The sequence below is a fragment of the Macrobrachium rosenbergii genome, chromosome 5, assembly GCF_040412425.1.
Source record: "Macrobrachium rosenbergii isolate ZJJX-2024 chromosome 5, ASM4041242v1, whole genome shotgun sequence".
Taxonomy (NCBI): Eukaryota; Metazoa; Arthropoda; class Malacostraca; order Decapoda; family Palaemonidae; genus Macrobrachium; species Macrobrachium rosenbergii.
This window is the reverse complement of record NC_089745.1, coordinates 20,890,817-21,034,995: the sequence shown is the minus strand read 5'-3', so window position 1 is coordinate 21,034,995 and position 144,179 is coordinate 20,890,817. Positions and strand designations below refer to the sequence as shown.

General features: G+C 38.1%; 1 protein-coding gene across 10 annotated transcripts; it reads right to left on the bottom strand.

Annotated features, from left to right (window-relative positions):
* Nucleotides 1-25,268: 25,268 nt before the first annotated feature.
* LOC136838580 (arrestin domain-containing protein 1-like) lies at nucleotides 25,269-138,460 on the bottom strand. 10 transcript variants are annotated; one of them, XM_067103781.1, is made up of 11 exons: nucleotides 138,230-138,460; nucleotides 126,053-126,172; nucleotides 118,005-118,151; nucleotides 110,095-110,309; nucleotides 96,328-96,510; nucleotides 86,450-86,632; nucleotides 80,074-80,533; nucleotides 59,386-59,529; nucleotides 57,284-57,385; nucleotides 50,093-50,408; nucleotides 25,269-25,979 (listed from the first exon to the last, which is right to left on the bottom strand). In XM_067103781.1, the coding sequence occupies exons 2-10, from the start codon at nucleotides 126,162-126,164 to the stop codon at nucleotides 50,113-50,115; spliced, it is 1,842 nt and encodes a 613-aa protein (XP_066959882.1). In that variant the 5' UTR covers nucleotides 126,165-126,172; nucleotides 138,230-138,460; the 3' UTR covers nucleotides 25,269-25,979; nucleotides 50,093-50,112. The 10 variants fall into 10 exon arrangements, with proteins under 10 accessions (XP_066959882.1, XP_066959880.1, XP_066959884.1 ...); XM_067103779.1 differs by lacking the exon at nucleotides 138,230-138,460 and adding an exon at nucleotides 131,253-131,384; XM_067103783.1 differs by lacking the exon at nucleotides 138,230-138,460 and adding an exon at nucleotides 130,778-130,914.
* Nucleotides 138,461-144,179: the final 5,719 nt, after the last annotated feature.

Sequence of the window (144,179 nt, the reverse complement as noted above, 5' to 3'; positions counted from 1 at the left end):
GGGCAGGTGTCTGGCATAGACTACCTTTACCTCATTCTACTTGAGGGATGTCACACACAAGTCTTGGATACCTTTTTTGTAGGACCTATAGCGGCTGCCCAACAGGATGTGTAGTTACCAAAGCGCCATTTCCGACAAAAACAGTATCTCATCCAAGTACTGAAACTTTAGTGTAAGTCTGGAGGTGTGAATCTGAAGTGACTGGTTTCCTTTCCATCTTTAGTCCACTTTATGAGCAGCAGCTAGGCCAGAGTATATGCTGGAGTTGGACAAGATAAAAAAGGGTACACTTTGGGCATCTATCCTAGTCTTTGTGGTTAGGATGTGTTACCCTCAGTCTTCCCTCTTTTAATTATATATATGGGACACTTTGGGATCAAACCTAGGGATAAAAAAAAAATAAATTCCTAGGTTCGAGAGCCCCCTCACCACATCAAGGTGGTCCCAGTTTGAGGGGGTGTTATTAGGTAAAGGAACCATATTTATTTAGATTAATATCTTGTGTTAAGCTACATATGTTAAGGCATTTAGGTAAGAAAGATTCAGTGTACTTGATTGTATAATCTTTGATGGCCGTCAAAATTTAAATAAAAGAGAAAGAAAGCCAGGTAGGGTTGTAATGTCACAAAATTTGACACTGCATAAGGCTTGTATTTTTTTTTTGTTATCCTTTCATGTCTTGTTGATTGCAGAAAACAAGTTCGTAAACAAAATAGGCTCATTGGCATTAGTCTGCTCCTTCGAACAGCTCCACAAAATCGATGTCATGTTGTCAGAAGAGACTAGTCTTGAGCTACTGTTCCCACTGATAAATGATGGAATGAGAGAAACCCTTGCCCTACCAAAAGCTGAATGCAATACAGCAAGCCAAAAGACCTCTCCATTTATACACCAAGGCCAAGAAAGTCTTAAGTGTAAAGATTCGGTCCAGTCGCGGAACATGTAGTCTTGAAAATTGTTATTGTATATAAGGCTTAAGGCACTAAGAACGTAAGCTACTCAGGACGGAAGTTCCCAAAAGACGGTACTGTTTCACACTTGAAAGTATAAACATCTCCTATGGGGAGAAGTCTAACTCAAGGAGATAAAAGGTTACAACAAACACTGAAAGGGACCTGGCTCGGGTGAGGTAAAAGGGAAAGTCATTCTTTAACTTGCCTGGCCATGTCAGCTACTCACATTTTATGGTTGAGGAAGCATGCTGTCCAACCTCACCCTCCCTCATGTTCTGGGATTGGCCAGAAGCATATTGAAAGAGTTGCAGAAGTCAGTACCAGATGGTCAGTCCTGATATGACAAATAGTGAAAAAAGGAGCAGCTAAAAGGTGAAAAGACTTACCAATTTACTTTAGGGCAACTACCTGGGGCCAAGCTGTGAGTGGGCTCTAGGTACTATAGTTGCTCATATTGTAAGCAAGTAGTACTGCCTCAACAGAGATGCTGACACTAACTTCCCTATTTGAACTGTTGACTACTGAAGTAGCAGGTTGATGCCTAGACCACACAGCTGCATAGAGCATAAAAGATTAGAAACCAGATATGCTCCTGCTTATGGATGGTATCATATCAGGCATGACTGCGCCCCTAACTTTTTCACTCTCCTCTCCACCCTGCAAATAGTAAATGGACACAATTAATCCTCCTTCCCAGTGGGCCTGAGTGATGCACACATTATAAACTGGGCAGTAATTCTTGGAATGAAATGGGATATAAAATTTAGCCCAAAATGGCAAACACTTGGACCTATGAGGTCATTCTGTACTGAAAGGGAAATTGAGAGTACAGTAGATATGTTGTAAAGTGTACAAGTAGGAAAGCCTTGCAGTTGCACTATGAAACAATTGTTAGGAGAGGGTGGAAAGTGTAAGATGGAAGGAAAAGAATATGAATGGAGGTACTGTACAGTGAAAAGAATGAAGGGTTGTAACTAGGGGCTGAAGGAACTCTACAGAGAACCTTAAGTAATGCCCACAATGAAATGCATGGGGTGCAGTGAAGGTGCTAGTTAGTTAGTTATAAATGATTTGTTTAACCAGACCTCTGAACCCTTTTAGGGTTCTTCACTGGCTGGAAAAAAAAGGGGGCAGGGGGTGGGGGGAAGAATACATAAAAAGTTCAATAATTAAATAATAAAAATGGGAAAAAATTAAAACAAAAAATTGAGGGAAAAAAGGGGGGGAAATTATATTTTATTAATTTAATTTTGTTTAAGAAGAGAAAGATATTATTAATTGAAAAGTTATCTTCAGCTAGAATATCCTTTACTGTATTGATTTATTTTGTAAATAAGTATTTCTTTCATGTTGCCATCTGGGACAGTCAGTCAAGATATCTTTGTTATTGGGATGTTACATCTTTCACAAGTTACTGGATTTGTGTGCGGAGTTGACATCAGATGACCATGTGTGAGTCTAGAATGTCCTCTTCTGAGACTTGTTAAAATTACTTCATTAATTTTTTATTTTTTGGTAGAAGAATGCCACTTTTTAACTTCGTTCTTAATTTGCCTTTGTTTTGAGGGGGTATGTTTGTCCAATCATTTTGCCAATCCCTGTAAATTAAAGGTTTAACTAATGCTAGCCAGTCTGATGTGGGAGCTTTCGTAGTAGTTGGAGGGATTGTACCAGCCAATTTAGCAGCTTTATCTGCTTTCTCATCACCCTCAATGCCTACATGGGCTGGGATCCAACAAATATGAACTTGAAGGCCGTTTGTAATTGATGAGTTTCCCGTTGGATATTTTGTACAAGGTGATTATATGATTTAAGTGATCCTGTTGCTTCAATTGCACTTCTTGAGTCGCTCAATATGAGTGCTGAAGGAAGTCCTTTTTTGGATATAATCTGGAGAGCCAATTGTATGGCTGTTAATTCAACTGTAAATACTGATGATAATAGAGGAAGGCCCATTTGGATAGTTTCATCACTTGAATAGGCTGATGAGCCCACTCCAGCTTCATTTTTGGATCCATCTGTACAGATTATGAAGGGATTACCCTTCTGTCTTATGTGTTCCCTGGCATGTTGATGGTACATTTCTGTGTTGAACTTATATTTCTTTGAAAGGTATGATAAATATGTGCATATTTTTGCCCTTTTTAGTGTCCATGGTGTGATCTGATTTATTTCTTGGGTAAATTTGGGTATCGTGTTATGTAAATTCAATAGATGATTAGTTTTTTTAGTAAATGAGTTTTGATTTGGGTTATTATTTGTATTTTGATTATTGAGAAATTTATTTGATATAGGAGATGTGCCTGCTTGAAGGGATAAGCCTCTCCTTAAAGTAATTAGATTTCTTAATATTTTAGAGGCAGTTGGCCTGCTTCTGCTAGGATAGAGACAGTTGGAGATGAGCGGAAGGCTCCTGTACATATACGCACTCCCTCGTGATGTAAAGCATCTAGAGATTTAGAGTTGCTTCTGAGGCAGTTGAATAAATTGGGCAGCTATAATTTATAACTGATAGTACTGTTGCATTGTACAACATTAACATTGTATCTTGTCCTGCACCCCATTTGGTGTGAGAGATTTTCTTTAATAATGTAAGGGCTTTAGATTCTTTGGCTTTGATATATTTGATATGATCTTTCCAATTTAAATGTTGGTCAAAAATTATACCCAAATATTTAACACTGTTGCTCATGTTTATCTCTTCATTATAAAGATATAACGTATTGGTTTGCTGTTTCAACCATCTTTTGTCTTTGTAGAAGACAATGCCATTTGCTTTATTTATTGACAACTTGAAACCTACTGAGTTAGTCCAAGTGTTTATATTATTTGTTGCTATATCAAGTATTCTTTGAGCATATGTAAGAGAATAACTTGAATAATATATTACAAAACCATCCACTATTTTGTACACCCTCAGGCAGGTTCACAGCAATATCATCTATTGCCAGGGCAAATAAGATGCAGCTCAGAACACTGCCCTGGGGGATACCCCCCTCTTGTATATAGGAATTTGAATATGTATTTTCTATGCGTAGTTGAAATGTACGATTTGTTAAAAAATTGTTGATGAATATTGGACGGTGACCTCCATTATTGGACCTGTGGAGTTTGTGCATAATATTGTATCTCCGTGTGGTATCATATGCTTTTTCTATATCAAAGAAAATAGCCACTGTCAGCTTTTTCTCTTCAAATCCTTTTTTAATATGATCATCTAATTGAGTTAATGGATCTAGTGTAGATCTACCAGCTATTGATCCCGATTGGGTAGGTGATAAAATTAAGTATTTTGTTATGACACTTGTTAATCTCAAACTAACTATTTTCTCCAACAGTTTGCACAAGCAACTTGTTAGTGATATTGGCCTATAATTAGTGGGATTGCTAGGGTCTTTTCCTGGTTTACTGATGGGTATGATTATTGCATGTCTCCACTTAGTTGGGAAGACATATCATTAGCCATATGTTTTTACATAATATTAAGAATTCTTTAGCTAGTGTAGCTAAATTTTGGATCATTTCAAAAGAAATCATATCATGACCCGGAGCTGATGATTGACACGATTTTAAGGCAAAATTAAGTGCACTCGTATTAAATTTTATTATAATCAAGGTCCTCATCAGTTTCAAAATTAAGTATATGATTCATTTTTTGTGTTCTAATTCTTTTGAACTGTTCATCTAAATTAGAATAAGTGCTAATGTCTTCTATATGTGTGGCTAATATATTTGAAATATCTTGTAGGTTATGATTTAGTTTGCCATTATATTGTATTGGGCTTCTAGGTGGTCTTATATGTTTACCATTGATTTTACAAATTTTGTGCCATATTTCCTTAATTGAAGTATTTGGTGACAACTCTGAAGCATAATTTTTCCATGATTGAGCTTTTTCAAATACAGTATTATTGTTTTTAGAAATTTTGCATTAATATTTATTGTAAATTGGTTTAATGTGATCAATAGTTATATTTATAACTATTATCTTGTTTAGTTTGCTTATATTACAAGGGCCTTTATTAAGGGTGTTTAATCTAGACATTAGTCTATTCAAATTACGTGCTAGAGTGTGTTTGGTTTGATTTAAGAGAGATAAATTGTGAGACCACCATGGAACGGGCGATATATTAGGGGTTGAAGTTTTATCTGCAGCACTTATTACAAAACTGGAAAAGAAATCATTTGCGACATCATTGTTTTGATTTAGTGGAAAGGGAGGGATATTTCTAGTTTGTAAATTATATTTATCCCAGTCACCTTTCATTAAGTTATATTTTATGGGAAATGATTGTGTTTTGTTGTTAAAATAATTCAAAACAATTGGAAAGTGATCTCTTGTGTATGAATCATCTAGGACATTCCATTCCAATTTCTCGATTAATTCCAGTGAGCATAATGAAATATCTGTTAGAAGAGAAGGTTAAGTGAGATTTTGCGAAGTACGTTGGTGAATCACTTTCATTCAGGCGATGTAAATTCTGAACATTTATGCAATTCTCAATGTTTGTGCCGTTCAAGTTACTAGCGCGTGTGTTGTCCCGTAATGGATTATGGGCATTAAAGTCTCCTACTATTAGTAGGGGGCCATTTACATTATTTAGTATTTGTGGTAAATCACTAAAGTTTGAGTTAAAATTTGGCTGATTATATAGATTTAGTATAGAGATAATTTGATATCTGGCATATGCAATTTGATGCAGTTATTGATATGACAATGATATAATATTTAAGGGTTCATAAGTTGAATCGTTATGAACATATAGGCTATAGCTATTCCTAGCTTGCCATCTGCAAATGGTGAGTGGCAAGCTAATTTATAGTTTCTAAAGTTCTTAGGAGTTGTACCAATATGCTGCAGACATGCAAATAGGTTTATGTTCCTTTAGTATTCTCTGGATTTCACCTAGCTGAAGCCGAATAGAAAATCCATTCATGTTCCATTGAGTTATTTTATTGGTCATTGTTTGGTGGGATTGGCATTAGATTGGCGTTAATTGTTGATTTAGCTATATCCTGTAACATTTTAAAGGAGTTTGTGTTAGTTAGTTAGTTATAAATGTTTTGTTTAACCAGACCTCTGAACTCTTTTAGGGTTCTTCTCGGGCTGGGAAAAGAAAGGGGGAAAGAGTACATAAAAAAATTAAGTAGTTAACTAAATAAATAAATAATAAAAAAAAAGGGGGGGGAAATTATATTTTACTTATCAATTTAATTTTGTTTAGGAAGAGAATGATATTATTAATTGAAAAGTTATTACCTTCTGCTAGAATATCCTTTATTGATTTATTTTGTAAATAAGTCTTTCTTTCATGATGCCATCTGGGACAGTCAATCAAGATGTGTTTGATTGTTACTGGGATGTTACATCTTTCACAAGTTATTGGGTTTGTGTGCGGAGTTGACATCAGATGACCATGTGTGAGTCTGGAGTGTCCTATTCTGAGTCTTGTTAAAATAACCTCATTGATTCTTTGCTTTTGGGTAGAAGAATGCCATTTTTAACTTCTGTTCTTAATTTGTTTTAGTTTGTTTTTTTGTGGGGGTATATTTGTCCAATCATTTTGCCAATCCCTATAAATTAAGGCTTTAACTGATGCTAGCCAGTCTGATATGGGTGCTTTCATAGTAGTTGGGGGATTGTACAAGCCAATTTTGCAGCTTTATCTGCTTTCTCATTACCCTCAATGCCTACATGGGCTGGGATCCAACAAATTTGAATTTGAAGGCCGTTTGTAATTAACTGATGTATTTCCCGTTGTATATTTTGGACAAGGTGATTATTTGATTTAAATGATCCTATTGCTTCAATTGCACTTCATGAGTCGCTCAATATGAGTGCTGAAGGAATTCCTTTTTTTGTTATAATCTTGAGAGCCAATTGTATGGCTGTTAATTCTGCTGTAAATACTGATGATATTAGAGGAAGGCCCATTTGGATAGTTTTATCACTTGAATAGGCTGATAAGCCCACTCCAGCTTCATTTTTGGATCCATCTGTGTAGATTATGAAGGGATTACCCTTCCGTCTTATGTGTTCCATGGCATGTTGATGGTACATTTCTGTGTTGGACATATATTTCTTTGAAAGATATGATAAATATGTGCATAGTTTTGCCCTTTTAGTGTCCATGGTGTGACTGGATTTATTTCTTGGGTAAATTTGGGTATCATGTTATGTAAATTCAATAGATGATTAGTTTTTTTAGTAAATGAGTTTTGATTTGGGTTATTATTTGTATTTTGATTGAGAAATTTATTTGATGCAGGAGATGTGCCTGCTTGAAGGGATAAGCCTCTTCTTAAAGTAATTAGATCTCTGTAATATTTTAGAGGCAGCTGGTCTGCCTCTGCTAGGATAGAGACAGTTGGAGATGAGCGGAAGGCTCCTGTACATATATGTACTCCCTCGTGATGTAAAGCATCTAGAGATTTTAAAGTTGTTTCTGAGGCAGTTGAATAAATTGGACAGCTATAATTTATAATTGATAGTATTGTTGCATTGTATAACATTAACATTGTGTCTCGTCCTGCACCCCATTTGGTGTGTGAGATTTTCTTTAATAAAGTAAGGGCTTTAGATCCTTTGGCTTTGATATATTTGACATGATCTTTCCAATTTAAATGTTGGTCAAAAATTATACCCAAATATTTAACACTATTGCACATGTTTATCTCTTCATTATAGAGATATAACTTATTGGTTTGTTGTTTCAACCATCTTTTGTCTTTGTAGAAGACAATGCCATTTGTTTTATTTACCGACAACTTGAAGCCTACGGAATTGGTCCAAGTGGTTATATTTTTGTTGCTATATTAAGTATTCTTTGAGCATGATGTCTCAAAGAATAACTTGAATAATAAATTACAAAATCATCAACATACAAACTATTTTTATGTACACCCTCAGGCAGGTTCATAGTAATGTCATCTATTGCCAGGGCAAATAAGATGCAGCTCAAAACACTGCCTTGGGGGATACCCTCCTCTTGTACGTAGCAATTTGAATATGTATTTTCTATGCGTACTTTGAAATGTACGATTTGTTAGAAAATTATTGATAAATATTGGAAGGTGACCTCGAATATTGGACCTGTGGAGTTTCTGCATAATGTATCTCCATGTGGTATCATATGCTTTTTTCTATATCAAAGAAAATAGCCACTGTCAGCTTTTTTCTTTTCAAATCCTTTTTAATATGATCTTCTATTTGAGTTAACGGGTCTAGTGTAGATCTACCAGCTATTGATCCCGATTGGGTAGGTGATAAAATTGAGTGTTTTGTTATGACACTTGTTAATCTCAAACTAACCATTTTCTCCAACAGTTTGCACAAGCAACTTGTTAGAGATATTGGCCTATAATTAGTGGGGTTGCTAGGGTCTTTTCCTGGTTTACTGATGGGTATGATTATTGCATGTCTCCATTTAGTTGGGAAGACATGCATTAGCCATATGCTATTATATAATTTTAATAAGAATTCTTTAGCTAGTGTGGCTAAATTCTGGATCATTTCAAAAGAAATCATATCATGCCCCGGAGCTGATGATCGACATGATTTTAGGGCAAAATTAAGTTCGTTCATATTAAATTCTTGGTTATAATCAAGGTCCTCATCAGTTTCAAAATTAAGTGTATGATTTATTTTTGTGTTCTAATTCTTTTGAAGTGTTCATCTAAATTACAATAAGCACTAACATCTTCTATATGTTTGGCTAATATATTTGAAATATCTTGTAGGTTATGATTTAGTTTGCCATTATATAGTATTGGGCTTCTAGGTGGTCTTACATGTTTACCATTGATTTTACGGATTTTGTGCCATATTTCCTTAATTGAAGTATTTGGTGACAATTCCGATATATAATTTTTTCCACGACTGAGCTTTTTCGAATATTATTGTTTTTCGAAATTTTTGCATTATATTTATTGTAAAAGTGGTTTAATGTGATCAATAGTTATACTTATAACTATTATCTTGTTTAGTTTGTTTATATTACAAGGGCCTTTATTAAGGGTGTTTAATCTGGACTTTAGTCTACTCAAATTACGTGCCAGTGTGTGTTTGGTTCGATTTAAGAGAGAGAAATTATTAGACCACCATGGAACGGGGATATATTAGGGGTTGAAGAAGTTTTGGGGATGCATTTATCTGCAGCACTGATTACAAAACTGGAAAAGAAATCATTTGTGACATTATTGTTTTGATTTAATGGGAAGGGAGGATATTTCTAGTTTGTAAATTGTATTTATCCCAGTCAGCTTTCAGTAAGTTATATTTTATGGGAAATGATTGTTTTTGGTTGTTCAAATAATTCAAAACAATTGGAAAGTGATCACTAGTATATGAGTCGTCTAGGACATTCCATTCCAGTCTTTCAATTAATTCCAGTGAACATATTGAAATATCTATTGAAGAGAAGGTTAAATGAGTTTTTGAGAAGTACGTTGGTGAATCACTTTCATTCAGGCAATGTAAATTCTGAACATTTATGCAATTCTCAATGTTTGAGCCGGCCAAGTTACTAGCATGTGCGCTGTCCCACAATGGGTTATGGGCATTAAAGTCGCCTACTATTAGTAGGGGCCATTTAAATTATTTACTATTTGTGCTAAATCACTAAAGTTTGAGTTAAAATTTGGCTGATTATATAGATTTATTATGGAGACAATTTGATTGTCTGGCATATGCAATTTGATTGCAGTTATTTGATATGACAGTGATGTTATATTTTAGGTTCATAAGTTGAATCATTATGAACATATATAGCTGTTCCTAGCTTGCCATCCACTATTGGTGAGTGGCAAGCTAATTTATAGTTTCTAAAGTCCTTAGGAGTTGTACCAATATGCTGTAGACATATGCAAACAGGTTTATGTTCCTTTAGTATTCTCTGGATTTCACCTAGCCGAAGCTGAGTAGAAAATCCATTCATGTTCCACTGAATTATTTTATTGGTCATTGTTTGGGGGATTGGCGTTAGATTTTGTAAGTTAATTGATGATTGAGCTACATCCTGTAACATTTTAAGAGAGTTTGTGTTGCTTTGTGGTTTCTTTTGCAGCTAGGTTTGATTGCTGAATATTTGATGCATTGATCGGTTCTTCTTCATATTTCCTTATTAGGAAATCTATTTGAGTTTTGATCATGTTTTTCTTTAGTTTTAAGGATTCTGAGCATAGTTCGCCATCTTGATGGAATGTTAAAGGGCATTTTCGGAACCTAGTAAAGTTATTTATGAAATTTCGGGTTATATTTTCTTTTTTGTTAGGTAAATGATTGTACGTAATGATGAAACACTCTTGACATCCACAAGATAAATCATGTTCTGAGTGTTGAAGGAATGGTTCTAATCTCTGGGTCCCATCTATGCTCCCATTACTGGATGTTGTAATATTTTTGTTAGGAATTTCTGGTATAGGCATACTGGATCTCCGATGTGCTGGTACAAAATTTTGATTTGAATTTTTAGGTTTATTATTATTACTATTCTTTGGTCTTGTTGAGGTTGATTTGATGTGGTTGTAATTTGATTAATTTTATGGGTTTTGGTTCTTCAGTGGGATGTTTTATTGAAAGTTTCTGCATTGATTTCGGTGATGAGAGTGCAGAAGAGTTAGTTGATTTATCCATATTTGGGGAATCGTTATTTTATATTTGTTTTGGATTGTGGAACACTATGGATTTCCACTTGTGATGCAGTTAATGTAATCTGTTTCTGATTAATGGGTGAGACTGGGATTTTGCTAGATCGATCTGTGAATGGAATGTTAGGTTTTTTTCCCTTAGGGGAGTTCTGTCAATTACTTTCCTTTTTTATTATGGTTATTTTTATCAATTAAGTTTTCTGTGGATGACGTTAATGTATTATGAGTTTCAGATCTGGATTATTAACCTCTGTTGATTTTTCCATATCATTGGAATTCGTTTTGAATGATTAACTTCGCTTGTTACTGGGGAGGCCTGTTGTAACTGTACTCTTGGGCTTTTATGAATAGTAGAGGAGGGGAGAGGTGTGTCACATCTATTCTGTGTTGAGATTCTTTATGTTTATTATGAGTTGATACAATATTTGAATATGAATGGAGTTTTGCTGGGTCATTGATTCCTCTCACCTTCAGTTCGAGTTTGGCTTCAATGTTAACGGGCATACCAGTTCTGTCCATTAACATTTGTAATTCTGTATAATATTGATAAAATATACAGTCTTTAGATTTAGCATGATGATTTAATTTGCAATTTACACATTTGAAGGTTTTGCATTTCCAATTTGTTGTGTGGTTTTCAGAACATACAGCGCATATAGCGTTATTTCTACATCTTTTGGTTGAATGGCCATATTTTTGACAGTTAGAGCATTGGAGAGGTTTAGGACAAAGGGGCGAACCTCTTTTCAGTCCCAGAATTTTTATTTTTTGTGGTAGTTCCCGGTTTGTAAATTTTATTTTGACTATTTTAATGTTTATTTGCATCCCTTCTACTTGGGACAGCATATAATTCCAAGTCATGTATGTTATTGTATCTTAGTTTAAGGGAGTCAATTAAGATTTGTTTTGATGGTAGCTCTTTTTCATCATTGTCTGGGAGCATTATTGTGCCTTGTGTATAATTAAGTGTTTCATGGCTGGTTACTGTTACTTTTATTTCATTTATGTTGGTTATTTGTAGAAAGGTTGTTGATTGGGCTTTGGTTGTTGTTTGTATTAGCCATTCATTGTTTTTGATATGTCTACATTCCATGTCTTGTGTTGGGTGTATATTTAATAATTTGTTCTCTAAAATGGCTGGTGAGATCTGTTTTTCTGGTTTTAATATTAAAAATCTGGACCAATTGTCTGGTCCAAAAATATGTTCAAAATGAACTAGTGTTGGATTTAGTCGATAGTTATTTCTTTTTAATTTTTTTTACATTCATCGGTGATGAGCTGTCTTGTGTTGATGGGGTTTTAGGGGGATTACTTGTTTCTATTTTAGAGTTTACCAATTTGTTATTATTTGTTTCTTTTTCACTTTCTAGACTCTTCGAGTCTTTAGGGATTGATATTTTACTTGGAACAGGATGTTCCGTTGTAGTATTTCTATTTATGTTAAGGAGATTCGGGAGAGACGTTCCATTAGTCATCGACTGTGCCAGAATTTTACCATCATGGGGTCCAGGGGTACTAATATCCTCAAGACTACTTTGCATAAAAGATATATATATAAAAAAAAAAAAAAAAAAATAATAAATCTTGAAAAGATATCATTGGCTTTTTATGAAGTTGGATGTTCCACTAATGGCACAAGTGGGAACTGACTCCCAAATGTCCGCGTCCCTACCCTACCCCAAAAGGGGGATGGCACATCATGATTAGTATGGCCCAAGTGTAAGCAAAACCCGCTTTAGGATTGAGTGTATTGTAATAATACAGTCATCCCCATCCTAATCACAAAATGGGCTAACCGGACAGAAAGCCGAGAGTCCTATTCCTGAACCAGGCCCCCTGGAATCAAGTGGTCCAGCTCCACAGAATAGTTCCGCCTGAAAACCAGGTCCGAACATTATCAGGTAGTTGATGGTTCTACCAGAGTTCCCACTATTTAGCTTTCAACTTCATGATGCCATGATTGTTTTTCCTATTTATTAAATTTGGTAATTTTTGAAAAAGTGGAAAAATCCACAAAATTATTCCTAAAAGCGTATTTATATATATGTGGGACACTTGGGATCAAACTTAGGGAAAATAGATCCCTAGGTTCGAGAGCCCCCTCACCACGTCAAGGTGGTCCCAATTTGAGGGGGACTGTATTCTTGGGCTTTTATGAGTAGTAGAGGAGGAGGAGAGGTGTGTCTCAGCTACTCTGTGTTGAGATTCTTTGTTTATTATGAGTTGTTACAGCATATGAATAGCATTTTACTGGATCATTGATTCCTCCCACCTTCAGTTCGAGTTTGGCTTTGTTAACAGGCATACCAGTTCTGTCCATTAACATTTGTAATTCTGTATAATATTGATAAAATATACAATCTTTAGATTTTGCATGATTTAATTTGCAGTTGACACATTTGAAGGTTTTGCATTTCCAATTTGTTGTGTGGTCTTCGGAACATACATTATTATTTCTACATCTTTTTGTTGAATGGCCATATTTTAGACAGTTAAAACATTGGAGAGGTTTAGGGACAAAGGGACGAACCTCTCTATTTAGTCCTAGAATTTTTATTTTTTGTGGTAGTTCCCAGTTTGTAAATTTTGTTTTGATTATTTTAATACTGTATGTTTATTTGCATCTTTTCTGCTGGGGACTATATAATTCCAAGTCATGTATGTTGTTGTATCTGAACTTAAGGGATTCAGTTAAGATTTGTTTTGATGGTAGCTCTTTTTTGTCATTGTCTGGGAGCATCACTGTTCCTTGTGTGTTTCGTGGCTGGTTACTGTTACTTTTATTTCATTTATGTTGGTTATTTGTAGAAAGGTTGTTGATTGTGCTTTGGTTGTTTGTATTAGCAATTCATTGTTTTTGATATGTCTACATTCCATATCTTGTGTGGGGTGTATACTTAATAATTTGTTCTCTAATATGGCTGGTGAGATTTGTTTTTCTGCTTTTAATATTAATAATCTGGACCAATTGTCGGGTCCAAAAATATGTTCAAAATGAACTAGTGTTGGATTGAGTCGATAGTTATTTCTTTTCAGTTTTTTCACATTGGTGATGAGTTGTCTTGTGTTGATGGGGTTTTAGGAGGATTACTTTTCTTTATTTTAGGACAGTTAGGACTGCAGACAGTTATCACCTTCCTTGAGGATTGGAATCATGAAATAGCAGGTCAGTGCTTGGATCACATATCTCGGAGCTTAAAAGGAGAACAAGAAGATATGGCACTATTACAGCAGTTGCTCTCTGAAGCTCCCACTCTGTGGCAAAATGTATAGGAGTTTGGGAAGATTTATTGCCATGTTGACAGTGTTACCTGGGTTTATGGGTATGTCTCCTGCCACGCTAACCCCCCCCCCCGGCATCCGGTGGGGTTGGGTCTCCCGCCAATTGTATCAGCGTTCCAAACAAAGTTTGAAAATTTATATCTCGACGAAAAACGATTTTAAAGAGATAAAAGCTTTTACAGTGTTTTGGTAAGTATAATGAAACATCATTTTATCATAAAAATGTCATTTTTCAATATATAGGCTTCTAAGTATTTGCTCTCTGTTCACACTTTGAAAGTGCAGTCTGTGAGGGATTTCTTTTTTCATGAACAAAGGTAGGTGGTCTTGGATACCACTGTGTTATAGAGTTTTTATGTCTGAGATAGGAGTATTCTCTTAAAGGATCAACAAAGGAAAATGCACAGCCAAAAGAAATTTATGATTATATATTCTCAATCATTCATAACATTACTTATTCTATACCATAATCTAAAGGAAACTGCATTGAAATAAATGTGTGTAGAATATAATCATGCAAATAGCAAACATTATCCTCATTTGGATTATTTTTGCATAGTATCAACAACATTGCAATGTTTTCTTTTCATTCACATGACTAATATGCCCTTCCCATAAAAAAACAGCAAATACAGTATTCAAATACTAAAGCACTAAAAGTATAGTAATAAGACAAAAGTAATTGTAATGCATAAATCACCTGAGCTAATTTACTGAGCTTTTTTTGAGGTAGACTAAATCATGAACTGAATGCCATATAAAAAATAAAAGCATACAAAATACACTAATATTGCATGGGTATTATCAGTTGGAGGGTTATTATATATATACTGTATAAAAATTTTACCGAGTTTATAAAAATTACAGAGGGTTCACCAAATACAGTACTTTAGTTTCTGTTAGTTGTTCTGAGTCTTGAGGTCCACACCAGACCTATTAATACCAGTTTATGCTTAATCACCTAGGGCAAACAGCCTTTACTGGCATAAGCTAGCTTAATCTAAACCAAGCAGCAATACAAGACTTGTAATCATATAACAATTAGTACAGTATTGATCTCCATGTATACTTTGATTGATATAGTATGTTTTTATCTCTACGTATCCTTTGATAATGGTAACTTTAATTATCTCGTGAGGCAGAAAAATCTTGGGAGCACAATTCCACAGCTGTTACAATGAAATATATTAAAAATTACAAGCTGAGGAGAGCATTTGAGAGCTTGCACTTCCCTTTTGCAAGAAAGTAGTGCAGGTTTCCAAAAGCTATACATTTTGTAATTTTTAGTATTTTATTTCACTGACATTACTGGAATTACTCTCCAATAATAATAATAATCTGAAGTAATAATACAGTAATCTCTCTCTTATTCCAATCCATTTTACATTACGTACACTATGCAACAGAATTACAGTACAGTATATAGTAATCACACTTTCTTCAGTCCTTACCTTTGATGCTCAATGTAGTGATGATATAATTTAATGTCATTTACCTCAAGCTTATGTTTCTATGTTCTGAAGTGAATAAGTGAAATATAGAAAAGAATCAAGAGATGGATAGACAGATGATGTGATTTTTGCTTAGTACAAACATTCTTTTAGTCTTGTTTAAAACTTTACATTTATATTTCACGTGTTTTTTATGTGTACACATATCATACACCCAGTCCTGTACACTTTGCTACTGATGAGTCTGCACCAGTGTTCACTCAATAACCAGTTGGTTGCAGCTCATTTTGAAAATAGTGGCTCCTCTTACAACTAATTATTAAAAAAATGAATACTCTTAAGAAGTAAACTGAAATAAATACTTCAAAACATGATGAAACACTATGTGTAACATGTTACATGAATCAGTGGTTGGATTGGACAAGAAGGGATGTAATATTTTAAACGAACATGGCATTCCAATAAGAAAAAAATATTGTATACGCATTATTATAAAAACAAAACTGACTTACATCTTGATTATTACTTGAATATTAGATATTAAGCATTATGATAAACACCAAACTGACCTACATCTTGGTTATTACTTGAATATTAGATATAGTATTTGCATAGATGATATGAGTTGGAGACTTGACAGAAAAATGCTTAAACCTGTTTTGTTGATATGAAAAATCTGTGAAATAACTTGCAGGCTGGGCCAAAGACTTTTGATAAATTATATATTAATAGGGATATTTTGATTAACTGGATTTTTTAATACACTCGTCATTCTTATGCTGATTCTATAGGTTTCACTTTGTGTAAGGTTAGCACGATTAGGCTAGGGTTTTTGGGGTATTCTAGCCTGATTAAGCACAGAATATCACTACTGTCAAGATTTAATTGTCCTTCTCTAGTTGGACCTATCAATTTCAATAAGAGAGAGGTTACTATAATAAAAATAAAAATGTAATTGTACAGTCCATTAGTGTATTTTTATAACAAGTTTTTTCTTTCAAACTTATTAATCATATACAGTACAGTATATATTATGGTCCTGGAAGTTACCAGGTTCACCAATCTTTTGTCTGCCAGACAAAGGGTAAAAGCCTCACTACACATGCTCCATCTGGAATTCCTGATGTCTGTACACACTCATTTTTGTGAAGACTGTACGTGTAATAGGGAGCAACCAAGTCTCAGAATAGCTCACAGGCTTATATGTTGCATAGGGAAAAAATCCTTTAATATCCAGTAATAGTCTTTCAGATCTGGAAAGAAAGTACTAACCATCAACTTGAGACAAAAAGCCAATACATATGTAGGTCTATGACTTGTGACAGTAGCATGAATGAAAAATGAGGACTAAAGATGACATGAAGGATGATGTGCAAACAACACCCTCCCCCTTCCCTGACTTCTTCCCCTGCAGGTAAAACATGGCCTGACATGCCTAGTGGTCCAGATGAATATGTTTGACCCCTTATAAGTCACGATGGTTTTAATTGTGTATTTTTGTCTTGAACTGTTAAATAAAAAGATTTTGACAAAGGAAAAATCTATTTCTGGAGAGGCCCGTGTCACCCGGTGAAATAGTCCATTCAGCACTTATTTCTAGGTAATTCCCGTTTGCTAGATACCAGAGAAAGCTAAATGAAATGCTGGAGTTACTACCCCCAGAGCGAGCTCCACTAGATGGAGTCGTGTATGGAAAAGGGTGAACTACAAAAACACGGAACCTTATCCTATAGAGATTCCCAATGTCAAAGTCCCAACGAGAGGTGCCGATAAGCCCATGCACTACTCATGGACTGTATACAAGGCAACACTAGCCGTGATTCCATGTTAGCACCCACCTCACTAGAATGAAGTTTATCAAGGGAGGGAGAGAATGAAAAACAGAGTGGATCACAGGTGACACGGGCCCTCTCCAGAAATAGATTTTCCTTTGTCAAAATCCTTTTTCTGGATCGGGTCCCGTGTCACCCGTGAAATAGTAACAGAGAAATAAACATCATTCTTATGCTATTAAAGACTTAAATAGAAACGTTGAAAACTAGGGGAGAATTCTACCCTGAACATAAGTAAGGTCCTCTAAGTTCATGTAATGAAAATAATGTAAGTGGTCACCGTCTAAGATCATGAGCTTAGAATAGCACCTGAATAGGCTTGTATTAAGAAAATACTTCCTGCCTAATAGCAGACCCAATGACAGTGCCCCCTTTTTTTTTAAAGGAGAGGACCTGACAAAATTGCGAGGTCCTGTCTAAAAGCCTGCAAGGAGAAAACTGACACAGAAACAGACCTTGTAAAAGGAGTACTTTCCAAGGTGACCACCGAAAATGAGGACCTTCAATGTAGATAGAAAGTTAGGTGAGGAATTCACAACACTACCTGAAGAGGGGAAACTAAACTGATTGGTTCCATGACAAACCAAACTGATTGGTTCCACAGACAGGGCAGACAGTACAGGAAAACTAACACTAAAAGCTAAGCTGATTAAAAATTTTTGGGACTTCCTTAACAAGGAAAGATAAGAACAAGGTGATTGTTGGTTACCGGCTAACTCCGATACATTACTCAAAGACCAGGAAACCGAATGTGGACGGAGTACTGTTCTTAGACGAACACAGACCTTAGGGGATGAAAGTTAAGGGCCTGTGAGTCTGGTTTCCAACAAAACACTTTCCTCGAGGCCAATGCGGTCGCATCAGTACTATAGCTTGAAAACTATGTGAAGAGTGCTAGTTACTTAACTGCAGAACCATACTGCAGTAGAGTAGGATCCCTTAACTGATTTCAGGAAAACAGTAATAACAGGACCAATATCAGTTTCCTCCTCAACTGTAAGATTCTACAAAGACCACAAAGCCAGGACATCAGAGTTTGAGGGGGGCTGACGAGGCTGAGTTTATACCAGACGGGACAGCTTGATAGTTTGTGGCTGAATTGGGTTGCAAACAGACCTACTTCCAGGCCCAGGAAAAGGTCACAAGACTACCTGAATGATGCTCCGCCTAAGGACTATTCCGACACCAGGGGAGGCCCTGGATAGGGAAAAGCAGTGACCTTTTTGGACCCCTACGAAAAGGGTGGTAGACAGAGGCACCTGCGTCTGTTGGTTATGGAGAAGAATGAACCATAACCTGAACGGAGCAATTCGAGTCCAAACCACCTGTTTACGCAGCGCACTATTGCTGTTTTGTTCAGAACCAGCCTAAAAGGAAACCCTCTTGGGAGGAGTTTCAAGGACAGGAAGACTGTCACCGCCCTCCAAAGCGTTGATATGGAACTGCGGAACGTGACCGACTAAGTACCATGTACCCATTGGGCCAAAAAATAACCACCTCACCCGCCAGAGAGGTGACGGTGGAATACTGAGGCCGGAGGGGAAAGCTGGAGAGGAACTGACTTGGTAAGCACTTGACAGTTGTGCAAGGCCGAGGCCACTATTCAAGTAGGGGGGAATCAAGGAGACACGTCCCTGACTCCACCATACCCCGGTCATAAACTCCAGCTTTGACTTCAGAAGGAGAACCGTCACTGAAGCAAAACTGGAGAAACCCAGACCTTTTTCTTGGGCACGGGAGAGGTATGCTTGAGATGATGAAATGATAAGATGCCCTTTGCTATCTCTTTCCACTTCCACTGGATTCATAACTCACGGAAGGCTACCCTCCTGAATCAGGTGGGATTCCTTCCTGGTTACTTAGAAGCCCAAAGACTAGAAACCGATTATAATGACCGCGCCCTCAGGCAATTCCCGACGCTGGGTGCCCAAATGAGCCAGGCAACTAGATATGCAGCTAGCATAGCCTCCCAATACCGGAGCTGTTGAACTACGGTATTGTTCAAACTGGCAAAGACTCTGGAGCCGCATTGAGGAGGGCATGAACCTGAAGGGGTACGCCTGCTCCCAGTCTGAATCCCAAGAAGGATAGGACCTTTCTGCAACCAAGATGTGAAAGGAAGGCCGAAAGGTCTATAGAGGGTGGTTACGGCTCCACGGGCGCAGTAGGATCCGAACCCACAAGACTGTAAGCAACCGAGACTTGCCGCATGAATAAGGAAAACAAACGGGACACGCCTGGAAAAATTTTCCAGTGGAAGGGAACTTCCTTGGCAGACTGAAAAAGCCTGACAGGCCATTCGCAAAGACCCCCAGAACTCTGGCCGGAGGCTGATTGAACCTGATTGGGGAAACAACAGTCCAGCTCCACCTCGGCCCTGATAACTATACTCTGGGCCCAGGAACTGAAGTTCCAGTGGCCCCAAAAATGGTACAGCCTCCCACCCATATGAGAAATACTACAGGGAGGGAGGCTTGATTGCCTCCCGTGAAGCGTAAAGCCTTCCCAATTTCTCGGAGAGGAGTAGGATGCACCCTGCTCCTATGATAACCCCAGGTCAGAGCCTCTGCCAAATGTCTAGTGAAAATTTTTTTCTTAGGTTTTCGTATGAAGCAAAGAAAAACCCGGCGGGCATTGCTATCTCTTTCCCGTGGGGAGGCAGAGACACACGGGAGGCGTTACAAGGGGCTGATGTGTTGGCTGAACCCACACATCGAGGTGGAGGCTGGGAGTGAGAGCTGACGGCTGTCTAGGGCAGAGACCTGAAGAGCCTGCACCACCGCCTGAGCAGGGGCTCTTGAACTACATGAACTTCTTGCCGGACTTAGGGCAGGTCCCAGCAAGATCAGACCGCTTCTGCTCAGGGTAGACACCCATGAGAACGGAGGCTCTGGGTAACAATAGTAGCCCCAGATGGGTCAGAATAAACGCCCACCTGGGAAAAGATTAATTCTCCAGGTGAAACCGTTCATAAGATTTTTCAGCTCAAAGAACGGGCAAGCCTGACTTACACTTGCTTCAGCTTCCGAAAATTGACTCGAAGCTTAGGAGCTGTACGCTGAATAAATTAGAAGCGTAGTCCAGGGTTAGAAGATTCACTGTGAATGTATCTGTGATATCTGTCTCCGGAAATGCCTCAGCGATACATTTTCAAAACAAGCCTGTTGATAAGAGGGCTACATTCCACAAGGGGTACAGGGGTCCAAGAGAACACGGTAAGACCCCACAGCTGGCGTGAACTTGGAATTCTCCGCCTGCCACTCCGTTAGAGTCCTCAGGGAGACGATGTGTCCAGCCCCAGCTGAGGGCTCACTTATGGATCCTGCCAGACAGATGCCATGCTCGTTCTGACAGTCTGGTAAAACCCGGATAAGAGGATACCAGACCGAAGGGAAGAAATGCCCTTCCACCAACCTCCGTGCCCACACCCCCTACAGAGGGTGCCTTCATGCTGGGAAGCATAAAGGGAAGGCACCAAGATTCCCAGACTGGAGGGGAAAAGAGGAGAGATGTCCGAACGATAGAATTCCAGAACGAGCAGGACTTAACAGGTGATCCATTGACAATGAGTCTTGAGATTAATCTCTTGGGATTTAAGCTCCTGGGAAAGGGAAGGCATGGACCATGACGTAGATAGTTAGTTAATAGGTTGACAATGACTCCCTAACGAGCTCCTTATAAGGAGACCCAGTAAAAGAGTTTTCAACAAAGGAAGGAGGGGGTAACCGCTTGCTTTGCTTGGGCCGTGTCCTTTCCCAGAAGACGAGGCCAAACTCAGTAGATGGCACCGGATTAGAGATCCGAGACGCCCTTGAGGGGGCCCCGAGCGGGTCTTCTTGGTTTAAAAAAGGGTGGTTTTTTTTTTTTTTTACTGACTTCACCTTAGGGACGGTAGACCAGGAACCGTCGAAAAGGGGATGAGAAGGTAACGAATCCCCTAAAGGAAAAGTTTGCCTCACCTAATTCCGAGCTAAGCGGAAAAGGCTTGTCTCAATTATTCCCGCACCTACTTATCGCTCCCGGGACGATGTTCACAGGTCCGAGAACGAGACAGAAGGCCGCAACGTCTTCAGAAAACTCTCCGTAACCAATTAACTTGAAGCTAAAGAGTTACGAGACTTGACCGGCCGCTCCAGAGAGGGGAAAATTAGAACCCCAGACACCGGAGGAACAACTATCAATAATTTATATAAGACGGAGTTTGGCGAAGGAAAAACCGATAGGTGTATATGAAAACCTACCAATTTACCGAGAATCTCCCTGGAAACGGAGTTTACGGAGGAAATCGATAGGCGATATGAAACCTACCGATCCACCGAGAATCTCGCCCGGAGAGAGCCCAAACACCGAAAGATTAACTATTAATAAGCCACAAGAGGCGGAGAACCGATAGGTTTTATATGAAACCTACCGAATTAACGAGAATCCCGCCGGAGACGGAGTTCGAAAGAGCTTACTATTAATAAGCCACATGAGGCGGAGCTTGACGGAGGTAAACCGACAGGTATATATGAAACTCACGGATTCATCAGGTAGCCTGCTTGGGAGAGCATAGCGCATAACGCAACCTGCCGGGTGCCAAACGACTAATAATAAGCCAAAGGAGGCGCGCTTGGCGATAAAACCGACTGGTGTAAATAAAACCTACGGATTCATCAAGTAGCCTGCTCGGAGAGAGCATAGCGTGCGCAAACCTTCCGAGTCAAGAATAAGTCACATGAGGCGGAGTTTGGCGGAGACGAAACTGACAGGTATATATGAAACCTCACGGGTTCATCAAGAAGCCTGCTCGAGGAGAAAGCATAGCGTACTTCATAACCTTCCGTGCAAACTATAAATCCAAAACAGACTGCGCACCGAATGGGAGCTATAGACTCCGTGACCAGCTGGTTTGTTGTAGGATAGCGGAGCATTCCTGCACTTGACAAAACCAGTCAAAAACGTATGAGAAAAAGGCATGCTGGAACGGATGCCGGAGCAGAGTACCATAGCAGCCAAAGCCTAGTCAGACCAGGAAAACCCCGGAGAAAACCGGAGAGAAAACCGGCTAACAGGACAAAACTCATAGACATAAAAACAGAGTCAACGGAACATTCCAGAAGCGATCATGTTTGAACAAAATGTGGGAAGGTTATGAACTGTTCGGAAGTGGGCGACTCCGAGCCAAGAGAGGAAAAACCCCGGAGGAGGATATCCTGAACGAAGCGATAGCGGTGGGGAATAAAACGCCGACCGCTAAACACTAAAACCGCCCGTGAGCAGTAAGCAAGAGAGCGCCAACAAGATAACGAAACACCAAACAGGTAGTAGCAAAAAGGAGGGGGAACGCCAAAGTAAATAAAGCGGAAGACAGTTAGGTGGAGAACGCTAACTGGCCTCGTGATGAGATCCCAACAGTGAGGTGCGAACGTGGAAGCACCACAAAGGGAAATAGTCGACGTGAAAAGGAAGGGGGAAGGATAGGCCAGGAGGTTGGTAACCCAAAGCAGCGACCAGGGGTGGGACAGCACTCCCGGGCGCCCAGAGATTCTCATAGATCCCCTCGCTATGTAAGCTGTCTCACACACAAGAGCGAGAGAAAAAGAGAGGAAGGGCAAAACCTCTACGGCCAGGAGAGCAATGAAAGATAAAAGGAGTGTGAACAGGAGTGGGGAGAGCACTCCTGGTCACCTCCAGGTCCAGGTGGAGTGCCAACTCAGACACCAAGGACAATCAATCAATGCAGAGGGAGGGGGATTTAGGCTACGACATAAAATATGGATAATTGCTCTCAAGCCTTGGAAAGTTAACAAACTTGAAAACAAACCAAGGGGAGAGAGAGAGCAAAGGATAAAAGGGAGAGAAGGGGACTCTCAAAACCACAAAATAACATATATATAGTCGGTAAAAGAAGTGTGAACAGGAGTGGGGAGAGCACTCCGGTCACCATTGGTAACAACCCAAAGAAGGATTGAACTAGGATAGGCTACGCAGGTAAACCCTCGCTATTCCAGCTTAACTTATTAGGAACATTAGCCTAAGTGAAAAGCCGAAACAGGGAGAGGTGGACGAGGCAATATATCCAAGTCAAAAACCAAACAAAGGGAAGCACCAGACATAAAACACACATGTACAGAACGAGATCACCGACATGAAACTCATACATTTTTCGAGATCGCCCCCGCTTAAACGAATTTTTCCCCGAAGGAAAAAGTGTTACAGCCAACCCCTAGGCTAACCTAACTGAGGCGTATGTAAAGGAAGGAAGCCTAGAGAGGTAAAGGCTACAAATAACTCAAAAAAAAAAAAATCATAATAAAACAAAAATTGTCTGTAAGGTACATGTAGGAGGATAGGCAGGCCCAACACGACATGGACGTGAAGGGACATGACCGACCTCCAGTTAAATGAAAGTATCCCAAAATTCAAAAGCATCCAAGCACAAGATCAAAAATTAAATGTAACAATGAAAATCATGTTCCCATACACTTAGAGAAGTGAGTCTAAAACAAGGCAAAATAAAGCCAAAATAAGAAGCGAATAGGCCCGAGGGGAACCACGTAGCCTAAACAGCAAGACAGCACTTGATCAGGAAGGGAACACAAAATTCACAAAATAAACAAAATTATGAAAACAAAGTAAAACCGTAACAGTAACAATGAAAATAAGATCCCCAAAGGCTAAGAGAAGTGAGTGACAAAATAAAGCATAATGAGGCCATGATAATGCTTAATGGGCTCGAGGGGGAAGCTCGTAGCCCAAACGCTCAACAACATTTCTCGTGTGAAGCCACGAAAAAAGCGAATGGGCCGAGGGGTAGCTCGTAGCCTCAAACGCTAAACATCACTCCCAGAAGAAGCCATGATAAAAGGCGAATGGCCCGAGTGGGTAGCTCGTAGCCTAAACGCTTAAACATCACTACCATAATAAAATCACTCAGAATGAAGTCATGAAAAAGCGAATGGGCCCGAGGGGTAGCTCGCCCAAACGCTAAACAGCACTTCTCGTAGTAAATGGGTACAGAACAAACAAAAATTAATCAAACCTACTAAAGATAGGGATCATTAATGGTAAAACATCCCAAATAAAAAGGGATACAAATAAAAAACACAAAACAAATATGCCGAGCCAAGACCAAGAGAGGTCAAGAGACGACGTGAGAGGAGATCGAGACGGGCGTTATAAATTCCTTTAATTATTAAACTAAAGGAAAATAAGAAGCCTCAATCACCTAAAAAACAACAAAACACTGGTACTCAAGTAATTGAAGAAGAACCTTGCGAGGATGCCATAAAAATCCAAAATAGAGCACAAAATAAGGATCACAACGAAATTACGTGAACGAAAAAACGTGCTAAAATGGAATGAGGCTAGTGTTGCCTTGTATACAGTCCGCGAGTAGTGCATGGGCTTGTATCGGCACCCTCTCGCTGGGACTTTTGACATTGGGAATCTCTATAGGATAAGGTTCCGTGTTTTGTAGTTCACCCTTTTCCATACACGACTCCATCTAGTGGAGCTCGCTCTGGGGTAGTAACTCCAGCATTTCATTTAGCTTTCTCTGGTATCTAGCAACGGAATTACCTAGAAATAAGTGCTGAATGGACTATTTCACCGGGTGACACGGGACCCCGATCCAGAAAAGACAATGTTAAATTTTCATTATACTTATTTGTGTTATTATAATTAGGCAGTTTAACCAGAACACTTGATTGCACACTCACTGCTTGTCCAAAGGATTTTTCTTTATCAGTAATAAAGTTTAGATTTTATAATGGGGTTAATTGAAAATGATGGAGATTGACAAAATTCTTTGTATCCAAAACCTGGCAATCCTTGTCAAATTATTCAGAGTCAGACCAAAAAAACATTCAATTTAAAAGTAGGGACTTTATCATATGGGCTGCTCATCAAATACCCAAGGGTCAAAACAGTTACCAACTCCAAGGTAAGTCAAAATTACTTGTGTGTATCTTTGGTATATATTACCCGGGCTGCACTTTCTGTTCTTTTTGCCATCCTCATTCTACCAAGGCTCTCATAGTTACCATACCTGATACATCCTAATATAATTCCATGGTCTTCATGACTGACTTTCAGCCTGTGGAAAAGAAAACCCTTAAGACATCATCTCTGTAATTCTGGTTCTCTGTAGGTGGAGCCTAATATGCTCAATGGACAAAGCATGCCGGCCTCTTCATTATCAAAGACAAGGAAGGAATGGTGGAAGATCTATAGTTCTAACTATTGGTCATTTGAGTTTTCACTAAAATGCCAGGTGCTAAATGAAAAATTCACAAACAACCAACATCTGGGGTGCACAACCTTTCTGGATAAGGCACAAAATCTCACTGATCCATCTTGAAGATTCAAATGCCATTGGAACAATTGTCTCTAGTGTGATGTCCAGCAAAGAAACTTTCTTGAATGATTTGTAAAAATGCTTCTTAAGATTTCAGGGCAAGGCAGAGATCCCAAGTATGAGGATTGTGAGGCTCAAAAGGTACTTCCTCCACAAAGTGCTGGATGAGGCCTTGTAACATTACTGAAGAACCTATGTTGAGCCTAATAAGTTCGAAAGCCTACAATATGGAGGCTTTATCTCTCAATGGCCGAGGAAGAAACACTCTTGAATCACTGTGAGGTCTGCTATCAAGGATAATATTGCCACTGACTGAATCAACCATGTTCCTTTTAACACAAACTACAGAATCAATCCCACTTAGTCTAGTACTAATGGTGGCTTCTTGACCTTGAAAAACTGTGATGACTGCAGAACTGCTGAAGCTGTACTGAATAACCTAAGACAAGGGGCATCCAGGTTGGAGTGGACTCTGTGGAGGAAAGGAATATAAAATTTAGGCCAAGACCTTATGGGACATATGAGGTCATTCAATGCTGAAAGGGAAATTGTGAGTAAAGAGGTTTTAAAGGTGTTACAGGAGAAAACCCTTGCAGTTTCACAATGAAACAGTTGTTAGGAAAGGGCAGAAAGTAAGAAAGAGAATATGAATACAAGTAAAAGGAATGAAAGTGGGTGTAGCTAGGGGCTGAAGGGACATTGCAGAAACCAAGTAATTCCTACAGTGCTCCATATGAGGTACTGTACGTCAACAGCACTACCCCACTAAGGGGGTCTGTGGAAAGGTAGCAGCTAGAGTTCCTTTCAGGCTTGTAGACTTCTGGGATTGTCCTTCTTTGACAAAAGGACTATTAGAATCATTCTTATGTTGCTGGAGGCACAGAGCTGTAGTACCTGCCTGGTGAAGACAAACATTGAAAAGGCAGTATCAACCAGGGTAATGCAGGTGTACCAATAGTGTTCTTCAGAAATAAGAAGCCATTTAACTTGGATTTTTCTTGCTGAGACAGTCAGTTATTATGCTGTGCTTCCCTAAGATAATCCTTTGTAATGTACTGACCTTACTGTCTGCCCAAAAGAATTTGACTGTCAGTCAACACAAGTTTCTGATGAAGTACTGACCTGAATGCACAAGTATGCCAATGTTATCAGATGATTTCACTACAACTATTGTTCTTCCTACCAAGAGACTATTGATTGAATGCTTGGAAGTTATACGCCATTTATTGCGCTGTATAGTTAGTTAGTTATAAATGATTTGTTTAACCAGACCTCTGAACTCTTTTAGGGTTCTTCTCGGGCTGGGAAAAGAATGGGGGAAAGAGTACATAAAAAATCTCGGGCTGGGAAAAGAATGGGGGAAAGAGTACATAAAAAATTAAGTAAACTAAATAAATAAATAAATAAAAAAAAAAAGGGGGAATTAGAGGAAAAAAAGGGGGGGTTAGATTATATTTTACTTATCAATTTAATTTTAAGAAGAGAATGATATTATTAATAGAAAAGTTATTACCTTCTGCTAGAATATCCTTTATTGATTTATTTTGTAAAATCCTGTATTGATGAAGTAGATGTTCTCTAAAACCATGATTTGAAGCATCTACAGTATATACATTGGTACTGTACCACCAAAATTTAAAAGTGACTAGGGATTTGGATGCCACACAAAGCTCCTAGAATGGGGGTGGCAACCCCCTGCCCATGAGGGATTTCAGTCCAACCTGCCAGTTTAACACATGGACACTAATTATCTAACAACTGTTGCCTAGTTTAAGGTATTTTGCTTCTGTCATCGAGAAATATTTCACCTGATGTGAAGTTATCAAACAATAAGCAGAAACAAGTGTCTTATTAAATGATTTCTGAATTTGCATTTTTTTGTTGATTGTATTAGTTGTACCATGTTATTCCTGCAGTAAAATAAGAACCTTGGTTAAATAATGTTACATCATCATCGTTGATTTTTCTTCAAACCTCCAGACCAAGGCAGCCTTCTGGACAGAGCAGTCCGAGGTCAAGACAATTTATTATAGTACATTTGATACTGTGACCCTCAAGAGACTGCATAGTAGTCTGGCCCTCTCTCCTAAAGATTGCCGAACCCTTCTCTAGAACCTCCCCTCAAGCTACAACTGGGTAATTGCAAGATACAGATGCTGCTGACCACATCAAATGTGGTCTGTCGAAACTCCTAAAATAGTGTTCTTAGTGTTTTCATCTAAATTTGTGACATAACTGACACTAATCACCTGATTAGCTTTTTATCTTATACAGGTGATATTACTTTTAAATACTGATGTTTTGTTTTACACTTTTAAAATATTGATACTGTACAGTAAACCCCATATTCGCATGGGATGCGCAACCTCCCCCCCTAATAGCTAAAATCCAAGAATACTTAAAACCCCTCTAAAAACACTTATTTTGAAATTCTAAAAATGCTTATACCTGAGCAGTTTAATAGTTTTATCACAAAAAGTGCATTTAGTCATGAAAATTATGTGAAAATACAGTAATTAGTGAATGTTTCTTAGTGAAAAATACCAGGAATGGGCAAATTTTCCACAAATAATGTGTACATACGTTCCACAGAAATCTGCGAATAGATGAGTCTGCGAATACGAGAGTTTACTGTACACTAGTACCAGCTACCTAAGAAAAAATTTACAGCATATGAGTTTTAGCATGCCCAGATGATACACCATGCAAACATACTGGTTTATTTTTCACTACAAATATGGTTAAAACTACATCATGCTGGCAAGTTGTCACGACTACATCATAAAGAAAGGGAAAAACATAAATGGTCATTATAACTGATATTTCATGTGTATGACAAAAAGATTATCTCTTTAATTGTGTCAGTTATTTCACATAATTATGTACTTATTACAGGTGTTTAGAGAGGTTTTTCTGAAACACCAGTAATCTGGAGCAACTCCAAGGTGAAATGTCTGTGAGGAACCAGCTTCTTCAGCAAGGCAAGATGGCCTGATGCCACAACTTGGCCAGATGATTTGGACTGTGCCAAAACTGCTGAATTAAGGATGACAATCTGAATCACTTTCAGGCTAATTCCTCTTTTTTATTGACGATCATTCCCAGGAACTTAGCTCTGATTAAAGGTACCAGTCCAACTTCTTATAGTTCAACTGAAGTACAATGTATTTTGTAAAGTCCTTTTCTGTGCATATTGGAGCCATTGGTCTGGAAAGCACTGGTTAAGAACAGCAAACACATCTAACCAGAACAGGTGCTACAAAGGAGACAAGGGTCCCTGTCAAGTGAGGACTTGAGGCATGGCAGGTCTTACTTGTTACTTGGAAGTCCTTGATAATTATGGGGGACATTATGAAGACATTGTAATTCACTAAAATTTAAACATTATCAAACCACATATCAGGTGGGTCCCAGTGAGGAGAAGATGACTATACAAAACTCACAAAAAAGTGTAAAAAATAGCTGAGTAACACTGAAAAAACTGATTAGCAATGGAATGAATGTGCTGAATTAAGAAAATTAAGAGCAGCAATGGGTAAACTCATACACTGACACAGATTCATTAAAACTAAAAATTAAAATAAAGTAAATGTAAATAAAAGGCAAATAAAAAGTATATCAAAACCCCTGAAAATTAAGCAAAGTATAAACCCAGTGCGTTTCATTTTCGCTGCAGCACAATAAATTTATCGGATGAATGAGTGGTTTGAATGAAAAACCACACTAGCAATCACTAAATAAACAATGACCTACTTGCCAGTTAGCAACAAAACTTGAACAATCCCAAAATAAATGAAAAATATGAGCTTGAATGAAGCAAACACTGCTGAAGAGCTAAATTCTAATGGTAATTAAAGTACTTACACCTGCCAAAGTAGACAATCTAAAGTGATCCCAGCCACTACAAATTACATATACATGTGGAATTCACTCTTTATCACTTAGGAATGAGTTTGAGCTGCTCAAAATAGCAGGCTCACAAAACCTAAAGTTTGTGATGCAGCTGTGCATCCAGAGGGCACATGCATAGGAACATTATCCTTTACTGTTTGACATGTGACAGACTGGTGGACCTCATAACATTCTGGAAACGAATAAAGGCAATATGCACTTGAAAGATTAATGAATTATGATGACAGTACTGATAATACATTACAATATCAATACAAGAATACATTTTTAAAATTGTTAATACAAAATATTAAGTATGAAAATAATTATCTTTACCATTATAGTACATGAATGAGCAGTATTATAGCAATACAGTAATATATAATGTACTCTAGTAACTACAGTATGTATAGTACTCCTTTTGCCTTTGCTAGAGTGAGAAAAGTGTTTATGACACTTGCAGAGTGATTAATTTCACTGTATACAGTACAGTACATAAATGAAAAACAAAAGCTTGTTAGAAGTTTTGGTGGTTTGGAATTCCTACTATCAGGAAAAGTATGTTAACTGAAATGTTTTAGGCTTAGTCAGCCAAGTAAAACAACATTTTCAGAGAAACACATATTACGAGTCTATGTTTTCACATACAATAATTTTAGAATAATTCTCTAATAATGTAACAGAAACATGCCATAACAGAGTACTAACAGTACAGGACTCAATGTAGGAAAGAAAATAGTGAGAAAAATTAATTTCCTCTTTGCAGCAGAGTCACATTTCTCATAAATTTTGTTATTGTATTGGATTATGAAAAGAACTGTACAGGACACAATACACACTTCTTGGTCAGTATGTGGTAGTTACCCCTTCATAACATTTCACAAAAAGCTGCAAAACCTCAACAATGACTTTCAATTAAGTAATATAATTCTGAAAATGTGAAAACCATTGAAACCCTAGATTAGATGATGAAGACACTACCATTTTAATCACTTAAATGACTTAAAATTATTATACAGTACTTTCTATACAAACTACAAAAGCACTATACAGACTGTAGTGGTCCACAGTACCTTAAATAATTTCAATTATCAAAATTGCAAAATTCCAGTAAGCGATTCATATCACTCAAAAGGTCAAAATGATCAATTTTCACTTTTGTCATTTTTCATTTTCAAGAAACTAGGTAGTTCTATACACACCTGAAGAAACAACCGATAAGCAGCTAACAATGATTCTACCTATCATCACATCACTTTTATATAAAAACATTTACATAATTTATCCAAAATTCAATTTGCAGTAAGCTGTAAACATTAAATGCACCTTATTGCACTCCTGTACAAAGAAAAAGTTCACGAGCAATTTACAATTCTTGTATGTAAGTCCATAGAACCATTCAAGTTATTCCAATGACTATCACAAATCTTTTGAAAACTGTGATACATATATTTGAAATAAGTATTCAAAATATCTACTTAGTTTCTATTAAACTTCTTAAAATTATAGTTTCAGAAAATATAAACCTGTTATGGTTTTTGAAATGCCACTTCAGTTACTTGGATTACTGTTGCATTTATATTTTAAATATGAGTTGTGCTAAAACCCTGAGTTTTACAAACACTCATAAGTCTACCTTGAAAGGTAGGAAGTTTAACCCTATTTGTGCATATTTTTGAGTGAAGATCCATATCCAGTCTATAAATGAATGAATGGATGTCTACCTCCTTTTAAAAAACATATGAAGTATAACACTAAACACTCCTAAAAACACAATAAAAAACTATTTACTTACAGTAACAAAAGTAGTCACATTGCCTCATTTATCATAAAATGCTGTACCTACTTTTCAAACCAGCCTAGATAAAAATTTGGTTTATTTTCTAAATACACAGTCTGAAAATTGACAAAAACATTTAATTAATCACATGACTGCTTACAGCAGACCAAGTCCTACTTGCAAAGAAGCCAGTGGTTTTCAGCTTTCTGGTGAGATCTCTCTCCCTAAGGGGAGCTTTCCATTTCAGCTAATACCACTCATTACATTGTTTGCAGATGGAGCCCAGAGGTAAGGGTGTTTCAGTAAAATATAAACCTACAAGAATAGAGTAAAAACTGCTTGAAAGATTTTTTTAAAAACATTTATGTGAATAGGCAGTATAACCAATAATACGCATTACCTTCCCAATCTATTAGTTAAGAAGTATGAGTCTTGTACATTCTTATGATACTGACAATTCCAACAATATGCTAAAATGATAAAAGCTCTATCTTTTGTGAAAAAGAGAAGTACTGCCCATCACAATAATGCTTCTGCATCCAACTTGCCTTAGGGGTTAAATTATTTTTGCACTGGTTCAAAGCCAATTACACTGATAATCCAAACTAGAGGAACTGGGAGAAGACAACCAATGTTTCCTTCAGAGACATGGAACATATACAAGTGAACTTATTCAAGGAAACAACAGAACCATTTCCAGAAGCACTAAACAACTGACTGAGATGTACACTGGGTATGTAGCACCCGGACATACATAAATTTATGGGTACTACTTTAAATATAAAAGAACAAATGAAGACTTCCTGAAATTTTAATCAAGACATGATGCTCAACTCCCAATGCTAAAATACATTACACAGCAGATGAAAGAACCTGAACTGTTTTTAAATATAAGAATTCAAACGTACAACTGGGAACAGTTTGTTAAATAAAATGAAATGTTTTATCTGAATATTATTTTTAAATGGACTAATAAAACTGGATATATCATTCTTTAAAATGAGCCAATTTTATAATTACTGTACTCTTATTAGATTTATCAGTCCTTAGTATCATGCTGAGTGGTGCTCTAACCTTCCAAGAGATCAAACAATGAAGTGAGAGCTACTAAAGGAACAACTAACAAATGCTTAGTTCATTTGGAATGGTATTCTGAATGGCAATTATGGCACATATACAATATAAATTAGGTTTGCTTTTTGTATACCACAACATGCTATAAAAAATGGAAGGCAGATGTAACAAATGCCTATTTCTACTGTTAAAAACTGAAAACTCAAATAGTAAGCTCAAGTCCAATCTATAGCACTGCCTGATACTACACTCTACTAACTTTAACCTATATAAGAGAACACAGAAGTAAAAAGCAATTATGAAACATAATAATAAACAAACATAACAGCTAATAATAAATACAGTTAACAAGAGATGTTATGACAATACTGGATTGGTTGACAAAATTGTCTCTTGACACAAGAGTGAAAATATATAATTTTGAAAATAAAGACATTAAGATTATATATGCAAAACAATTCCAGTATACAATGCCAAAATTTACGATCAGATCTTATTCATACAGTGAAGAATAGCATTACATGCCAATACACTATATACTTGAAGTCTGTGGTGTTGTCACCACTTCAATCTTAAGCATACATTAATGTTATTTTAACTGGATTTCTTTACATCATGAAGTATAGGTTTTGACAATCACATACAATATACTGTATGTGGTTTGGTAATTATCAAGAATTGTTCTTAGTTCCTCGTTGGGCGAGTCGGTAGAGTTGTTGGCTAGCACTTGCTAGGCCCAAGTTCGAGTCTCTGGCTGGCTAATGAATTAGAGGAATTTATTTCTCGCTATAATGTGGTTCGGATTCCACAATAAGCTGTAGGTCCCTTTGCTAGGTAGCCTGTTAATGAGCTCAGTGGTCTGGTTAAACTAGGATATACTTAAATTCTTAAGAATTGTTCCTTATCTATTAGTTATTCATTACTGATAATACTTATATTTCTAGGCAACTCATAAATGAAACAAAAATGAAGACCAATTCTGCCTAATCAACATTATGGTGAATGTTTACCAGTAAATGTGTAATTGTTTACCTACTTTATTTCTCGGCATTAAAGATACTATTTTTCTCTGAAATATGTGTCGGTAATTTACTGTGCATTCCAGAGGCTGAAGGTTACTGTTCACAGTCACAAGATTCACTCCTGCTTTGGTAAATCTTACTATAGCAGACTTGAAATCAAAGATGTTTGCCCGTTACTTATACAAATGGTAACTACTATACTCCATATATTTTGTGGTTTGAAGGTTAAAATTTTCTTATTCACAATATTTGTATAGTGTGATGCTATGTTTATTTGGTTGTTTCTACAAAGCGTACCTCTGCAATTTTGTTATTTCATATCTTCTAATGTGGTGTTTACTTTTTCATTTATCTGAGATTAAAATAAAAATTTCAGCATAATCATACATATACTAACAAAATCCTGAACAACTGCATCAGCTGTAGCCCCATCCATCTGCAAGCACTGAGACACTGTTGACCAAGAAAATTTCTTATGAAACATGACTGGTCAGTTCATACCATATACACGGTAATCAGTTCCAATTTTCAGTTCACTGCTATGTGAATTTCAGAAAAACTCAAGTATTAAAATTAATGAATATGAAAAACACATAAAACATAGTATTTTCAAAATAAATGTACTGGAAAAACTACAGTCAAAGCCTGCATTGCGAAAGTCAAATATGAGCAACACATCAACTGAAAAAACTATCAACTCATGATAGTGCAACCTAATTTTTTTATTTATTTATTTTTTTTTTTTCAATTTTGTTAGTCAAAATTAAGATGTATCTTGGAGGTCAGAGTGACTTTGACGCCAAGAAATTTGGTACATATTTTACACCATACTCTCTATATACTGTACTGACCATAGGAAATGTATACGGTGAATGTTAAATTTGGTTAAATTGCTAATGCAATTAGTTTTTATATAATTCTGGCCTTCACAAGTTTCACTAGATCAGTATTTTAAGGAAACACTACAAATAACAGAACCAACTGGACTGCATTAGTAACTTAGCTATAACTAAAAACTTAATATTACATGTAGTAACAACATCAAATTACCTTGCATAGTAATCTAGAATAATACAATACTTCAATATTAAACCTGCCACATCTTAAAGAAAATAAAGAAGAATAATAGTTTGATTACTACAATTAAAATCTTATATAAATACCTACTCTTATTAATTCTAATATTCAGATGCCATTAGGCCTCTGAGAGACAACTTCTATATTGGACTAATGATTACAGTACCTCTACCTGCATAAGAGAACAGTATGACAGCATCAACTGGAAAGCACCTTGAACAATTTGAAGACGAATTACAAATTATAACTGTTCCACATGCAATGTTTATGGAACACATAAAAAATAAAAAAAAAAGGCTTCATAAATAAAATTACAAACCTTGTATATGATACTTTACATACACCAGCACAACTAGTCAAAACTCGCAGACCCAAGATATATAGGTAGTTGTCACAAGCTGAATTCATAAGCAGATTCTCTTTTCGAAGCTAACCCTTCTGAGTATGGAAGATAGGCAGGAACTCTCCTCTATTTCCTGGCATCAGCTGACTCTCTCCTCAAACCTGGCCCTCTTACAAGTAGGCTTGGCAAGTGTGAGTACTCTTCTGCCACTGAGACATTCATTAGTATCTGGCTGAGACATTCATTAGTATCTGGAACTGTCGTACATGCAACAGCTATCCAATCGTTCTTCATCTGTATTCCTGTGTTGTGTGTTTAGTCAGCTCTACAAAATAATCTAAGCAAACCAATAAGCTAAAATCCCTAAGTCTCAGGGCTGACCTGAAGGGTTTGTTCTTACAAAAAGATTAAAGATTAATCCAACTTCATCCCATAAATACATCTTTAAGAAAACTATGATCGGGGAGACTAAAACTGTTCTAGTTTTTTTTCTTAATTTCTTTAAGAGATTTGTGTCCAAAATCTATTTGCTGTTAACTGGAATTTGGCATTAATGCAAAATCACTAAACATGGTTTATTGTTGATTTTAATTCTCTACATATAGGAACTCTACAAGGTCTAAGTCTCACTGACAGAGTTCTTAAGGGAAACTACAAATATTTATTCCTGAAAGGCTTAACTGGAACCAAATAATCTATATTTGTTCTGGGAGGGGTCCAGTCAGTCCCTAATAGTTGGCAGTTATTGATTAAATACCTTTGTCATATTACTTAAATCTTTAGAGTTTCTATTTCACTTCTTACTGTGAATGGAAGCTCAAATCTTGCAATCCTGTCAATTCTTCAAACTCTGACCTTCTTAAAAAAAATGGGTGAATACTGTATAGAGACATATCAAATTAGGAAAAAAATTAGTACGACTTCTTTTTCACTATTTTCTGTGGCAACCTATGTTCATACAAAATAAATGATCAGAAAGAAAGTGCCCAAGACTGAATTCTCTGGAGACAGAGGCTCTGAGAAGGCACTGATGAAAAGAAATGAAGGTGGTATAAGAAAGAAACTGTTAAACAGCTGTTGTGTAGAAACCAAGAGAAGAAGCGCTTAATGGAGCCATATTCGTGAAGGCATTCTCATAACATCATGCATCCCTGTTATCATCTGGCTGCACGAGTGCCATAAGCTGACTACAGCGACAATATGAGTGACAATGTTATATATACTTCACTCAGTAGGCTTTGCCTGAAGGAATGAGGCTCCCAATGTTTCAAGTGAGGTTTATGTTACTGACAGTCTGCATTCCTCTGGATATTCTGCTCTGCATATGAAGAACTGAATATCTCAGGAGCAGAGTTGACCCAAGCATATGACCCCTACTCTTCAAAGTCATTTTCAAAGAGAATATTGGAAGCCCACTATACTCTAAAAGAGCCAAGTCTCTCTGAAGTGACATCAAGTCCCTTAGTACCCGGACCAGGACACTTTTTTTATTACAGCATAAGGGTTAAGGCTAGAGATATTTGTTTCTATAAGCCCATCAGTATGCTAAAGGAGAGTCAGCTGTTTTGTACTTTGATGTACTCATGAAATTACCAGGTCCTTAGTCTGACCCTACCCATCTTTACCTACCCAATCAACAGTTACAACAAGCAGTTTTTTCTCCATCTCGCAAGTTTCAACATACAGTACGTGATAGTACCAATACATGTAATAGGATTGCAATATGTGTAATTACTTACAATTTACAGTGTCTTCAAATCTGTAATGTATGTTGCCAAAAGTAAATTCCTGACACCAATATGGGCATTGCCAGATTGTTTGCAGCAGAATGCTTTCAAATGTGTAATTCAGCAAACTTCCCCAACTCCTACCATTAATTCAGTACCCTCATACCAAAGTTCACAATACAAAAGCTTGTCATATACTGTATATGCTACTGACTTTAAGACACCCAGCTGGTAAGTATTAAATTTAAGGAAACAGAATCAACCCCAATTTCAAAATCTGATGATTCAACTATTTTACAGAATATAAATGTATGAAATTTAAGCCATATGGCCCAGTCTTGGGGCTGTAAAAGCCCATTCATTCCTAGCTATTGAAATATGATATTACTTCTTACTTTACCAATTAAAAGCTAGTTTTATTAATCACGATTATCATCAATCTTTATGAGTTAAATCACTAACCAGTTTGCCAGATTCATGCCTGCTTTCCAACTTTTGTTTTCAAAGTCCCATAATGTTCTGAATCATTAGCGTCTATCCTGCTGACTTTTCTTGCAAACCTTACTATGGAATTCTGTTGAGAAAAAAATTGAAAACAACTTCAAAAAACCCCAACAAATGTCCTTCAAGAAGAAATCTCAGAGGGTGAAATGGTGAAATTAAGAAGTGCTCCAAATTACAAGGGTAACAAGAAATGAGAATATGAGTGGCATGACCAAAAATGCAGAAATTTTCGTAGTTTGAGTTCAGTTGGAAAATTCCTTTGTTACATGAAGTTTCTGAGAATATTGCAGTGGTTAAATTGGAACTGAAACTTGTGATCAGACCATTCAGTTTTAGGACTCTGACCTGCTTCATCACTGTGTTTGTAATTGTCTATACCTTACAACAGTAAACTTCAAAAACTAGATACAGTATTTAACAGTTAGCTTTTTATAAAAGCTTGGTTGGCTATCATAGTAAAATCAAAGATCAATGATAAATGTGCATTAAAGTATCATGCATATACACTGAGTAATGTTTGATATATATATATATGTATATAAATTCAGCTGTCACTGTCCCCAGTTCTTATACCAACTGTTGTCTCAATTGTTGCTTACGTTAAACTGCAATTTTAAAATGTCTCTGTTTACGTTAAATTACATTTTAAAATGTCTCTGTTAAGGAGAACCTGTATTCTGTGGGACTATGAACCTTGTTTCCTTAAAACTGTACTCCACTGGTAGACTGGATCACAGTGTTAAAGTATGTTGACTATACACAAAACTATACAACGAAAACTAGATTCTTTCAGCACAAATCTTACCAAGTAGAATGTTTACAGTTCATATAAATCTTAAAGAAAATAATCTAAATCAGCATTTTCACAATACACTTTCTCAATCATGAACACATTCTATGCTGGAAAATGAGGAATCAGTGAACATTTCTGAAAAAAAAAAAAAAAAACACTAAACTGGCCTAAATACACAGCAAGTAATAAACTGGCCTAATTACATAGCAAGTAATAAACTCCATCTCTGAAACCAAATTAGTAATAAAATCATTCATCTTTAAAACCAAATTAAAACTAAAATCAATATTGATTTAAAGATACAAAATTGCTTTCACTTGCAACCTCTATTGTTTTATAATCACATTAGACTCTTACATGACCTAAAACTCTAGCTCTGACAACAAAATAGTACTGGTTGTTCTAAAATTCACATCTCATTCAGTTGTACATGTACATTTATAAAATAAAAATGTAAAAAGATCATGCAATTTACTATTATAACTTCATTAAAAGTGGTTTACATGTAGAATTTCTTAAAAAATAATTGATATTGTACTGTGTTGGTTACTGTTTGTTGGAAAGAAAATAAGCCATAAAATAATCACATGAAAAACCAAATAATATTGGGAACACAGTACTCTCAGCATAGTCCAATGAAAACTAGGTGCTTCCTTATAACTTTAGTGTCAAGATGGACGGAATACCACTTCACCCAAAATACTACTATGTATTAAGAGGCCATACTCAAGAAATCAGATGGAATACAAGGTTTCATGATGCCAAATACATTTAATGATATAACAATGGACTAAAGGCACTGTAAAGTGCTAAATTTTAACACGTTATGACCCACATAATGTGAGGATCAAGTCCCTTAATATACCACGACTAATTTTAGGATAAGCAAAAATAAGGTAACATAACAAAAAGAATGCTGTATGACCCCTGCCTATAAATGACATTTTCTCATTAACTCTCCTTACTTAATATCAATTTTGAAACTTAAGTTATTTTGCCCTTTCTCCTTATAAGTAATGACACTTAACAGTTTTATCTTTTATTATACTTTCCTATTCTCAGCACTTAAAATAAAATAGGGTTTGCAACAGTGAAAGTTACAATTCTTTCATTTTGCTAATAATATATATCAATTGTAAACTGCTAATTAGTGGTTTTTAAAATTCTGGCTGAAAGCTAGTCATACAAGTATAAAATTCATTTTGAAAAATCTGAGCATACAAATCCATGAGGTGATTAACATTAAATTAATTTCTCCTGAATAAAAATAAAAATGTCTTTACAACACTGTCAATATGAACAAAGAGTAATATTAACAACCATCTTTTGCTCTGTGTGCACACTGAAAATAAATAACAGGACAGTTGCTGCAAAACTAATAATACTGTAAAGTAAACATTTTAGGAAAAAATAATGAACATACAAGGATGCACGAAGTGGAGATATACATTTACAGGAGACTACATGGATAATTAAAAAACACTACAGATAACTATAAATGCAATTAGTATTATGAACGATGCTATAATAACCATCACCACAAACCTGAAAATAAAAACAAAAATGTTACCACATGATATCTGTAACCCATATAACTACTGTACTTGAAAACTAGAGTGCATGCAATATTATACAATCTACTATTTCTGTGGAGGTATCAGAAAACTTGATGAAATAAAGTTATTCATTCTTCAGCCAATTTATAGGATAACTTTCAAAATGTGAAATTAGAGAAATACTACAGCATCAAATATAATAACCTACCTAGCTACAATACTGAGAAGCAATAGTAAGTTATTATTCTGCTATAAACTCTCATCTAGTTATCCCTTAAACGCCTACTGGACGTATCATACGTCGACTAAAATTGTTTGTTGGGTGCCAAGTGGATGTACCGTACGTCGACTACAAAAAATTTCAACCTTTGGTCACTTTGACTCGACTGAAATGGTCGAAAAACGCAATTGTAAGCTAAAACTCTTACATTCTAGTAATATTCAATCATTTACCTTCATTTTGCAACAAATTGGAAGTCTCTAGCACAATATTTCGATTTATGGTGAATTTTTGAAAAACTTTTCCTTACGTCCATGCCGATAACTCGGCCGAAAATTTCAAAATTCTTTCGTCATTTTGTCGTAATTTTTGCACTGTTTTATATTAGCCGTTACATAAAGTTTTATATATGAAAATGTGCGCAATTTCATGTAAAATACAACCCATACAACCCATGGTTGTAGCTTTTATTAGTTTGGAAATATTTTCATATAATCTCGATAACTGCCAAAATTTCAACCTTCGGTCAACTTTGACTCGACCGAAATGGTAAAAAAACGCAATTGTAAGCTAAAAATCTTACATTCTAGTAATATTCAATTATTTATCTTCATTTTGCAACAAATTGGAAGTCTCTAGCACAGTATTTCGATTTATGATGAATTTTTGGAAAAAACTTTTTCCTTACATCCGCGCCAGAAATTCTTTCGCCACGTTGTCGTAATGTTTGCACCGTTTTATATTAGTCGTTACATAAAGTTTTATATATTGAAATGTGCGCAATTTCATGTAGAATACAACAGAAAATAACTCATGGTTGTAGCTTTTATCAGTTTTGAAATATTTTCATATAAATCACGATAGCTGCCAAAATTTCAACCTTCGGTCAACTTTAACTCGACCAAAATGGTAGAAAAACGCAATTATAAGCTAAAACTCTTACATTCTAGTAATATTCAATCATGTACCTTCATTTTGCAACAAACTGGAAGTCTCTAGCACAATATTTTGATTTATGGTGAATTTCTGAAAAAAAAAAAAAAAAAATTTTTTCTTGCGTCTGCGTAGCGGTAACTCGCCGAACATCTCGAAATTCTTTAAATCACGTTGTCGTAATGTTTGCATCATTTTACATTAGTCGTTACATAAACTTTTATATATGAAAATGTGCGCAATTTCATGTAGAATACAACAGAAAATAATTCATGGTTGTAGCTTTTATCACTTTTGAAATATTTTCACATAAATCACGATAACTGCCAAAATTTCAACCTTGGTCAACTTTAACTCGACCGAAATGGTCGAAAAATGCAATTGTAAGCTAAAACTCTTACATTCTAGTAATATTCAATCATTTACCTTTATTTTGCAATAAATTGGAAGTCTCTATCACAATATTTCGATTTATGGTGAATTTTTGAAAAAACATTTTCCTTACGTCCGCGCGGTAACTCGGCTGAACATCTCGGAAATTCTTTCGCCACGTTGTCGTAATGTTTGCACCGTTTTATATTAGTCGTTACATAAACTTTTATATATGAAAATGTGTGCAATTTCATGTAGAGTACAACAGAAAATAACTCATGGTTGTAGCTTTTATCAGTTTTGAAATATTTTCATATAAATTAGGATAAATAGAAAAAATTCGACCTTCGGTCAACTTTAACTCGACCGAAATGGTCGAAAACTGCAATTGTAAGCTAAAACACTTACAGTCTAGTAATATTCAATCAATTAACTTCATTTTTCAACAAACGGGAAGTCTCTAGCACAATATTTCGATTTATGGTGAATTTTTGAAAAAAACATTTTTTTACGTCTGCGCGTTATGGATTCATGCATCATATTGTGATAATATTTTCTCTGTGTTGCTTTGATCGTTTTACAATTTGTTATATACCAAAATCATCGCAATTTAGTGTACAATACAATGAAAAAAAATAATCCCGTTAGCTTTAACCGTTTTGCTCACAGCGCGATTTGTATAAAATTATATATGAAAATTTTTTTTTTGGTCGTATATTTCAATATTTATATATGATAATGATATTTTTTTTCATTTCTGATGGTTGCATACTAAACTTCAGGCAATGACAAAAAAAGGAGCCAAAAATGAACTCTTAATCTTAAAAACTAAGCGGGCTGTGATTTTTTAAAAAAACTTTTTTTTCCGCTTCGGCGCTAACTCCCAAACGCCGCCAGCATACGGGAAACATTTTTGTAAATAGAGGCTCGGCGTTTAAGGGTTAAGTTGAAGTTGATTATCAATTTAATATTTACTAGAACAAAAGCTGATTAGCAAACATCATGTCTTTAAGATATCACAGTTACACTCGGTGACAAATCAGTGTTGAAGAAAGACAAACCTATAAAAAAATTATTTTTACCTCCAAAACAGTTATCCATTTAAAAGATGAATTTAAGTGCTGTTAAATGGATAACTGTTTTGGAGGCAAAATTTTTTAAATTGCAAAATATGTTTTTTCATACACACATTAATCATATGTTGTCTTATTTCTGCAGGATATAACTAGTCATGCAAACTTATAATGTTTCAAACTGAGAGGCCTCCATTGTAAACTGTTCCTTTGAAGTTTAGAAGTTTGCTCAAAACCTTCGAAATCTGGGACAACGGAGGAAAAATATATTGTCCTCCCCTTGTTCCAGTCTTTAGGAAGGCATCTCTTCCTGTTGCTTGACTGTCTAGGTTTGGAGATACATATATTAGGGGTTTGTGATTCTAGTATGTGGCAAACAGGTCCACTTCCGATTGTGGAAGCATGCTGGCTATTGTTTGGAAAGAGTGGTTGTCCAACATCCACTCTGTTGAGGCTGTTGTTTCCCTTGTTAGAGTCTGCTATTACAATGAGACCCCCTGTGAGGTGAATTGCAGACATGTGCCACTTCCTTGCTTGCACCATCCGAAGGATGGCTAGCATTACCATATTGAGAGGAGGTGAATGTGATCCTGACCTCTTGATGTAGGATATTGTAGTTATGTTGTCTCTCTCCTCTGGAGGTTTGAGTTTTTGAGAAACAAAAAGACAGCCATCAGCTCCAGGAAATTGATAGAAAAATTCCTGAGTAGCTGATCACCTCACTGGCACCTGACGATCCTCCCAATCTCCTCCCAACCTGTCAACGAGGCATCTGTGTGTTTGTCACTCATACAGATGGAGGAATCAGGGTGACCTATTTCGCCAGAGATTCCTTCCGGATCCAAGGCCGAAGTATCTCTCCAAATCTTTTAATCCTTTGATGAAGTCAGTCTCGCATCTTTTTTCTTGCATGCCATAGCCAGGATTTGCTCACATTTTTAGTTGCAATCTAAGTATTGGATCTATTACTGAATGGAACTGCAGCAGGCCCATAGTACGTTCTGATTGCCATCTGGAAACTCTGGGCCATGCAAGGAACCTTTTGAGGACTTGCCTTATTCTGTTTTGAGTATGATGGGGAGAGGCAACAGGCCGTCAAGAGTATCCCAACACAGTCCCAGCCACCGAAAGTGTCTGCTGGGCGTGAGGCAGGATGTTTTCAAATTTATTATAAAACCTTTTGATTGTACTGTAGTCTGTTGACCAGTGCTCTTGGGTTTTTCAACCATTCTTTTCTTGTGGGCCCCCAGATCTTTTTTGTTTGAGTTCTTGAACAAATACCGTTGCTAATTTTGTAAAATGTTCTTTAGGCAATGCTTAGCCCAAAGGGCATGACTGAATCGGTACGTATTTTTTCCTATCCCGAACCTTAGGAAGGGGCAGAAGGGAATGGCTATAGGGATGTGCCAGTATGGATCTTTCTGACCTATAGAAACTGTCTAGGTCTCTTTTGGAATGATTCAATGTACTTAAGCAACGGTAATTATATGAAAATTTTGGCAAACAATGTGCTTGTTCAATGTTGATTTGTCAAGGATCACTCCTCTTTTGGAGGAATCCTTTTTGAGGACACTGAAGAGACGTACTTGGTGGCGAATATACACGTTTCTCTATGGGCCCCATTAACAGGGCCTTTCTGCACATATAAATAATGCTGTCCCCCACAGGGAAAACTTCCATTGTCTGTGATGTCGTCGAAGCTGACCCCCAACCAATATAATTCCTCTGCCTTTGCCTTTGATAGACATTCCAGGTGTTGTTTTTCCTTTTTCCCCCCCATAAGATGTGAGCTAGGTGGATCCCAGTATCCCTTTAGGGGAAAAGACCCTATTCAGCAACGATAGTTGCATGGGGAATAGAATTCCTTCTGGAAGGTTTCTCCCATGGCTAGCTACAATTTGTGTCCCTGAGCCTTCTGGGTTCAGCAGGGCCATTTCAATGGCAATGTCCACTTCATATTTTTTAATAAGAATGTTAACCTTTAAACGCCGAGCCTCTATTTACAAAAGTGTCTGCCGTATGCCGGCGGTGTTCGGGAGTTAGCGCTGAAAAAAAAGTTTTTTTTTTTAAATCACAACACTCTTAGTTTTAAGATTAAGAGTTCATTTTGGCTCCTTTTTTTCATTGCCTGAAGTTTAGTATGCAACCATCAGAAATGAAAAAAATATCATTACCATATATAAATATTGAAATATATGACAGCACAAAAAAAAAATTTCATATATAATTGTATACAAATCGCGCTGTGAGCAAAACGATTAAAGCTAATAAGTTATTTTTTTTCTTTGTATTGTACACTAAATTACAATGATTTTGGTATATAACAAATTGTAAAACGATCAAAGCAACACAGAGAAAATATTATCACAAAATGATGCATGAATTAAATAACGTGGACGTAAAAAGTTTTTTTAAAATTCACCATAAATCGAAATATTGTGCTAGAGACTTCCTGTTTGTTGCAAAATGAAGGTAATTGATTGAATATTATTAGACTGTAAATTTTTTAGCTTACAATTGCAGTTTTCGACCATTTCGGTCGAGTTAAAGTTGACCGAAGGTTGAATTTTTTCTATTTATCATGATTTATATGAAAATATTTCGAAACTGATAAAGCTACAACCATGAGTTATTTTTTGTTGTATTCTACATGAAATTGCACACATTTTCATATATAAAACTTATGTAATGGCTATTAGAAAAATGGCGCAAACATTATGACAATGTGACGAAAGAATTTCTCAGATTTTCGGCTGAGTTACCGCGCGGACGTAAGGAAAAATTTTTTTCAAAAATTCACCATAAATCGAAATATTGTGCTAGAGTTTTAGCTTACAATTGCATTTTTCGACCATTTTGGTTGAGTCAAAGTTGACTGAAGGTTGAAATTTTGGCACATCGTGATTTATATGAAAATACTTCAAAACTGATAAAAGCTACAACCATGAGTTATTTTCTGTTGTATTCTATATGAAATTGCGCACATTTTCATATATAAAACTTTATGTAATGACTAATATAAAACGGTGCAAACGTTACGACAAAGTGACGAAAGAATTTCCGAGATGTTCGGCAGAGTTACCGCGCGCGGACATAAGGAACAAGTTTTTTCAAAAATTCACCATAAATCGAAATTTTGTGCTAGAGACTTCCAATTTGTTGCAAAATGAAGGTAAATGATTGAATATTACTAGAATGTAAGAGTTTTAGCTTACAATTGCGTTTTTCAACCATTTCGGTCGAGTCAAATTTGACCGAAGGTTGAAATTTTGGCACTTATCGTGATTTATATGAAAATATTTACAAACTGATAGAAGCTACAACCATGGATTGTTTTTTGTTGTATTTTACATGAAACTGCGCACATTTTCAGTTATAAAACTTTATGTAACGGGTAACATAAAACGGTGCAAAAATTACGACAAAATGATGATAGAATTTCTGAAATTTTTGGCCGAGTTACCGCGCGGATGTAAGAAAAGTTTTTTCAAAAATTCACCATAAATCGAAATATTGTGCTAGAGACTTCCAATTTGTTGCAAACTGAAGGTAAATGATTGACTATTACTAGAATGTAAGAGTTTTAGCTTACAACTGCGTTTCTTTACCATTTCGGTCGAGTCAAAGTTGACCAAAGGTTGAAATTTTCTGTAGTCGACGTACAGTACGTCCACTCGTCACCCGACAGACAATTTTAGTCGACTTACGAAACGTCCAGTCGGCGTTTAAGGGTTAACGCCATGTAAAGATTCCTCTACTTCCTACGTGGGGTTAACCTGGGAGGCATTGGGGACTGCTGCTACTGGGTTTTGGCCCAAACACTGATGTTGTTCTGAGACAGGATTAAATATCTGCTGGAAAGATATAATCTCCCCCTTCCTCACCCCTGCTGAATCCTAGGACCCATTGAGACAGCTTAAAAGGAGCTGTTTCGTCCTTAAACTTGCTGCCTGGAGCATACTACAAATCTCGCCTACATCTGGTGACCATGCAAATTTTCCTTGTTTTTTACAAGGACTAGGCTCATGGCAGGTGGTTTGGGCCATACCCACTGGCAAAAAGTGAATCGAGCAATTTACTATGGAACACTTGAACTGAGGATTCTACCTAATGGCAGCCCTGTAGTGATATAAAGCAAGTTGTTATTAGGAGCTAGTTAGTATTAATTGTTTTTAAGCGAGGGACTCTTCCGTAGTTCCTCGTATAGCTTCCATATTACAGGTTAACTGGATTACAAGTGTGCAGTTGTAATACATTTAGTTACATATCTACGTTAGCTTAAACCCTCTAAGGTTTAGGTTAGTTTTCATAACTGTATATGGCTGTATTACTTATACACTGTTAGTCCTTTAGCAATGGCCAAGTGAAATTTTTAATTCCAGTTGTCATGCCATTCAAACTAACTGCTATGAACTAATTTGTTTAACTAACCCAAACTACTGTTTTATATAGCTTAGGGTAATGCTTCTAGTATAACCTACGTTAAGCTAAGAACAGAGGATTTCTTAGAAGGTTCTTGCTTAACCTATTCTAGGCTTATTTACAACTTAAAGATATAAACTATACAGAAAATAATTCTCTTATAATCTGGTTTTCTGTTTTATGTGGCCGAGACTACCCTTTTATCTGATATTTGCCATCACTGTTTTAGGCCAATAGTAGGATATTCCTTAAAAAGAGGTTCCTACTTAATATGGTTAGGCTACTGCCTGTTCTAGGTTTATATCACCTTTAAGGATATAAGCTACATAAGACCCTACTAGCATGTAGCCTTACAGATATGCTACCTAGTCGTAAAAAACTAGGTTATTTTATTGAGCCTAGGATACTATTTATATATAAATAGGCTTATTTGTTCTTTCTTAACCTAGTAAAGGGTATTGCCTAATCCAGATTATTATGGATCACTCTTAAATGTATACCTAGGCTATATAAAAACGGGAAACTTACTAATATGTAACCTTATAGTTAGTCTAGTATTTTTTGTCTAACCCAGGTTGTTGTTTATATCCAATCCTAGGCTATTTGGTCTACTATATGAAACAGTAATCACTAATGTGTAACCTGATAGCCAGGCTATAACTTACTCTAATCTAGGCTACTGCCTAACCTGGATTATTTAATTCACATTTTAGTGTATGGGTTGCATGAAACACAATTAGCCTACCTTACTATGTAGCCTTAAGGCTAGGTTACCATCTCATTGAGCACAGATTACTATTTCATCTATTCCACATTTCTATTTCATCTAGTCCTAGGTTACATGATCTAGGTTAACAATTTAGTCCAAAAATGGGATGTTTCGTAAAAATTTATCACTGAACTTGATATAAGGTAATGCCTAGGCTAGTCCTGGATTATTTAGCTCATGCTCAAGTGCAAAGGCTTATATAAAAGGAAAAAATTTATACTAATATACAGGCAGTCCCTGGTTTATGACGGGTTCCGTTTTTACGCCGCGTCGTAAACCAAAAATCGCCGTAAACCGAAAACTTGTCACAAATCCCAAGAAAACCTTATTTTTAATGCTTTCGGTGTATTGAAAACGATGTAAATGGCATTTTTATTGAGTTTTTCATAAAAAAACCTCCAAATTTTTATTATTCTGCCGTTTTGGAGCCATATTTCTTCCGTCAGATTGGCGTACGATGCGTTGTAACCCCGGAACATGCGTCATAAACCGGGAAATAATTTCTGATGAATATATTTGAAAAGCGTCGTAACCTTGGAACGTCGTAAGCCCAACCCGTCGTAAACCGGGGACTGCCTGTATAGCCTTATTGTTAAGCTATTGATTTATTTTGCCCAGATATTGTTATTACCTGATCCTAGGGTCCTCAGTCTAAGCTAGGCCACTTAGGATACGTAATCCAAGGACATAGGCTACAGACAACCTCCACTATTAATCTAGTCTAAATTATTCTAACTTACTGCCTAGATTATTGTAAACATTCAACAATCTGAAAGGATTTTCTATATTAATAATAAGTTGTGGAACATTTCTTTTAGTTAAAACACTTAGTTAGAATTCAAAACAATTTTCGCTTAACGAACTAGGTAGCAATCAACGCTTTACGAAACTAAGCAGGCTAGCAATCAAGCCAGGTTCCGGCTTTAACACACAAATTATCAATTCCAAAAGTTTAAAACTAAAATTTTTAACTGGAAGTTAATATTATGCACTTATCTTGCAATTTTTGATGTTTCCATGATCCTCGATAATGAAAAAGGAGAAAAAAGTTGATTTTTTTCAGGACGCTGGTAACGACATGAACCATTCGCTATAGACCAAACAGAGATAATGGCTCCTTGGGCTTTTAATGGCCTGGTTGTAAACAAGAGGGCGGATGCGCACACGCAATAGTCACTTCTCTTTCATGCAGGTTCTTTTGACATTGGAAAAACAAGGTTCAGCTTCGCTGAAGAGAAGGGAAAGTGCTCTCTTATCTTTAAGTCCATTATATACTCCACCACGTGTTATAATGTTATTCATTATGACACAATACCTGGCCAAAAAGACCAACTACAAGAGAATTCTTTTATATTAGTTTGGACACCATGGAGCTCTGGTAGACCATGGAAAGGTAACTCCTTGAGGACGAAACAAGCGACTATGCTATAAAAAATAGTGGTTTAAAAGAGATAGCTACATCAGTGGCATTCAGTTTGTATAGAGTTTTCTCTATTTTTCTAAAAATTTATTTTTATAGGTTACTGCATTCTGCCAGTAACATGCCAATATTGGTCATACTTGGAGAGGAAAGCTGGTTGCAAAATTGGATAGTTTGTTTCTGATAAACAAAGTATAACAGTAATAGGATACTGAAATAGGAAGTTCATCTTCCATAGAATTGTCCTTCAGGAGAAAGTCTTCTTTGTTGTTAATCGAGGCCATGTTTCGCTCAGGCTCCAGTGAGCATGGTCACACCAAAAGATGGGAGTAGACAGACTTTTGATGTGAGTCTTGCTCTTTATATACGAGAAGGCCCACGGGGGGTCAGATTCAGCTGCCAGCTGATTGGCTGAAGAGAATACATTCACGCTGCTTATTGACTGGCAAGATTTTCTCGCAAGCCAAGAATTTATCACTGATGGTTTCTCTGCTGCAGCCTTGCTGAGCGGCAGGACTGGTGTGTAACATCATTTTCTGGTATTTCACTGTGAATATTCTGATTTGGCACCGTGAAATACCAGAAAATGATGTCACACACAAGTCCTGCCGCTCAGCAAGGCTGCAGCAGAGAAACCATCATTGATAAATTTTTGGCTTGTGAGAAAATCTCGCCAGCCAATAAGCAGCACGAATGTTTTCTCAGCCAATCATCAGCAGGCAGCTGAATTTGGCTCCCTGCTGACCTTCTCGTATGTAAGAGCAAGACTCACACTGAAAGTCAGTCTACACCCGTCTTTTGGCGTGACCATGCTCACTGGAGCCTGAGCGAAACATGGCCTCAATTAACACCAAAGAAGACTTTCTCCTGAAGGACAACTCAAAAGAAGCCTTTTTCCTGAAGGACATCTATGGAAGATGAACTCCCTATTTCAGTATCCTATTACTGTTATACAGCGTTCATCGGAAATAAACTATCCAATTTTGCAACCTGCTTTCCTCTCCAAGTATGACCAATATTGGCGAGTTACTGGCAGAATGCAGTAACCTAGAAAAATCAATTGCAGTATTAGAAAAATAGAGAAAACTCTATACAAACTGAATGCTGCTGATGCAGCTATTACTTTTAACACCACTTGTATAAAAGAGGGTCTGCTACCTACTTAATAATAATAATAATAATAATAATAATAATAATAATAATAATAATAATAATAATAATGAGGTTGTGATGAAACAAATCATTGAAACCGATAGTAGTAGTTACAATCTTTCAAGCCTTGAGAACAGTAACATAATAAAATATAAATTTTCATAATAAAACTGATTACAGGCAGTCCCCGGTTATTGGCAAGGGTTCCGTTCTGACGGCGTGACGATAACCGAAACTCAGTGATTTTCAGTGCCGAAAAGCGCTGATTTTCAGTTATCGGAGCCTATGTTAGGTATGCATTGGCGCCAGTACCCAATTATTGGCGGCGATAAGCGGAAATCAGCGATTTTCGGTGCTGACAATTGCCAATTTCCGTCACTAGACAAGCCCTGTAAAACCTGATCACTGATAACTGAGCCCGCGATAACCAGGGACTGCCTGTACAGTATCTGGATACCTAAGGGAAAATATGGCCTTCTATTCCTCTGGCTCTTCTGGCTCTGCCTCTGGTTCTTCTGGCTCTGGCTCTGGCTCTGGCTCCTCAGGCTCTTCTTCTGGTTCCTCTTCTGGCACTGGATCTTCTCCTGCTGCTTCTTCACTACTACTACTGCTACTACTGCTATGAGATGACTGACTATCATGTTCAGGAACTGAATGAGTTACTGGTTCTGGGACTGGATCAGGTTCATTAATGCACACAGGTGCATCTTTCTCAGACTCTGAGCCTGAATGATGATGGTGATGGTGATGGATAACTAACGGTGTTTTATCACCTGAAATCATAAGCAAAAGGTATTAAAATGTTATCCACAAAGGGATAACTCAGCATATGTTACTAAACAACCATACATAAAACCAGAACCTGTTCCCCAACCTTATCTTTCCACTCACTGATAATGCTACAGATGAAAAGTCTATCAAAATACAGTAAGCCCTCAGCTGATAAGATGCTTCAAAAGTCTGACTTTCTGATCTTCTGATGTGCAACAAATCAAATATGTAACATACACCCTCTAGCATACACTTAAATATTCAAGGTGTCCCAAAGCAATAAGCATTGTCTAGACAATAATTACAGACATTTCCAAGCCTAACCTAACCTGTACTTTACACTTATCATTCAATTTAAGATATTTATCTAAAAGAAAATTTTTTAAAACACAAAACATGTTTTTCAGTAATAACCAATTAACCTTATTTCTTTCATGAAGTTCCAGTTACATCAACTTCTCCCAAGTGAGACTGAAAAGCCCCTACTGCAAATGCCCAGATCCTCCAATGATGCAATGCATCCCACGTCATTTCCTTGTGCAACTTTGCACTGTCAACAGTTACTTTCCATAGCTCTCACAAATTCACTTTGTGGTAATTTTACCACTGAGCCATCTTTTCCTTATGCTTATCCATTTTGTTTATTCTCTTCTTAGGGATCTGTCTTTTCATTATAATAATGAAACTGAAGAGCCCTGCTTACATTTGCTTCCAAGATGTGTAACATACATGACATTCCATAACAGTAAACAATACTGTGATTTACATAAAAGTACCAGATATAAGAGAGTTCTGCTGGAGAGGAAACTCAGGTTTATGATGGATTGTAGGATAATGCCAAGCCACAGCATTCTAATATATTAATTCTACCAAAGACAAATAAGGTTTCACAAATACATTTTGCTGATTTACAAAAAAGGTTTAACTACAAGAAAATTAAAAACATTAAACAGAGAAGGTAAAAAATTATGTACAATTTACACAAGTAAGTACAATTCCAGGGGAGACTCCACACATCCTGATGGAAGTTTGGACTTCCATTCTTATTTAGCACAGATTCTGCAATTCTAATTTATTTTCACTATTGCCTTTGCATAATACTCTGGTGTTGCATATGTCTTCACAATGCTGTCTAGTGAGGAGGAAATTGGATGTCTTATAAACTGGTTGGTACAACATCTTTTATGATTATAATACCATGAGAAAAGGACTCTCTTAACCGTTAAGGAACGGGCTAAATATATATCAAGCACACACCCTGACCGGGCAAACTTTAAGGTTGGCCAATTTAAAAAAAAAACATCAATGGAAAGAGGAAGATATGCAAAGGCACATGGTGTAAGAAAAAAAATTATAAAAATTTTTCCCTACCTTTCATAGGAAGTTGAAAGTGACTATTTACAACCCTGCGTGGGGCCTCTTTTACAAAAAACTCATAAAAATATGTTAATTTCAACAAGTTATGCATGTTTTTTCTAATAATTTATTTGATTTTATTTTGTAAAATTATAATTACAGCTCACACAATATCATAACAGATGAGAACTAAAATCAGTAACAAATTCTGAGTATACTTCTTGTAAAATATTTATGAGATTTACTGAAACGGGGAGATGCAGTAACTTTTTGTGAGGTACACATGTTTTTCTAATACTTCTTTGCACTTTTCTTTGCAAAATTACAACTACAGCTTGCATATACTATCATAAAAGATAAGAAAACCAACAGCAATCCCTGGGTATATTTATGAGCAAATAAATAAAAAGACGTCCTGGAGCTGTAAAGAGGCACTAATTTACATTCCCCTCTGAAATGTCAGGGCATACTGATTGATGTCTCTCCCGTGCCAAAGTATTATACTGTAGTTGCCATAAGTCATTTATGGACCACTGAAGTGATATAAACATCTTTCCCACTAAATTCACTCAAACAGTATGGCGCGTAATATTAATACTCATATGAGGATTCCCATCCATCACCCAAAACCTGTTATAGATACTCATATGAGGATTCCTGTCCATTAAGGGTAAAAGAGGGGGGATTAAAAATGGTAAATAATCATGGATTTCTAACCTGGAGGCAGTTTTTCTTCATGATTTAAAAAACTTTTCAATTTTCAATTGTTGAAAAATACAGTTTTAATGTATACTTGTGGAAAATGTATGGTAGAAGAAATTTCTTTATCCCAATTTGAAAAAGAGCTATTTATACAAGAATCTGAGTCAAAACTCTTAGCTCTCATGGGCTGACCTTCATACATACAAATACCTAACATTACAGTGGCATGAAACCTCTGTCAAAGTCTTCAATCTTTTCATAAAATACACCGAATTATTTTTATTCTTTCTTTTTACTACTTCCTATACAATGCTTCTATAGTTTAATGTTTAAAAATAATCCAATATAATTCATGACTGTTTTAGAGGTACACTGTACAGGCAGTCCCCGGTTAATGTTGGGCTCCGTTAATGGTGATCCAGTTTTACGAGGCTTGTCTAGCGACGAAAATTGGCAATTTTCAGCGCCGAAAATCACCGATTTCCACTTATCGGCACCAATAACCAAAAACTGGTGCTTTTCAGCACCGATAAGTGAAATTCGCCGAAAAGTGTGAAAATCGACGATTTTCAGTTAGTTTTTCGGTTATCATCACACCCTCAGAATGGAACCCCCGCCAATAACGGGGGACTGCCTGTATTATGTGTTAATGTTATGTCCTCTGGTGAAAGGGAAAATTTGATTTGACTTATATAAATTCTACTCCATGAAACAAATTTTGTTTGAACAGAACATGTTCATATTAGTCCTAGATCCCACCATGATTTATTTCCCGGAAATGACCAATGTCTAATGGGTATTTCTTGAAAGGATATACAGTACTATGAGATGTTCAAAACAGGAACTCTTACATTTTGAAAGTGCTGGGTCTGTATTTTATGGACTCTTTTTAATCAAAATGCAATTTCCCAAGTTACTCCAAAATATTAGGCTCCAGTAAAAGAAAAGTGTTATATTTACCCCCATTTTTAGTTCAAAAGTGGATATCTATAGTGGTACATCCAAATATTTATGTGAATAAACAGATTTCTTTGATGTCATTTTTATTTCAATTAAATACAATATGTAGAGAACAGAGGTCGAAGGGTCAGCAGCGTCACAATATGCTCTAAAATTTGGACTGTGGAGACATTTTTCTTCATTTTACCAATAAGATGGTGGCAATTACCTTTTAAACCTCACTGTTTACAAAAATAAAAAATTTGGTGCCCCTAGCACCCATAATGTCCACCTTAACACAACACTCCCAGTAACACTACAGAAATGATGATTGGTACACAACCTATATAACTGCATGGATTCTATCCTATAGACTACAATGATCAAATGCCTATTATTGTTGGTACTGTATCTGCTTACAAAACATGCCACCTGATCAGACCACAGAAATAATAGAGCCAATAGCAACAAAACAGGTGGTAGCAACTCAAAAGCCACTTAAAAGAAAATGACAATTTGAAGCACCACAGAGTGTCACATAGTGCCACAGAAGAAGACCATCCATGTCTAAATTTAGAAATGAAGTGCACACCATGGATCCACCTTTCAACCTGGAAATAGCCAGGAAGATGGATTTAATATGGATTACATGTTGCCATTTGAGATCTCACACACTTGGCAACATGGTAAACATTGCACTTCCGCCAACCAGACTTGATGTAGTAAGCGTAACTTTAGTGCAGTCTCAAACTGTTGCTTCTTAATGTGGAGAGAAATGTGCCATTGTTACATATACTGTAATCTTGCAAATGCAAAGCCAACACTTCAGATGTAAGCTCAAGAGTCAAAATGTTTGATAACATCTTTATTTGTTTTGGTAATTTTCAGATCTCAATGCCATACTTCACTGCACTAAGTTATATTTTGGATTCTTTAGGTGGTCCAGAGATTCTTCCCCTAGCTCCCTTTCTCACCTAAGGTTATTTGGTGAGCTACAGAATACACTAAACCCATTAACAATTCATGATGATGCACTGTATTGCCTCAACATTGGGAAGTCTGTGTCTGGCAGTGTGAAGGGTGATCTATTTCTGAAAGACAAAAGGCTCTGCATGGCAACAGAAATTTGTACTGTAAATGACTGCAAAGATGATTCTGAAGCTTTGAAAGGGAAATAAAGGGTGGAAAAGTGAAAAATTTTACTCAAGAAGCACTTAAAATTAAATTCACTACAAAAGACAAACAGGTCCACGAGGCAAAATGCACCACAGATATATCTGGAAGGCTACTGTACCTAGCAGTAACACAGAAGGCTGACCTTGCTTTAGTGTTGTCTTATGTGCCACATCCTGGTGACATAAACAAGACCTGCAAGAGTACAGGCAGTCCCCGGTTATCTGCGGGAGTTCCATTCTGACAGCGTGACAATAACCGAAAATCGGCGAATTCTGGCACTTTTTCGGCAATTTTCACACAGAACATCACCAAACGATTTTCGGTTATCGGTGCCTTTGTTAGGTATGTATCAGCACCAATAACTAATTATCGACGCCAATAAGCAGAAATTAGCGATTTTTGGCGCCGTAAAACCGGATCGGCGATAACCAAACCCGCCGATAACTGGGGACAGCCTATACAGGCAGTTCCCGGTTAACAGTGGGCTCAGTTAACAGGGATCTGGTTTTATGGCGCTTGTCTAGCGCCGAAAATCGGCAATTTTCGGCGCCGAAAATCGCCAATTTCCGCTTATCGGCACCAATAATTGGATATTGGCGCCGATACATACCTAAGAGAGGTGCTGATAATCGAAAATTGGAGCTTTTCGGCGCTGATAACCCCTGAAAATCACCGAAAAAGTGCTGAAATCGCTGATTTACGGTTATCATCACACCCTCAGAAACGGAACCCCGCTGATAACCGGGGACTGCCTGTACATTAATGGACAAGTTAGAAAGAATGGGAAAACAAATTACACAGCTGAGAATGTTGATGTGTACATAATTAATGCTATGCTCTTCCTTTGTACCTTGAATCCACCTGCTACCTTTGGAGCTATGGCAATGACCATCCTTTAACAAGTATGCAGCAATACAAACACTACAGGTTTGGCCACTAAACTCACCAGCCTAATACAGTATATGATGACCTTCCTAGCTTCCATACACAGACTGGATGTGATTATATGGCTTCTTCACAAGAAAAACTAAGTGGAAACCTTTTGAAATCATGAAGGGCCATGACAGGTTTACTGCAGCCACTAGCAAACTTGGAGATTTAGATTTGATAAACACAGATGTTTCTGTAACAGTTGAAGAATATGTGTGCTGTATATGGAGTTTGCAACTTAATGAAGATCAATGATGCCAGACTTCATGTTTTTCAAGATGCTGTATGCACCCAAAAAAGCAAAAGATCTACAAGAAAAAAATCAAGGCTTTACAGCCATACTGTCTGCCACTGTGCAACCAAGTATTTTAGCATAAATTGCTAAGAATAAACTTTGTAGCATACATGTAAAAAAATGCGAGAAATTCCAAACCTGTGACATCTGCACCCAACGGACATGGGTGGAAAGTTGGAGACAGACAAAGTAGTCTGGTATACAGGAACAAATGTTCCAGCCATTACTTTTGAAGAAACCTTTTTGCAGGATGAATCAGAGGATGAAAATGATGACCGAAAGTGCAGTTCTTCTGATGAAGAGGAGGAATTGATTATGAATGATTCTGTATGATGTCCAAGTGATCCAAATAAATGTTGATTTCCACTAAATAAAATGTTGTCAAAACATGTTATATCACTGATACTAGAGAACTGAAGGTTTTTGACAGCAATTGGGGTAATTCAGGTCCACTCCTGATATTACAGAAGCACGAAAGTCCACCTACTGGAAGATGTAAGAATTAACATTGTTAGATTCAAGATAATGTCAAAACATAAAGGCATTTTGGGCATTAGTCACACTCCCTGCATGATTGCTATGGGCACCAAATTTTTCCAAAAACTGCCTAGATGTCTCATTTTTGTAATTCATGAGGTTTAAAAGGTATTTGGCACCATTTTAGTTGTAAAAAGAGAAATGTTTAAAAAGAGAAATGTTTCCATAGGCCAAATTTTAGGGCATATGGCAAAACCGCTGACCTTTTGACCTCTGTTCTCTACATATTATATTTATCTGAAATAAAATTGATATTAAAGAAATCTGTTTGTCCATAGAAAGATTCTGACGTACAGATATCCACTAAAAATAGGAGGAAATGCAACACTTTTCCTTTGCCATAAGCCAATATTTTGGAGTAACTTGGGAAGCTGCAATTTGATAAAAATGGTTTATATAATCCAACCCACCACTTTCAAAATGTAAGAGTTCCTGTTTTGAATATCCCATGGTGTACCCTTTCAAGGAATACCCATTAGACATCTGGTCATTTCTGGGAAATAAATCGTGGTGGGCTCTTAAGACTATATCAAACAAACAACTCATTTACCTTACCAAATAGCTATACCAAGATGAAAAGCAATCTGAGTAAATGTTCCCCTGCTGAGTAGTAACCTATCAGGTAAGAAGGTCCTATTAATATAAGATAAGTCACACACTGGCACACTCAAAAGCTCAGGATAAGGAGTTAGTTTGTTTGATCTTATATATTAGTTCCATGGTAACACAGGTGTCTGGCTTTTCAAACCTCTACCAATGGAATAATTCCCAAAGTACATTGAGCTTTGATTCCTTTAGACTTATATCAATCTAATTAAACAAGCCTGTGCAGAAGTAAATTGGAGACATTTAAAAAGTATACAAAAGTAAAGAGGAAAGACATCTGTCTAAATAAAACCAAGAAAACTTACGACATATTCTAACCAACACATAGGAGTTTACCTTGATCACAGTGTGCATGCTCTGAACTGCTACTGCTGCTTCCACTGCCATGTCGCTTTCGTTCAGTTACCATACCACTCCCAAATGAGGAATTATCATAACCTACAAACAAACGTAAGTAGTTAAATACATATTACACTAGAATACACCAAAAAAGAAAAAAAAGCTTACTTAATACAACTTGAAATCATTACTTTGAGCAAATGAAATGCAATTCATAAACAGATTATGCAAAATTACTAACAAACCACTTCATAAAATTCAACAAAACTTATCTAATTAGCAATGCATTTAATGCTTAACTTTTGCTGTGCCTCTTTACCCAGATGGCAGCAGGGTGTCCTACAGAAATTTTAATTTGATATCCCTTTTTTTATTGATAAAAATTATTTTTCAATTATTATCTCCCACATTCTGAATTAATTTTAATTTGATATCCACTTTAGTTGTCTGTAGACGAAAACTATTATTCCGGCTTTGTCTGTCTGTCCGCACTTTATTCTGTCTGCCCTTTTTTCTGTCTGCCGTAAGATCTTAAGAACTACTAAGGCTGGAGGGCTGCAAATTGGTACGTTCAACATTCACCCTCCAATCATCAAACATACCAAATTGCAGCCCTCTAGCCTCAGTAGTTTTCATTTTATTTAAGGTTAAAGTTAGCTATAATCATGCTGCTGGCAACAATATAGGATAAGCCACCACCGGGTCGTGGTTAAAGTTTCATGGGCACAGCTCATACAGCATTATACCGAGACCACCAAAAGATAAATCTATTTTCAGTGGCCTTGATTATACGCTGTAGCAGCTGTACAGAAAACTCTATAGCGCTGAAGAAACTTTGGCACATATTTTACTTGTTTATTGATGACAATTTTTCAATTCTAATTTTTTTCAGGTGCACAAGTGTACACCAACTGATCTGCTCATCTAAAAGGTTTAGATGGGCTGTATTCATAGTACTATGTTCATACAGCATTTGGTTTGTAAAGACATTCAATAATAAAATTTATTCAAACAATACTGAAAAGTTAAAACACTTCTCTTACAACATATATACATCAGAACACAAAACTATGAAGTCCAATAATAAATGTTTGTGGTCTTAAAAAGCTGATTAAAAGACCTATCATCTTGCTTTTACCACTAATAATATAAATATGTAGTATTATAAAAAAAAATGTGTCCCCTTCAAAATATTAAGATACCAGAAATTTGGTCAATTTGGTTCCATATGAATAGGGTTCACCACCTTCAAACTACCTATTACAATAATAATACAGTCTATGTGTTGAGAAGCTATCCCAAAGGGACAGTATCAACTTGATTTGGTTTGCTAAAGTGTAAACCAACATGCTTGATGACATTGAGACTACTACATTAATACAATCACCTCACTTGAACCATCCTGGCAGCCAAGCCAAATAAATGCCAAGATCCTATCCATAGAAACCAGCCCACCCCTTGAATAGTCCCACCTTTCAAATATCAATATATCTGGCATGCTGATACTTATCAGGCCCAAACATTGGCAGGTGGCTGATAAATAACCACAATTTCACTAATGGTTTCAAAAATTAATTCTAAACATAGCAATGGTACCCCCTCTTGATAATCAAGACAGTGAAGATAAAGTTGGACTGTTGGACAGAAGGATGGAAGAAAGCTTATAGTTTGCAAGAAGTTGAAATAATATTAAAAAAGAGATAAGTAAGGAGAGACATTTAAAATTTAGCTGAAGCCGCATGACTTCAATAAGGTATTCACTCACTGAGAGGACCCCTACTAAATAGTACCGAAGGTTTTTTCATGTCACCATTTGGCTCAAAGATGCAATACATTTTTGTTATTTTCATCCATTTCCTTTAGTCCACTCCCACCTAGCTGTCCAAATTGTCCTAATTTTGCCAAGCTTCAGTCTGCATATCTCTTTCAGGAATTCATTCTTTATGGAAGCCCTACAAGACTATATAAATTGTTGAGCTATTTCATAAAATTAATCCTTTTCCAATATACTGTACTGTACTTTTACTAGTTTTGAATTTCTGCTTAGTATACTTTCCTTACAAATAAAAAAATTTGTACAGGACATGCATGTTATTTACCTGACTGCTGGTGCTTCGCATTAACAAGAGTGTAAGATATGTAATGAGGAGCAAATTTCATTCCATTGTTTCCATGCTCATCATCACTATCATCTTCAGTGAAATTTGCAACTCCAAACATGCATGGGTTGTATACAGGTATAGCTGAAAAAAAAAAAGAAATACATCAATATAGTCATAAACTACTTTGAAAATAAATATGATTATGCAATACTAAAGACAGTATTGTTCTACAGGAAATTCATGTTTTACACAATTCAAATAAACTGTCTCTCTCTCTCTCTCTCTCTCTCTCTCTCTCTCTCTCTCTCTCTCTCTCTCTCTCTCTCTCTCTCAAAAAAAAAAAAAAAAAAAAAAAAAAAAAAAAAAGTTTTGACGTAGGAAAAACCTATTTTTGGTAGTTGCTGTTGAGCCCTCAAGGAGTTACCCTTCCATGGTCTACTAGAGCTCCATGGTGACCAAACTAATACCTAAGAATTCTCTTTCAGCTGGTCTCGCGGCCGGGTATTGTGTCTTAGTGATAAACACTGTAACACATGATGAGTATGTAATGGACTCCAAGATAAGGGGGCACTTTCCCAAATCTTTACAGCAAGACTATATAATGTATACCCAGGTTCTTCCATCACCAAAACCTGCTTAGAAGAAGCATTAATTTCTGTTGGTCAATGCAGGATGATTCCTTGCCCAAATCCCATATCTTTTCGTCAGGGAAGTGGGAGGGTTTTGAGGACTCAACAGCGACTACCAAAAATAGGTTTTTCCTACATCACAACCTGTTTTTTATATTGTAGTCGCTTGTTTCATCCTCAAGGAGCTTTACAAAGAAATTGAAAGATGACAAAAAGGCTTAGGCTCTCAATTTTTAATCCCGACACCCCAAAGAAAAAACATTTATGGTTCGAGGTCTAGCCACAAATTTCAAACCCATTCTTTATTCCAAATACTCCTCAGGTTTTGGTACCAAAGAACAAGGAACTATACACAAACTTATGTTTTAGGGTGTAGTTCTACAGTGGCTTACTTAAGCATGCTGGGTTTGGTTACAGTACTGTTGCCCTTCTCCCAGCAATAGTTAGCATACTCACCATCAATAAGATCCCTGGTTTTCTGCTGTAGTGCATAGGGGTTAGGACTAACTATGGCACCTACTGATACACAGTGTAGCCGAATTTGTACGAGCTCGTGGCAGTAATATTTTTTAAAAAATACTCTCTGATGACCGCCCTGTACATTTGGAGACTTCTTCGAAAGAGACATTTCTGAAGAAGCCAACAACATACTTACTTTCCTAATATGTGACCTAGGAAAGGAATGTGGATTTGCCTTTTTAATGAGAGACACTACAATCATTATCAGCCCTTGTAGGAAGAGTGATTTGTTTGTGCTAGGGTGTATGTAAGAGAATCGGACACTCTGGGATGTTTGTCATAACTTCTAGGTAAACCTTCGGCTCTTGAACCGGGCATAATGTCTTGTCTGCTAAATTGAGTTTTCTTATCAAAATAGGGGATTTCCTTCTTAAAGGATTCTCATTCCTGGCTAGGAATAATGGACCAGCATACAATAATAATTGATGGTCAGCTGTTTACGCAATGTATTGTCCACGTCTAAGAGAACCCAATTCGCTAATAAGAGCTCCTGAAGTTAACCCTTTAACACTTAATGGACGTACCATACGTCGACTAAAATTGTCTGTCGTATGCCAAGTGGACGTAGCATACGTCGACTGAAAATGCTTTTTTTAAATATTCGCGGAAAAATAATTATAGGCCTAGTTTGCGGAAGGTTTCAAATCACGCGCCTTGAGGGATGCTGGGAGTTCACGGATCAAGGTGTTGTTTTGTTTATAAGCGTCACCCAGACGTGCATGCGCGAATTCCCTCCTTCTCGCACCAGATAGCATCAGCGTCGGACCTTGCGGGAGCGATTTTTTGACGCAATCGTGTTTTGCAGAACTTGGCGAGTGTTTGCATATTCGTGGTGCAACAGGACGTTTGCAGAGATGTCACAAAGCCGTCAGGACCGTGAAAGGCGCATACTGCCTGTCGGTAGTGAGCGTGTGAGGCGAGTTTTAGACTGGGATGCTGGAGAAGGACCCAGCATCCAAAGTGACCCAGCTTCTCAGCGCCGTGTTGTTCGCCCACGTGTGACCGAATCCGACCAAGGACCACATCCCGTGCCTTTTACGACCCCTAGGAAGCATCGGGGTGTCCTGAGGGGCATCCAAAAACATTTGGGAGGCCTCCAACAAAAGGACATAGACGAATACTTGTCGGAGCTCGATCGAGAGCAAGTGGGAAGTCCTGATTTCGGTGGCAGCTGGTCATCCAGCGATGAGGACATCACGCCTGATGTCAGTGATGATGAGTATTTGCCCCCAATGTCCATACGGGATCCACAGGAGGAAAGTGAATTAGAATTTAGTGGTTTTAGTGCATATGAGGGAGAGTCTGAGTTGGAGGAGGAGGATGTCCCGATTGTGGCTGGTGGGGACGAGACTGAAAGTGATGGCGAAAGTGAAGGAGACGGCGCAGCTGGGAGTGTGGGAGTGCGAAGACGTGCCCGTGCGCGTGCGCGAGCGCAGACCCGCAGAAGGTCGCAACGTCGCGGCAGCTCGGGTGAAGGCCGTTCGTCCGAAAGTGATGAGGGGTGGTTGGAGGACCCCACCCCACCTAACATGCACCCATTCACGGCAGTACCTGGACTGACCGTCCCTGTGCCTCTCACTACACTGGGGTTCATTCAGCTTTTCCTGACGCGGGAATTGCTGGAATTCCTTGTTGCGGAGACGGCAGATTACGCTCGGTACTGCTGTGAGGAACTGCAGACGACGTTGTTGTATCACTGGCGGGGCTGCAACCTCACGGACATGGCGCATGTTTTGGGGCTCCACATTTTTTTGGGAATGATGCCTGCTGCCGACGTCAGGCAATATTGGAGGCGGAATTTTTTTTTAAGTACGCCCAATGTGCCCGGCATTATGCCCCGTGATAGTTTCCTGGCAATGGACAGGTATTTCAACGCCTTCAACCGAAGGGCTATACCCCTGAATAACCCCGACCGCCTCATCTTAGTCCGCCCAGTGTTGGTGTTCATTCGTGAACGGTGCCAGACTCTCGTGGTTCCTTCCAAGAACCTTTCTTTGGATGAGGGTATGATGCCATACAAAGGGCGTCTAAGTATAAAAGTGTACAACCCCAAGAAGCCAAAGAAATATGGTGTGAAGTTATTTTTCATTACGGAAGCCAACACTGGATACGTCGTGGACTTCTTGGTGTATTCTGGGGTCTTCTCCACGCTGAGTGACACTGTCTTCGGTCTTGTGAATCGTTTCCGTAACCAGGGATACCACCTGTTTATGGATAATTATTATAATTCGGTATCCCTGGCCCAGGAACTGTATGAAGCAGGTGTGCATGTCAGTGGTACCCTTCGGTTGTTGCGTGGGGCCCCGAATGTCCTCAAGAGGTTTGCTAGCCACCCGCAACATCTGGCAAGAGGAGAGACAGAGTGGCGGCGGAAGGGAGATGTCTTCGTCATCTGTTGGAAGGGGGTCCGACTCGTGCCCATGATTACGAGGAGTCATGAGCCCATCCAAGAAGAGGTCATTCAGCGGAAGAAGACACGTCGGCAGGGCCGAGTTACATATGAGGAGTTTCGTGTCCAGCACCCTACTGTCATCGGGCACTACAACAGGCACATGGGAGGAGTTGATCTCTTTGATCAACTCATCCAGTATTATCCCTTCGCCAGGAGAACCAGGAGGTGGACACAGAAGCTCGTCAAATACCTCCTTCAGTTGGCCCTCCAGAATGCCTACATCCTTTACTGTGGGTATAATTCGGACGCTCGGAGGTTGACCCACATCCAGTTTCTTGATGTGGCTGGGAATGCCCTCATAAACTTCAACCCAGAGGAGTGACCTTCCAACGCCGGCCCCCTGCCCCGAGCTCCAGCTCTGCCCCGAGAGGAAAGGGCAGATGTCGCTAGGTGGGCCAACCTCAGAATTCCTGATCCTGCCAACGCCGCCCCTGCTGCCGCTGACCTTGATGATGCCGCCGCCTTTGAAGATGCCGCCGCCCTCCCTCGCATTCCAGTGTCCCGTCGGGTAGTCGACCCTGTGTGTCGGCTGCAGCCAGAGATCACACACTGGAGCTCATAGTAGGGCGCAAACAGAAACGGTGCCGGGTGTGCCATATGAATGGCAGAATGTAGCACTTTGCAGGTTCGAGGAGTGTAGCCGTAAGTACCACACTGCGGTTATATACTGGAGTGCGCCTACCCGAGCGACACCGGAGGGCGCAGCGAGCCGCCGAAGTGCGGCCCATCAGCAGAAAGGGCGCGCGTCTCCCTCCTCCGCTTGTGCCTTGTCATGTTGGGAGGAAAAAAATGCAAGACTCTTCAATGGAGGAGGGAGAAAACAAGAACAGAACGAAGAGTCAGGATTACGAGTGAGTATTCTGCATTGAATTTATTTTTAGTTTTATATTTATTACAAGTTTTTATATATCTGTATTCATTGGTGTTTTGTATATTATTTCGTTTTATGCAAAAACAAAGTTTTTCACAACCATTCCTTTTAGTTATGTATTCGTAGCAAAGTAAAAAACAATATAATTATATATAAGTGTGTATGTATGAATGTATATATATATATATATATATATATATATATATATATATATATATATATATATATATATATATATATTTACTATATATATATATATATATATCTTTTATATGAGCAAAAATCTAATATTCTGGTGATATTCAAAAATCTAATTATTCAATCTTTTACCTTCATTTTGCAACAAACGGAAAGTCTCTAGCACAATATTTCGATTTATGGTGAATTTTTGAAAAAACTTTTTCCTTAAGCTCATTGCCGGGTTTCCGCTGAAAATCCTGGCATTTCTTGAGTCACCTTGCCGTAAATTTTTCGCCATTTTATATTATTCGTTACATAAAGTGTTATACATCAAAATGTGTGCAATTTCATGTAGAATACAACAAAAAATAAATCATTCTTTTAGCTCTTCACAGTTTTGTAATATTTTCATTTAAATCACGATAACTGACAAAATTTTAACATTTGGTCAACTTTGACTCGACTGAAATGCTCGAAAAACGCAACCGTAGGCCAAAATTCTTACATTTTAGTAACAATCTATCATTTACCTTTATTCTGCAACACACGGAAAGTCTCTAGCACAAAATTTCTATTTTTGGTGAATTTTTGAAAAAACTTTTTCCTTAAGCTCCACACATGACTCCGCTGAAAATCCTGTCATTTCTTGAGTCACCTTGCCGTAATTTTTTCGCCGTTTTATATTATTCATTACATAAAGTGTTATACATCAAAATGTGCGCAATTTCATGTAGAATACAACAAAAAATAAATCATTCTTTTAGCTCTTCACAGTTTTGTAATATTTTCATTTAAATAACGGTAACTGACAAAATTTTAACATTCGGTCAACTTTGACTCGACCGAAATGCTCGAGAAACGCAATCGTAGGCCAAAATTCTTACATTTTAGTAACAATCTATCATTTACCTTTATTCTGCAGCAAACGGAAAGTCTCTAGCACAATATTTCGATTTTTTGTGAATTTTTGAAAAAACTGTCTCCTTCGCTCCCCGCGCGCGGACTCCGCTGAAAATCCTGTCATTTCTTGAGTCAACTTGCCGTAATTTTTTCGCTGTTTTATATTATTCATTACATAAAGTGTTATACATCAAAATGTGCGCAGTTTCATGTAGAATACAACAAAAAATAAATCATTCTTTTAGCTCTTCACAGTTTTGTAATATTTTCATTTAAATCACGATAACTGACAAAATTTTAACATTTGGTCAACTTTGACTCGACCAAAATGCTCGAAAAACGCAACCGTAGGCCAAAATTCTTACATTCTAGTAACAATCAATCATTTACCTTTATTCTGCAACAACCGGAAAGTCTCTAGCACAATATTTCGATTTTTGGTGAATTTTTGAAAAAAATCTTTTTCCTTCGCTCCGCGCGCGCGGACTCCGCTGAAAATACTGTCATTTCTTGAGTCAACTTGCCGTAATTTTTTCACCGTTTTATATTATTCGTTACATAAAGTGTTATACATCAAAATGTGTGCAATTTCATGTAGAATACAACAAAAAATAAATCATTCTTTTAGCTCTTAACAGTTTTGAAATATTTTCATATAAATAACGATATATAGAAAAAAAATCGACCTTCAGTCAACTTTAACTCGATCGAAATGGTAAAAAAATGCAATTGTAAGCTAAAAAACTTATAGTCTAGTAATATCCAATCAACTTCCTTCATTTTGAAACAATTGGAAAGTCTCTAGCACAATATTTCGATTTTTGGTGAATTTTTGAAAAAAACTTTTTTACGTCCAGCATTCGTTAAATTCATGCATCATTTTGTGATAATATTTTCTCTGTGTTGCTTTAATCGTTTTACAATCTGTTATATACCAAAATCATCGCAATTTAGTGTACAATACAGCTAAAAAAATTAACTCATTAGCTTTAACCATTTTGCTTACAGCGATTTGTATACAATTATATATTTTTTTTTGCTGTCATATATATATTCCAATATTTATATATGATGATATTTTTTTTCATTTCTGATGATTGCATACTAAACTTCAGGCAATGAGAAAAACAGGAGCCAAAAATGAACTCTTAATCTTAAAAACTAAGTGCGCTGTGATTTTTTGAAAAAAACTTTTTTTCCGCTTCGGCGCTACCTCTCGGAGGCCGCCGGCATACGGGAGACATTTTTGTAAATAGGGCTTCGGCGTTTAAGGGTTAACACAATCAAGAAGATCGCCTTTTGCAGCATGTGAGTTGTGGTTGTATTGGGTCTGCTGAATTGAGGGGTTGATAGAGGTCTAAGCACCTTGTTCAGGGACCAAGTAATTGGAATCCTTTCGGGAACGGGTCTTTGTAGTGCAAAAGACCGGAGAAGGGACGTGACAATTTCTATATTAGAGTCAATCCTGAATCCATAAAGCAAGGGTTCCGTTAATGCTGCCTTGTATGCCATGATTGTTGTAACAGCAAGGCTTTGTCTTTAAAGGTATATAAGGTATATAAGAAATTTTAAGTGTGTTTCCATAGAAATTTCAACCGAGCTCTCAGTTTGGGTATAGCCTAACCATATCTTCCATACGGACTGGTATTGTCGGACAGATGATGTCCGCAGTTTTTGCACTAGGTACCTAGCAATACTGGGTGAGTAATTTTCACAGTAAATATTTTAAAAATCCACTTGTGAAGGTCTCGGCTCAGAAAGAAGGATGCGTAGACGACTTTCCCTCTTACTGTCTAGGATAGAACAGCGGACGGTAGTGGAACTGATCTCTTCATCTGTTGTTAGAGTAATAGGAACCAATGCCTATTTGGCCAATTTGGGGCATTAAGTATTCCTTTGAAAGTTAGAAGCTTGCTCAAAACCTTCGAAATCTGAGACTATGGAGGAAAAAAGTATATCGTTTTCCATTTGTTCCAGTCTTGTAGGAAGGCATCTCTTGCTGCTGCTTGACTGTCCAAGTTTGGAGACACACACTGGGAGTACTAAGATTCTTGTATGTGGCGAACAGGTCCACTTCCGGTTATGGGAGCATGTTGGATATTGTTTGAAAAGAGTGGTTGTCCAACATCCACTCTGTTGAGGCTGTCAATTTCCGTGATAGAGAGTCTGCTATTAAGAGGTGAATTGCAGACAAGTACCACTTTCTTGCTTGCGCCATCCGAAGGATGACTAGCATTATCATATTGAGAGGAGGTGAATGCGTTCCTGACCTCTTGATGCAGGACACTGTAGTCATGTTGTCTAGAACCAACAAAATGTGTGTCTCTTACCTTACAGACCTTACAGTTTGTTCGGGTTGCCCCAGGTCCCTTAGTGTGAGGCACCTCTGATGTCTAACAGAGAATTGCTAATGCATCTTTCGGTATATTTTGCATCTTCCAATCTTGGATGGTCTGGGATGCAGCTTAGATATTTGTCGAGCTTATTCTTAAACACATCTACGCTCACTCCTGATATACTGTATGTTCCTCAGATGAGCTGGTAACGCATTGAATGGACGCTGCATTATCAATGCTGGTGCATAGTGGATTAATGTCCTGTGTGCTTCCCTTAGTTTTCCTGGTATAGTTTTGGGCACTATTAATCTACCTCTGCATGCTCTTTCTGATATTTTTAGCTCCATGATGTTTTCGGTAATTCCTTCTATCTGTTTCCATGCCTGTATTATCATGTAGCATTCTCTCCTCCTTTCGAGACTATATAATTTTAAGAATTATAGTCTTTCCCAGTAGTCAAGGTCCTTAACTTCTTCTATTCTAGCTGTAAAGGACCTTTGTACACTCTCTATTTGTGCAATATCTTTTTGGTAGTGTGGGTACCACATTCCCATTTTTGCTTTGCATTTTGCCAATAGTACTGCTATCTGATCATTACATAACATATTCATATTCAACATCACACCAAGGTCTTTAACTGCTTCCTTATTTGTGACTGTCTCATTATTAGGTCCCATATATGCATGTAGCATTCCTTCTTTATCACCATAATTTATTGATTCAAATTTATCAGAGTTAAATACCATCCTATTTACCTCTGCCCATTCATATATTTTGTTTAGGTCTCTTTGTAGCGAGTTCCTATCTTCATCACAGGTAATTTCTCTACTTATTCTTGTGTCATCAACAAAACTTCTCACTACCAAGTCCTTAACATTACTGTCTATGTCTGCAATCATAATAATAAACAGCAATGCAGCTAACACCATACCTTGTGGCACACCGGATATTACCTTAGCTTCATCCAATTTCTCATCGTTTGCAATCACTATCTCTTTTCTGTTTTGCAAAAATTCTTTTATCCATCTTCCTACTTTGTCCACAATATTATGTTTTCTAATTATTTTTGCTAATATATTATGGTCTACCTTGTCAAAAGCTTTTGCAAAGTCTAGGTAAACTGCATCTGTATCTTTTTTGTTTATCATATTTTTATATACGTTTTCATGGTGGACTAACAGTTGGGTTTGTGTACTTTTTCCGGGTATAAAACCATGTTGTCCTATATTAAACAAACTATTTTTCATTAAATGTTTCATTATATTTTTCTTCATTACCCTTTCATACACTTTCATAATATGTGATGTTAGATTCACAGGCCTATAATTACTTGCCTCTAGTCTTGATCCATTTTTTAAAATAAGGCTAATATATGCTAATTTATGTTCATCATAAATCTACACTTTGTCTTAATAATATTGCGAGCGGCTTTGCGATAGAATGAACTACTTTCTTTAATGAAATGGTAGGGACACTGTCTAGTCCGGCTGCTGATCCATTTTTAATTTCATTAATAGCCTGTACAATATCAGGTTCATTAATATTTATGTCCGATAAATATTCACTATCTTCGTCTCTCATTTCTGTATCATTATCTTCATTATCAATTCTAGATGTAAATTCTCTCTTATATCTTTCTCCTAATATATTGCATATTTTCTATTTTTTTTTCATTCGTTAATCGCCCTTCAATTCTTAGAGGGCCTATTTCTACTCTTCTTTTATTCATCTTTTTTGTATAGAGTAAAATATTTTGGGGTTTTGCTTGATATTTTGTAGGGTCTTTTCTTCTAAGTTCCGTTTTTCATTTTCTTTTGACTGTATAATCTTTTGTTCTGCCTTTTCTATCTTACTTTTTAGTTCCACCACTTTCCATGCATTCTTTTCTTTTGCAAGACCTTTTTTCCAATTTCTGATTTTCTGGAACAAGATCCTTCTGTCTCTTGGTATGCATGACTGATGTTTATTTTTCTTCTTCAGTATATATTTATCCACTATTTTCTCTAATATTTTATATAATACATCCGTATTTACCTGTACATTATCACTTATGAATATGTTTTCCCTGTCTTTGTTTAATTCATTTATTTCTGATAATTTTATATTCTTACTATAGAAATTGTATTTTCCATATCCTTCCCACTTTTTCGTCTCTTGCTTATCTCTGTTTTCACTTGCTTTGGAACAGACTGTTAATTCTATGACATTATGGTCTGAAATACTCGTATTATACACTATTATTTCTTTAACATAGTTCACCTCATTCACAAATACTAGGTCTAAAATATTATCCTTTCTTGTTGGCAGGTGATTTATTTGCTGAATGTTATGTTCTAGTAGCACATCTAATAGCTTTTCGAATTGCCTTTTACTATCTGCGCTACTATTACTCTCTTTTTTATGTATAAATACACCCACAATTTCCTATTCATTCTTTCCAATCTACGAAAGGAAAGTTAAAGTCTCCGAATAGGAGTATAGTCCAGTCTTTGTGATTTCTGCATACATATCATCCAATTTGTCTATTAGTATGTCAAACTCTTTAGTATTAGGGGATCTGTATATTACGATGTTCACTAATTTTTCAGATTCAAATTCTACCGCTATTAATTCACATTCTGTGTTACTATATTTCTCACAGATTTTTCCTTAATTAACGTCTCTCCCATACATTGCGGTTCCCCCCTTGATTCCTATTTTTTCTATCTGATCTATAAGTTTGGAAACCCTTTATCTGATCATCATTACCAGTCTCTTGGGAATACCAGGTTTCACTTCCACTCATTATATCTATTTTTTCAGTCTGGGTTAGTTCTTCTAAGAACTCTATTTTTCTTTCTGAGTTACTCAAAACTAAACCCTGCACATTCATCACTATGATGGTTTGCTTGTTATCCCCATTACCTGATATGGGTAATAATAAGGATTTCCCCATGTCTCTTTCCTGTTCTATGTTGTTCTTTTCTTCATTTCCAGAGATTCGGACATTTTTTGAGAGACAAAAAGACAGCCATCAGCTCCAGGAAACTGATATGACATTCCTCAGAGTAGCTGACCACCTCACTGCCACCTGGCGAGACTCCCAATGTCCTCGCAACCTGTCAATGAGGCATCTGTGTATATTGTCACTCATACAGATGGAGGAGTCAGGGTGACCTGTTTCGCCAGAGATTCCTTCCGGGCCCAAGGCCGAAGTACCTCCCCAACTTTTTTATTCTTTTGATGACGTCGGTCTAGCATCTTTTTTATTGCATGCGATAGCCAGAATTTTGTTCACATTTTTTAGTTGCAATCTGAGTATTGGATCTTTTAGTACAGGCAGTCCCCGGTTAATGGCGGGCTCGGTTAACAGTGATCCGGTTTTATGGGGCTTGTCTAGTGACAAACATCAGCAATTTTCGGCGCCGAAAATCGCAGATTTCCGCTTATCGGGGCCGATAATTGGGTATTGGCGCCGATACATACATAACAGAGGTGCCGATAACCGAAAATCGCCAATTTTTGGTCATCATCACACCCTCAGAAACGGAACCCCGCCGATAACCGGGGACTGCCTGTAATGCAAACTGCAGCAGGCCCATCATACATTCTAATTGCCATCTGGAAACTCTGGGCTGTGCAAGGAACGTTTTGAAGTTTTTCCTTATTCTGTTTTGAGTACTGATGAGGAGAGACAATAGGCCATGAAGAGTATCCCAACACAGCCCCAGCCACCGAAAGCGTCTGCTGGGCATGAGGCGGGATTTTTTCCAATTAATTTATTATAAAACCTTTTGACTGTAGTCTGTTGACCACTGCTCTTAGGTTTTTCAACCACTCTTTTCTTATGGGCCCCAAGATTAACTACTTGCCTAGGTAGGCTGTTAGTTGTATTCTTTCTTGTCTGTTCCCGAACAACTACCGTTGCTAATTTTGTAAAAATTCTTGGGGCAGTGTTTACCCCAAAAGGGCATGAATCTGAACCTGTACATATCTTTCCCTATCCGGAACGCTGAGAAGGAGCAGAAGGGAACGGTGATAGGGACGTGCCAGCATGCATCTTTCAGATCTATAGAAGCTGCCCAAGTACTTAGGCAACGGTAGTCATCCGAAACTTTTGGCAAACAATATGCTTGTTCAATGTTGATAGGTCAAGGATCACTCTTCGTTTGGAGGAATCCTTTTTGGGGACATTGAAGAGACATGCTTGGTGGTGAATATGCATGTTTTTCTATGGCTCCCTTTAACAGGGCCTTCTGCACATAATCTTCCAGAGAGGGGTCTGGTTTTTGGAAGAACCACTTTAAAGGAGGGGGGCGATGAGACCATTTCCACCCCATCCCATTGAAAATAATGGTGTGTCCCCAAGGGGAAGACTTCAGACTTCCATTGCCTATTGGTATCTGCCTCTTCCTCTGCCTTTGCCCTTGGTAGGCATTCCAGGTATTGCTTTTCCTTTTCCTCTATAAGAAGGTTTTTGGAACTGTGAAAAGGATGTCCTTGCTGTTGTTGTTGTTGTTGTTGTCCCTTTGTAGGGAGTTGTCCTTTTGACCACCTAACTGTTTTTGAGGAAAAACTTTTGGGGGTGACTGAAGGCTTATATGATTTTTGATCGTAGTGAGCCTTTTTGGATTGGGTAAAGGGAAATTTCGGGTTTTTTGTTTCCTGAATTCCCCTTTCTCCAGAAGAGTGCACATGGCACAATTCTGTTGGTGGGCTTGCTCATTAAGTTGAGCCACAACAGACTCCTCAAACAGGTCCTTACCGAACGGGTTAGAGTGTAATACAGGCAGTCCCTGGTTATCGGCAGGGGTTCTGTTCCGACGGCATGATGATAAGTGAAAATCACCGAAAACGGAAAATCAGCGATGTTCAGCGCTTATCAGCACCAATAATCGGAGACTGGCACCTCTGTTAGGTAAGTATTGACGCCCTTACTCAATTATCGGCACCGATAAGAGGAAATCAACACCAAAAATCACCAATTTTCGTCGCTAGGCAAGCGCCGTAAAACCGGACCACCGATAACTGGGGACTGCCTGTAAATGAAGTCACATTGGGGAGTGACTTGTTGGAGCCCTCCAATGTTTCCATTAGCACTTTTATGTGCCACTCTAGAGAGTCACAGAGTGCTTCCCTTAGGGTTCACATATGACTTTTGGCCACAACAGCAAAAATTGTTCTGGAATCTTATGGAAGCCTTTTAGTGGCAACTTCCAGCAAGGTGGTAGAGGTTATAATACTAAGGAGGTGGATCCTAGCATGAAATTCTGCCGAGGTTGTCCGCTCTGAGGTTCTTTTCATGAGAGTCTATTAGGATCTTTGGTTGTTTTATGGGCGGTACGGTAGTTTGTTTATTTGGCTAATCCTCCCCCCTCCTCTTATTTTCACAGGAGTGTTTACGTCTGTGTTGGCGTGGCGCCAACCTTTAGTCAGGTTTGGGCAGCAGTAGCGAACGGGTTGTTCTCTCGGGGATGAGAACTTTTGGGTACCAGCAGCAGTTCGACTTTGAGGACGTTTTCTTGGGCAGCCGGTGTTTGTGTCCAGGCTGGAGCAGTGCACCAGCGGAGATGGTCGTTTGTTGGCCGCAGGTGGAGACCCTGTCGGCGGTTTTGGCACGGCTGCAGTGGCCCCGTGTTCTTTGTATTTGTCGAGACGGCAGCAGGACATCGTGACAATACGTCCTGTTGTCGCCCGTTGGTGGACTTCGTTGGAGATGGTTTTTTTGTATCGACTGCTGCTGGTACTTCCTTTTTTTTTGGTTGTAAAGTAATATTGCTTTATTTATTTTTGTGTTTCGTGGCCTGGACCTGGCTCATTTTGTTATGACCTTTGTTTTTTTCTTAAGATTTTTATTAAGTTTAAAATTAATAAATATATTTTTATAGCAAACTCCTGTATTTTGTTTATTCCTCCTCCTTTGTGTGTGCGAGCTGTCGATTAGCCAGAGCAGCCCCAATATTATTTCCATCTAGATCCTGTGTTTTTCTTAAGGGCCGAAAACCTCGGTTCGTAACATTGGCGACCGTGTGACAGGATTGGCTCTGCTCTGGTTGTCGGAGTTTTCACCACATTGGAGGGGGAGGTTGGTTATTTTGAAGAAAAAAAAAAAAAAAAAAAAAAAAAAAAAAAAAAATTGTAATTTTTTTTTTTCTGTCGGGAGGGAAGGTATTAGGATCTTTGGTTGTTTTATGGGCGGTACGGTAGTTTGTTTATTTGGCTAATCCTCCCCACCTCCTCTTATTTTCACAGGAGTGTTTACGTCTGTGTTGGCGTGGCGCCAACCTTTAGTCAGGTTCGGGCAGCAGTAGCGAACGGGTTGTTCTCTCGGGGATGAGAACTTTTGGGTACCAGCAGCAGTTCGACTTTGAGGACGTTTTCTTGGGCAGCCGGTGTTTGTATCCAGGCTGGAGCAGCGCACCAGCGGAGATGGTCGTTTGTTGGCCGCAGGTGGAGACCCTGTCGGCGGTTTTGGCACGGGTGTAGTGGCCCCGTGTTCTTTGTATTTGTCGAGACGGCAGCAGGACGTCGTGACAATACGTCCTGTTGTCGCCCGTTGGTGGACTTCGTTGGAGATGGTTTTTTTTTTGTATTGACTGCTGCTGGTACTTCCTTTTTTTTGGTTGTAAAGTAATATTGCTTTATTTATTTTTGTGTTTCGTGGCCCAGACCTGGCTCATTTTGTTATGACCTTTGTTTTTTTCTTAAGATTTTTATTAAGTTTAAAATTAATAAATATATTTTTATAGCAAACTCCTGTATTTTGTTTATTCCTCCTCCTTTGTGTGTGCGAGCTGTCGATTAGCCAGAGCAGCCCCAATATTATTTCCATCTAATCCTGCGTTTTTCTTAAGGGCCGAAAACCTCGGTTCGTAACAGAGTCCCAAACTGCTGAGTAGCTATATCTAAAGGGAGCTTTTTCCTTTCAAAAGAGGGTTGAAGCATTGCCCATTCCTTGGTGGAATTTTTTGAAACTGGGATGACAGTGGCAAATGGCTTTAATTCTGCCATTGTCTCCCATTTCCTAGTCACTAGAAAATTCTGAAAATCTGCCTTCACATGATTAATTATTTTGAAAGTGAAGGGATGGAAGGCTGGGGCTACCTGGTGAGTAATTTGGGTTTTCTTCAAATTGGAAGTAGAGATCCATTTTCTGTTGACCCGGTAAAGGGTGTGTTTTATAGCTTTTAATGCCCCAGACACAGGTAAGAAAACCGTTTCCTTTAGTGGTTTCTCCGTGTCTGGTGAAGGTGGTACCAGGTGCCATTCTGTTTTAGGGAATGCTGCCATGCCTCTAAATTCTACATGTACAACTTCGATCATAGTTTTTCTCTCATTTATTAGATACCATCAAGAGAGAAAATGTACATTGAAGCCAAGGATTATCAGTATCATAAGGGGTGAGTATTGGCGCCCCTATTTTGTTTTGATTTGAAGTTTTTTTAACCTGAATTGGCCACTTTGTTGTTTCCAGTCAGAATTCTAACATTAGACCTTGTTTGGGCAGAATTTGTATCCACTCTCACTTCTCAGTTACAGGATGCAGTACTAACTTTGGGGTGTATATGACTGACTTAATTTCCTGGTCGGAATCATCTATTATGTCCACTATATATATTGCCATTCTGTGGTAAGGACATCTTTGATGTTACTCATAACCTAATATAAGGTACTGCCTAGTCCTGGATTATTTAGGTCATGCTTAAGTGCACAGGCTTATATAAAAGGAAAAAATTTACTAATATGTAGCCTTATAGCTAGGCCACCAATTTAATTTGCCCAGATGCTGTTATTATCTGATCCTAGGGTCCTTGGTCTAAGCTAGGCCACTTAAGGATATGTAATCCTAGGTTATAGGCTACAGACAACATCCACTATTAATCTAGTCTAAATTATTCTCATTTACTGCCTAGATTATTGTAGACATTGTATAATCTGAAAGGATTTCCTATATTAATTGTAAGTTGTGGAACATTTCTTTTAGTTAAAACATTTAGTTAGAATGACAAATTCTTTAAAACAATTTGCGCTTTACGAAACTGGCAATCAACCATGAGTACGTGCCGACCATCTGCTGGCAAGAAACGCCAGGTTCCGGCTTTTACACACATATTATTAATTCCAAAAGTTTAACACTGAAACTTGAACTGGAACTTAAAATTAAGCATTTATCTTGCTATTTCAGATGTTTCCATGATCCTCGCTCATGAAATCAGAGAAAAAAGTAGAATTTTTTCAGAGTGGTGGTAATACTAAACCTTACTGTGTTGACCAACGAAAAGTGATGGTTCTTGGTCTCCATGCACATCTGTTGTTGACAACATGGCAGACTGTACATGTGCATTAATCACTTCTTCTTCTAAGCAGGTTTTGGCAATGGAAGAACCTGGGTGTACAGCCTCGGGCAATGGAAGAACCTGGGTATACAGCCTTGCTGTAAAGATTTGGGAAAGTGCGCCCTCATCTTTGACACCATTACATACTCCATCATGTGTTACAGTGTTTATCACTGTGACACAATACCCAGCCATGAGACCAGGTAAAAGACAATTCTTTGATATCAGTTTGGTCACCAGTGAGCTCTGGTAGGCCATGGAAGGGTAACTCCTTGAGGACAAAACAACTGTCTGTATCTCTTCAACTGAAAGATACATTTCCACAGACAATCCAAGTTTTGGTCAATCACAGTCAATAGCCTGCAAGCTATCTTATTGTACAAGGCAATGGCAAACCATTAAATATTGGATAAAACTGGTACTTGATCATATACCACATGTAAGACAGTGACTTCACAACTAGTTGAGGTACAATTTACAGCATGACTATTTTCCTATTTGTCACCTGCAGGCTGTTACTTGTCTAAAATTTACACTCCACGTAACTATAATTAAAGGTATAGTACAAGTCTAAGAGTCCAAGATCAACAAGTTCTACTAGGTGCAAGACAAGCAAAAATGCTGGACTGTCAAGTGGCCCTTAAAAATACTCATTAAAACTAGAATCATTCTTAACTTCCAGACTATAGCTAAAACTAGTTTTCTTAGTAACAAAGACCAGTTATAATTATGTTGTTTTCAAGTTGTTCTTGTCTCAGGATACCATTTAAGCATTAGTATATATAAAACACTAAACATTTTTTGGAAAAAATGGTTAGCTATGACATACAGTACTCTAGACTAAGTAGTTGTCTATTCATCTTCAGATTATGTATCTTTTTTTCCTTTCCATTACTGTACCATAAGAGAAATTTCATAATTTCACCACTCTTTCATCAAACAGACATTAAATACAATACTTATGTCATACTTATCATCGTACCCATGGTCTTGAATGGAATTCTGTGTCTACATGTTATGGTGTAAACAAACCAAGTATTCTACACTTTTAAAGTTTTTTCACCCTCTAACATCCTAGTTACTGCTCAGCAGATGAAGTTTAGTCATGTCTGCTGCACAGGACACATTTTACAAGAAACTTGTACAGTACTTGTATTTGTTTTTCCATCCTGTATTTCTTAACTATGATTACGTACTTCAATTTATGCCTTTCTAAGCATCTTATTATTGTGTTAAACATAATGGATAAAAATACCATATTTAAACACTCATGTCAAATTTTTTGATAAATATTTCCAGTATTTATGCCTACATTTTTCCCTAATGGTTTTCTGTTCTAACATTATTGTTATTTTTTAAAGAAATTGTTTTAAAATTTTTGTAAGCGATTGTACAGTATGTATAGCAAATACTGTACTGTTTACTGCATGATCAGAAACATTCAGCAGACACACAAACACATCATGAAAGACAGGAGCATAACTGTTCTCTCTTCTTGAAAACCGAGTTACTATAAGCATGTGAACATTTGCCTGTAAAGTCTGAAATAGTCTTGTTTATGCAAGTCAAGAACTGTAAATGACTCCTCCTACACTTTGATAACACCTGGTGCCATAAATTACTTAAGCTGGTGCAGAGAAGAGGCAATTGTATTGAGCGCAAGTTTAGCAACAAATAAAATTTCACAAGCTCTAAAAAGACACCTGGACAAAATCTGAGCCTTACAATTTGCCAAAGCACCTAGCCAGTCTTAAGAGCACATCTCTTCAAAGGTTCAAGCCAGGCAAAGAAATCTGAATCATCTACCGAAAAAGGTTTAAGCAATGGTAATGTGCCCATATCATAAGAGGAGGCTCTGAGCAATTTCATTAAAGAAGAAAGACAAGAGCTGGTATTTGTAACAAGAGGCCTTGTGTGCCAACGCCTGAGAAATCTCATCAAAACATGCTCTAACACAATGAGAAACTCTTGGTTTCTTTAAAGACTTAATGGGAGCCAAAATACCTGAAGATAACAGACTTGGTCTCTACTGGACCTCTTTCCTCCAATAAATGAGGATACAGCAAGGCATAATGCTTCAGCAAGTGCCCAAATACAGGAGACTCCTCTGCTGCAAACTCCTCTTCTACCAGAGAAAGAGACAAGGTGGCAGCAGCCGACTCTTCAAAATGAACCTTTGGCTCTACTGAAGGGGAAACAGGAAAATGAAGACTGCTATGGCTCAAATGAGTCAACACAATGCAGGTGCCAAAGAAAATGGGGTAGGTTAGGAGAAAGGGGAAAGAGAAGCACCAGCAAAACCTTGCATAAAACAGTCTCAGCTGACCTATGCCACTCCCAAAAGGTAAATCCTTGGAGAATAGAACTGCTTGAATGGCAACTAGCATAGAAATAACCGAAGGTTCTGTAACCCTTATAGAACTGGATAAGGAAACGTTAACAAAGGCAGAAAGAGTCTCACTGATAACTGAAGAAACGGGATGTAAAGATTGAACAGGTGCAATTCAAGGAGAAAGAGGAATGGCAGACAAGGATTAGAACAAGAAATAGGAAAAGAGATTGGTTCCACAACTGACTGAGTTAAAATATCATCAGAATTAGAGCAACTCACATAGCAGTGCTAACATTATCATTACTAGATCCCAATGACATTGATATCAAAATTTGGTGAGAAGATTTATGTTTACCAAAACGATCTTTCAGCAACTGCATTAAATGAGTATTGAAGTGTGGTAAACGAGAGGAAGATGACAGAGGGCACAAAAACACATTTCCCTGAAAACTAACCCAGTTCCCTGGCAGAGGGCTCTTCCAACTGTTGCAGATTAGCCCCGAGTTGGGGCTACTGACAGGCAAGGACACCGATGCCTTATCCCTCAAAGGGGAAACACAAAAAAGATCACACTATGGGGGGTCATGGAACAGTCCCTAACATGAATCCCATTAAACCTTTAACTGGTACTGACAGGCAAGGACACCGATGCCTTATCCCTCAAAGGGGAAACACAAAAAAGATCACACTATGGGGGGTCATGGAACAGTCCCTAACATGAATCCCATTAAACCTTTAACTGGTTCTAAAATAAGGTTCACATCCTGCTGAACACACTTAATCCAAAAGGAGGGAATAAGGTGGAGGTAAAAAAAGAAGTCTCAGGTCTTCCTAAATTAGTAGCAGAGGAAAAAGCCAGAGTCTGAGTAGAGACACATGAAGGCAAAGGCACTTGAAAAAGAGGAGAGAAGGCAGATTTATATCCTGAACTATGTAATAACTTCCTCACTCTATCTGCTTCCCTTCTTTTATTATTTTTATTATGTTTAAGAAATTTAAGCATAAAGTGCTTTGACCAATTCCTACATTCTTCAAGATCACTCTTTACATACCTGTAGCTGGCACAAACAGTGTGTCTAATTCCAAATTAAACAGCCTGCTAACACAGTAACCATTTCTACTGAACCTGACATTCTTGGCTTTGTTTCCCATGGAGGACATCCTATACAAGAAAGACCAAAGGCCAAAAAACTGAAACACTGACAACCTCCCACTGCTAAAGCAAGATTTCTGACAAGAGCTAAAACATTCAAAACACCTGGTGGAGAGCAGGTGAACAAAAAAAATCATCAGGTCAGCTATATGATCTTTTATTTGAATGCTGACTAGCCTGATGATGATGTAAGATACATCCCAAATAAATCATTCCCCACTCAGTGACATGACATGACACGACAGTCAAGGTTTGTTAGTTATATCTCTAAAATAGACTACACTGGAATTTTCTACATTAAAATATTTCAACTAATGATCAATAGGGTTATAAAGAATAAACACCATAGGTTGCATAAATCTGTGCAATTGTACTAAGGAATATCAGAACCTTGGCCCTTTCATCATTTTTTTAATTACTATTGAATTTCATATGGATAATAATTTTTTAACTAAGAACCATGCATCTGTTCATAATGCTGTAAACAACAAAGCAAGGCAAAATTATGATTTGTAAGTCTGTGTACAGATGAGAAACAAAGACTCAGAACCTGTTGCAAAAACAATACCTCTGACACAAAACTAAACTGTCTTGTTACCTTATAGTATACATCCTAAAGATAACAGTTATGGGTGACTTGAAATAACCTGAGGTGTTCTGAGCTCAGTCTGCAGACAATGTACCGTATCACCAAAGCCACAGCTTATGGGCTGGTCAAATACACAATTTTGGGGACAAAAAATTTATTCAAGAATTTCTGAATTTATGAGAAGCTGGCCCCCTAACCCTAACCTAACAACCTGCAAATCTGAGGGGGTAATTTTCCTACCAGAAGTTAAGATGAAAATAGTGGAAAAGATATGACAAAAATCTATTACCTTTTAACAAATATGCCAACTTGCTCTTAAACTGCAACTTTGCTACAGGGCTTGACCTCTACATCTAGGGCAGACATTTATAAAGTAATAGTTTTATTAAATAATATTTATGATACTTACGCATCCCTGGATACTGCACTGCACCAGGAAACATTGGAGCAGATGGCTGGGGTGGACCTGGGTATGCAGGAGGAGGCATATTTGGATTGTATGCAGTAGGATTCATATCTCCAAAACCTGGCTGAGGTGGCATGGCTGGATTATATGACGGTTGACTTGGGTATTCTGGCTGCCCAAAGCCTGGTGCTGTAGGTGGCACAAAGCCTGGGGCTGTAGGTGGCACAAAGCCTGGGGCTGTGGGTGGCACAAAGCCTGGTGCCGTAGGTGGCACAAAGCCTGGTGCCGTAGGTGACGCAAAACCTGGTGCAGGCTGTCCTGGTACAAGTGCTCCTGCTACTGGGGGTTGACCAGGAAAGCCATTGGCAAAGATGTTAAAGTACTGCTTCAGTGGAATTGAGCCTATTACAATTGGTACCTTGTGCTCAAGATCTCCATGACAACCAGAGGGCTCTACCTCAAACTGCAAAATTACAGTGAAAATATCTTTAATGTGGGAAACAGTGAACAACAGTATATAGCAATCCACAATTTCTGAGAACACCTTGTGTGAAATACAGAAACATCAATTCACCTTGGGTTGGCTATCTAAATTCTCCTTATAAACAAAATCTAGGTGTAAAATAAAACAAAACACAAAAAACTAAAGCATAATACCACACAATGGAAATTAAATCTAGAGTATACAAAAAGCCTAACAAATTATAAAAACCTATGTATCAGTTAAACCCAGTCTCATATCTTGATAACTGGACTTGCATAATACTGAATTTTATTACAAAATAAAATTATTTTTTAATACACACCCATCACTAATATATTATATAGCCTTTTTTGTGGTTTTTTAAGGTTACCAGATACTCCATTCATCTAACAGAAAAGATCAGTAGCAACAAAACTTTCACACTACCAGGTGCTTTGGGTACCTATTTATTACCTGTCTCCCTTTTCCTGTACTTGGCAATATCTGAGAGATCACCTACACTGGGGGGAAGAAACACATTATATGAATAACAAAAAATAATTTTTAGTATAAACTCAAATTTGTTTCATCATAAACCCATCACTCTTATAAATGGTACCAGAACTGCATTTTAGTTGGGAGGATCAAGCTGCTATATGCCACACAGTAGTGACCGAGACTTGATGAATCTAGGAGAGTACTTGGAGACTGAGAGAGATCAGGTGATTCAAACAAAAAGGACACTTACCATGTATGTGAGATGTAGAAGCTATTAACTCAGAAAGTCTACATCTGTAAAATGACAAATATGACTGGGTGAAATGTAAGAGAGCTAGGAAGAAGACAGTTCCCTAGGCAGTCTCAAAGCTCTTGATGACCGAGATCCACAACTTTTTACTGTCAAAGGAAAAGAGGAAAAATCCAAGAATAAAGGAATGGTGATTTTGCATGGAATATTGCCACTTTTGCCACACCAAATTATAAATTTATTTCAACTTGGCCTGATGCAGGTTGTTTAAAGACCTGAAAGTACTGGAAATACTTAAGACTGCTTCCTATACAAATCATCTACCTCTCAGATTCTACTGGATAGCCTCTAGGCATTAATTTGTAAAATCCCCTGGTTCCCTAAGAATCTTTGAAAATGTGACGAATTCATCAGTGCATCTATATTCCAAACTCCTTAGTCTGACTGGGCAGAGCACCACTATTACAGCTTCCAAGGAAAGCTCGTTGCAAACAGGTCCACAACCACCAATGCCATATAGCCCTGCAGCTCTCTGGATACAGTAACCATTCTGACTAAAGAAACTACGTCACCACCAGAGGTTGTAAGTTACCACATTGTGCTTCCTGAAATGTTCCTTGGTACTACCTCAACATTATTAATATCTGCCCACATAAAGATGCCAAGTGCTAGATGACACAGTGACTTGGATATAGTGCTGTCCTTATTTCTCAAGTAAGCCACAGCCATCAAGTTGTCAGTCACCATATCTAATACTTTTCCTGCTATTTCATGAGCAAATGCTTGGAGGAACTATAAAGATGGCCTTCAACTCGAAGGAGTTCATGGTATTCTAGTAAGCATACTTCCTAACCTTAGCAGTTATAAGTATTTCTGGAGGGGATTTTACATTTCCGCGTTGCGTTCTGGAACCTATCCCCGCAAAAAAGTGGGGAGCACTCTACCATGCAAAGGTTGTCAAAAAAAGGGGAAGAGGGGAGGAGGAAAATGTACAGAAGGAGGAGTAAAAGAGTTATGGGTCCCGATGTTCAGCTGAATCCACAGCAGAGAGTCCTTGAAAACCTTCAAAACCAAAACTACACTCTCCTCTGCTCCAACTATCCACCAGTGAGAGAGGCAGCTCCCCACCTCTGGCAGCAGAGGAAGGGGAAAGCCAATCTTGATGGGAACCTTTTTTCATGTCCTTGAGCCCTCTTTTGGGCTGATTGGAAGGCGGGGGCAAAAGTGCCAAGATGTGTCCTTGCCTTTTGCTAATAAAGTCGGGGTATGGTCCCACCGAGGTTTCCTTTTATTAGGAGGGGAGAGGATTAGGCTGAGAAGATATCAGCGTTCTGAAGTCAACTGTCTGCTCCCCTGAGTTGGCTTGAAGGAAGCAACTCAAGAGACAGGAAATCTCATTAATCTTCCTTTTTGATAGTGACCTCTGCTTCCACCTTAGCTGCATTAAAGTAGAAAGTAGTCACCATTGGAGCTGCTCCTCAGAGAGCTGACTAATGAGATGCAGGAAATTCTTGAGTTATGATAATTGGCCTTGTGATAATTTGATTTTGCGATGGGGTTAGCAACTAATTGATATAGGACAATATTTTGAAAATATTTCAAAATTTTGCGTGGCAGGCACAGGCAGCAGCGTACAATCAGGCAAAGAGAGAGACCAAATTACAACAGACTAACTTCTTTTCCTCCATCTCTTTGCCCATCTTCTAGCTAAATAAGTTAAAAAAGTAAAAGAGAAAGATAAAAGTATTGTTAGTAAATGCTTACAGCCATAAACAACTGAATGAGAAACAGTTGTTTTGCTATGAACAACTGTATCGGATAACTACAGCTGTTTTGCTTGCATTTTAACCATCAAAAGATAGTAAACAATTACTACGGTTATGTTACAAACGACAAGTAGAATAGGAGTGATATATTTTTACATTATTACCTTATTCGCTATGGAGAAAAGATCGGCAAGGAAATATACTGCTAAATTTAAGCTGCAAGTTGTAGCTAAAGTTGAGAAATCAATGTTCAAGCTGGTAATGATTATAAATTATTGTGCATCGGCAACGTGGAAGAAACTCCCATAAACTTGATATGCCATCAAACTCGACTGTAAATAAAATTCGAGATAAAAGTTTTTTAATCAAAACTACTGGGCATGAAAGAACACATTTTACTTTTGTTTTCACACCAATAAAAGATAAATAGGTAAAGCTTGTATTATGATGAAACCAAGTGAATAAAGCTTGTGTTGTGATGAAATCAAGTGAAAATAGTGAATGGAATCTGTTGATTTTTTTTACACAAAAACTTCCCCCAATGCCATCTATTACCAAAAAAAATAACTAAATTTATTTCACAACAAGACGTATTTAAGTCATATTTCGACTTGAAAGCACTTTGTATAACAAAAAATTACCTTGTCCCATGTAAATAGAGTATCTAGAAATTCATTTACACCTAACTATAAGCAAGAAAATTTTCTCTGAATTAAATACGGCGAAATGAACTTACCTTGTAATTGCCCTCAGCTGATGATACATTTTTTCCAATAAAAGATGGGGTTTTTGGAACCTAACCCCACCGTAAGTAGACAATATCTGTACATGCTTCAACATTAATGATAAGATGGTGTTCTATCTAAATGGTGTTAACCCAAAAATTTGAGGCCTGATAAGCCATGAAGGTGAGGGTCTTAGTCCCTGACACCAACAATTTTCTGGCTTTCTGACAAGATTGACAGGGAAGATCCTTCGTAAGGAGTGTGGTCATTGTGCCCTACTACAAGTCTAGGCAAGAAATGGCATGAATGGTTGACATTATGACTAACTCCAGGTTACTGACCTCTGTATAATTAAAGGTGATACCTTGCTTGCTGTTGAAATTTATCCAAGGCACATTATTAGTGAGGCAGCACAGTGTCATGTCAAAACAGAGGCAAGTCATATGCCTCTTCGGGCAAGTAGTAGTACTTCCACTGCCTGGCCAGAAGAGGGGAGTGCATCTTTTACAATCCACTTGCTGCAAGGGAACTACATGACCTACAGATCAACAAGTTCACCTAGACCAAGACATTACAGAAATGCTCAGACCAAGGTAGCCTTATCAGTGGTTTCACCTCAAGAGCATCTGCTCTGAAAGGTAAAGATAAAAGAGAGGTTGCTTCCCCAAGACCACTGAGCTCATAAATGAGTGCAATGACCTCTTAAAATGATAGTCCAGGTTGGAATAAGTAGACTACAGGGGGATGGATTCCTCCCAACTCAATGCCTCCACGGAGTCAGGAAGGCATCGATACTCTGGCAAAATTGGAGTAGTTGCTTCCTGCTTCCTGTCTTGGCTCCTCTCTCAGTGACCCAGTGTTGGATGGGTCGCAGGAGGACTCCTTCCTCATGTGTCGCTGAAGGGAGGCCACAGTAAGAGGAAGGCAGGGAAGGAGGTTAAGGGTATGGGGTCAGAGCATCTTGGGGCAACACACCATTCCAGTCTCGTGTGTCCCAATAGTGGGACAAGACGAAGATTTAGGAGAAAATAGCAGTCTTGTCCCTCCTATCAGAGGATGAATCCACCCTATGGGATTGATGTGAAAACGAACAGTGCTTTGGTCTCCTGCAAGAGCAGTGGTACCTTCTATAGGGAACTGAAGGGAAACAAGGGTAATATCTACTCCTGTGGTCTGTGGACTGGGAACAATGGTAAGAATGAGAGCCGAGATCCCTCCTGCCACTCAAATAGCAATGATAATTGTGGGGAGGAGCAGGTGTGTTTTGAGGGGTGTCTGCTCTTAGAGCGAAAATCCCAAATTGAACGCCCAGGGGGAGACCAGGTAACCCCGAGTGATACAAAGCCCACTTCACTAAAAACAACTGTAGGAAACACTGGAAGATGAAATGAGACATATTACACACGAAAAGGCACAAAAAGGGTACACAAAAAAAGAGAGCACACGAGTGTCACAACTAGACACAATCATGCCCGAAAGGACAATGGAGAAAGTTGGTGCGAGGGTACATATCCTGTCCCACCCCCAACCTCAGTTGGTATCACCCTTGTTAGTTTGTTCACAGGATGGTCCAGTACATGTGCAGGAGGGTAATCCATATATGAAAAGCGACAGGTTTTTATCCACATAGGAACAATGTTTATTTGACATTAAAATCAATGAACTTGAAAAACCATAAAACAAAGTATTTTTTAAATAAATTAACTGAAATACTGCAATGATCAATATGCTGTACAAACCAAAGTCATGATACTCAAATGCATTTAGACAATCACATACATGCAGCACACCAATCAAAAACAAGCAATCACTTCATGAGTGCTGACAGCTTATGTTTATCATTTTTTTTATTTATATTGTGTGAGTCAAAATTGGGGTGCATCTTCAATGCTGGTATATTTACTTTTACCTCCACAATAATATTACATGTATTTACTTAAACAACATCATTACCATTAGTTTTATATAAATCCCCTGATCATAAACTCTAGTGGCTTCTTCCCTTCCCTCTCCCTTCGGGTGGTTCTTGGCATGGTAAATTTTACATTAGCAGAGTATCTGCACGGATCTAAGAGTTAGCTAAGTATGCATACTGGAATTATTTTCTTTGAAATACTTTGCTTCATGTATCTGGATGTGTTCTGCAAGATAGGTTTGAAAAAATAGCAGTTCTAATGTAAAAACACAAGTTTTTATACCACAAAACACATTTTCAATATTAAACCCATTAATCACAGGGTAAGTGGTCTCCTACCTTCTCCGGAGCATTCAAAGAATGATGAGTGAAGTAGAGCATGATATGCAGTTCTAGACACAAGCAGTGGCCATTGTTGGAACTTATCATTCCATAACAGTACAGGATGGTGTAACTAGGATTTCACTGCACATAAGTAACGTATTAATGTGTCTACACTAAAAAAAAAATGTGTTTTGTTTTATAAAAATGATGTATTCAAGAAGGCCAGACTTTGTTATACATCATGAATTACATTGATTTAAAAATTTTTTTAAATCATGCATTTTATGCCAGCACATAAGGTTTATTATGATTATACTTTATAGGACACCATACAAACTAATGTTTATAAAAATCATACTAACAACATAATATTAAAGAGACAAAGAAACTTATGTTTCACAAAAATGACAGGTCTCTAAACAGGAAAATTGTTCTTACCTCAAATTCATAATCAATATTAATGATATTACAAAACTGAAGATGAGATGGAGGAAGAGGAGGGATCAGTAATGCATCACCTGACCATATATCATCCCCACCTGCAGCAATCTCAGAGTGCTTCCTTTCAGCCACTTTACGATGTTCCGCCTTTTGTTTACCTTGAGCAAAGTATGTTATTTTCTGAAAGAATTATAGAGTAAATTCTATGAATCAATACAATCATACTCACAAGAATACCTTCGGTCTTAATACATAACTTTAACAAACTATATTTTTCAGCATTACTCAGAAAATAACACCAGGTCTCCATTAAGACAGACCAACCAATATCAAAGAATTCTCTCGCAGGGGGTCTTGGCAAAGTGATAGAGTATAAAAGGACTCAAGGCAAGTGGGCTCTTTCCCTCGCTTACAATGATTACCTGGTTTTCCCCTTCACTCTTCTCACACAAATGTGGCAACAGTGCACAGGTTGGCCAAAACACCATTACAGTACTTGCTAGGTTTGTAAAAGAAAAATGCCTGCAAATGCCCACGCCTTTTCATCAGGGAAAGCAGGTGGGTTTGAGGACTCAAAGCATTCTACCAAAAATTGATTTTTTCTTTGTCATAACATGTTTTTTAATAGTATAGCTACAGTTCATCCTCAAAAGAGCATTCAAAAGGAATTGGCAAGAGATGAAATGGCCTAGCTCCTGATTCAGAAATCCTGTCTCAAACAAAAAAAGAAAATAGTGCATGACAAAGTCATTCACGTTATTACCTGCTGTCTTTTATTCAGGATACCCATTAGGGTTTGGCAATGAAGGATAGGAAACAACAAGAACCTATATATGTGTTATTCTATGTGTTTCTAAAGTGACTTACCTAATTACGCCCAGACTGGGATATAGAATTATTGCACCCCCTACCTAGCAGTATCTCAAAATTACTATGGCATCTACAGAGCCATCTCCTTTCTTTAAGAAGAGGCTTATCCCTTCAAGCAAGCACATCTCCTGTATCAAATAAATTTCTCAATCAAAATACAAATAATAACCCAAATCAAAACTCATTTACTAAAATAACCAATCATCTATTGAATTTACATAACATGATACCCAAATTTACCCAAGAAACAAATCAGATCACACCATGACACTAAAAAGGGCAAAAATATCCACATATTTACCACATCTTTAAAAAAAATATATGTTCAACACAGAAATGTATCATCAAAAAAATATATGTTCAACACAGAAATGTATCATCAACATGTCATGGAACACATAAGACGGAAGGGTAATCCCTTCATAATCTATACAGATGGATCCAAAAATGAAGCTGGAGTGGGCTCATCAGCCTATTCAAGTGATGAAACTATCCAAATGGGCCTTCCTCTAATATCATCAGTATTTACAGCTGAATTAACAGCCATACAATTGGCTCTCCACATTATATATAAAAAAAAGGAATTCCTTCAGCATTCATATTGAGCGACTCATGAACTGCAATTGAAGCAATAGAATCATTTAAATCAAATAATCACCTTGTCCAAAATATTCAACAGGAAATTCATCAATTAATTACAAACGGCCTTCAAGTTCATATTTGTTGGATCCCAGCCCATGTAGGCATTGAGGGTAATGACAAAGCAGATAAAGCTGCTAAGTTGGCTCGTACAATACCCCCAACTACTACGAAAGCGCCCATATCAGACTGGCTAGCATCAGTTAACCTTTGATTTATAGGGATTGGCAAAATGATTGGTCAAATAAACCCCCTCAAAACAAACTAAGACAAATTAAGAATGAAGTTAAAAAGTGGCACTCTTCTACCCAAAAACAAAGAATTAATGAAGTAATTTTAACAAGACTCAGAATAGGACATTCCAGACTCACACATGGTCACCTGATGTCAACTCCACACACAAATCCAATAACTTGTGAAAGATGTAACATACCAATAACAATCAAACATATCTTGATTGACTGTCCCACATGGCAACATGAAAGAAATACTTATTTACAAAATAAATCAATAAAGGGTATTCTAGCAGAAGGTAATAACTTTTCAGTTAATAATACCATTCTGTTCTTATATAATTCACCTTTTTTTCCCTCTCGATTTTTTATTCTATTTTAATTTTTTCCACTTTTTTATTATCTATTTTATTTATTTAATTTATTATGTATTCTTCACCCACCCTTTTTTTCAGCCTGAGAAGAACCCTAAAAGGGTTCAGAGGTTTGGTTAAACAAATCATTTATAAATAAAAATCATCTTCCCTGATTTTACTTTCACTCCCCATTAGCCTTTCCATAGAAAAAAGCTGACTGGACATGTTAAGTAGATGGTTGGGAAGGGTAAGCAATCTGCAAAACTTCAAGTTATGACCCACTACATGGTATCAAGTCCAGCTCAGCATGTATTCACAATTTCCCAGACTGCTTTAGCACTGTTCCACATGTCAAATTTGATTAATGTATACAATACTGTATTATGTTTTAATACATCCATCCTACTTTCTAAATTTCTTTTTCTTTTTTCTTCACCTATTACTTCTTATAAATTAAATTCATTTACATTTGTTAGCCAACACATGTACAGAGTGAGAGCTGATTAAAATAATTATTTATAAACACAGCTAACACTCTCCAGTAGTACAACTGTGTCCAACACAATTTTCTACAGACTCCAGAGGAAGAAGAAAAATTCTCAACTGGCCATCTATATATATAGCTACAAAGTGAGTGCCTCTTGAGGCAGTGCCTCGTGCGACACCTGACCTTGCTGCAACAGAGGCGAGGTTGGGTGGCAGGAAATATGTTCTATGAAGTGATGGGTTTATATCTAATGAATCAATTTTGTTTTATAAAAACAGGATTGGTTTTACTACAAACAATATTTTACAGTAGCATAAAGAGCAGTTCTGGTATGATAACTCTTGCTACTCCTGAGCCAGCTGAGTATGCGAGAGCCTAGGGGCCAGTGAATCTCTGGAGTAAAGTATCTTAACCCAGAGCCCCTAAAATTAACAAGGGTCATGAAATGCACTGGAGACTTGTTAGCAAGGATATGGGTTGTACTCTTCACTTACTCCATCACTGTAATGTTAAAAGAAGTACCCCAGAATCCAAATTCTAGCCATGTGATTATGAAAATATGTTATGACAATTAGGAAGAAGAGTAAGAGGCACTGCCCTCCTTCTGAATAACTGCTAAAACTTGGCCAACAGCCACAACTGATTCAAACATATATTGTACATATCTACAGAGTTGTATGTCAAGTCTTTCTGACAAAAAAAAAAAAAAAAAAAAAAAAAAATCAAGGTAATCTCCAGGAAGCAAAACTGGAGTTATTTTCATTTTAAAGGCATAATTTGATGTCATGGTAAGAAATGTTGGGGCTAGTCAGTACTTGGATAAGTGACCTCCTTCAGATGCTGTTGGCATCTAGGGGCTGTCTTTTGCATCCACGATTCAACTCTTGGGCTTACGAATTCCCATCCTTCTGCCTGATTCATCGGGAGATCAACAGTGTATAAGCCTTCTGCTTCTAAGGACCCTAAAGGCTACCAAGTGCCCGAAGGCCTTTGAGTTACCACTTAGAACTTCACCTCCAAGCTAATGCCGACAACTCGTTTTTGGTTCCGAGTCAGCCAAGAAGTGGTGTCTAGGAGCTCCATTTCTTCTGACGTTATGTATGATCAAACAGACGTACTCCACAGCTAATATGGTGGACAACAATATGTTCCAGGCAAGATATCGTAAGGTCAGGGACATTGGTCTGCCCCTAGCATTCAGGAAGAATCCTGTCAGAATGGTAATAAGGAAGGGAATGCGGTCACAACAAACATTAGCCTCCTTTTTACCTTCGGGATGTTGCCCAAAGATCCTTGACTCTTTTTCCTAGAGTTCTGCTGCTCAACAATCATGTAGATCACCCAGCTCTTGAAGACAGGCAGCTTCTCGCCTAAGGTGTACGGTTGCAAAGAGGTGTGTGTGGGACTGGACTCCTACCTTCTCTTTTATACCCTTCTAACGGACAGTTAGCAAACTGTCATGTGCTGGACAGGCATGCATGCAGGTGTTCTAGATTTATTTATTTATAAATGATTTGTTTAACCAAACCTCTGAACTCTTTTAGGGTTCTTCTCGGTCTGGGAAAAGAAGGGGGGAAAGAGTACATAAAAAATTAAGTAGTTAAATAAATAAATAAATAAAAAAAGGGGGGGAAATTAAAAAAAAAATCACGAGGGAAAGAAAAAAAAGAAAAAGAAGGGAGGGAAAAAAGGGGGAAGATTATATTTTACTTATCAATTTAATTTTGTTTAAGAAGAGAATGATATTATTAATTGAAAAGTTATTACCTTCTGCTAGAATACCCTTTATTGATTTATTTTGTAAATAAGTATTTCTTTCATGATGCCATCTGGGACAGTCAATCAAGATATGTTTGATTGTTATTGGGATGTTACATCTTTCACAAGTTATTGGGTTTGTGTGCGGAGTTGACATCAGATGACCATGTGTGAGTCTGGAATGTCCTATTCTGAGTCTTGTTAAAATTACTTCATTAATTCTTTGCTTTTGGGTAGAAGAATGCCACTTTTTAACTTCGTTCTTAATTTGTTTTAGTTTGTTTTGAGGGGGTATATTTGTCCAATCATTTTGCCAATCCCTATAAATTAAGGGTTTAACTGATGCTAGCCAGTCTGATATGGGGGCTTTCATAGTAGTTGGGGGGATTGTACAAGCCAATTTAGCAGCTTTATCTGCTTTCTCATTACCCTCAATGCCTACATGGGCTGGGATCCAACAAATTTGAATTTGAAGGCCGTTTGTAATTAACTGATGAATTTCCCGTTGGATATTTTGGACAAGGTGATTATTTGATTTAAATGATCATATTGCTTCAATTGCAGTTCTTGAGTTGCTCAATATGAGTGCTGAAGGAATTCCTTTTTTTGTTATAATCTTGAGAGCCAATTGTATGGCTGTTAATTCAGCTGTAAATACTGATGATATTAGAGGAAGGCCCATTTGGATAGTTTTATCACTTGAATAGGCTGATGAGCCCACTCCAGCTTCATTTTTGGATCCATCTGTGGAATTATGAAGGTTACCCTCATGTTATGGCATGTTGAACATTTCAATAGATGATTATTTCTTTGAAAGATATGATAAATATGTTTTTGTCCATGGTAAATGATTTCTTGGGTAAATTTGTTTTGATTTAGATGATTAGTTTTTTTAGTAAATGAGTTTTGATTTTTATTATTTGTATTTTGATTGAAATTTATTTGATGCAGGAGATATGCCTGCTTGAAGGATAAACCTCTTCTTAAAGTAATTAGATCTCTGAAATATTTTAGAGGCAGTTGGCCTGCCTCTGGTAGGATAGAGACAGTTGCATAGAGACAGTTGGAGACGAGCGGAAGGCTCCTGTACATATACGTACTCCCTCGTGATGTAAAGCATCTAGAGATTTTAAAGTTGTTTCTGAGGCAGTTGAATAAATTGGACAGCTATAATTTATAATTGATAGTACTGTTGCATTGTACAACATTGTGTCTCGTCCTGCACCCCATTTGGTGTGTGAGATTTTCTTTAATAAAGTAAGGGCTTTAGATCCTTTGGCTTTGATATATTTGACATGATCTTTCCAATTTAAATGTTGATCAAAAATTATACCCAAATATTTAACACTATTGCACATGTTTATCTCTTCATTATAAAGATATAACTTAATGGTTTGTTGTTTCAACCATCTTTTGTCTTTGTTGAAGACAATGCCATTTGTTTTATTTACAAACAACTTGAAGCCCCTACGGAGTTGGTCCAAGTGGTTATATTATTTGTTGCTATATTAAGTATTCTTTGACCATGTCTCAAAGAATAACTTGAATAATAAATTACAAAATCATCAACATACAAACTGTTTTGTACACCCTCAGGCAGGTTCATAGTAATGTCATCTATTGCCAGGGCAAATAAGATGCAGCTCAAAACACTGCCTTGGGGGATACCCTCCTCTTGTATGTAGCAATTTGAATATGTATTTTCTATGCATACTTGAAATGTACTATTTGTTAGAAAATTATTGATAAATATTGGAAGGTGACCTCGAATATTGGGCCTGTGGAGTTTGTGCATAATATTGTATCTCCATGTGGTATCATATGCTTTTTCTATATCAAAGAAAATAGCCACTGTCAGCTTTTTCTTTTCAAATCCTTTTTTAATATGATGTTCTATTTGAGTTAACAGGTCTAGTGTAGATCTACCAGCTATTGATCCCGATTGGGTAGGTGATAAAATTGAGTGTTTTGTTATGACACTTGTTAATCTCAAACTAACCATTTTCTCCAACAGTTTGCACAAGCAACTTGTTAGAGATATTGGCCTATAATTAGTGGGGTTGCTAGGGTCTTTTCCTGGTTTACTGATGGGTATGATTATTGCATGTCTCCATTTAGTTGGGAAGACATGCATTAGCCATATGCTATTACATAATTTTAATAAGAATTCTTTAGCTAGTGTGGGTAAATTCTGGGTCATTTCAAAAGAAATCATATCATGCCCCGGAGCTGATGATCGACATGATTTTAGGGCAAAATTAAGTTCATTCATATTGAATTCTTGATTATAATCAAGGTCCTCATCAGTTTCAAAATTAAGTGTATGATTTAGTTTTTGTGTTCTAATTCTTTTGAAGTGTTCATCTAAATTAGAATAAGCACTAATATCTTCTATATGTTTGGCTAATATATTTGAAATATCTTGTAGGTTATGATTTAGTTTGCCATTATATAGTATTGGGTTTCTAGGTGGTCTTACATGTTTACCATTGATTTTACGGATTTTGTGCCATATTTCCTTAATTGAAGTATTTGGTGACAACTCCGATATATAATTTTTCCACGACTGAGCTTTTTCGAATATTATTGTTTTTCGAAATTTTGCATTATATTTATTGTAAAGTGGTTTAATGTGATCAATAGTTATACTTATAACTATTATCTTATTTAGTTTGTTCATATTACAAGGGCCTTTTATTAAGGGTGTTTAATCTAGACATTAGTCTACTCAAATTACGTGCCAGTGTGTGTTTGGTTCGATTTAAGAGAGATAAATTATTAGACCACCATGGAACGGGGGATATATTAGGGGTTGAAGAAGTTTAGGGGATGCATTTATCTGCAGCACTGATTACAAAACTGGAAAAGAAATCATTTGTGACATTATTGTTTTGATTTAATGGGCAGGGAGGGATATTTCTAGTTTGTAAATTGTATTTATCCCAGTCAGCTTTCAGTAAGTTATATTTTATGGGAAATGATTGTTTTTGGTTGTTCAAATAATTCAAAACAATTGGAAAGTGATCACTAGTATATGAGTCGTCTAGGACATTCCATTCCAGTTTTTCAATTAATTCCAGTGAGCATAATGAAATATCTATTGAGGAGAAGGTTAAATGAGTTTTTGAGAAGTACGTTGGTGAATCACTTTCATTCAGGCAATGTAAATTCTGAACATTTATGCAATTCTCAATGTTTGAGCCGGCCAAGTTACTAGCATGTGCGCTGTCCCACAATGGATTATGGGCATTAAAGTCGCCTACTTTTAGTAGGGGGCCATTTACATTATTTACTATTTGTGGTAAATCACTAAAGTTTCAGTTAAAATTTGGCTGATTATATAGATTTAGTATAGAGATAATTTGATTGTCTGGCATATGCAATTTGATTGCAGTTATTTGATATGACAGTGATGTAATATTTAAGGGTTCATAAGTTGAATCGTTATGAACATATATAGCTGTTCCTAGCTTGCCATCCGCTATTGGTGAGTGGCAAGCTAATTTATAGTTTCTAAAGTTCTTAGGAGTTGTACCAATATGCAGTAGACATATGCAAACAGGTTTATGTTCCTTTAGTATTATCTGGATTTCACCTAGCTGAAGCCGAGTAGAAAATCCATTCATGTTCCACTGAATTATTTTATTGGTCATTGTTTGGTGGGATTGGCGTTAGATTTTGTAAGTTAATTGATGATTTAGCTATATCCCGTAACATTTTAAGGGAGTTTGTGCTGCTTTGTGGTTTCTTTGCAGCTAGGTTTGATTGCTGAATATTTGATGCATTGATTGGTTCTTCTTCATATTTCCTTATTAGCAAATATATTTGAGTTTTTATCATGTTTTTCTTTAGTTTTAAGGATTCTGAGCATAGTTCACCATCTTGATGGAATGTTAAACGGCATTTTCGGAACCTAGTAAAGTTATTTATGAAATTTCGGGTTATATTTTCATTTTTGTTAGGTAAACGATTGTACGTAATGATGAAACACTCTTGACATCCGCAAGATAAATCATGTTCCGAGTGTTGAAGGAATGGTTCTAATCTCTGGGTCCCAACTATGCTTCCATTACTGGATGTTGAAATATTTTTGTTAGGAATTTCTGGTATAGGCATACTGGATCTCCGATGTGCTGGCACAAAATTTTTATTTGAATTTTTAGGTTTATTATTATTACTATTCTTTGGTCTTGTTGAGGGTTGATTTGATGAGGTTGTGATTTGATTAATTTTATGGGTTTTTGATTCTTCAGTGGGATGTTTAATTGAAAGTTTCTGCATTTAGCTAAATGCTTCGAGTGGTCTGTCCCTGCCCATGTGAACCAAACAGCCTTAGACGTTTAACTGCCATCTTGCTACATGCAAGAGTCTTCTATCAGCGGTCCAGGGGCACTTGAGACAGTCTCCCCTCTGTGTTCATGTTGCGCTAAACTTAGAAGTAGCAGCCAGTCTCAACAGCAGTCAAACTCTTTCAGGGTTGTAGCCCTTTCAGATTTATTTATTTGCTACACAGTCTTGCTTTTACTGCACATTGTACGTGCCTTGTTTGCTGCTCAGTCAGCCATTTCATATTAATTTCCTGATTGCTCAGTTTGTAAATAAATTCAATTTAAAGTTAATTGACTGGTTTGAAAGGCAACCCCCATTTCTCTGTTTGAATAGATGTGATATCAAGGCAAGTCACCTTAATCATTACATTTATTGCTTATATTCTCAGCCTGAGAAGAACCCTAAAAGAGTTCAGAGGTCTGGTTAAACAAATCATTTATAACTAACTATATTCTGAGCACTAGGTGTTGGCCCCTAAGGCAAATGACAGTAAAATCCAATTTCATTCTTCCAACCAGCCTCAGAATATAACAATATACATAACCCAAAAAATAATGTTCCTAGCATACCATCACCTGTACTTCATTTATAACAAACCTGAGGTAAATGACAGAAAAACCTCAGGGCAATATCTGCAAACCAACTCATTTGGTAGTTTGCAAATAAAAAACCACTAACAGATATAGGAATTACATACAATATCAGGAGAAGAAAATTACTGAATTACACTTGAGAAACAGCGAGAAGAAATTCAATGCAAGGCAACATTAGTAATAACTGACTGAATTACAGACAGCCAGAAAACACAGTCTGAGCAGTTTGAGAGTAATCAGCAATAGGTTATCTCCAATTAATCCAAAACAGTAAAAGAATAAAATAAGAAAGAGTACAAGGTAATGAAAATGGAAAAAATGTGAATGAAATTAACTTTATTTTCTATTCTAAACTTGACACAGCAACCGCTTGTGAGATTTCTGGTGGTTGTTGTTAACCACAAAATGTGCAAAAGAATGAGGAAGGTGGTTACTTCCTGCTGGTAAGTTCAAGGCCCTCATTCATCAACAGTCACTTTTTGAACTACTTTCCTCCAAAAATTGTGAGGTTACGTGTCTAGAGTAATTCGACACTGTGAATTAAGACTGTTATGATTGATGGGTTTGTCATTTAAATTTTATACAACATAGTAAAAACAAAGTACTATACCTGGTGGATTTGTGCCTTTGAAAAGTTAATCTTAACTCGTGTCATATTAGAAATCTCAGCGTTGATGCTCATATTTTCACCTGGAACAAACCCTGAACGATCAACTCTCAAGACCAGTGATAGTGGCCCACTTCTACACCACAAACAGCACATGTAGTCATGCTTGTTACATTCAATCTTCATCTGTAAAAAGGTTGAAGTATGTCATTAATGTATAATTTTTCAAAAACTTTACTATTTCAAAGATAAAAACCTCTTACATTACTGAAATGCTAACACACTCATTTAGTGGACAACCAGAGTGCATAACAAGAACATGGCACAGCTCTGTCATGTTCAAGAAGCCTCAATTTAGTAACCATCCACAAGCACCTCTTTACTTCTAGGTGCTCCACCTTACAGTACCGGGTTATTTACTTCTGGTATCAAAATTATTGTACTTTATGTGGTATATTCACCTTATCATTATCTGTGTCACTTACATGTATGCATATTTGGCACTGGAATCACTGAATAGTTGTATGTCATTTTTTTCCCAAACATACTACCATGAGGTGATGAGGTTTTGGATTAAAAGTTCATCTTTTTCTGTTTGAGACATTTTCATTCATTGTTACTGTATTGCGCTTGTTAGAGTAAAATATAATTAACCTTCATTTAGTGTTCAGCATTCCTGCAATCACTAATCTGTTACTTTAGTTATCAAATAAAGTCATGCTGATATAAGACTAGAACTCTCACCATAATACATTAAGGAGCCAATAACCTTGCAAAACAACCAAACCTGAAACTGTGGCCCAGCAGACCATATTATTCCAATCTGTCAACTCCCAGTTTACCTACTTTTGGAGGGATGCCAGACCCCAAGTGAAATATAAGGTTTAAGCTTTTGAAACCTGAACATTTTTTCTAACTTGGCATATGATCATTCTTATTCTACATATACAGAATTGTTATTCTAGTGGGAGATATATAAGAAATCATCAGCATTTCATCAGATCGGAATATGGTTTGAAGATCAGTATAGAAACCACCCAAATACTTTTACTCATAGACTTAAGGTAACTTTTATGGTCTACCATCTACAGTGGTTCCTTGGCATGCAGCTGGCTGGGATTGAGGGAGGAGAGACAGGATGCCCTTGAGGGAACCAAAATGGTCGCAAAATCAATTTTATTCATATTTTGCAAGGATAATTAAAGGAATCGATAGAGTGTGTGTGTGTGTGTGTGTGTGTCCGATTGTGTCTGTGTGAATGTACATATAGAGAGAGAGAGAGAGAGAGAGAGAGAGAGAGAGAGAGAGAGAGTAATCAGCATCCAGCAGATGTGAAAACAACCCCTCACGTGTGTATGATTGTCGACTTGTTTTTAACCCTTGGATCTTGAGTGCAAGAAGGAGATTAATTATGCCATAACACATCAACTTACTGTTGGCAAATGGCAGTTTAAAATTAGAATCCAATAAACATGAAGATTTTGCAAACAAATATGTAATAAGTAAAGAATGCAAGTAAGAAAAGAAAAGATAAAAAAACTTTTCATAAGGAAGTCATTTAAACTAACAATCAGAGGCGTGCAGAAGCTGAACTCAGAGCCAGTGTCTTTCATGATATAGGGATGAGTTACTTTTACAGAGCTAAAAAATCATTAAAAGCAAGTGTCACTCGATGGGCATTTTACTGTAATAAAAAGAAGTGATTTGGGCGAATTGAGTGTAAGTGAAAGAAACGGGCAAAATGTAGTGATAGAGCCCATCCCCACCTGGAAAGTCAGTCGGAAGCGGACCCCATCTCCCATCTAATAACCCGCCACCATCTCCTCCCTCTCCTCACTACTGTCTCACTCAGCGCAATCCCAACACTCACTCAAGTAAGACTTTCGATTTTTTATTGTTACTGAATTGCATTTGACTTGCTTTATATTGTATCATTATGTTAAATTTATTGTGAAATTCCCTTTTTATTTTTTTTTATGTGAATTGTTATTGCTTTTACGTACATGGAGTAATGTTTTTACTCTCTCCTTCTCTCCTCAACAATATAAATGCTCCCTCCCTCTAACTCAAGTCAGCTGTGCATCACCGCGGTGACATATGATTTTGTTCATCTTTTATGCTGAATTTTATTATGAAATGTTCTTTTATTTATTTTGTTGAATACGGTTATCATTAAACTATATATTGTGCTTGCCCTTAAAATAATTGTATTCAAGTGGGTACAGTAAAAAGGGTGGGTATGGGGGAAACTCATGAGTGTGCAGTTACATACCAAGTTTTCAATGGAGTGAAAATTACCATATTAGAGAAGGTAAATGGTGATGTATGATCAAGAAAATCAACATCTAACAACAAGCTATTGACCCTATAAAAATATGTCACCAGGAAAAATTGAATGAAGCCCCAAGAAAACAATTACCTAAGTGAAAGCAGACTGGCATTGCCAACATTCTGGTTTGATAACTTGGGCATGAGCAATACACATTTCTGCAGAAAGAATGTCTACACAGTAGATAACACTCTTCCATTAGGTACTTCAATGTTGACAAAATCAAATTCTCCTGCAGGCATTGTCTCATAAAGTTTCAAATTATCTTTATTAACCAAAAAGGATACACATTTCTTGGCAATATTGCATTGGAAGTTCACGGAAATAATTGGTTCTGTACTATTTGGTTTTCTACAGGTATGCACAGGATGGGCACAGATCTCTAATTTGAATTCTTCCATAAAATCTCCAACTTGAACTCTTCCATAAAACCTCCAATTTGAATTCTTTCATAAAATGCCATAATGTTCACAAGGCAAACAATGGAGATATATCATCTGGATTTCTGGATACCTAATTCTTGGCAGTAAGTGTAGGAATTCTAAAAGTTCACCCTGTTGGCATGAACAAATGCTAGTAGATATGCAAATCTGAGACAATGCTTGGACTCAAACCACTCTTATCAGACTTCTTATCAGATATGCTGTTATCTCACTGGTTCTTAAGATTTTGGGTGATACCTGTGGGCATTATCACTTTTGACAATGCTGATCTGTATACTTTCACTGCTGACAAGACCAAGTTATTCAATTCGCTTAGGAAAAGAATGATACCTAGCATCCCTGAAAGGAAATGTGCTTTCCTCAACATCAATGGAAAAACTTGGCCCACTCTGCTAGGTACAAATTATACATGTGGTTCAGGCATTCAAATTACACTGCAAAATCCATTTTTATCTAAAAGACTACGAAATCATTTCTTGGCATTTACATTCCATAACTGGAGATTATGGCAGGACCTCTGGAGGTGAAGCTGCCTGAGGAAGTTAGTTTAATAATTTGCTACAAAATATTCAATAATAGGTGCAACAGGTCTGGGAACTGCTGTTGGAACTTGCGTTAAAATGAGGCCTATTTATCTGTTAAACACTTGACCAAATATAAAAGATGCAATACTTAGCATTTACAAAGCAATCATGAAGTGACTGAATATACTATACAGTAATTCCATGAGCATTTTATGCTATATTCACAATGCACTTATAGTCTTCATCTGTATTTTACCAACCTTGAACAACATACAGCAGGTATTCCACAAACAAATATCTGTTTTCAAACTTTCAAAAATATGAAGCTGTGTGTCCATGTATTTAAAATTTACTTAAATGCTGCAAGGACTAATTTTAAAATAAAAAAAGGATCTCAAATTCTGTGGCAGTTAGTACACTGGTGTGAGTAAATAATACCAGTAGTTGTACATTTTCTTCTGACTTCTAACTAATTTACAAAAAATACACAAGAGAGGTGTGTTTATATAAATATTCTCTGGTAAACAGTTAGAGCAGCTGATGAAAACAAATAAAGTTCAGCAACATTTTCTTCTGACGTCTAGCTAACTTGCAAAAAACATGTCCACACCATAAATGAGAGAGATACAAACGTGGGTATACATACACTTTCTCGACGCATAGTGGTAAACAGCAAGAGTAGTTGATGGAAGTAAAATAAAGAAAGAACTTTTATAAATATTTTTTTACTTTAGTTAATTTACAAAAAATTGCCAACAATAAAAATGACAGGGGGGGGTTATATGTACATACATACATATCCTCAATACATAGTGGTTAACAGCAAGATCAGCTGACAGAAAACAATGGAAATAAAACAGGAGAGACAACTTTTAAAAACATTTTTTTTCTGACTTTTGGCTAATTCACAAAATGTGTCTATATTAGAGAGAGAGAGAGAGAGAGAGATGCATGCATGAGTGTATTCTCGAGACATAGTAGCAAACAGCAAGATCAGCATATCAGCTAATCAAATTTTATATGAAATGTTAATCTTATAACCAAATTATCAAAAGAGTCAAAATGAGTTGAGAAAGATATATAACAAATTAGAAGAAAACCATTAGAAAAGTATTTTGTATGTTAAAAAACTGGAATTAACCTCTTAGACTGATCACAGAAAACAGTTACAGGCATTTCCCAGTTATCGGCGGGGGTTCCGTTCCGACAGCGGTGACGATAAGTGAAAATCACTGATTTTCAGTTATCAGTGCCTCTATTAGGTACGTATTGGTGCCAATATGTGATTATTGGCGCCGATAAACAGGAATCGGCGCATATTGGCACTGAAAATCGCCAATTTTTGTCGCCAGACAAGTGCCGAAAAACAGGATCGCCGATGACCGAGCCCACCTATAACCAGGGACTGCCTGTAAGTACTTGTGACATTCCAGTCAATAGGCTGATAAGTTTATTTAACATATAGCCAAGATTCATCTCCGATCTCACCACTCGAACTCTTGGGGAAACACCAACACTAATTTTACCTATATAAAATGTTTGTTAGGAAAAACCCTGACACTCAATATCCTAAAACGACAAACAAACAATACTTTAACCCTTCAAAAGGGTTAAAGTAACACGACAGGTGGGGGGTTACATGGACACATTCTACTCCAAAACATTCAGTAATGGTAATGAATTTGAAATAGAAAAATTTTGCTAACATTGGTACAATGCTTGTTTTTCCCTGCCTGATTAAGGAGCTACTGCAGGTGTTTACTGCCTCTGGTCGGTGCTCTCCTAATCCGTAGTAGCATGGCGTAAGAGCCATGGGGTGCCTCTACTTCAAGTGAGGCTTTGAAGCGAAGGAAAGAGTCCAATGACTTGCAAAGACAAAAGACAGGTGCCCTTGCTCTAGGTGCAGTACCATAAAAAACAATGACCAGACAACACTGTCACCTACACTGAAAATTAAAATACAACCACCCATCCACTAAAAAACTGGTGTGCATTCCAAGTACATCGTACCCCGAGACTCCCCAGAAACTCGATACCCTCATCAAGGCAAAGAGGTGAAGGATAAAAAGGAATGCTTCCTATGCTTCCTCCCCTAATACCATGCCAGCCACCGTAATGGTCCCAGGATACTGCAATTATCACATACTGTTTCAATGTCACGTAAACAATGCAAAGCAAAAATAGACTCACACTTCCAGTAAGTCGCCTGTGCAATTGAGGAGGGAGGCATATTGTTTTTAAAAGCATACGAGGTGGTACAACTGAGGAGAGAGACATATTGTATTTAAAAGCATACGATGTGGTGACTGCCCTGACGTCATGTACCTTGACCTTAAAGGACGGCAGAATCTCTTCTCGAATCCTACCACGTGCCTCCATAATGAGATCTTGAAGGAAGAATGAAAATGCTTTCTTAGACAGGGTGCAGGAGAGATTTTTGACCGAGCACCAAAGGTTATTGGACGGTCCCGTGACTTTGGCTGTCCTGTCCAATTAATATCTCAAAGCCCAACTTGGGCACAGAACTCTTTCTTCCTCTTCAGGACTGAGGATATCCATAAGGTTATTGATTAAGAATGAGCAAGGCCAAGGCTTAGAAGGATCCTCATTCTTAGCCAGGAAGCCCAGAGTAAAATTGCAGACAACATCTCCTTGAGCAAAACCTACTTGTTTGTCGATGGCCTGAAGTTTGCTAATGCACTTGGCTGTGGCCAAAGTGACAAGGAAAAGGGTCTTCCTGGTTAGGTTCTTAAGAGAGGCAGAATGGAGAGGCTTGAAGGGAGGGCCTGTTAGCCATTTAAGTACTAATCAAGATTCCAAGATACAGTGTCTCTATCTGGTTGTTTGGACATCTCAAAAGACTTAATTAGATCAGAGAGATCCTGGTTAGAGGATAACTCTAACCCTCTAGGTTTAAAAACAGAACTAAGCATAGCTCTGTATCCTCTAATTGTGGAAGAAGTGAGTCCTTTGGAATTCCTTAAGAAGAGAAGGAAGTCCCGCTATATCAGTAACAGCTGTCTTAGAAGATGAGATGTTACATCTAGTACTCCATCTCCGAAAGACTGTCCACTTAGACTGGTAAAGTTTGGCGGATGACTGACATCTGCATTTAGTGATGGCTTCTGCAGCCGCTCTTGAAAAGCCCTTTGCTCTAACAAGTCTTCGGACAGTCTGAAGGCCGTCAGAGCAAGAGCAGATAATCACTGGTGGAACCTCCTGAAGTGCGGTTGTCTGAGCAAATGAGAACTTTGCAGGAGTAGCCTGGAGAAGTCCACTAGAAGACTCAGAAGATCTGGGAACCATTCCTTTCATGGCCAGAATGGAGCAATCAGGGTCACTGTCACACTGGAGTGTGAGTGAAACTTGTTTATGACTTCCCTGACCATGCTGAAATGGCGGGAAGGTCCAGGTCTGACCAATTCTGTAACATGGAATCTGTCGCCCATGCCAGAGGGTTCGGGGTCGGAGAGCAGAACAGAGGAAGACGGTGGTTCCTCGATGTGGCAAACAGATCCATCCAGCAGTGGTCTGTCCCACACCTTCCAAAGGCGGTCGCAGACCTGTGAGCCTAGTGTACACTCCATAAGGACGACTTGTCACCAACAACTGAGCTCATCCAATCCGTTAGGACATTCATCTTCCCTGGGATGAAGCAAGTCACTAATCTCATTCGATTCTGGTCTGACCAAAGTAGGAGACCCCTCGTCACCTCCCAGAGGGAAAAGGAGTGAGTCCCACCCCGTTTCTTGATGTAGGCGAGAGCTGTCATGTTGTCCGAGTTCACTACGATAGTCTTGATGATGACCAAGTCTGAGAAGGCTAAAAGGCCTAGGTGGATGGGTTTTAGCTTCTTGATGTTTATGTGAAGGTTCTGCTGACTTGGGAACCATGACCCAGAAACCTCCTTATTCCCCAGGACGGCTCCCTAACCTAAATCTGAGGCGTCTGAGAATAAGCTTAGGTCTGGGTTCACAGGTAGCATCGACTTCCATTCCGAAAGTCTTTCTGTGAATGTCCACCAATGCAGGTCCAACTTGATCTCCTTCGTGATGGGGAATACAAAGGAGCCGGGATGTGTTCTTCTGTTCCAGCTGGCCCTGAAAAAGAACTACTGCACTCTCACGTGGAGTCTGCCTAGCCTTACAAACTGTTCGATGGAGGCCAGTGTCCCTAACAGGCTAATCCACCAATTGGCCAAGCAGGATGGAAGATCGAGGAAACTGTAGACTGTCTGCAGGCAAGATTCTATCCTCTTTGAGACAGAGAAAACCAAAAAGTCTAAGAATTTATCTTCATGCCCAAATGTAGAATCTCCTGAGTCGGGAGACATTTGGGGCTTCTGGTGACTGATAAGGATTCCTAGCGCTTGGGCAAGGAGAAGTTGATGAACAGAGGAACCAACTGTCCAGGTAGAGGCAGACGCTGATCCTTAGAAGATGGTGGGGGGGGGGCGGCTATAACCCTCGTGAACACTTGTGGAGAGGTGGACAGGCCAAAGCATAAGGCCCGAAATCTTAGAGACTCCCTGGATTCCAGGTGTACTGGAACATGGAAGTAAGTGTCCTGTATGTCGAGTGTCCAGTCACCCTGATGAATGGATGATAATACAGACTGGGTCGTCTCCATCCTGAACTTCATCTTCTGGGCAAAGAAGTTCAGGGTGCTGACATCCAGGACAGGTCTCCAACGCTCCGATGACTCGGGGACCACAAAGAGGCGGTTGTAGAACCCTTCTGAAGAGGCGTCCTTTACCTCCTCTACGGCTTCGTTCCAGAGTAGGGAAGCAAATTCTGCAGCAAGGGCCAAATACCTTGTGGAGCCTTGCAAATATGCGGTCAATGGAATTGGAAAGGTAACTAAGGGAGGAGACTCCCTGAAGGGAATGACATACTCTTCTTTCAAAACCTGAACAATCCATGGCCCTGCTCCTCTGATGCTCCACCTTTCCCAAAAAAGGTGACGTCTAGCTCCTACAGGCGCGCGAAGGACATGCACATCACTTCTTGGTTGAGGGTCTGGAGGAGGATTTCTTGAATGATCTCACTGAGAAACATACCATTGCACGGGACTTAGAGGGGAAACTTCTGTCCAGCCCCAAGAAAGTGCTGGGGGTGAAGAGGTGAGGTCATCTTAGCACCAAACGGAGCAGGCTCCTTGGGGTGCTTTGAACACCAAGAAAGAATATCCTGGCTGGACTTCTCTTTGAGATCTGTGGCTATTTCCTTTACCGCGGTCGGAGAAAATAGGTACGAGTGGTCCCAGGGAGAAAGGAGCAATGCCGATTTCTGTACTGAAGTCACTCCCTTGTTGTGCAGGGGCACCATAACTCCCTCTTCTTCATTACTCCCATCAAGAAAAGGGCAGCTAGTTCAAGGGATCTGTCTCTAACTGCCTTGTTTTCACAAGACAACACTCCTAGCCAATCTGCGGAGAAATCTTCGGCAAGTCCGGGCAGTCTTCAATTTTCTTGGTCAATGCACCGACTGTCCAGTTGAGAAAGCTTAGGACTTCAAACACCTTGAAAATGTTTTTAACAAGGTGGTCTAACTCTGCTGCCGAAAACATAATCTTAGCAGAAGAGAAGGCCGAACAATGAGCCAAGTCAGTTAAGCCTGAGAAGTCCCTCTGGGAGGAGGTAGCAACTCCCAGGGAGAGAGCTTCTCCTGTGGTGTAGGACAAATACCTTCTGCGAGTAAGCAAGGAAGGAGGGAAGGTAAAGGTAGCCTTGCCCTGATCGCTCTTCTGAAAAAGCCAGTTATCGACTTCCCTTAAGGCCTTCTTAGAGGAAGAGGACAAAACCATCTTAGGCAGACAAGTGCTGATTTTGGGCTGATTCCTCATGAGAAAAGTCAAGGCAGGGGAAACTGGAGCAGTTGGGGCAAAGAAGGTTGGATAACTGGCCAAGAAAAACCTCAAAAGACCTGGACAACCCCGATGTAGAAGGTTCTTAATATCGACCTCCTCTTCATCCGAAGAAATTGGAGACAACTGAGGGTATTGAGGAGGTTTAAACAACGCTGGGGCCTTCTGCAAAAAACCCATGATATCTGCCAATTGCCACTTGATGGGTTCCAAGGAAGCATCTGTAGTCTCTGTCGTAGGAAAGCTCAAAAGGAAGAGCGGAACACGTGTTTGGCGCTGGGCACTTATCCAGAACTGGTGCCAAGAGTGCAGGAGACAGAGGGTGCTCAGAAGTGGACAACAGGTGTTCAGAAGCAGACAACGGGTGCTCAGAAGAGACTGCTGGTACTGAGCGCTTGGATGAAGATACTGGGTGCCCGGAAAGTGAGTGGCATCTGGAAGAGGACAGTTTCTTAAAGCTCTGGCGCCGGAGTGTCAAATACTGATGAGAGGACAAGCGTTCAGGAGAACGATACTGCGGACTAGGCCAGGTGCTGCAGGAGGGTTGAGGACTGTAGGAAGTCTCCTTAGACTGCTTGCAGGAAACAGGAGAAGACTGGGATCCATCTTCCCCATGTCTCTTCAACGGGCATGACTCCCCTGGAAAGCACCATTGGCGCCTCTTGTCGGGGCACAAACTGTCCGAGTCAGAAGACAACTCACTCACATTCACTGAGAAGCCTTTCCAACGGCTGTCTGAAGTCGCAGACTGAGTTGCAGATCCGACTGAGGGGGCGACTACCCGTGGGCAAACCCCACCAGCCTCCCTTGGATCTCAAGTATGTCTTCTCCCAGGTTCAAGGGAGTGTGACAGTGACCTTCATCTAGGAGAGCCAGTGGGATCGGGGCCCACCATAGAACTTACCATAAGATCAAACTTGCAATCGATTCTACCTTCGACACTGGCAATGGCATTAGGGTCAGAAGCATGGGAGCCAGTTACTGGAGTAGGTGGTACAAAAGTAGGAGGATTGGAGATAGGAGATAATGCTGAAAAGGGGGAAGGAGGAATGGAAGGAACATTTTCAGCATTATGGTTACAAGTAGAATCAATGCTATGAGGCCTACTAGCTGCTCTAACTGCTGTCTTCCTCTTCCTATCCCTATCAAGTTTATCAAGGTGGGACTGCAAAACCTTTCACTGCTTTTCACTCCAGTCTTTACAATCATCACATGTATCCACTATTGAACATGAATGGCCTCTACAATTAACACAAATCATGTGAGAGTCGTAAGTAAATTTGGTCAGTCTAGTGCAGGGGTCGGCAACCTTTTGAACACTCTGTGCCAGTTAATAATTAATACATTTTTTTTTAAGTACCTTGCGTGCCAGGTGCTATTTTTCAAGCACTATTATAGATAATATACATATATCCTGGGGATAGGAAAATTAAAATCATAATTGTACTGTAATAGCCATTGTAATTATATTGTATTTTCCTGAACATGCATACAATAAATGTAATTCAAATATAATTTTTATTTATTTATTTTCTGCATCTATTATTGTCTGTAACAAAAACTATTTTAGGTTTGAAGTTTATACACTTAGTATTAATGCGATCCTTGCACTTGCTTCCCTTTGACCAAAGTTGAAATTTCAGGTGAATATTTCGACACCTTGAGTTTCACGCAACCCTCAGAGTGATCCGTTGTAAGCCTGCTGCGATGAGGGCTGAGGATGTGCTTCATTTGTGAAAATATCTGCTCACATTGATATGTGGATCCATACGCTGATAGCAGTGCAAAAGCTACTTTCTTCATGCAATTGAATTTATCAGGTAGTGATGCCCAAGACCTTAAGATGGATGTTGCATGATCATTCTTACTGCTTTTCAGTATTTCTCGAAGATCTTTGAATTTAGCTGACCACAATGTTGAGGCCTGAAAGTCGATTAACTGCATTTCTAATTCCTCAGTTTCCATCCACTCAAAGAGAGTCGTGTCCAAGTCACTGTATTTAAAGGTGTCCGGTCTGATTAAAAATGAAAACACTGGGCCCATGTGTTGAAAATCTTGAAACCTGATTGAGAATTCTGACTTTAATTCTTGCATGTACAGTTGTAGATCAGAAGTGTTGACTGGATGCATTGAAGATAAGTTTTTCAGATTTTTGAAATAACGGAAAGAGCCGGTTTCCACATCTGTTGAGTAGATTGCAAGCTTTGCAACAAATGCTTTCCAATTATCGTACAAATCCAATACCGTTTTTCCTGCACCTTGCAGGAGAAGATTGAACTCATTTAGATGTTTGGTGATGTCTGAGAGAAACATAAGTTTCACAATCCAATCTCCGTCTTCCAACTCAGGATAGTCTTGGCCTTTTTCTGATAAGAAAACCTTGATTTCATCAAAGCATCCCACAAATCTCTCCAATACCTTCCCACAACTTAACCACCTAACACTGCAATGCAAAGGTATATCTTTGTACACACTGTCCACCTCTTCAAGAAAAGCTTGAAACTGCCTGTGCATAAGAGGAGAGTGTGCAACAACAAAATTCACTATTTTTGTGACAGTAGTCATCACCTTCTTGAGAACAAAGCTCGAGATCTTGGCACATAAATTTTCTTGATGAATTATGCAGTGCAATTTCAGAATGGGGTGCCCAATTTTCTCCTCAACCAACTTCAGAAACCCTTGTTTTTCCCTACCATAGCAGGAGCACCATCCGTTGTAATTGCAAAAATCTTTCCTATGTCTACCCCTCTGTTCTCAAAATGGTCGGTGAATGCCTTCAGTATGTCTTCTCCCTTGGTGGTTCCATACATAGGTTTAAGACAGCACAGTTCCTCGTGTACCTCTGTGTCACTATACCTGGCAAAAACAGCCAAGCGGGGAATGTCATTTATATCCACGCTTTCGTCCAGGGCAACACTGAACACAGGTGTAATTGTTAAAGCAACCGTTTGCTGCTGGGTTACATTATCAGCCATTTCAGAAATACGTCTCTCCACGGCCCTAGCTGAGACAGGCATGTCTTTTATCCTTGAGATAATCACGTGTTTGTTTGTTATTCCATCGAATAATACTTCAGAGCACTCTAGGAAAGCTGCTTTTATAAAATCTCCATCAGTAAAAGGCTTTCCATGCTTAGCAATACACAGAGCTAGTTTGTAACTGGCCTCAGTTTCATTACTTTTGCTAGCACTCAAGTTTTTAAACACATTACTCTGTTTTCCATAGCGGGATACTGCTTTCTTGATCGCCTCAGCTTTGTCAGCACTATCCTTGAAAGTCTTTTCGTGCTTTGTTTCAAATGTCTTTTAACACTTGATGTGCGACATACGACATTCTCGCAGCAGAGAGCACACACAGCACGGTCATTCTGCTGAATAAATCCAAAGTCATTTGTCCATGACGACTGAAATGATCGGACATCAAGCTTGACTTTTTTCGCAGTAGCCATGGCGACAATTAAACTGGGAAGGGTGTTAAGTAAGGTGGCTAAAGAGTAACTGAAACAACAGCAGAGTACGATGCAATCACGTACCCCTCACCGTGATGAGTATGAAACATTTTTGTTACAATTCATGTATCATACTCGTCTAGCCTACATCTCGATGCAATCATGTACCGTACCCCTCATCATGAATATGAAACGTTTTTGTTTTAATTCATGTATCATAGGAAAAAATTACTTTTAATCATATGATTTGAAAGGAAATAAACCATATAGATAAGAATAATAATGCACAATACATATTCTCTCTCTCTCTCTCTCTCTCTCTCTCTCTCTCTCTCTCTATATATATATATATATATATATATATATATATATATATATATATATATATATATATATATATATATATATATATATATTTTTTTTTGTTTTGTTAGGATTTTTCTTTGCATTTTCGAATCACATGCCATGCCATATGCAAGCACACGGCGTGCCATCTTTGGCACGCGTGCCATAGGTTGCCGACCCCTGGTCTAGTGTTACACCCCTCCCAACAGTAATGAACACTAAAGGAACTGGAATCAGACATAATGAGTTCACAATTAAGTCCAACTAAGCTGGTTATAAAAACCTATGCTAGCGCTAGTAACAAAAGTTATGCTAAAGCAAGAATACTTCACCTGATCCTGCGATACAACCAAAAGACCGATGAAAGAATTAAAAAAAAGAGCTGCTGCAAACCACTGATGTTACTCGAGAGCAAGCAGAAATGAATTGAGCTCTTTCACTGGGTTGTTCCCTATTGTTCCCTGATAGTGGGCGGGGCTGTCGCCAACACAAAAACAATAGGAGTGCTGGCATGACTTTTAAATTTTTACACTGCCGCACGACTGGAAATGATAGCAATGTAATTACTTGGTAAGTTACCTGTATAAAATGCAAATTTCACTCTTGATACAGCTCCAATTGAATGTGCAGCAAGTGTCAGAAGAATGGCAAAATGTAGTCCTCTTAGGTTATCAGTGGCTCTCCCCTAGCAGGGAAAGCTCACCATTATTTGGTGAACATGGTTTATGTCAAATTAAAGTTAGTTTAATTTCTCTGATAGCAATTAATAATACATGGGTAAAATATCATGGGCAAACACGTAAAACTTTTTCTTACCATTGCTTGTGGATCAGTGTTGAGATCATACAGAGTATTGACCGAGTAAGGTCGCAGGCATGTCTTGTCCACTTTCCAAGGAATATCCATTTTTGCCTTACAATGATGCCTCACTCTGCCAATATGAGACTCAAAAGAGGATGGAATCCCTTGTGGAAGTAGGAAACTAAAGTTGAACACATGTGTGCCTGGTGGTAGTTCTGATGTGGATGAGCCTGGTGAAAATATAATGAATTTTTAGACAAAAATTTAAAATTTAGTTTTTTAAATTAAGCAGAATAATTATACTGACTAATAATAAATCATAGTAAACCATCATGTGCAGTCTAAATGTCCATGGACACACCTTTGCTGATGTCATCATAGCAGAAAAAGTTAAATAATTAAGAGATCTTTATGCTACAATGCATGCATAATACCCCTTGGGACATAGTAACTTTCTTCCCTGTTTTGCACAAATTAGATCTGACATAGTAAGAATGAGATGGGGATGGGCAAAATATTCCAAATACCTAATTTGTATATACAAAAACCTACGAATCATATAGAGCCCGAATCATAATTTAGGTTGGAGGTTGACAAGCTGACAGTCCCAGCATTTACGTAGGTCCAATGGATCCGATGGAGCAGTCGGGGACAAACTAGTCAGAAGCAAAGAGTCAAGGAATTTTCAAGGGGTACCGTGAGCAGTCAAACACCCACAGAGTACAGTAGATCCCTTGTACTTTTTCACATCATAAAAAATGTGCAGAGATCAATTAACCATTCAGCTATGACATGAATGGTTGTAAGCCTGGGAGACTATGTCTCATAAGAAAGAATGATGTATGGAAAAGGAAGAGGGTTATAATGAAGAGGTAGAAGAGTGCATTACTTTTTCAACAATCAGTAAAATTTGTCCTGTTGGAACAACTGGGCCTGCATAAAATCCCCTCATCTTGTGTACAGTGATATCATGACAAACAAATGGAAAAGACCGACTGACATCTCCCCATGCCTGCATTCATCATGGCTGCAATCTCAATATTCCTTTTGAGAGCTAGGGAAGTTGAGAAGGCCCTGATCTCATGCACTATCACTCTTTCTTGACCAGCCCATTCTTCTGTCTGCAGAATGACCGATATCAGCTAGTAGGAAAAAGTGTTCTTGAAGGCATAATTACTCCACTGATGTGGGAAGAGCAGCCTGGAATCCTTGCCCTATATGTGCTCGTCTTCTCAATGGTAGTGTTGAATGGCTCGTACAGGACAAAATAAAAGATCTTATGCACTGTTGGAGGTTGAGGCTGGAATGGCAAATGAAGCAGTAGTATGATCCTGAATGTAGGCTGACTGGGTCTTAGCAACAAATCTAGGAGTGAACAACAAACCTAGTGAAAACCAATCTCTGGTATGCAAAACAGTACCAGACAGAGTGCAACTCACTGACACCCTGAGTACAAAAAAAGCTAAAAGGAAAGTATTCTTCACTGTGAAAAATAAAATAGAGAACTCTCTCACAGTGGTTCCTATGTGGCCCTGGTGAGGCTTTGGAGGCCTAAGGATGTCTCATTTCTAGAAATAGTGAAAGTCTCCAAGTCCCTGGATGTAACTACCCCAATACCCTACATCTCCAACACTTGGGAGAAGGCTGCTCTGCAGCCTTTGAAAGCAAACAGCAAACATGGCAATTTTTTTTGGATGCATAGATGAATGAAGAGGTTGACAATCACAAGACACAGGTTTTTTAGTGGATTGATGCCTACCTCATCACACCAGCAAAAATATCTGACCCGCAGTACCAGTTAGAAGATGATGGTCAAAGATTAACAAGAGGGGGCAACAGCTGCAGCAGCAACTTCCAAACACCCTCAACCTGTCAGACCTCTCTCGATAACCTCTAGGTGTGAAGGAGCTAGGTGCCTGGTTCTGCATGAAACATGTAGATGTGTGGCTGATTCAGAAGCCCTTTCTAGAATGGCAAGGACCTGGGAAGATCCAATAGCAACTAAAGAAGGCCAGGGTGCAAATTATACTGAGGCAACAGAGTATTAGTCTCTTTACCCTTGAGTGGCTGGAGGTTGCCTGATTAAGCTGAACAGACTAAAGGTTTAAATGATGAGGATGTCCCATTGTGCTGCGTGGCTCCAGGCTATCGGATCCAGCTGAGCAGAACAATAAACTTGGAACTTGTGGTTCAGACTTCTTGTGAATAGGTCCACTAATGGCATAATCCACTATTAAAGAAGCTTACAGATCCAGGCACAACTTCAAAGAATCTTCTCCCCTCTCTTAAGGCTGTCTGCAGCGATGTGTTGCCCTATTTATTTTAAAACGACCTCAACTATCATGACCTTTCCTATGCATATTTTGGAAGTACATGATGTGTGCTAAGTCTAACACTATATTGATGAGTATGCAAGTTGCAATTAATTACTGATTATATGTAATTGTGATAATCATTACTATATAATCTATATCATATTAAATAATACACTATGTTGTGTAGGTAATTATGTACTGTAATAATTTCATATTACAAGTGCTACAAGCAGTCAAGGGTTTTAACTTGCTATATACCCTGTGGGTATTAAAATGAACACAATGATGGATGGTTCTTGTATTGTAAATTCATACTTGTAACCCTTGTGTGTTTATGTTGTCCATCATTGAATTCAATTACACATTTATGTATAACTACTACATGTTTCCCTACATCACTTATATGCTTCAAGAGATGTATGTACTAGTGCAGGTTCTGAGGGCCTTAAATTCTAGTTCTATGGTGCTACCTGATCCCAAACCCAGATCTAAATCTGCAATTGCTTGGGTGTTTTAGTAACGTACATAATGCCAATATATTTGTGTAATAAATGTGATTAACTTGTTTCTTGCAATTTTTTCTTATATATTCCTTCTACTAAAGACAGAACAGGATAGTCAGATATGGTACAATTGTAGACATTTTTTTTACATGTCATGCATAGGCACAGACATGCTTTTGGGAATTTATTACCTTCCCATCATCAGGGTTAGTCCTCTATAAAAACTATCCTGATTGGCTACTTATAAAAAGTATCAAATGAGCCCTGCCTGACCATGCTTCAAAAGAACAATGATGCAAAGTATACAATTATACAATAAGTACAGTAACATATGACAGTTTACAAATAAGGAATATAAAAAAATTATATTATTGAAAATTAAAACTGAAATCACTAAGCAAATAAATACAAAGAACACTAAAAATAATAAGAGTAAAAATAGTATTCTGGAGAACTTACTGATCATGTCTGTTAAAAGATATATGTGAAAGTCATAAGCAGACTAAAAATAAAAAAGGATGAAGGTGAGAGGTTTCTGCAACTATGCTATGTACAACAGAAATGAGACAGTTTGATTATTGAGTGAGGGTGATTGCTGTTACATATAGAGGAACTCTAAAAATGGAAGGGATATCCATTTTGTGCTGACCAAGGATTTAAAAATTACTGTACTGTATTCTGTGTTGGTGACAGGATTTGACACAGAGTCTGATGGCATTATTTTCTTTTTTTGCTCAAATGTTAATCTTGAAAAAGCATGTCAGTCTACAAAGAATTTGGCTCACACAACACATTATATCTTGAAAACTAGAGACTGGTTTCTGATTTTCAAGTGCTATGGAGATTTTCAGAAAGAAGAAACTTTCTAACAGAAATGGCCTCCCGATTTGCCAACTAGATAAAGGTAATTATCCTGGTACTTTAGGAAGTACAGGATTAATAAAGCTGAGGAAATTAATCTTGTGGTAAATTGCAACTACTGTATATACAGTACTCGCATATCATGCAACTTTTAAAAGACCTAATTTTGAAGCTAATTTTAAAGGGGTCGCATCATACACGAGATATAAAATTACCATATATAATATTCACATACAGTATTAGTATCATATTATAAAATACAAACATAACAAATATGCATGTTTTCCGTGGATCTTTTAAAAAGTTATGTTTTACTTCACTGCACCCAGTAATATTGTTCGTATTCTCATATTACTATTGTATTATAAATACATACATAGCAATTAATGTTTTGGCTTAGAAATCAGCTGAGGGCGATTACGAGGTAAGTTTATTTCCCCGTATTTAACTCTCAGGGTGGTTTTCTTGCTTCTAGTTAGTGTAACTGAATCTCTAGATACTCTATTTATGTGGGACAAGGTTATTTTTCATTATACAGTGTTTTTAAGTCAAAATATGACTTAAATACGTCTCGTTGTGAACTAAATTTAGTTATTTTTTTCGTTAATAGATGGCATTGGGGATTTTTTTTTTTTATAAAAAAATCAACAGATTCCGTTCGCTATTTTCACTTGATTTCATCATAATACAAGCTTAATGTATTTGTCTTTTACTTGCATGAAAACAACAGTAAAATATGTTTTTTTTATGCCCAGTTGTTTTGATTACAATACTTTTCTATCCAATTTTATTTACGGTCAAGTTTGATGGCATATTGAAGTTTACAGGAGTTCCATCCATGTTGCCAATGCATGATAATTTATAGTCATTAGCAGCTTGAACATTGTTTTCTCAGCTTCAGCTACAACTTGCAGCTTAAATTACCATTATTTCCTTGCTGATCTTTTCTCCATAAAGAATAAGGGTGCTGTATAATGTAAAAAGATACAGTAAACACCTTGTATTCACGGTCTCACTATTCGCAGACTCACTTATTCGCGGATTTCTCTGTGGACCGTATATACACATATTCGCGGATAATTCGTCCATTCACGGTATTTTTCACTGAGAAATATTCACTAATTACTACATTTTCATAGAATTTTCATGACTAAATGCACTTTTTGTGATAAAAACTATTAAAATACTCAAGTATAAGCATTTTTAGAGGGTTTGTTTTTGTGTTTAAACTATCAAAATAGGCAGTTCTAAGTGTTTTTAGAGGGGTTTTAAGTATTCGCGGATTTTAGCTATTTGGGGGAGGTGTGTAAGCATCCCAGCGAATACAGGGGTTTACTGTATCAGTCTTATTCTACGTAACATCATTTGTAATATAACTGAGGTAATTTTTTACTATCATACGATGCTTGAAATGCAAGCAAAACAGCTGTTGTTATCAGATCTGGTTGCTTGTAGCAAAACACCTGTTCTTCTTCGGTTGTTTATGGCTGTACATGTTTACGCAACGAGTATAACATTACTAATGCTACTTATATCATTCTCTTTCATTTTTTACACTTATTTAACTAGAAGATGGGATAAATAAAGATATGGAGGAAAAGAGATTAGTCTATTGTAATTTGGTCTCTCAAAAAAGGAACTTGCATGATACACAAGATACACGATAAAATAATTTTTTAAGGGTGAAAATTTGGGGGTCGCATGATAAGCAAGGTCGTGCATTACACGAGTACTGTATATACGGTAATACAGTAAACACCCCGTATTCATGGGGGATGCGCTTCAGAATCCCCCCGAACAGTTAAAATCCACCAATACTTGCTACCCCCCCCTCTAAAAATGCTTATAACTGCCTATCTTGAAACTTCAAATGTCAAATGTATACTTAAAATGTCATCCTATATCAAATATACCTTAAACTGTCATCCTATTACTGTATTAATCTTTGAAATTATATTATTAATATAATTTTAAAGTCATCTTAAACATGAGAGAGAGAGAGAGAGAGAGAGAGAGAGAGAGAGAGAGAGAGAGAGAGAGAGAGAGAGAGAGAGAGAGAGAGTTTATCTCTTTAATCTCTCTGGCCACAAAAAAATTTTTATGTTTGTTTTTGTCTCCCAAAGAGGTATTACCTTTGTTACACATTTTTAAAACACTGTGAACGCACACACACACAAAAAGTATTTTTTTTCCTGAGAGAGAGAGAGAGAGAGAGAGAGAGAGAGAGAGAGAGAGAGAGAGAGAGAGAGAGAGAATAGAAATCTAGAGAGAGAGAGAGAGAGAAACTGAAGAAAATAACAAATACAAAAAGATTCAAATCTATGAGCTTCTGAGGGCAACACTTCTTCCCCTCCAGCCAATATGTCAAACTGTCAAGTAAACTACCATTTACCTCCCCTCTCCTTTCTCAAGTCGAGCATAAAAAGATTGGGAATCACTATTTGTTTGTTTAAAATGTTAAATAATTTACTACACAAATGCATGGAAAATATTATATTATATATATATATTAATACTATTAATATTTGAAAAGTAGTACTTATTAGGGAAATCATTTATCATACAAAAGAAACATACGTACATATTACGTCAGAAAAATTCTCTCATCTACCACAGCAGAAAATAATTATTTGGAAAATAAACCCCTTCATAGATTGTGTTATTTAATATGGGGTCAATCCCTCGATCCCAAGTTCCTGGCTGCAGTGGAGGGGCCTAGGGACCAGCAGTGGCAGCCTGATACTGGCAGTTATAGTGTTGAGGTGTTAGGTCAGGGTCAGTTTTGATTGTATCGTTTATACCTGTATTTCATTTAATTATTTAATTTACAGTGTGTTTAATATTTGTTTCGTGTGTGTGTGTTGACAAGAGGGGACCATTGCTGGCCTGGAAAAATCGAAAATCTGGCATGGCCTAGGAGTCAAGGATGCCGGAAAATCAATAGTCTACCTGTAATGCATCATATTTTCAGTTGAACTTTTGATGTCCTAATTGACTAACATCCTCAGGGAGACTATTCCACAGTCCAACAGTGTGGAGAACAAGACCTCTATGGCACAATTGCTGCACATTGATGCTCCTGTTCAGCAAATATGGTTGCTCTCAGCAGGAAAAGAGGGTCAGGGATCAACTGCGATAGTAAGAGTTCTCTGTTAAAATACAACTTATGAAAAACTGATAAATAAGAGGCCATCCATCGATGGTCCAAGTTATAACTGCTGGTTTTAGGAAACATAATCCTACCACCCCATACCACCCTATCTAAAAGATATAAAACTCTGGCAGACGCACACATCCATACCAGAGAACAGTATTCTAGTGAGGTAAGAACAATTGACCTAAAACAGGTTGCGTTGATTTTATCACTGTTATAAATATGAGAGGCCTTATGTATACATGTAACGCCTAACCTCAGTTCAGCATTTGCTGACACTTTTATTAGATGTATGTTAAAAGTAAGATGTGAGTCTAAAGTTACATCAGGTATAATCAAAGCTTCACAATCATTGAATGCAGTCCCATCCATGGGAAGGGGAGGATAGGGTGGAAAATCAGTACAAGATCTGCTGATCAATAATGTTTTCATTTTACTTGAGTTCAGCCTCATACAAAACTAACAGCACCATTCACTAATCTAATTTCCATTTTCAATTAACCACTGTATTTATAAGCTTGAGATTCTTAGTACCCACATATGCCTAGGACTGGGGCTATTTCTAAATAGTACATATCCACTTAAGTGGCTGAATCGACAGAGGATTCATTGGCTCAGTACACTAAACGATAGCTGGTTCCTTGCAGCAAGTAGTTTATAGCTGGCTAAGTCCTATGACCCCTGTCATTCCCTACTTGTTTTTAACCAGGGTCACCTACCAGGTGCCATACTGTATGTTGAAGCCAAGGAGACAAAGAGCTTATCACATTAATCCTGTCCATCAACCCACTGCTGATTCCTGATGCTCTTGAGCAAAGGCCACAACTTTTGGCTATGAATCTTGTCTTTAGCTGAAGAGGTGTGAACCTGTCAATTTCAGGCAGTATCTTGTCTGATATTGGTAAGTATTATTTAGTGTTTAGTGTTAATGCCATCTATTAAAAAAATTAATTTCTAGATCTTACTGTTTTGATGTGCAGTATATCATACAGAGGAAGATAGCCTAATGCAAAAGAATCCTTATGTACAGAGACTAATGAATTACCCTTAAAGTCAAATAACAGGAAACCAAATACCCTACAGAGTACTTACCATTACCCCATACATAATATTTATTTTTATAGTAGACTTCGTTGCTAGTATAATGCCTGGTTTCAGTTCTTCTATTGTCACCAGTACCAGTGGTATGGCGCTCTGTCCAGTGGACTTTACCGTAACCCTTAAATTCAACTTCAATACCTGAAAACAGTAAAGGTTTTGTTACATGATGCGTGTTTTATTGATCAATAAATTTTAAAAATCCATTTCAATGTGTACAATACAATACTATTCTTGTGCTTTTCAAGCTTCCTTATAAATCTCAATAGAAATTTTTTATTTTTCCAAAAAATTAATAAGACAGCAGAGTACAGGAAAATTTAGCAAACATGGTACTACCAAAAGCCGTGCAAGAAATAATAAAGAAAAATGATAACTTCTGAAAAAAAAAATTATAAGTTTTTTCATTCAAATGCATCAATTATACCTGCCCGTATCACAGCCCACATTGTTCCCAGGATCACTACTCTTTTGTCTGTCAGACACAAGTACAGTAGAAGGTAGTCTCAATACATATCTCCGGATCCTCAGATACACACAATATTCCCCAAAACAATCCTTACCCACAGGGTTGGGAGGAAGGCATTCATTATATGAATGGGTTGAATAATAAAACTTGTGCATTATTAAAACGATGGTTTTGGAATGCAAAGCATGTAATTGTTTAGTAGTAGTAATTTTTTCGGTGCAAACTCATCACCTCACAAACACCTGTGCATGTGTGTGTCAGGCCCCATTCCCAGGCTTGTTTAGGGCTTCACGCCTCAGTACTAGAAGACAATAGCATTCCAAGAGTCATCTGACCACTCTGAAAGCCATATGGGATTGGGATGAAGGCAATTTACCTAGTAAAATGATAGTTTTGTACTCCGAAAAAAATCTATTTTGTTTTAAAAATCCATTTGCTTTAACATGGCAAGCATACAGTCCAGAAGGAAGCAAGGAAGAAATAGAGGGGGAAGAGGAATAAGAGGAGGTAGGAAATGCCTGTGCTTCCTCCCCTTCCCCTAGCAGGTGTCCTACTCTCCTGTGAGGGTTGTAACTACAGTAAAACCCCTGTATTCGCGTTCTCAGGGTTCGCGGACTCACGCATTCGTGGGTTTCTCTGTGGGACATATCTAGCCATCATTCACGGAAAATTCGCCCATTCGCGGTATTTTTCACTGAGAAATATTCACTATTTACTGTATTTTCATATATTTTTCATGAATAAATGCACTTTTTGTGATAAAACTATTAAAATACTCGGGTATAAGCATTTTTATAGGGTTTTTCTTGGTTTAAGCTATCAAAATGGGCAGTTCTAAGTGTTTTTAGAGGGGTTTTAAGCATTCGCAGATTTGACCTATTTGTGGGGGGGGTGTGGGACGCATCCCCCGCGAATATGGGGGGTTCACTGTATAGTCAATGCCACTAGGGCTTCATCTTCCAAGGGAAGGATGACAACCAGCTACTGGAAGCTCAACAGCCTTGAGTTCCTAGCAGTTGCAGCAAGCAGGCAGTAGCAGCTGACAGAGTAAGTGTACATGTATCATTCCCCCACCTCTTGTATATACCCTGCTCTCAGCTGAAAGAGGTACATGTGGGGGAGGAGTAGGAAGGTGTTCTGCATGAAGGGGAAATGGTAGGCTAACTCCTCTACATACCTCTTTTACTAAAATCTTCCCAACACAGCAGCAATCTACCTCAATAATGTAGTAGTAAATGGAAGGGATCCAACTAAATGAAGGACATGAAGGTTCACTACACCTGCTAACAACCTCAACACGTATGTTAATGACACTTTCTGTTAACAAATCAATCAAAATAAAAATATAATCAACTCTGCAGTCAGTGGGGGCACAGCAGCCAAATAAAAGAAGTGCTTGGTGATGGTAAGTGAGTGAGGGGATTCCCCAACTCAAACCATATAACCACCACATAACTGCCTATAGTCTACTTCATTCCATTTGACCGCTCACCAATGTATGTTTTAGGTAGTTGTGGTAATGTGCATGGCTAGCTTGCAACTGGCTGAAATTGAAATTTTTCTGACATCATAGGCTTAATGTGATGAAGATGCAAGCTATTTCTTGAGTAATACATCTGAATGCTTATACCGTATATACAGATTCCTCACACCTTACATATATCATGAACATACCAATTTATATCGATAATATAAAAATACAAGGACATGTAGGATGAGCTTGTATCAAATAGTCTACCCTGACCAAATAAAAACGAATGTGGGCTTTCAATTAAGTGTGTTTTATTCAATTGTAGGCAAACAAAACGACATCTGGGCACAAATAAAATGAATTTTAATAATTTCTTGCATGTAATGTAATTACATGAGTAGGGTAATATTTGAAATAGCATAAAATAGTGTTGTCTATGAGGCTGTCTGGGATAGGTGAAAGGAACAGCCACTGCAACACTGGCTGGAGGACAGGAAATTTCTTTCAATATTCATTTTTTTTTCTGAGATACTAATCGTTACAACAGTTCAGTGATTGGGCAACTTCAGGAGTATTTTGCCAAAAAATTTATTGAGCAAGTTTGAAACCTCACTGAGTTTCAATCATACTTTGAGCACTGAAATCATATACAGTAGTATGCAGCATAAAAAATTAGCCTGGACATATATATTTTATTTTTAAGTGTAAGGCCTTGGAACAACACTTAGACAGAATATATAAGTAACTTTAATTGATATGAAATGAAAGTGTGCTTAAAAGAAGGCCAGTAAAATAAAACATCTGGCAAATCAGCACATAGTTTTGTCAATGCTTCATGTTCTAGTGGTCAACATCAAGGAATGGTTATTTTTCCAGTTTACGGATGTGGAAATAACTTTGGTATCATAATAAAGTTATTTTTATATTCTTGTAATAAACTGTACATAGAATAGTTTGAATGATAAGGAAATCTTGTGATCTGAGCAGTTTGGGGGCATAGGTCTATGTGCAGCCTGGTTTATACCAGCGAGAAAAACACAATTATTTAAAGCCCATTGTTCATTTGTGTTTGATATGAGCAGACTGTTTGATACAAGCTCATCCTCCTTGTGCTTATATAGGTGTATTATCGATAAAAGTTGAAGGTTTCTGATTTATGTATAAGAATGTGAGGGTTCTTGTATATAAAAACATTCAAACATGTTAATGGAGCAGTGGTTTGAATATTTACCACAATAAGCCAACAATACCAGAAACGATTTTTAGACATGAATATTTATCGCAATAAGCCAATGATATCAGAAACATTGATTGTTAGCCAAGCACAAGCTACACATGTGAATGTGCCACATCATCACCCATGGGTGGGCAGATGAGCTGAAACCAACTACAGTATAGTTTACCAGGACTCAATTTCAAATTCCAGCTTGCACTAAGGAATACTCCTACATAAAAAGTAATGGTTGTATTCCCATAGGACCAAACCATCAATACAAAAAATGTAAAAAGATAGTGCAGCATTGGATTTTGAATATGCATGGTTGTGGTGAAGATGGTTGAAAAAAATTTACAAGGGAAAAAATTTATATAGGAAAATATTTACTTAAAAATTGAAGTCTGTATTCAACTGATTTTTGGTCTAATTTATATAACCGATTTTTACTCTGGAAAGTCCAGCCATTAAACTTTTGCAAGGCGGTTATGGTAACAGTTACCTAAGGTAGGGTGGGAGTACTGCCCACCCAACCGGTATCCATTCAATCTCTTCCGTTTATCTTTCGGCCCAGGTAAAAGAATGTGGGGTGGTAAGAGGCAGGCCTTTTATGTAAAGACCTCAGGTTTGTATGTTAGGAAAATACAAATTAATTAAAAATTTGTCATTTGTTCCCGCGCAAATGCAAACCCTCGGTCTTTGCCTAAGGAGACTTACTATTGGAGGAGGATTCCACGTAATTCTCTGAACTGACTGGTAGTTCGGCTCACCTGGTATTCTCTTCCTGGTCATGAATGAGCAAAGGAAGGATACCATACCTCTGATCTGTTGAACATGTGTGATGTTCAACTGCCAGACATCTGGGAATTTCGAATAAAAGGAAAGTATGAAAACCCTTGATTTGAAAGGTACAGACGAACCCACAATGTCGAAGACTATGCAGCTAAAAACAACCAAATGGCTTGCCCATAGCCAGTCCTTCTCTCTCCTTGCTAGAGAGAAGGTAGGAAATGCATCTATTAACCCAACTCAGTCACGCAGGTCACCTGCATGCATGCTAGTCCAGCTCGTGACAGCTTGTTCACTCTCCCTCTGTCCACTGGAAGAGGATGGAAAACAGGAAGAAGGTGGGAAGCTAGCCCCACCCACACCTCCCTCTAGCTGCATGCCTAAGGTGAGATTCAACCTGTCCTTAAGAGCTGGGTAAACTACATGACTTATTGAGCATCCACCAAGCATCCAAGGAAAAGGAGTCCAAGGACCAGTGGGCAATAACCCAAGATAAAAGGATATGAATGTGAACTCCACAATTACATTCTATCCAAGTACCAGATCAATGGGTTCTTCCTGAATGCCCTAGGTCGATGGATGACAGTGGCCCCTAGAGATGTGACCTCAAATGTACTGATGACCAACAGGAAATTGAAGGTTATGTTCGTAAGGTCATTCCCCTAGGCAGAGAAATGATCCCTTTGCCTATGGTCAATACTCCAAGGTAAGAGGATATGAATGTGAATTTCACAAATACATTCTATCCTAGCACTCGAACTACATGTCCTTTCTGAATGTGACAGACATATGGATAACTTCGCCTTCTAGAGATCCCACCTGAAACGTACTGCTGTCCAGTAGGAAGTTTCACGGTACGCTTGGTTGATCAGTTTCCTAGCTAGATAAAGGATTCCTTTGCCGTTGTTTCTCAGGCAGCTCGAAACTAAAGAACAACTAGACTATGGGGGTAACACAGAAGTCATACTGTCTCTAGTGCCACAGGACCACTGAAGGAAAATTATCAATCTAACTGATCACCTTGGAATATGTAGAGTAAGCAGATCAGAACAAAGCCAACAAGAGGAAATCGAGAGAAGAAAGAGTTTGATCAATTTTCTTTCAAGGTTGAGTGAGAACAGGAAGCCAAGATCAACAGTCCTATCCCATGATTTCATCAAAAAAGTGCTGACATTTCATCCATCTTGCTTTCGATTCCTTGTTGGCCATCGTACTGAAAGTATTTCTGTTTGTCCAAGTACTACAACTGTTGCAGACCTGACATGGAAGGACATTATGACCTTTGGGGTCCATGATGTCGTTGTTATCATACAGAGGACTGTAAGCAGCAATTATTGCCTGCATTTCCCAGTCCTCACAGGAGTAATGTAACAACACGAGGACCAAGGAAAGGGGTTCTAGACACCCTTCCTTGACTGAAAATAATTTTTTAGAACTTAGTCTCCAAATCAGTTGATAGATATGCCTGTTCAGACAAGAAACTAAGGCATCTACCAATACGTCTGATATCATTCCCAGAATATTTCAGATGTGTATTCTAAAGGTCCAACATCTGATAGGTCTTATCTTCTTACCTATCTTGGTAAAGAAGAAAGCAACTAAAAAAAGAAAGAGATCAGTGTCTCGATCAAATCTACTGTCCTTATCAGTAAGATCTCGTCGATACCGAAAGTGAAAGTGGTTTGGCATAGCTAAGAACCGTCGTTCAAAATTCCACGAACATAAAAGTTTTTCTTGAATATTAAGGAGATCAGTCCTCTAAAGACGAGTGCTCTTGTATACTCTTATTGGTACTAAAACCAATCTGGCAGCAGAAACTGTAAGGTAAAGTAGGCATGCTCAATAACTTCTTGTTCCCAAAGAAGACGAACTCCCAGACCCATACATGGACATACACTCCAGTGAGGAACTTGTCTGACATACATCCCTCATCCAGGAATGTGTCTGACTGACATCTATATTGAGCATGCTACTGCAACTCCATTCATCAGCATTGTATACAGAGAAGATTATAAGATAACCCCAGGGGATGTCCTATGATAAGATTATCTATGCAGATACATGCTAAGTACTCTACTATCAACTTGTGCACCGTCGACAGAGATGTCCTAGTAATGTCAATGGAATGTGCATCAACAGAGGAGACGTCCTAGGAGGAGATCCCCTATGATGACATATGTTCCGTATGCTACTCAAAAGAGGAGTTGCCCTATGATGATAAGACACTAAAAATATTCTGATTGGTGTGATAAACAATATGCAATAATGTACATTAATGTACTAACTTACATTCTTGGGCAACAAAAATAACAGATAGAATATTAGAAGGGGCTGCTTTTCTGTATTTCCCAGTAACTAGTCCTCACCTACCAACATATTTTTTCAAACTTGGAAAACAAGTGCAAGCAAAATACAGTATCAAGGTCTGTATTTGTTAAAAGAGACCATGATATTTGCTCAAAGCCAAGTGAATAGAAGAGCACAAAATTTGAAATGTCACTGAAACACTTGAAATTGCAAAGCCATATATATACATATATATAAACAAAATACAAACACAAAACCTATCAGTATAGCTTCTTTCAAGCATGGAAATGTATCAATATTATATGTTGCAAGTTTGCAACAGACAATAACAACATGACATAACTTGTTTCAAGCATCAGTCATAAATAATATATTGTTTTTAAACAATTTATCACTTTTCCCTATAAAAATAAAAAAATAAAAATTTAAAAAGTCTTTGTCTCAGAAAAACAAAACCTACTCTGAATTACTTATTAATACTCCAACAAGACAGAATAACAGAATGCTGAATAGCACATAAAAAGAAGTGAAGTGAGACATGGATAACAGATGACACAACTCTTACAAGACCCCACTCTTAACCTGATCACTTTCAACATTTCTGAAATAGTCAGTGTATAACAGTATGTATCAATTTACTCAGTAATTTAAGTTTGCCTAAAATGAATAAATAATCGTTAGTATTGTACATGTATTCAAAGCATTACACAAGATATTAAGTACAGTACTGCATTATTTTAGACAATTTTGCTCAACTAAAGGCTATGGCAAGTGTTCTGAGTGTGCTGAAAATTAGGTTAGGCAAAGCATTAAGCTTGGTAGCTTGGGTATTCTTTTTAATCTTAAAGCTTTTCCCACATAAAATGGGTTTGCTGGAAACTGATACTGTTGCAAGATGAGATCCTGCAATCAGAATGAAGGTGCCTTGGTACAAGCTTCAGGATTTAATGATTAACCCTCTCTTTCATAGATACACTAGTAAAATACATATTCATTGCTATATGACTGCATATTCATTGCTATAAGACTGGCTTAGATTCTTCAAAAACCAATTATGAGACAAAGATCATATACCCACAACATTACAACATAGGTTTATTAGGGATACATTTCTAATGACTCAAAAATATTAGAGAAATAAGAGCAAAAGAACTCTACACCTCATACTTGCAAAAAACCAAACAATTAAGCACTGAAATATTTAATGAAAACAAAAAGCTGTACTATATGACAAGAAGTGTGGTGGGGATGTCACCAAACTGAGAGAGGTAGTGATGCCAAATTATAATCACATTTGCCATTGGACATCAACTGAACGTCTGTGTGTACGAGTACAAGTGTAAGGACCACGGCTTTTACTTGATTCAGCACTGAATCTTTCTATAAATGGATTTTATGAAGACATTTCCTATTAGAAGTTGGCATTTGCTGATAACAGACACTGCATATACAGTCTTATGGGATATGAAAATTTCTGGTGGGGAATTTTTCAGACTGCATAAGCAATCAATTGTTAGTCTGCTGGTCATAAAGCAATGAATACCGACAAATAAAATTCAAACTGAATACTCATTTAAACAAAACTGAAGGAAGGTGTACTCAAACAGGACTCAATGAGGCGATCTCAGTACAAGTCTGTTAGCCAAGGAACCAAGTAAAGGAAAGAGCATCTGATAGGTGGAACAGAGAGCCTAATATCAAGACTTCGTGTGCCCACCTTATTTGGCATTTGAAACAAGTGTAAATCTGAGAGTTTGTCATTTAACTTAATACATCAAGTTTAAAAAACTTACCTCGACAACTTTTTGGTTTATCACACACCACTTGGACATGGCCAGCTATAGTCTGACCAGAGAAGTAAACTGCTGCAGGATTATGAAATACAACCGAAATAGTGGTCGGCATTGTTGTCCCTGAAAATAATATACCAAGCATCAAGAACCTGATAATTATGTAAGAAAAGAGTATCTCATGCAAAAGATATTCATTAAAAAAAGAATAAAATTCTTGCAGTGTATTTCCAAAATAAGTGAATTCACCACTTAAATAATAAATAAAAGACAAATTCTCTGACATGTTGCATACCACCAAAACTATCAACAGTATAAACACCCTTATGAAATAATGTACGAATATGTAACTTCCGAGAAAGTAATAGTCCAACGATGCATCTTTAAGCTATTGGCACAAGAAGAAACCACGTTATATTTTGTGCTTAGGCTTTAACCTCTTCAAAATAGGCCTACTGGAATCAATACACCTCTGGCACAGCTGTTCTTTATTTCATTTTCTACCATCAAACATTAACCTTTTGATGGTACCTACAGCCAAGTTAACCAGCCCAAAGTACTAACATGAATGCCCATTGCCAAGAGGATGATTCTCACAAGAAACCAAAGCTGATGAATTAGGTATGGCAGCTTTTCCATACCCATTCATCCCATCTTAACCAGATCTAAGTCTACTGACAACTCCCTCCGACTTTTCACTGTTTCGTAAACTGAAAACACGTTTGAAATTTAAGGACATGAATGGGTTGAATTTATGTGACTAGGACACTATTGGTAATAAAAAAATATTACACTGAAAAATTACTTCTACAGAAAAAGGACTGCTGAGTTAACCATATTAAGATCCAAGGGGCTTACAGTAATAGAACTGAAGGATTAAGATAATTGTATAATTGTTTTTTCCAGCTTAAGATGGTACTTTTCAATCAGTCTTGGGATTTAAAGTGTACGAATACAGTATTAGAAAAGGCTATACAAGTTTTGCAAATATTTCCAATCCTTCCTTACCAGTGTGGAGCATCCCTAATATCCTTGCAGAGTTTCAGATTCGTAAGCTAACAATGACATATTTGTTACCTTTCATGGGGGAGAAGGTTGTTTTACAGTAATTTGCAACTGCTGTACTACCACATTCCATATTTACAGTACTTGCCTTTCAAGGGGTGGTATTTTCACAGCTATGTGCAACTGCAGGGTTATCAAGTTTCACATTTAGTTGCCTTACATTTGGTGGTAATTTCATGGTTACTTGTGGCTGCTAGGCTATTAGGTTCCACATTGTTGCCTTTCAAGAGGTAGGAACTCCACAGATATTTATGGCTGCTGTTTTATCAAGTTCCACATTTAGTTGCCTTTCATTTGATGGTAATAACACTACCAATTGTGGCTGCTAGGTTATTAGGTTCCACATTCATTTGCCTTTTTGTGGTGGTAATTTCAAGGTATAGTATTTGTCTGCAGGATTATCAGGTTCCAAACCAAGTTGCCTTTCTCAGGCTAGCAATTTTACCGGGCTAGTTGGCTGCTGGATTAACAGATTCCACCTACGTTGCCTTTCATGGGGTGATAATTCTATGGGCATTTGGGGCTGCTGGGTTATCAGGTTCCATATTTAGTTGCCCTTCATGGGTTGGTAATTTTATAGCTATCAGTGACTGCTGGATTGTTTGGTTGCATGTACAGTTACCTTTCATGAGGTGACAATTTCATGGCTATTTGTGGCTGCTGGTTTTTTGCCAGGCTTGTATACTTGAGCTTGGTAATGTGTAAAGTGACAAAGTGTTCTTACTGTATTCCAGTAAGAACACCTTAGTTTGAGGTATACGGGCTTCAAAATATCACTTAGCCTGGGCTTCTTAAGTAGTACCTAATCTTAAAAGTGAAATATGGATATGACAGTTTTTGCTGTGATTTTGAAAATTTTGACATTTTCTTTGGAAATGTTTGGTTAACCAATTACAAAATTACTTTACATCTAACAAAAATAAGGGACCACTGTGGGAAAACCAGACTATCAGTCTCAAACTTTTGGGTCTGGTTAAGTGAGAAGGTTGTCTATTCCCTTTGTGCATACTGTACTAACAAAAAGGACAAGATATAAACAAGGTACTGCATACATATAACCAAATACTAATTCTGATTTGCTGCCTACTAGGTCAGGTTTGGAGGAAAGATGGTCCCCATGCCCTTCCCTTCCTGGTCAGGTAGGACATGGTGTCCTAAGTTTGGTTAGGAAGCATTCCTAGGACATGGTGCCTAGGTTAAATCATGGTAGGAAAAGGTTAGGTTATGATACATCCCTGTTTCACTGTTTCCTTTCCCCAACCCAAAAGCCCAATGTATCCACAATGGTTCCTCCGCAGTTCTTTGATCAGGGGAATGTGCAATGGGATAACCAAATATTTCCAATGGTAATAAATGTCAAATTCATAAAATTCACATAAAAAACTATCAGGAAAACTATATGGTATTTTACATTCACAACTCAATATAGGTTTAAAAGTAACCTTGGCCTGTACTTAAACCTGATGCTCATTGGATCCATCAACCTACTTTATACTTTTATTGGTTATGGAAAAATTTTGAGGACATTCCTATACAGTATTCAAGTTCCAATTACTGTACTATGCACGGTCCTTTGGATATCATTAAAGTGAGTTAAGGAGGTTCGCCCCAACATCAATACACTGTACTTGGTATAAACTAAATATCATTTAGCATTGATGACTTTTGTGTCCAGTGGAGATAGCAAGCATAAAAGCAGTACCAGCAAATAAATAAATCACTTATGAAAGTTCAATTTTAAATATTAAAAATTTTTGTCATTTCCATTTTTGATCCATCAAAAATAACACATAGTTACTTTAGGTCATAAAGATGAGTGTGACGAATATGAAAATACTGTATACATAAACTGGAGAATTACCATCATCACAAGAATCCTACGAAAGATTTTCCTTTCAATGGCTTGGATGGGAAATGAGTCCTCTCCAATCGCCTCTGTCTGTGCTATATCTGCCTGAACTCTCATCAGCTCTAGGTATTCATTTATCCACTTTCTATAATATTTCCTAAGCCAGCCTACAAGCCTTGATCGTGCTACTTCCATACCTACTGCTTTTATGGCCAACAATTCCTAATCCATTCTAGTCACATGTCCAAACCTTCCCAATCTTAAAGATTGTCTATTTCCAGCCACTTGATACCACTTCTCTCCAAAAATTCCTTATCTGTAATATAATCTTTCACCAAACTACAGCCATGAACCTTAATATTCTATAATTACGTCTTGTCAAAATTTCCATTTTCCCTCTTAATGTTCATGTTTCTGATGCAAAAAGTGGTACTATGCAGGCCTGATGTACCCATCGTAAGTCTTTGCTCTCTCTACTAATGTGGCATTTTTATTACCTGTAACAAGCTCTCTCTCTCCATTTCATCTATGCTTCAACTACTCTCCTTAACAATACCTCAATTCTTGCTTCACAGTCCAGTGCCCCCAAGGCATCAGAAATGCCAGCCCCTTCTGACACATGCCCATCTACCTCAACAGAGCTCTCAGATCGCCTCTTCTCTCCCTTTGTTCTTTTGCATTTTGACAATTAAAAAACTCCATTCACTTATAGCCTACTTTGTTATTCTGAGGACTACATTCAGTACAAAATATAGATTTCACAACTACAGCTGTCCCAAAACAACTTAAGGCCATCACTTTCCTAACCAGACTTTTTCTTTTTCATCTTTCCCATCACCATAAACTTAAGATTTCCTTATGCTGACTGTCAATCCTCTCCTCTTCATTCCATTCCTCCACCTTTTAAACAACTTTCTCTCAGACTGTAGTTAGCACTACGTTATCAGCACAAGGAGGAGCACACCTAACCCCTGTCCAGTACAGTACTCCTTTAAAGTGTCCTGCATTAGGCTACAGCAAAGGGCTCAGCTCGGCTCTTTGATGGAATGGAATATAAAATTTAGGCCACAGTCCCAGCACTGGGACTTATGAGGTCACTCAGCACTAAAAGTGAAATTTAGAGTAAAAGGTTTTAAAGGTGTAACAGAAGGAAAACCTCGAAGTTGCACAATGAAACAACTGTTAGGAGATAGTGCAAAGTAAGTTGGAAGAAAGTGAATATGAATGGAGGTACAGTAAAAGGAATGAAAGGGGTTGCACTAAGGGCCAAGGGTGAAAAGAACTTCAAGTAATGTCTGCACTACCCCACAACGTGGGTTCTTTATCTCAGATTCACCTCATACACTTACCACTGTCCTCGCTCTACATCCAGCATTATGGCAAACAGGCTATTAGCAAGAGCAAGTGGGTATGGTGAAACAGCAGAAGAGTTGCACAAGTTAGAACAATTTCCACAGGTCGCATCCTGCTTAAAAGCTGAGCAAATTCATGGTGCCAGTCGAGAATGACAGACAGGTTCTGCCACTGAAAACAAACCTAACCTTTCCTAGAATGCCGTGTCCTGACCTAACCGGACCTTACTTCCCTAATGTGACTTAAGGTGCTGTGCCCTGACCTGGCCAGGAAGGGCTCTGTCTCCTGGACCCCGCCCCCCCAATTAACACTAAACGTCGGCAACATGGACTTAAGCTTCCGCTCGAAGCAGGCTGGTGTTAGAGCCTGTTCCCATCATTCTGCAAACTGCCCAAAGGCATATTTCAACATGATTACATCCTAACCTGAGCTTGCCTTAACCTAGGGTGCAATGACCTTACCTGGTGAACGGGTTTTCCTTTCCCTCCAAGGGCCTTCTCAACGTAACACTGGTCATAGAACACCAACGTGCGAAACTATTCTTCAGTATTACCAATATACACATAATCATAACCCACTATATCCTAGTCAGGTTTTAGGCTATTCTATACCCTACTTACACTGGCCTGTGCTTTATCCTATTTTCACGAAGGTAAGCCTTGTCAAACCTAACGGTGTGCTTTGGCAATGGGGGAAATGAATGTTTAATTCAATTTGAAAACACAATAACAACTTGAAAGAATTTGCAAACCCTTATTTAGGTTCAGCATAGCGCTCGCCTTCGTAAACCCCGCCCCCCTGTCACTAGACTATGGGCCTAAAACAAGACAACTTCGACAACTCAAGGAAATTCCTCTTATATGATAACATAATGTTTATCATATGCGTTATGTACAAATAACCAAGAGCTGTCAACGTCAAAATCAAGCTAAATACCAGTATTTAAATGACAGCAGCCACCTCATACAACGAACTCAAAGGGGCAACGAAAGGTCTGTAGTGATAGTATTTTCTTGCGATCATTGCTGTTCCACCGGCGTTCATCCGCAGTAGATACGACCAATTTGGTAATGTGTCTTCAACATTAAGTGAAAATGAGACTAGTTGTTATTGAAAAAAAAAAAAAAAACAAGAAAGAAGCGTCTCATTACGATGCGAAATCAACAGCAAAGTGAGTTACTCTGCATCAAACTAGCTCAACGATACAAATGTCCCCCTGGAATATTGGTGTAAAGGTATGGGAAGAAATGCTTGTTTTCACTGATTTGCTTTTCGTAATATTCTGTAGTAATTTAACGGGAATAAGTATGAATAGTGCAATAAGAGTATAAAGTAGTGTGGCACTGGGGTAACAGTTTTGAATTACCAGCATTACGCTTTATCCCTCCAAGTTACCACCATCAAAGTTTATGTTTTTGCTTATATACGAGGGTAAGTCAAAAAGTTCCAGGAAAAATTCAATATACTCTTTATTTAAGGAAATTCAAACATCATTTTTCTACATATCTACCATCTAACTCTATACACTTTTCAAGGCGCTGTTTCCACCTCTGCAACCCTTCTTTGTAGAAATTTGGGGCCTTTCTATTAAACCATGTTGAAACTGCATGTTTAGCAGCATCCAAAGATTCAAACCGGACTCCTCTTAAGTGTTCCTTGAGTTTTGGGAACAGGAAAAATCTGAAGGAGCAAGATCAGGACTATAAGGAGGATGTGGAAGAGTTTCCCACCTAAATTTCCGTAGGACTTCTCTTGCAACCCTTGATGGATGTGCTGGAGCGTTATCATGATGGAACAAAATTCTGCGGTGCAACTTTCCTCGACGTTTTTAGCCAATGCAGTCTTCAGTTTTTGCAAAACACCTTTGTAGTAGTTCCCGGTGATTGTTTTTTGTCCTTCAAGGAAATCAATCAAAATCACTCCTTTGGAGTCCCAAAACACTGTTGCCATAACCTTCTGGGCAGATCTCGCCACTTTGAACTTCACTGGTGCAGCTGAACCTCTTGGTAACCATTGCTTTGATTGAATTTTACTTTCTGGGTCATATTGATGGATCCAAGTTTCATCTCCAGTAACAATCCGTCAAAAAACTCTGATACATTTGATTCAATCTTCGTTAAAACTGCAAGAAAAGTTCAGCTCTTTGATGCAGTTGGTCTTATATAACGCTTTGGGACCCAACGTGCTGAAAGTTTATCAAACCAAGATTTTCATTTAAAATTGAAAATGCGGAACCATGGGAGATCCCAATTTCATTTACTATCATATCGATAGTAATCCGACGATCTTCATCCACTAGATTCTGCACCAAAGCCACAATTCTTTCATTTTTGCAGTCGATGGTCTTCCTCTCTTGGGTTGTCTTTGAGGTCCTCCCGACCATCCTTAAATCGCTTTATCCAATCATAAACAACTGATTTAGATGGAGAAGAATCTCCATAAACTTGTTGCCAAAGCTTCAATAATTTTTCCTGGTTTCCAATCAAGCTTGGTCAGGAACTTGATGTTAGCTCTCATCTCAAAATTTGTATTTTCCATGGGTTCAGAAGTTACTTTTCTGAAGCAGATGTTAACACCACGGTAGCAAGAGGATGACTGAGGTAACAAGTCTATATGATCACTACATCATAGATAATTGTTTACCAAGTATTTGGGTTGTTTCATTCCTGTGTAATTACATCATTCAACAATTTTTCCTGGAACTTTTTGACTTACCCTCGTATATAGCCTACATATATACATGCATGCGTGTATATATAAGTGATTTAATTCACAATAAACTATCAGAACGGTAACCAACAATAATATTTCTTTGGTAAGTAAAGTTACTCATGTCTGTATAAGCTGAAGCCACAGGAAGTGGTCAAAACGAAATGACAGAACAACTGGCATGCTGTCATTCCTTTTAAAACACATCCTGTGGTTCAGCTGATAATCAATATCACGTGCTTAAGATAACTATGAATTCTGAGTGGAAGGTCGAATGTAAAAAAAAATTATAAAATGTGCGCAATAAAAATGACAGTAACTGATAAACCCAGTAGGGTAGTTGCCAGTTAGTGAACAGCGTCTTTGCACTCAAAATTCGAGGTGTTTTTTTTCCAGTTATAATAATAATAATAATAATAATAATAATAATAATAATAATAATAATAATAATGTTTTGACTAGGCATTACACTCACAGCGTTGCTCTTAGTTGCAGATCTACTCGAAGGTCATCTCACTGTCGGAGGCAACTAAGATGATATATAATTATTCGAGAAAATTCGTTAATCAGAAAAATAAAAAATTTAAAATATGACCAAAATTATTGATAAAAGTCAGTTAAAAACAAACGCGGTAGACTTAACTCTTGTCGATCACACGCTCTGACATGAACTTGTCAAAATGTCACAGCAAAACTGAAATAAAAGTTCGAGGGAGGTTGATCGACCAAATAAGTGGCTGGCCAAGACGAGTATGAGGTAGATTATTACGCCATGTGGTATATTTAGTTACTGAGTTTTTGTTTGGCTTACCCTAGTTAGGTTGGAGCTTTTGTTTATCTTTGGCTTGTAAGACATTACGTACTTTGAATAGGTGTTTGAGCGGTTTTGATACAGTTAACATGATCAGGGCATCATTTCAGATTTTTGTTGTGGGTTGGGGTGGGGGCAAAGACGGTTTGGCGAGCGAAGCGAGCCTAATCATCTGAGGTTTTTTTATTTTGAGCTATTTTATGTGTTTTTTGAAGCACATAAAATAGACATAACTTAATGTGATGACACATTTAAATTTCGGTTGGAATAATGGAAAACCAGCTGCTGTTACTTCTTGGGGCTTGGAGCGGGTGAAGGGGCAAGTTGAGGCTGGGGGGGGGGGAACTTGAGCCTTGGGGGGGCAGTTGCCCCAGGACCCCCTAAACGACGACCCTGAACATGATTCTGTTTTTTAGAATTTTGTGACTACTTTGAAGGTAGTATATATTACGTGCTTTATTATGCAAAAAAAAAAAAATAGGTTTAAGGTAATTTGAAAAGCACAGTATTGATAATAAAATCAGGTTCAGGTTACCTCGGGTCTAGGATGCAATCGATATCAGAATACCAAGAGGTCACTCAAGGAAGGTTCGGCTCAGATATTTACAGTGGAGCAACTTATAGTGGATGGTTTTATCGTCGGTTTCGAGAATTTCGCTTTTATATGAATATTATTCCTGAATTAAGATTACCATTTGCTATGTTCAAGCGTTTCATTTTATGCTTTTTGCTATCTCTGACAAGATTTCCCCATATTAACATTAAATACCTTATTTCAGCCAAATTGCTACTGAACATTTACCAACACTTAATTTTATCATTATTCAGAATGGAAAAAAATCTTTTTTTTTTTTTTATTAAACCAGGCAAATGATGGCACGGGCTCTTGCCCCTAGAACAGCCAGTAGCCTACATGGTGGGTTTGATTTATGCCACCACGACCCCTTGCCCTAAGGCAGTAAAATCACACAAGTAAAAACGAACAGAAAAACTTTGGTCACCTGTGCCATGAAAATCGGTATTTTCAATCCATATCAAAATCCATGTGCTATACCATCATACAGTGTTTTATTAGGTACTCGACTAACATAGACTCAGCAGTGGCAATCAATCATTTTGGGAAGTACGTTGAATCAAGTTTGCAAACGTGAGAAACAATACTACGTTACTGCCTCAGATCTCCATACAGTTCACCGGAGAGTAATATTGTTGTTGCGAGCGCCAGTAGAATAAGTTCAACTTCCGTGCACAACAAGTTGGCGTGCAGATGTTGGTTATGTAAAAGAATATAATTACCCCTTTCTTCGGGCGTTGGCTAACCCTCTAGCGCCATAGTATGGCCCTGCTGCAAACCAACCACGACTGTCCAACATCTTTAGTTTGAATATTAATTTTTGCTAAAACCGGTAAAAACTGGTCTGCTATGTCAATTTCTTTCATAATAATGAAAGAAACTGACGAAACTATATATATAAATAAACACCCAAAATAATGTTACGGAGGTGAAGAACCTCCTGTGACCCTTCTTTCAACCATTTTCCCTCGTGTTTTGGTGAATAAAATTAAATCGTGATATTTTAGTATCTCATTCATTTATTTTTTGTTTTTGCATGAGAAAAGTCGGACCTTGCTTTCCACTGCATAATCCAGGTTTTAGTTTCATATATATATATATATATATATATATATATATATATATATATATATATATATATATATATATATGTGTGTGTGTGTGTGTGTGTGTGTGTGTGTGTGTGTAAATTAAGATCCCTCTATATACACCTAGAAAGTTATGTAAGCTTCAGTCCGTCAGACACGCGGAAACAGTCCCATTCTCACTCTCTTTCTCTTGGGGTTTAGGAGTCCGCCAACCTTTGGCTACTCTTGATGCTAATAACACTGAGACATTTATGCTTACGCACTGTTGGTGTTTGCAGTACAATACTATGAAAATAAGAGACAAACTGACACAGTTCCAGGAACATGAATAACTCATTTCAGTACCTACTGAGTTAAAAAAAAATAACCGATCTTCAAACCTTCATTTAGAATTTAGCAAGAGTTGGAGTATTACAAACCACACACGTTACATATAAACATATATTTCAATGCTTTAACCTTCCCGGCTGTGTTAACACCTATACGAGATTGTTTCTGTGGTCACAAATAATTTTAAAGGTTCAGTATAAATATCTGAAATGCCAAAAGACCTTTGTCATGCAGGACGTAAAGTTGCACAGGCACAGAAAAACTACAGCCAATTACCCGTCTTCCCGCCCTCTGCTGCCTGTTTTATTGTTGCATCTATCTCCACTATGCGATGTATTATTTTACTTGCACTTGCACTCTGAAACCTACCTTCTGTTACCCTCACATGAAGCTACAAAATGTTTTGTCTATGTGGAATTTACTAATATACTGAAATGTGAGTAGCAGGAATTTATAACAGGATCTCGTAACGGCTCTATTAGAATAAGAGTAAGCTTTATCTAAATTTGGAAAGTTATATAGTCATAATAACATCCTATTTTTACCGTTGTTGTCGTTGGTATTCTGGTATGCTCAAATAGTTAAATACTTTAGTAAAAGTCGGTTATCAAACTCTGTTACACTCTGAAAGAAATAGTACTTAAGAGTCTACGAAGTGGAAGAGAAGACAACTGATGTTATATTTTTTAACACAAACAATTTTTGATTTCCGCTATTCAAAATAATTTAGCCGGCCTGAAGATGAAAAATGTCCCTTCAAAAAGTTTTGAAATATTGCACAATCACAAGTGATAATTATGTATTTTTTCTGATTTATTAGAACTTGATTTCGCATTTTCCTGTATCTGTTGATTTATTTTAGTACCTTGTTTTATACATCGCTAATAACTGGAATGAAGCTGCAAAGGCATCAACGTCTGCACCGCATATGTTGATTGGGAATGTATAGGGCGACATGAAATATTTTTGCGTTAGGAAGTTATTAATAAGAATGAAATTTACCTGTTTTTGTGCGTTGTAAAAATAATGTGATATTATATTAAAACCTGTCGATGACTCGATGTACCTCGGATTATGGTTCACGTGTGACCCGCAAAAAGTTAATATCTTAACATCCATCCCACCCACTAACTATTATATTGTCATCCGAACAGTCATTTTAGCTCTCTCCAATTCCACCAAGTTTTACAGCTGGAATGTATAAGTTTGTTCCTTGAAGTTTACGCGTGGGTTCTGCAATGGAAGTATTAAAGGAGACACCCAAATAAAGGGTGACATCATTCATTCAGGAAAAACGAATGCCTAAGGTTAGGTGATGGTAACCTTTGGTAGACCTAGCCTATCTCTTGCTTTTAAATGCTGTGGTCTGATGCTCTTTCTTACTTATCTTTTTTTTTTTTATGACAACTGTTGAAGAAGTTGTAGGATATGATTACATGTGCTAAGTTAGGTTACTTTGGGTGTGGTCAAATTACGCCGGGTGGTATTTGAACTTGAAGATCTCCCCACTGTGCATAATTTTTTGCTCTGCTAGTTAATAGATAATCTGGCTGTAAATTTTATAGTTGTTATAGCCAACTCCAAAAACATTACTACAGGTGGTTTGTGAGATGCAGACGATTGTGACCCTTAGTTTCTTAGCAAGTAGTAAATGCGGTTAGCAAACGAGCTTTCACATACAACATTCTAAGTATGACGAAGATAACACAAGCTAACCTCAAATGTGATGTGACACTTGCATCTCAACCTAACCAACATCTAGAAATGGTGTTTGACATTTTGCCCCAGTGCCCAGCAAACAAGTGAGGCATCGAAAGTATATCTTTTTTTTTTCTCATGCATGGGAAAATAGGTAATTCAATTTGTTCTCAACTGACGACAAATAAAAGCATGAGCAACTAGTTTTAGCAACCGGAGCGCCTGCAGTTTACGTTGACGCGGGTGTCGTCTGCCAGTTTTCTAGTCGCGGAGGAATACCAACATACGAAATCGGTACTAAAATGACGAAACCATAACTAACCAACCTAACCTAACCTTGTGCGGCGTGCCCTTACCTAGCCGGGGGCCTTCGCCCCCCTGGACTCCCCCAGAAAGATAGAGAACATGGCGTTTCGTGTGGAACTACTTACCTTGGCGGACGGGACAAACGGCGTTGCGTGGCGTCAACGTAAACTGCAAACTAACCTACTGTAGGTACAAAACTACTCTAATGAACTTTAAATAAAACACTACTAACAGCTTTGGCATAAGGCTAGGCCTATAGTTTGTGGGTTTCAGTGTTTTGTAATCAGATCTTGAAAAGGCTGGGGTTCTTCCTACAAGGATACAACAGAACGTCCATATTTATTTTTTTAACTGATCACACATATCTATAAAATTAATAGAAATGCGCACTACTTACACAATACAACCTGGACCTGAAGGAAGAAAACTACCAAGGGAGTCGGACCACACTTTTAGGTTTACAGGTCGTTTAATTGGAATCACAGGTATGGTGCAGGTGCTGCACAATGACTAAAACAAAGCCGAACATATTCACTCATATGATCAGCCAAAAGCCCTCTAACCAATCACGTGAGACCTGAAGGAACAAGGCAAATAGCTGTAATTTACTGGAACTGTAGTATACGTCAGTGTTGCCATCTCAAAAACGTAAAATTCCCACAAACAAATTCCATAAATTATATGAAGCTTAAGTATAGGATCGAATAGTATTTTATATAGAAAAAACAGGCCGAAACGAAAGTAAGATTACTAATGCCTTGAAAATGAAATTGTTGTTGTTGCTGTTACTTGTAAGGAGAATGGTTTAGATAGCGGGCACCACCCAGTCATCTTCGTGTATCTCACTCCAAGTTTCATCTTTGACGTTGAAATTCTTCATCACATCCTCGGTTGGCCTGAGGGTAACGCACGTTTTATTTTCTAAAACCAGCCCATACGAGATTAGAAGAATTGCTTCCACAGACCGTACGTGAAAGCGATTACGCATTCTTGAATGCACTATGTTCATTCTCGAAAAGATTCGTTCCACTGATGCATTTGAGAACGGTAGTGACAGTAAAGCCAGAACCATTGATGATGCATTTGGATAAACTTGTTCTCCAGCACAGTTTTTCTTTTCGTATACATTATCCCAAAAAGATCTAATATTAATCATGCATGATTGAGGCCATTTTTCAAGACTTAGGGCCATGTCTTTCATTATATTCCTGCCTAGCAGCTATACTTGAGATACTTTTATTACATGTGTAGTCAATCTTTCCTCTGGAGATAGAGAGTCAGTGGGCGGGAACATGTAAAAATGTTCCACATAATATTCCAGACCGATTTTATTGCATTTTGTCGGAATTCCCACAAAATCTCCCTAACTCCCACAAAATTCCCATAAAAATTTAATTCCCCGACTCCTACGTAGCCTTGTTTCTCCCACATATTTGTGGGAAATTCTCATGAAGTGGCACCACTGGCATGTCTTGAACGGTGACAACATAGCCCACAAATAATACACGTTACCAGTATTACCACAACCATGCCGACGTAGATTTCGACCTTCACCTCAACTGCTTCATGTCGATCTAATTCAGGTATGGCTAATATATATATATATATATATATATATATATATATATATATATATATATATATATATATATATATATATATATATATATATATATATATATATATATATATATATATATTATATATATATATATATATATATATATATATATATATATATATATATATATATATATATATATATATATATATATATATATATATATATATATATATGTATATACATACAGCCAAATTAGAATTGGCAGAGTTTCATAATTTTTTCGATCACCTGCCTGACGCACGATTCATGCCTGATTAATATATTTTTCTGTTCGAAGATGGAATAAATCTTATGTAATGGCGTTAAAAACAGTCACTGTAATCTTTAGAACATCATGTTATATAATTACGCAAAACTATTTTCCATATAACAAAATTCACGTGAACGAAACGAAGTTATACAAAACGTCGAATCACGACCACTGCCATAATACAGTGTTGCCACATTTCTAAAGCACTGACTTCTATGATAGCCGCATTCAACCCATAGCTTTCCTTCAAGAGTCTGAAGATCATTTCCTGTAACTTCCCTTAAGTTAATCACAATAATTTTTTACATTTACTAAAACAATTTTAAATAGAGTTAAGCTACCTTAATTAGATGGATCCCTAAAGCTGCTGTCACTCTGATGTCTGAATTCGACGTATCAGTCAAGACATTCCTGGCTCGCCCAACTTCTGCTGCTTCATGATTCGGCGCAAACAACCACTCTTTGATGGCTTTTTATTCAGTCATTTTTTGTACATACTAGCTGACCAACCCAGCACTTCCCGGAAAAGCTCTGAAGAACTCAGAATAATTATCCTACATCTCCTTTGAATTGTTTTGTCATGTAAAAAATGTGTACTGACATTGAAAATGCTTTTCTTTCCTCTGATTAATAATTCCGTCTTAAATTCATTTAAGCAGACTCCCTGCTTGGGAGAAAAGGTGACATTGTCATACAGACTTCTGCAACAACATAAATTCACATATACTGAAAGGTTAGTGTGTGAAGACGTTCACTAATGGAAATGAATAACAGATCTATCTGCAAAGACTATGTAGGAGACCCTTTGACAAATTATATATATACCCTCCATAAACAAGAGAAGGCCTTGTCCGTGACTGTATCAAGCCATATTTAAATGCAAAAATCATACAGGAACTGTCTTACCGTCAGCAAAAACCTTTACTAACATTAAACTTGTTTCCTCCCTACCCTCAGTCAGATCAGAATTAACAGAATGATTTCACAGCAACAAGAAGAAAAAAAACACACATCTGATAAAGACATGTTAGCAGGTCTACAGGGACAGTGTGTGGTTTGGGAATACGCACTTCAGTTAACCAGGGACAGTTCAACCGCCTAATTATCACCTCGTTTTCAAGACTAGTATTCGATCGTTCTCTCATAAAACACAGATGGTAGATTGTCAGCTTGACAAACAACTTCAGAATATCCATAAGTAATTAAGATACAGTGCCCGTTGGCTATATAAATATTAGATTATCATGATGCTTCTTGTAGACACCATAAAGAGCTGCAACTGTTTTTGGTTTCCTATTCGTATTAACTAACGCATTTCAGTCTACTTTGGCATTTGTGAGGGAAATTGCAGGCCGAAGTCTGAATGGTCTAATACAGAAATTGTCGATATATGGTGTTTTTTTTTAAGTACTCAGATATGATGATGGTAATACTTCAAGGTAGGCCCTACTTAAGAATTTGCATTTTATTGGCAAGGTATAATTAAGATACATTTGGCTTAAGATAAACCCTGAAAAAAATGTGGTAATTTCGTTTTGAATAATATTTTAATGAGGGGGTAGTTTTGTTACAGAAACATTTAGTCTGCTAATACGCATGCGCTGATTTGTTTCATCTGTTGATGAATTAGTTCTTGATCTCCAAAGCTGTGCCCGTAACTACAAAGGTTTTTTGTGGATTAAGTACTTAGATGTGATGATGGCAATGCCACAGGGTACTTAAGAATTTGTTTTTTATTGGCAAAGTATGATTAAAATACACTTGGCCTAAAATGAACACTGAAAAAATGTGGTAATTTTGGCGCGAGTAATTTTTAATGAGGGGGTATGTCTGTAAAGTCACCACATCGGCGCCAGGATAGTGTTTCGGCGGCGCCATTAATTAAGTCTCCGCTGAGCTTGTTTTCTTTGGTGACTTCCCATTTTCTTCAAGCTCAATTAGTCACGCCTAAAACGTACCAGGTCACGCATTTTAATCATTTTTACTTTATGGTATTTATACGAATGTCACACATTGTGTATCACATGTTTCTTCATTCACAGGCATCAAGACTGTATCCATATTGTAGCTCTGTATGTTTTGTATTGTAATTTGTACTCGTTCACTGCATATTATTGTTTATTGTTTCACCTCAGGTCACAGTCAAATCCATTGTCTCTCACGGCCCGGCGTCAGTCGGCCGCAATATAAGCTGCCTGGATCTAATAAAGTAGCAGTAACTTTTACCTGCTCGTTTCTTTGACACCTTACAGTGGTGACCCCGGAGTATCCGGAGCCATTAGCGGACTCACGGCGACTCAGTCTTGGCTCCAGGATTTCTCCAAAACGCCTTAGCGGCCTAAACACGGCTCTGTAACCAGCGTTTGAGCGTGCTGACTCGTCGGCGTACCCCACCAGCGTCACTAAACCACACGGCGCACGAAAGTGCGTGAACAAGTACCCCACTCCAGTAAAAAGGGAGCTCATGGACAGCATCCTGGGGACCTAAAATTCTGCGTCTGTGTTCTCATATTTTCCAGGTCTCACAGCGAACACCAGAGACACATCAAAGCAGTCCTCCAGCGCCTGAAAACGGCCTTCGTCCGTTTTGACAAGTGTACCTTCGGCCCAGAAAGCAGAATTCTGGGTCACGAGGTGTCTCCGACAGGCGTCCGCCCTCTTACATCGAAAGTGGCAGCCGTGAGCCAAGTTCCCGACACCCACCTCCATCAAGGCCGTCCAGGAGTTCCTTGGGATGGTAAACTTCTACAGTTCATCCCGGGATCGCACACACCACGGCCCCCTGGCGGAAGTCCTAAAGGTCAACCGAAGTCCCTGTCTTGGGGACCCAGCCAGCAGCAGGCCTTTTCCCACAAAGGCTGCCCACCAAGGCAACCGCCTTGGCACACCAGGATCCCAAGGCTCCCCTCCAGCTGACGACAGACGCCAGTAACGTTGCCTGCGGTGCTGTTCTGGAGCAAATCATCAACGTCGCCTTCTTCAGCAAGAAGTTCAGTCCTGCAGAGACCCGCTACAGCACCTTCGACAGGGAACTCTGCGCGATGTACCGCGCAGTTCGGCACTTCAAGTTCCTCCTGGAGGGGACGCCCTTCACAATCTTCACAGACCACCAGCCACTGGTTCACGCCTTCACGAAGCAGGGGGACGCATGGTCTTCCAGACAGCAGCGCCACCTCTCAGCCATAGCCGAATTTACCTGTTCCGTCAGGTACCTCCCCGGCAAGAAAAATCCCGAGCAGACGCCGTCTCCAGAGTCGAGTTGAACGCAGTGCAGCTTGGTGTAGATTACCAGGACCTTGCCAGAGAACAGGCCGCTGACCCAGAAACCCCAGCATACCGCACCGCCATCACATCCCTCAAGTGGCGGGACGTGACCCTCGCCCCGGAGGCCCCAGCCTGCTCTGTGACATCAGCACAGGCCAGCCCCGCCTTTGGTTCCAGCCTCACGCCGCGCCAGGTATTCGACATCATTCACGGCCTCTCACACCCTCCGGCAGGACCACGCCAAACTGCTTTCAAGAAAGTTCGTCTGGCACGGGTGCAAAAGGACGCCACAGCCTGGGCAAAACAGTGCCTGCAGTGCCAGACCAGTAAAGTGGGTCGTCACACGCAGTCGGGGTCGAGTTCCCACAGCCAGGGCGCTGACCACATCCACATCGACGATCGTGGGCCCCTTCCCCATCAGGCGGATCCAGATACCTCCCTGAAAACGCGGTGGCCCGACACCCATGCAAGAAGCCACCGCCAGCGCGTGCGCTGAGGCCCTGCTCTCCAGTTGGGTTAGCCGCCGCGTCCCGGACCACATCACAACCGACAGGGGCCCCGCTTTCCTCTCCGAGTTGTGGTCTGCCCGGCTCAACTGCTGGGAACCACGCACCACACCAGCACAGCGTATAACCCAGCAGCCAACGGCCTGGTTGAACGGTTCCACAGGTCCTTAAAGTCATCCCTCATGGCCCGCTGCACCGCTGAGGACTGGAAACATCAGCTGCCGGGGTCCTCCTCGGGTTGAGGACCGCCCCAGAGCCGACGGCACCCCATCCGCAGCTGAACAAACCTATGGGGAACCCTCGTGGTGCCGGGAGAGCTCGTGACGGATGAACGCCACTCCCCCATCACTGCAGAGGCTCCGCGACGTGGCGGCAAGTTCGACTGCAGGCGCTCATACATCGACAAAGCAACCACCTTCATGCCGCCACAGCTGTCATCCGCCACCCACGTCTTCCAGAGTCGACGCCGTCCGTCCACCACTAACTAAGCCCTACAGGGGACCCTTCCGCGTGCTGGGGCGGAACAGCAAGCGTTCAGCTGGCACTCCCAGGCAAGAACGACTGGGTTTCCATAGACCGGCTAAAGCCCGCCTTCCTGTCGGAGAGTCCCGCAGCGGCGCAGCACCCTTCCGCCCAAACGCACTCCAGCACGCCTCACCCCGCAGGCGCGGCCGCCCCAGGATGGAACCGCCCAAACAGCAGC

What these genes read in the sequence shown, in the direction of transcription:
- LOC136838580 (XM_067103781.1), bottom strand. Translation starts at nt 126,164, where the DNA reads ATGCCGACCACTATTTCGGTTGTATTTCATAATCCTGCAGCAGTTTAC. An exon ending in ATATTATGTATGGGGTAATG is followed by an intron (nt 110,310 to 118,004) that starts GTAAGTACTCTG and finishes TATTTTCACCAG; the next exon opens with GCTCATCCACATCAGAACTA. An exon ending in GCATGCACACTGTGATCAAG is followed by an intron (nt 50,409 to 57,283) that starts GTAAACTCCTAT and finishes TTATGATTTCAG; the next exon opens with GTGATAAAACACCGTTAGTT.